General features: G+C 38.8%; 1 protein-coding gene across 1 annotated transcript; it reads left to right on the forward strand.

Annotated features, from left to right (window-relative positions):
• Positions 1-869: 869 nt before the first annotated feature.
• TULP4 (TUB like protein 4) lies at positions 870-93,593 on the forward strand. Its single transcript, XM_034428559.3, has 15 exons — positions 870-1,084; positions 34,986-37,244; positions 62,110-62,238; positions 63,580-63,741; positions 71,133-71,313; positions 77,167-77,301; positions 78,081-78,247; positions 78,673-78,897; positions 80,363-80,597; positions 81,157-81,301; positions 83,350-83,494; positions 84,357-84,450; positions 85,014-85,157; positions 87,631-90,257; positions 92,414-93,593. Exons 2-15 carry the CDS (start codon positions 36,993-36,995, stop codon positions 92,528-92,530), a joined length of 4,758 nt encoding a protein of 1,585 aa, XP_034284450.2. The 5' UTR covers positions 870-1,084; positions 34,986-36,992; the 3' UTR covers positions 92,531-93,593.
• The last annotated feature ends 9,660 nt before the right edge of the window (positions 93,594-103,253 follow it).

Consider the following 103,253-nt stretch of genomic DNA (forward strand, 5'->3'; position numbering starts at 1 on the left):
TTTGATTGGAGTGCGACTGATTGACTGACCAAAAGCAAGTAAGTCTGACTCAGTATAAGGCAGCCTCCCACACTGCCCTCATAATACATTGGGTCATTTTCCTGATAAATCATGAGAAACTCAAATATATGAAAAACATGTCCCAAAATATAGAGTTCACCTACAGAAAACCGGAGAGGAATGGAGTAGAAGAGTTGCATACACTACTACAGACCTACTGTACAATTCAGCTTTTGTTTCCCACCACCCATGATGAATTCTGGTGGACACGAATGGTTCGGGGGCTGTATTAAATTTACTTTTTGCGCTCCTGGGGAAAAAAAAAAAACTGCCACCAAAAACAGTAGCGCAGAACGCATTATCTGGGAGAACAGAATAAATAAGGCCGAATCGCATCGTTTAAAACTAAAGGGCTGCCCTTCAATACACCGATTCGTTTATAAAGCAACGAAACGGCGTCCTTCCCTCGTAAAACGAAATCGGGATTCGGAAATGGGATCTTTGTCGTGTCAGGCACAGGCCTGGGAGGCCGAACCCGATGAGCCGGGCATACGGCCGCTTTGTAGTCCGTCACCCCACCACCACCACCACTATCCCTCCTACTCCCGCAATAACCCCAGGAAGCGTTTCTTGGCGAGGGCCGAAGGAGGAAAACAGCAACTCTATACGGGCGTGCAGATCCACAGTCTGTGGATCGTGTTTCTGATCTGCGCCGCTGGCTGGCCCGGGAAGGGCCCCGGGCGTCCGGCTACGGCTTGGTAGCTCCTTTCTTCACCCGCTGCAGAAGAGACGGGGAGGGGACAGAGCCGGAGTTGTGGGAGGGGGAAAAAGGGAAATATATATATATATATATATATAAATAACATGTTGGGTCATGTGGTTGCATCACGTGAAAGGGGTGTCAGGCCCAGCAGCAGCAGCAACAGCGGCAGCGGCTGCACGACCTGAGACTGAGACACAGACAGACGCTGGACGCTGGGCTTGTCGGGAGGAGCGACAGGCACGCAGGGAGGGCGGAAGCCTCACCGGACGAGTTTCAGCAGCTACTAGCTGGCTCTGCCTGTCTGGTCTGCCGGAGAGAGGGGTAAGGCATTCATTTCCCCCACCCCCCCCTCCTCCCCAACCTTGATTGCAGCTGCCCACTCCTCTTCGGCGTTGCTGTGTAAGGAACTGGGTTCTGTCGCGCTCCTTCCTTTCTTCCCCTCTCCCTCTTTCCCCTCCCTCCTTCCCTCCTTCCATCCATCTCATCGTCCCTTTTCGGAAGATGCAGGATCCGCGCGTCTGGGCGGGAGGCTCTCGGGAGGGGAGCCGACGACTCCCGTCTCCTCCCCTTCCCCTCGCCTTTATGTCAGATGCTCCCGGCTGTTTGCGAAGGATGTAGCGGCTGGTGGGGTTTTTTTTGTTTTGTTTTTTTTTGGCTTTCTTGCTTTTTAGCGGGCTTTACCCCCACGGACCCTGGTGGTGGGTGCTGTGAGGATTAGGGAAGCGATGTGGGGCAAAAGAGTCGGGGTGGTGGTGGTGGTAGCGTGGAGTCCGCAAACGCAGGCTGGCCGGAGGAGTGGGTGGAAGTGCCTGAGGTCCGGGAGTGGGGGTGGCAGGAAGGATGGGCGGGAGGTGGGGGGGGGGAGCGCACAGGTGGCGCGCAGGGAGTGTGGTAGTTTAGGATTTGTGTTCTTTTATTCTGATGGGCTGCCTGGTCTCGTTCTCTTTTCTTCCCCTCCCCGCCCTGTGTGTGTGTGTGTGTATTGTGTATGTGTATATGTGTGTTGTCTACCCACCGCGGTCTATTCCGTCAGGAGGATATGTTGAAGAAAAAGCAGCATCTGGAGTGGAGCCTCCTCTTTTGAACGGGGAAGGGGAAAGGAAATGAAGGGTGGGTGGGTGGGTGGGAAGAACAGGTTTGCAGCAGAATCCTCTCTTCTTGAAACACCTTGTCTCCACCTCAGGAAGATTTGAGTCTTAAAACCTACTTTGGGATTTCAGCTTCAGTACTATGGACATTGCTAAATATTGCTAAGTGCTATCTGGCAGCTGCCGCTGAATGTATGGAAGTTAAGAGCTTTAGGTGATGTGGGGGGGAAGAAAGAAAATAAACACACCTTCATCTTTTGTATCTCCTGTATCAGATTTACCCCAAAGCAAGTCGTATTTAGATTTAGGTGTTTTGTTTATACAGGTGGTCCTCAACTAACGACCGCAATTGAGCCCCAATTTTATACTGCTAAGTGAAACATTTGTTAAGTGAGTTTTGCCCCCATTTTACAACTTTCCTTGCCACAGTTGCTAAGTGAATTCACTGCCGTTGTTAAGTTGGTAACCCAATGGTTAAATGAATCTGGCTTCCCCGTTGACTTTGCTTGTCAGAGGGTCACAAAAGTTGATCATATGACCCTGGTTTCATCACAAATATGAACCAGTTGCCAAACATCTGAACAGTGATCACATGATGCTGCAATGGTTGTAAGTGTGAAAAGTGGTCATAAGTCACACACACACACACACACACACACACAGACAGATAGATAGATAGATAGATTTAGGCCCTTTTGTGTTGTCATTGCTTACAGAGCATACTAAACTTTTGTTTTCATACATGAGTTTGAAAGCTTGGACCCAGATATTCCAGAGAAGAGGAGGAAATAAATGCCCAAGAAGAAGCTTTCCTCAGAGGCCACAAAAATGTAGCCCTCAGTTTGTGGCTCTAACCTTTCATTTCAAATGGGAAGAAGATGTGATCTTGTGCAGGCTATTTCCTCTCCCTTCTCTCTGACTTTTGTTGCCTGGTGTATTTGCATTGGGTCTGTTTTGCAGCCAATAGGAAAGAAAAGGTCACTCAGGGAGAATAGTTGTACTTTTTAGAGGAAAGCCACTGTATTAAGTACACTGTATCAGAAACACGATTCAAGCCATGAGTTTATGGGGTGAAAAATCTAGATCAAAGTTTGATATTATCTCTTTAGCACCAATCTCAATATCACAAGAGATGGGCAACTTTCAAGTTCTATGGAATTTAAGCAGTATGATTTTGTTGGGTTAGGAAACTTATTTTATCATACTGAATCTTATTTGTTCCAGAAATATCCTTTCTTGACCCGTATAAGTTTTCTTAAGTGCTTGTATAATTCAGATTCAATGCTGGCCAGATCCATTAGGATACCCTTTCAAAGACTGACTCATTAAGGTTTTAGATTACAAGAGCTTTATATATTCTTACCCCCATCACATTTAAATGTACATAAATGTCTGTCCCATTGTAGAATAATGTAAAATAAATAAAATACTTGCAACACTGAAGAAGATTACAGCATTTTTCTTTTATTTGTGAAAAACTTTGCTTTCCATCTCGGATTAATTTGAATAAAAAGCTCCTTCGCTGAGGACTTGAATGCTAGTCCAGAAGCTTAATTGGTGATCTATGGTTTCTTGGCATTCTGGTATCTTGATGTTGAATTTTTAAAGAAGTCCATATGGTTAAAATATTGTTAGCGTGGCTGTTGTGAAAACTAACTTTTGATGATAGTGGTTTATCTGACTTTCTATATACCTGATCTTCCTTAAAAATATATGTTCTTAGTCATTTTTTTTAAAAAAGTGACCTTATTTCTTTGATACAGGACTGAAAGCAGAAATGGCTCTAATGATGATGTAATCTTTCCAAATGCTAAGCCATATTTAGTCAAGGTGAACTTTCTTGAAATTTAATGCATTTTTTTCATGATTAGAGGGCAATGTTTCTTTTAATGATCTGGGTGATCTGAAGAACAAGGCCACATGCTGGGAAGCTAAGAAAAAGGCAATACGTTTGTGAGATAAATTCTTAATCCCAAACATTACAATTGAAATTTGGCCAAGAGCACCTTTTTATTTTTAATAGTTCTTAAATCTGCCTCATGTTCAGGTATGGCCAGTCAGCATTTTTTTTCTCATGATGCCCATAAGTAGGAGAAGATACATTAGTCTCTTCAGCCTCTGGTTCTCTGAAGCTTCCCTCAACTGGGAGGTAACATGAATCTCAAAATTTTTAGATCTTGTTAGACCTGTCCTTCATGAATCTAGATATTCCCTTCTTAAATGCAGGCGAGTTAATGGCCATCGCCATATCTTATAGTAATGAATTCCTAAGGTAAATTATAGTCTGTGATGTATATACTTTCCTTATATTAATGGTGTTTTATATTTTAACCCTTTCTTAAATATTTTAACACTTTCCCTTTTCCACAATGTGAAATGTACTTAGTCAACATCTCCATCGTGCTACCCACTGTGATCCAAAAATCTTTCTCCAATTAGTTATAAGCTGCTCAGAACCCATCACTGTATATGTAAATTTAGAGGGCTAAGGGATAAGGTTCAGAAGCACTATTAGATCAAAAGGCATCTCTATAATTTGTACAATTATTAGATGCCTCATTTTTTTTAGATTTATAAGCCATTTCATAATTATGATGCATAATTACTCAATGCAATAAATTGGCATGTACAAAAGTGCATATTTGTCCTGTGAGCATGACATTACTATCTCAATAGTGTCCCTGCGATTTTTCTTAGCATTTTCTATCTAGCATTTTCTAATATTTTAATCAAAAAAAAAAAAAAAGATGAATAGTTTGGTTTAACCCTAAGATGAGAGATGATAACAGCATAATGACTGAGAACGAGCCGAGGATGAGGTCACGCTCAGTTAATATCTCACTTCAACCGTGGAGTCACTCAGTAGCTTTAAATAAGTCACTTTTTCACACTCTGAAGACAATTAGTATTGGGATCTAATATAGAATAATTGTTAGGATTTCTGAGTTATATTGGAGATTCAAGCACATAAAGAATATGTCGTATAAATATGTTGTGTAAAGATTATCATACTGGTAGTAATATACTGTAACATGGAATCCAAAGAAAGACAATGGAAAAATTATTTCTTACACCTGCTTTTTCCACCTACCACCTTAATTCTTCTGAGATCTCTGTCCCATGGACTGGGAGGTTCAATCCTATGAGGTTCTTCTCACAGTGGGAAGGTGAAACTGTAGGAAGCCCTTATTTATCTGAAGCTAACTTTGTGGCATGATGATGATGAAGATGATGATGATGATCACTTTTTGTTATTGGTGTAGGTTAGGTTTTTTTCCCTCAATCTGCATTCTTCAGATATGTTGGACTACAGCTCCCATAATCTCTAGCTGAAATAAAACATTGAACTTACTGGATAGTTACAGTGGAATTTTGATCCAAACCATTTGGTAGATACAGTACTAGATTAGGGAAAGTTGATGTTAATATTGAACTGTCCTATTTGCATTTTCCCATACTGTCAAGATGTATATTTGTTTGTTACTTGTTCAATTGAAGTTTTAATGCCCTACCATTTCCATAAAAATGAATTGCTCAGGAGAGAGAATAGGATTGAAAACTGTACCAGAAATGCAGGAATAAAAATAAAAAAGTTAAGACGGTAGTAGTGGATTTTAGATAGAAGATAGATAGACAGACAGACAGATGTAGATAGATGTATAGGTAAAGATATGTATAATCAATTCCATTCATTAATTTTCTAGGTTCTCTTCCATTAATTGTAATGCATGAATAAAGTTGCTGAATTAATTTGAGCTTGATCAATATTGTTTTCATAATCATGATTAAATAAACAGGTTTGAGATTAATGCCATTTAAAAAGTAGACTCATACATTATGGTCAGCTTTAGTTTATTCAGCCGTGGTTTATTGAATCAACCACAGTTGGCTAAGTTTTGCATAGTATGCTAATCCACACACTTTAATTTACAAGTTTCATTTCATGTAATACACAAAAGAAAAGCGTAACAAATCTTATAGGGATATCCTGTTTAAGATTCAAAGATGGGACTTCTCCCAGGGATGGGTATTCCCCAGAGGATCACGAAGAAGGCAAATGCTAAAACACAAACTCTTCCCTTTATATTCAGCTTTGTATGCAAATATGAAAGAGCCAATCTTATGTTGCTAATCACTACATACTTTCACCATTAAGTATCTTCTGGGCTAGTTATGGACACGTGACCTTTCCTGAGGTTTCTTTCTTGTAAAAGGAAATCCAAGGTGACATTTTCATTTTTTTAAATCTAAAAAAGTTCAAATGCTTGATTCTACGTCAAGTTCCCGGGACAAGTAGCACTTTTTTCTCAGGCTCCCCCTGATGGTCCTCACACAGGGAAGTCAGGAAAGGCTGCTGATGAAGACAGATGCACTTCTCTTATTTTCATCCCTGGCTTTGGCTCTTGAGTGCTTTTGCTCCTAGCATGTTAGCTGTCAAGTGGGTGTAAGGCAGGATGCAGCTAGAAGGACTTTTTTCAGCAGCCGGGTTCCTGCAATTTATTCCACCAATTGTGTTCTGCGCCGATAGCTGTGTTTGTTTTATTTATTTATTTATTCACCAGCATTTGAACTTCCCACAGAGGTGCAAAAAGCAATGTTATACAGAATCCACATTAAATTACCTCTGAGGCAGCACTTTCATCTGTGAAGCCATAGGCACTTTGCGTAGATAATCCATCTTGAATTAGTGGATTTTCTCCAACCTCCCTCTCCCAAATCTTTGCATTACCCATTGGTGCTGAATATGCTGCTTCCATATAATGCAATATAAAAGCCAATTAAAGTGATTTTTATGCGGGTAGGCTCATAATCTGTTGGTAAAGCTGCCTAACTGGGCAGGTCGCCAACCATTTGGGAAAAAAATAAAATCTTATTTCTGATTTGTTTTGTAAATATTTGGGATGAGATTTGAAAGCTCACTTTTATTGATGATGTCAATATAACTTATTGTGTCCTTGACTTACCATCATTGTTAAACGAATATTCGAAGCCAATGGGGAACTGAAATTTGCTTAAAAACTCTGTAATTTGCTTAAAAACTATAGTGATTCACCACGACAAAAAAAAATAAAATAAAATGAGGTGTGATTGTACTTAATGACTGCATTGCATAGCAACAGAAGTTCTAGTCGCAATTGTCATAAGTTGGGGACTACCTCTAATAATGGGTATTTTTCATTTCATATGGAACAATTTTGAATTGAACAATTGAGAAAACAATTGGCATTACAGCCCAATTTAACTTCATAAAGTTAAAGACATGAAGAATAAATAATGATAACTGATAATGTCCTTACACTAGTTTTGTATGTTGGTTAATTTTTAAAACTAAAATATAGAATACGTAGAAGTGAGACTGGAAAAATTTCAGTAGTTTAGGGCCTTTCACCATGTCAAGGATTACATTTTTATCAGGAATCAGCGTTGGAGACAGGGCACACTTATTGCTTTAATTTATTTAGTTTTCTATTAAGGTAGATTATACTGATTCTGGTTACTGGTCTCTGCAACCTAGAACTGAGTGACTCTAAAACATGTTTGGTTTTCTTTGAAAGCAACATTCAATTTCGGAAAACATGAATGGTGAAATTCTAAAAAAATGTTGGGACCCCAAAATTATGTGGGGTAAAGTGAATAATGCATCCCTAATATAATGTTAATCTATATTTTTACATGTAGTTCACATCAACCAATCATTAATAAATGCAATCATTTATAATTCCATTATAACTTAAATGCATTGGATGTAGTAATAGTTTTCAATTAATTACACACTTAAAAGTATAATAAATATATGTGCAATTAATCCACATCTTACAATTTTCTCTTCTGATTTCACCCACAGGTTATTAATGTATTGAAAGAGGCAAACACCACCATCACTGTTTTTCTTAAAATTCTTAAGAAATTAACTTGCTTTCTATTTTTATATTTGGCTTTGCCGCAAACTTGCAAACATTGTATATTAGCTTACCATTGGAGAATGCAAGATAGTTGTCTCAGGTAGCAGATATTAAGAGACAATAGAAGAATAAAAATTATAAGATATGCAGATTTCGTTGTGTCTTCTCCAAGCTACCATGCTGTTTTCAAGTGAGGCTTTCGAAACATGCCTGCCTGCATCTATCTGTCTGTCTGTCTGTCTGTCTGTCTGTCTGTCTGTCTGTCTGTCTGTCTGTCTGTCTATCTATCTATCTATCTATCTATCTATCTATCTATCTATCTATCATCATCTATCTATCATCTATCTATCATCTATCATATATATAGCAATTTTATTGCTCTTGCTTTATTGTTGTATTTTTATTGTTATAGCAGTATAAAAACATAGAGTGTCCCTATAAGTCAATTTTGACTCTGGTAGCTGCCAAGACAACTCCTTGCAACACTTTTGGAAAGGGCTTGCCATTACATAAAGCTCTCTCTATAAATCTCTCTCTGATGCAGAGATGTTTCTAGTTCTATTCTGTTGATTAGCAGAATGTGCAGAGGATTTCAAACGAGAAAAGGATCTGGCCTGTAACCTTCCTTGTTATTTTTCCCTGTTCATCTGACCTCTGTATTCCCAGCTGAGAGCACAAAGTTTTGACTTGAATGTGAATAGACTCCCTACTCATTTTGGATCTGAATATAACACTTTTAGTAGCCACATTAGAGTGTATTTCTGTAACAAAAGCAACCTAGTGTCTTGTGGCATTTAGAAGATGAAGCAAGTTTATTGTATAATAATTAAATATCCCTTGTCAAATCTGTGGTAGAACAGTTTTTCAAGTGGATTGCTCTCCTGTAAGTATGGATAATAAAGATTCTCCTCTTTTCCTGGTCAGAAAATAGCTAATGATTTGAAAATCAGATCAGAATTGGTATAGCCTACTTTTTATACAGCAATTTCCTTCCTCCAATTGGAATGGTATTTGAACACATTAAATTATCTTTTCAGTTGTATTTTTAACATGTTTGCACAATCCTTTTCTCGTTTGAAATCCTCTGCAATAGCTTCCAAAGTCCCAACAAAGTGATTGCCAGCCTGAAATGCAACAATCTGTGGTCTGATGTCAGCTCAAGAAGTTCCAAAACATAGTTTTGATTGGTTTCAAAACACTGCTGTTCCAATGATATATGTAGCCTAGAATGGAATAAAAACAGTGTAAAGAAATTTATGCTTTCATTTTAATTGGCTGTTTACATATCTCTTCTTCTTGGAAGAAAATAGCCTGTGATAAAAAGAGTACAAATATATTGAAGTATAATTTAAATATTAAATCCTTTGTAAACAGCAGTAACTGCAGCAATGTGCATTGGGTGTGTGCGTTGTGTTATATAAAAGATAAAGCTGAAGATAAAATTAAAGCTTTAATGATCATACATGAAAACTTGCTTCATAGAACACACCAAAATCAAATGAGCCACATTGTAGCATGAAGTAGAAAGCATTTATTTATGAAAAACAGAATTTCTATGGCTGCCTATCTCTCAGAATGATCTTAGGTAACGCATAGCAACCAGTAAAAACAACAGCAGAAAATGCAACGTACCCTCTCCACCAAGGCACCATAACAACTCACACGACTGACCCTTGGGGGAATCATCAGTTCAAGTTCAGCATAGTGTTGTAGAAGACAACAGTATCTTGAGGACGACATACAATTAGTTGACTGTTTCAAATTCTCAAGGGTTAATATCGCCGTAGGCAGTACAGTAATGGGAAATTGGAATCTTTAGACCGACTGTAGTAAGCATGGTTTTCTCCACTGAGTCTTATCTTGTAGTCCTGGCAACACTTAGTTTGAGATAATACACCTGCTTAGCTAACTTGTTTCTCCCTTGGCTTGCATTGTATGCAATTAAGAGTGTGTCTCTATGCTCTCTTGAACCCCTGTTGCTTGATGTAGAATTTGTGTGAGGTAGAATTTCCCTGGAGTCTGTCATGTTGCACTTGGAAAACTAGCAGATATGTTATAAGCCATGCAATCATAAAAGCCAAAAGTGTCAGCCAAATGACCGGCAATTACGAATCTCATCTTTTAACCTATTTATTTTATCTAACAGGATAAATACTACAATGATCCTCATAAAAGAATAAATGAATGTAAATTCATACTTTTTTAAAAGTTAGCACTCAGAAAAGAGAGGGTGGGAAAACAGGTCTGATTGGTCACTTTTCTCTGTGCCTCTCTTATTCTCTGTGCCTTAAGATAATTTTCAAAGTCACCTTTCCAATAGGTTTACTCCAGAGCTTATGAACACTTCTCAGAGAAATTGATCTGGCAATAACATTGCCTACTTGTTTGTTCTCCATGCTTTTAAACTCTTTAAATTTTTATTAAACTCTTTTAATCTTATTATCTTGATCCATGATATTAATAGTATTAAATTCTTAATATATGTTAGAAACTTGGTATTTTATTAGGCTGCTTGGTGATTATATTAGGCTTGTTTTTCACTTCTATATTTTTAATGCGTTGGTTTTATATTTGACATTTATACCATTTTACCTCTCTCTATACGATGCTTAGAAAATTTGATTTTATAAGTATCTCACTGCTATAAAATATAGATGTTTGGACTTTTTGTAACAGAGCTGAAATCTAGTCAACATGAAGGACAACAGCTTTTAAAAAAATCCCCACTGCCAAAAATGTAGGAATAAGAAATGACTACTATTTTGTTTACTATTACAAATAATAGCCTCTTCCTTTGCATTATATACTTTTTTCACCTTGCACTGCTTATTCATTGCCAGTCATCCTGTAACTCAGAGGTGTCAAACTCAGGTCGTCATGGCATCATCACATGATGTATCGCAACTTTTTTCCCCTTTGCTAAACTGGGTGTGGGTGTGGTCAGCACGTGATGCATCTGATCCACGGGCCGCAAATTTGACAGCCCTGCTGTAACTGATTTCAGTTTCTCTTAAAAAACTTCCAAGAGCTTGCCACTTACATATTTGAAGAACTTTGCATGTCCTATCTCCCACAGAACTTCTCTACACAAGGAGAAATTAACTCATATTCTCTCTCATCTGTAGGGACACTGTATCCATGTAAATTTACATGTTCATTGAATATACCACTGACATAGGTCCATTGTATGAGTTGGTAATGATGACACATGGAAGGCAGACATGATTTACTATATATTTGTGACTACGTTTAGACTTTTGATCTGGTGTTGTTTGATGCTGTGCTCTACCACATAGTGTTGCAAAACTTATCTCGGTGTTTCAGCTTCACAGTAACTTTTTCCCCATTTATTACTTCTGTCTGTATTCCTTCATCAATATTTTCCTGCAAACACCTTAAAGTGGATTTGATCCTAATATGTGGTTGGTTTGACAGAGAGTGAACTCAAGCTTACGTGTACCTATAACTTATACTATTACATTGGACCTCGAAATTGTATCAATAATGGTACTTGTGAATATATCTATTAAAATCAGCCAACCATAGAAAACTGTTTACAGTTCCATTAAATAAGACTCTGACGTTAAGAGCTTATACCATCAGAATGGTACTCATTTTTATAGGGCCTCAAAACTGTTTTGCTACATCATATTAACCGAGTGACCTCCTCAGGTCATGGCATAATACTTGCCCTGCAGTTTTGTTCTTGCCCAGTTGGTACCCTCTGGATTCCTTTAATTAAACAGTGCCATCTACTGTACCCATAGAAGTGCATCTTGTCTATGGCAGTGCCTGTCCTCTGGAATGAGATCCCCCACCTCCAATTTGAATTGCCCACCCCCTAAGTGTTTGGAAGGAAAAGAAGGAAGAAAATCTAGGTCTTCGCCCAAGCATTAGTGAATGTGATTGAAGCCCCCTTTTCTTCTTTTTATTTGTTCCCATCTGGATTTGTTATTTCTGCCATCTTTGTTCCTTTTTGTTTTGTTTTCTTGTTTTTACATGTTTTTAACAATTTGCAAACCACCTAAAATCATTGCGAGTTGGGCAGCATATACATTGTATTATTATGGTTTATTACACAGTCAGCCAGAGAATTAGACTGGGCTTGGCATTTTTACCCTCCTATCGAGTCGTCCTCAAAGATTTGGGATAGGGAGATTTTGTTTGATGACATTAAAGATATTGTTGCAGGATGTAAGCTATTCCAGGTAAAGCTGCCTTTTGCAACTGACTGATGTTGATTTTGTCAATACTGATGGTATTCAGGTGATGCTCCAGATGTTTTGGGATTATTATTAAGTCCAGACGATCCCTTAAAGATAGTTTCTACAAGAATAGGGAGACAAATTGTAACTTCATTTTTAAAAGCTGTGCATAATGTTTATAAATTAAAAGGATTTGGGAAAAACTTTTTTCATATATTACAGTAGCACACCAGAACCAAAACAACTTCTCACTTTACACTCAACTCTAGCAATATATATGTCATACTTATATTAGTTAGCTTGAGAGTAAATTTTGTTTTTCTGCATTATAGGCTGATCAGTTAGCACAGCAAAATGCAGCAGTTTGTTGCCAAAGCAACAACGAGTTACCACAACATGCAACCAATTAACCTAGGATGCAATTAGGAATGTTAGAAGAATTTACCATTGGAGGCATTTTTTTTATTCTGTTGCCATTACTTCTGCTTCTCCGTGATTATGGCATAGTCCTACTTATGTTTAATAGATTCATGGTTTTCTGAATTAATTCAATTTCTTAGGTTTGCATCACACATTGAGCTATACGGGAGTCACATTAGCTGGATTTATATAACACAACATACCTTAATGTAGTTGTCCACTTCGTGATTCAGTATATCAAAACGTTGAAAAGGGAAGATACAGGGTAATATAGGGTTGGTCAACCTTGTTGAGAATTCTGGGAGTTGTGGATTAATACCTCTGAAGGATGCTCGCTTAGGAAACGCTGAGTCCACAGTCATAAGAAATCCTTTGTATATTTTATGTAGTTGAGGCAAGAAACAGAAGTTAGGCTGAGGTTAATGATCAGGCGGTCTAGGAGTTTTTGGTCCACCTGGGCCCTCATGGTTACACACTTGTCTTGCAAACTTGGAAATAATGACAATTATTCAAGAGTTAGCAATCTAGCCTGGAGAAGTTAATAATAGGTAACTTCTTTGGATAATGTGTTGTGTGGGGAGATGGGCTAACGGTTTCTAAGGGTCATAAGTAAATTTAGGGGTCTTTGATAAAATTGAAGCACCTTTCATTAAGGTCCCATCTTTTCTGAAAAATTACCCATTCAGCACCAGTTTATCACTACATTTTTAGCTAAACTCATTCTCTTTTAAACTGCCAGTGAGTGTCTCATTGTGAGACTTCTCATTGCCAAAGATTCTTAGCAAGTTGCAAGTATCTGTATATGTGATTTTAGATAATTATACCTTTCCTCTTGCAGAGGGGAGAGGGGGAGAAAGAAAAAGATGACATGTTTTGATGTTTGCTTTGTCTTTTCTGGATTGTGCAACTGCCTGACCTGATCCTTCTTCCTGCAGGGAGAATGTTTGTGGATTACTAAAGAATATAGCTCTGATTCAAAGTGAGTTTCTACTAGTAATGGAGCCTAAGAAAAGAAGGGGTATCTATCTCTACCTCTCAGGTTTTCAGAAGCAAAAGATCAAATGGCAAAGAAGGGGAAATCTGTATTCTGAGTAGTGTGTGTGTGTGTGTGTGTGTGTGTGTGTGTGTGTGTACATGGGCACATGAGCAGCAAGAAAGCAAATAGAAATGAAACTATACCTTGTATTCTTTTTTCTTATTTCAAAAATTCTGTTTCTGTGGGAAGTAGATCACTGTATCCATTCTAACATGCCCTAGAAGTACTTTTTTTATCAGATTATGAAGTAGTTTAGTTTAAAACCAAATATAGATGGAACTTGTGAATTTGATTGAAACTTGTTCCAAACATATAATGCAGATCAGGATTTTGGATGCCGGTTATCTTTTAAAGTTCTCCCTTTGTTTTTCAGGTATTTTTTATTAACATTGTAACATATAGATAAATTGGTTCTTACAAAATCTTGTATGATTTGTTACAGTATCACTTACGATTCTAAAGTAATAGATTCTTTAAATTGGTAAAGGTATACAACATTTTAGCTGTGAGATGAGATACGAATAACATTATTAATATTGTTGTTTTCTTTGTGGGCTATATTTGTTATTTTGTTTGTAGTATGGACTTTTAATCGATAAAACTGCCTTCCTCAACTGGTGTCCTTCAGATATTTTGGAATTCAATTACCAGCATCATTGATTGTACAAAGCTTCTTTAGTGTCTGAATTACTTCTTTTTTGATGGAAAACAATGAAATACTGTTTCAATTTCCGCTGCATATCAAGGTCATCAACAGATTGAACTTTTCCATGTCACAGTTAGAATAATAGCTTGCAAAGGGGGTTGTGCATTTTGCATAAAAAGTAGAAACTTATATAACTATAAGAGAGCCAGTTTGATCTAGTGGTTGAGGCACCTGGCTAGAAAGTGGGCAACTGTGATTCCTAGTCTGGCCTTAGCCATGAGAGTCAACTGAGTGATCTTGGGTCAGTCGCTTTCTCTCAGCCCAACTTACTTCACAGGGTTGTTGTTGTTGTTGTGGAGAAAATAGGAGGAGGAAGGCATGTTGGATAAGTTAACCACCTTGAGTTATTTGTAAAAATAATAAAGGTGGGATATAAACAAACAAGGAGGAACATACGTCTCTCCTTGCAGGTGTCAGGCCTGGAAGCCATCTTTTTCATTGGATCTTCAGGCCTACTTCATTTACTACTGTGGGAAACTGGGAGGGGGGATTGTATGGAGCCACGGTGATATATAGTAATAATAACATTCCTTTCTCAGAAAGTCAAGGACATCTTGCCCTGCACCTGGACGGTTGGAACTGGGAGGCCTCCCCAGTTGGGACGGTTCTTCGATTGAACCATGTGATGGACATGTGGGTGTTGGGCAGGGACTTGGACTTTCCTTTGGGTGGGAAAAACCTGGAAGCTGTCAGATTCGGATTTTCCCAGATGTGCCAATATGACATCTCTAATAAAATGGAACTTTGAGGACACTCAAGCCTCAGAGTTTTCTTTCATTGGGGGTGTTACTTGGAACCCTGACAGCAAGTGCTTGAACATCTATGTGTTCTGCCCCAGCTACGGACCCCAAAGAACACAGCACACACAAAGTCTGTATGAAACTTAAATTTACTAAAATAAGTCAGTCTTTTCCAAACAAAGGCTTAATAAACTTTCTAATAAACTAATAAACTTTCTTAACATCCTACAAGAAACCAAAGATAAAGTAATCACAATCTTACTAAGGTTGGCAGAAAGCCCAGAAGCAATTTGCAGAGAATCCAGACGCGAAGGAGAATGAACTTGTTCCCTACAAATTGCTTCAGTCGGCGTTCCTCCTTAAATAGGCTAAGGGAGTGGCCAATTAGCCCCAAGCCTTACTCTCGAGGAGATCTCCTCCTGGGGAGCCACTCCTGCCTTTTGGCAGCTCTGCGCACCCATGCATCGAGAAGAGGCTCCTCCTCTTTGTCCTCTTCACTTAAAGGAGCTTCTGGAGGTTCTGAAAGCCTTGGCTGAATCCCTGCCTCTGGCACCACATCTTCTCCAGCCTCCTCATTGTCTGACTCAAGTGCCAGCTGCACATGCTGCTGGCGCAGCACCAAACCAGGCTCCTCGCTGTCAGAATCAGCTACAATCCGCACAGGCCGCTGACGGGCCACAACACTATATGAGATTGAAAGCCATTTCTTAAGAAAGGCCCTGACTGGCAGACAGTTTTTCTTCTTCCATGAGTTGCATGTGCTTGTAGTACATTTTGTATTAATTTATCCAAAAGAATTATTATTGGTAGATCTGTACTCATAACGGTTTGATTGAAGTTTTCTCACTCTTCTTAGCAGATAAAAATAAACAATTTATAATATACACACAAAAAAGTTCCAGAAATGGTTAAGAGTAGTAGCTTATAATTGAACAAAGAGCATCTGAACGTACTAGAGGAAGATGGATTTAATCTACATTAAAATTTCAGGATTTTTTTTTTGGTTAGAGCATTTAAAGCTTAAAAGGGAAGGATCCCCAACCTAATGTCAGAGTAGAAAAAGGTTGCTGCTGGCTAATACAGATTAATACTTTAGCTTGACAGTAACTGTAAACAGTGTTCACTGAAATATTGTATTCAACGTTTAAAAAGTTCTGATAATAGCTTTTGTAGTAAAACACGAGATATAAAATGCAAAAGCTGTATTAATTCCTATTAACTATTAGCAAAAAATTGTTGGAAAGCTGCCTTTCTTGGCAAGTTTTCAATTATACCGAAGTTGGCAATATGTTTATTTACCTGTGTTTATTTACCTACACCTATTACAGATTTGGGTTTAGAACAAAGCTCTGTTTTAAAATAAACAAATATATTACATATTTAAAAATACCTATTGGTGATAAGATAGTATATTATTACAGTTCAGATATCTAATTTAGGCTAATTGCTAAAGCATAATGTGATTTATTTGATTTTAGTTTAACACAGCCTTTATGAAATATAAACTCTGGGTTTTAGTTTAGCATGTTAATCATAACCTAGCATGAAGTGCGAATTAAGTTTATATTTCAGCATCACAGGAGATGAACAGTTGATGAACCAAGTCCTTAGACAGTAAGAATATTCCTCTCTACCTTGGACATAAAAAATGTCCAAGATAGAGAAGCCTAGAAAAAGAAAAGCTTAAGGCAGATAATTTTAAAGATTAGACTAGGTGATATTTAGGGCAGAGGATGGACAAGAAAGAACAGCAGCGGAATTGTACGATCAGAAAACCATGTCATTAAACATACTGTGTTTAATTCAGACTTCCTGATATAATATCTTTTAATTATTTGTTTAATTTATAGACTGCCTGTCTCTCATACAGCTATGGGCAGCTAGCTACTAAGACCCAAAGTATATGTAAAGGCATATAAAAAAATACAGGCCAGAAGAGCAAAGTAATAAAAACAAGATCAAATTAGGACAACAAAAGAACAAAAAGAGACCTCCATAAGCATCTTGTCCCAAAGGCCTGGGAAAACAATCTAAGTCACTAGATTCATTGATACCATAAGGGTGGAGTGAGGTTGGATTTCAGATTCAGATAACGTTGCCCCTGGCTATGATAAACAGAGATTACAGAAACAGATCTAACATCTGGAGGCATCAGGATTAGAAAGGTTGCTTTATAGAACGTCCCTTGGTGCAGAGCATGGGTGAAATGCTCCCGGTTCGGACCGGATCGCCTCATCCAGTAGCGATGGCAGCAGGTGATTCAGAGAACCAGTAGCAAAAATCCCTGCACCCCCCCCCATGCCCAACTGAGCCGTGCGATCATCAGAGGCTGTTTTTTTACTTTTAAAAGCATTTTTTCTACAACCTCTTCGGCTGAGTTGCCTGATCATCAGAAGCTTCTAAAAGCATTTTTTTCTGCAACATCTTCGGCCGAAGAGGTTGTAGAGAAAAAAAATGCCTTTAAAAGCCTCTGGTGATCCCATCTGAGTTGCCTGATCATCAGAGGCTTCTAAAAGCATTTTTTTTTTGCAACCTCTTAAGGTTGTAGAAAAAATGCTTTTAAAAGTAAAAAAAAAAAAAAAAAAAGTTGGCCATGCCCACCCAGTCACATTACCCCCACCACCAAGCCACGCCCACAGAACCAGTAGTAACAAATTTTAGATTTCACCCCTGGTGCAGAGACTTTAAATTTAAACAGTTTTCATATGGATTGATGTATGGTTCTTTTAGGTATCCTCCTTTGAATTGGTGCAGATTCTCAATTTGTCTCTTGTTCAGATGCACTTTCCAATCTGAAAAGCACCAGAAGCACATAGCTTGGCTTGGTAAACTAGGGCTGCCTATGGTTGCCTCAAGCAGTGAATAGTCCAAAATTGGTATTAGTGTTCCATTTTTAATAGGATAGATTAGAAAGTGAAAAATAGATACAGGTGATCCTTGATTAACAATGGTAATAGGGACTGGGAACTCCATCACTAAGTGACATGGTTATAAAGTGCAACATTATATGACTATACCAACTTAGGATGGCAGTGCTTGTTGCAGTTATTAAATGTGCAGCCGTTAGCACAACGTCATTTGATCACCAGTTGTGACCTCCTGCCAGCTTCCCATCAACTTTGCTTGTGGGAAGTCAGCAGGGAAGGTCACAAATGATAATCACATGACTGCAGGATGCTGTAAGTGTGACCATTGTAATCATGAACCAGTTACCAAGTGCCCAAATAGTGATTATGTGAACATGGGGATACTAAGATGGCCACAGCTTCAAGGACTGAGAATAGATCTTCTCATTGGGCACTTTTGTAATTAAAAGATCACGGAATGAATGGTTATTAACCATGGGCTACATACATATATGAATAATAATATTAAATGTAATAATAATAATATTGTGAGCCACCCAGAGTCATGTATTGTAGTGACACCTATATAAATTTGCTTAATAAATAACAAGTAATAAAATAAACCTAATCTAGCCCTTTGGGCCTGCAGATGGGCTCTGCCTTTATGTTTAGAGGTTGGTCTCAGCATACCATCCAAGTATTTATTTATTTATTTATTTATTTGTCGCATTTTTATGCCGCCCAACTCCCGAGGGACTCTGGGCGGCTAACAACAGAGAATAAAACAATGCGAACAATATCCCATACAAAAGTTTAAAAGAAAACATTAAAACCCATACACTCCAATTCGTGGCCGGGTCTCGCAAGATCACCATAGCGAGATCAACGGCCCCAGGCCTGCCGGAAGAACCATTGTCCACTGCTCATGCACATAGCCACTTTTTCACCTTCCCATAACAAGGTGCTTTCTTGGGGGATGATACAGTCTCCTTAGAAAACCACAACTGATGTATATTATATCCTAGCAAAGTGTTTGATGAGCAGCAATAGTGCCAAGCGGAGTTGCTAGTTGGGTACTCTGAGCAAAAAAAGAAAAAGCTTCATAGAGAGTTAATGGGCTCTCCCCCAGAACCACCAACTCCTTTGTACTGCTCATGTTAATGAAACGTGTCCCAGAATGTGGTCTCTGGGAGTTTTGTGCCTTGTATAAAAATGAATAGGGGACTCTCCTGACTTCTTTTGACGTGCTGCTGAAGTGACTGTTATCATAGCGTTCATGTGAATCCTGGTTTTGAAAAAGTTTATCTGTTTCTAAGCAACTCTACGATTGTATCAAAAGTTTCTGAAGATCTAAGCAACCACCTGTCTTGATATCAACCTTGATGGGGACTGAGATCATCAGGAAAGCCCTTCTAAAGGTACCTGGATTTCAAAAATTAATCTATTAGTCATTCAAGAGAGGGTTTTTTTTGCCCATGCACTCCCTTCACAGTTGACATTAAAGGGCAAATTAAAATAATATCACTGTGAAGATATTCATTCTTTTTTTTTCGAGCAATGTGATTATGCTTTTCTCAAGATGGGTTTCCTTTTCCATGGAAATATTAATAAAGAGATATTTTAAAAAATTGCTCCAGAAACAATTATCAAAGAAGGTGGTAAACTTTTATTTATGAGTTGGCTGATCACTCGCTTCAAAAGACTATGAAGATTCTCAGTCATCCAGGTCATGGTTGTCCCAAAGGTGCTTAAGAAGCTTCTTGGATGAGAAGCGAAATGTCCAGCTGCCTCTTCAAAAAACACTTTTGGGACCACTTCAAAAGAGCTTTGGATTCCTGTAATGAGCAGGGGAATGGACAATGGTCTTACTAGCTCCTTTCCATTTGTATGAATGCTCATCAGCATTACAGAAGTTTAGACTGAAAAAGCTCATTGGCCAATATTAGAATTCCCTTCCTTTTTATGTGGTACTCAGGAATCATGGGAACATATACTGCTGTCCTTGCTTGCTGGTAGAAATGACAAAGAGCTTGTTATGTTAACAAACTCACATTGTCAGGAAGCATTCCTTTTCCTTATCTTTTTTGCTCATGCAAAGGGGCTCTGCTAGCTTGACATTTTGTTAGAGATGACTGCATGGCTTATCGCCCACATATTGTGTTCTTCAATCGCCGAACAACTTTCTTGTTTTCATATGCAACAGAAAAAGGAAAAGACTGTTTACCTTTTGTCTAGTGGCTAGTCAATCTAATATACATTTTACCACAATTTCTGAAGAGGATAAGATGGAAAAACAGCTAAGCCACTTTTCAGTAGCTAGAGAAGAGACCATAGCATTTCTATGATCATTGCAAACAATGGATCTTTATTTCAGAATTATCATGGAACTTTGCTCCTCCCCCCTCCCCCCCCCGAATATTATGACCATTTGCCTCCTGTGCTTTTGTAGTCTTCTATCAATGATTAATCTGAACTTGTAAAGCTACAATACTTAAAAGAGTTTCTCAAATTCATTTTGGCTGATATCTTTGTTTATGAGTTGGGATCTTTAATAACTCTTTGCTAATCTAACAGAATGACACTAAGGCCATTTTACTAAGATGTAGATTTGTGCTTATTTGAAAAACATTTAGGACTTTGGGTCGTCACCCCCCCCCCACTTAATAAAATGTTGAATTACTGGGAGACAAATACTTAGAATAGTTGCTATGATAATCGTAAATAATCTTAGATAGTTGCGTGTGGTACATGGTTGGCTGAACTCCTTTTAAAGTTCATGGTGCAAGGATGGGAAAAGTTCTGACATCATCTGGACCACAGTAATGCCTGAATGATTCCAATAGAAGGAGAAATCTTTTGAAGAACAGTTGAAAAGCTGTCAGTCTCTGCAGTTGAAGACACTATGTGGTCAAAGTTAAAAAGTGTGATTCATTTTGTTTCATTTCATTTTGACACAATGATATTATCCATTATCATGTCTAATTCATAATATTTTATACAGAAGAAAAACAATATTTGAATCCCACCTCAGTTTATGCAAGTTCCATCTGTTACTTTTGTGTTGCAGGAGGAATAGAATAAATAATATCAGTAACCTGGAACAAATGCACTGAGACAGAATAGCCCAAGAAAATAGGTCATGATGTTTAACAGGTATAGAATAGGGAGAATCCAGGGGTCTGAAGTGAGATGTCTGATGATCCATTGTGAGTGTACTACGGTGAAGTCTGCCTTTACTTATTTTCTCTTTGAACTGATTTTTAATTGAACAAAAAGCAATGTTTGGTCTTCATTCGAGTTGTCCAATTCATGAAATCAGTCTGCAGATGAATATCAAAGACAGGAGAATTAACAGACTGCAAATTATCATATAGCATCACATGTTAGCAAAATAATGTTTAGGATTATCCTATCAGAATCAGCTCTGTTTGTTTGTGTATGTGTGTGTGTGTGTGAGAGAGAGAGACAAAGCCCATTAAAAGACCAAATTATCTTGTATACCGTGTTTCCCCCAAAATAAGACCCTGTCTTATATTTCTTTGAACCCTGAAATAAGTGTGTGGCCTTATTGCCATACGCTCAAAAGCCCAATTGGACTTATTATCAGGGGATGTCTTATTTTGGGGGAAACAGGGTAGTAATATTTCTCCCATTGTAAACTTTTCTCATCTGCCATCTGAAAAATAACAGCACCAAATTTGCCATCTATGCAACATATTTCCATCAACTGACTACTGCACCTTATTATTAAGAAAATGTGGAATTGGATCTGGGGTAATCGTGGGCATCAACAGCAAATCAAGATTATATTAAAATGAGATTACATGCAGAATGATGCCATGAAACAAATCCCACTCATACATACTTGCAGTCTGATGGAGATACGTAAACTGCAGTATTTGTGTCGTGATGACATGATGCATGTTGTATCACTTGTCCCCTGTGATAGTAATTTATGAAACTAAGCTTGTCATTTAGAAAAAGTACCATATCTCAGCTGTTCTGATTTAATTCCTGATATACCGGTATTACTAGATAACCTTAACACACATATAAATAGTTTCTCTTATATTTTAAATATCTATTAGAGGTTTGCATCTCTTGCATATTCATAACTTGATCTAAGAAATTGTATTTATTCTGAACAAAAATGGGTTCTATATGTCTAAGCAGTATTGCGAAGGTGTTTTTCATATTTGTTTATTTCAGTGGGCAAATAAAATAAACCAAGCTGTAACATTTGTCACCACAAATTATTCACAATCACCTTTCTAAGCTTTTGGAGAGAGGCATTTATAAATCTTGTAAACATAGCAATTCAGAGTAGCTATTCATAAAAGCAATTCTTAGCCCTTCTGTTATACTTAAAATGTAAGAATTGGATTTGATGTATTTTAACTGCACTAGATCCAGTCAAAGCCAACCTCAGGAGCCCAGGGTCCCTAGGCTGATTCATCCAGAGTAAATGTTGACAGTTAACATGTTCTGGAAGATAGCATGCTAGTTATAGACTCCAGCTGTTTGGGGGCAGTGAAGATAATTATTTTTCTGAACATAGAGCCATAAAAGTTGCTTCCTTTGAAAAAAAGATTAATCAAAGGGAAAGTGCCTAAACATTCTCCCCTTTCTGGCTTATCCAATTCAAAAACATTAGCCAGAGGAATTTGGTGAAGGGAGGATTATATAAAGGTTCTTTTTCTTTTGGATTCATTCAAAAGTTCCATTGTGCCATTTCTGCTGCCACCCATTTTGCTTCTACGGTATATTTTTCTGAAAATTAGGTATAAGGGATCGGGTATCTTTTCTCTTTTTTTCCTTCCTTTTTTTTTAAAAAAGTTCTTGAAGTATTTTCAAAGTAAATAGGGTTTTCCTGCTGGGTTAGCTTGAAATGTCTTTGCTGGTCTTGAGTGATTCATTTAAGTTTTCTAAAATGCATAACAGAGAAACATGTTTCCCAGTAGATTCTGAATGGAATATTTCTCATACCCTTTTTGTGTTTAGAGTGTTCTATCAAAAACTCTGCTGCTGAGTGCTTCTTTTATGATTGGAAATAACTGCTTTTTTAGTACCCCCCAAAGTGGCATTAATTGTGTATCATGGGCAGATAAGGTCAAGTCTTTTAATCTTCTAAGTGTGAAGTACCTATTCAAAGAATCATTAAGAATCCTTCCATATAATCTATTTGTATATTAAGTACACAAGGCCTCCCTTTGTTGCCCCTACAGCTACTCCTCAACTTACTACCATAAGTGGGATGGGAAATTCAGTTCTAAGTCGCTATGGTCATAAGTCAAGCCACCTATGTGACCAGAAATAATTTATCATGGCAGTTATTAAGCAAATGCCATAGTCATTAAGAAAACCCATTCATTTGAAAAGGGGTTTGTTTTTGCCATCATAAATTCAAACAGTTGTAAAACAACCGGTTGTAAATCAAGGACTAACTGTAATAGGGACAGTGAGGTGTTTTTTTTTAAAAAAGAAAAATACCACTTTCATGATGGAAAGCTTGTCTTTTTTTGGACAAGCAGAATGCATTTTGTATCCACTGGGAACAATGGTTTCCAGAATTCTGAATTATTATATTTGCTGGATGGACCATAGTGTCATACTAGGTATTATTGATACAGATGGTTCCCTATTTTGTGAACATTTGGCTTAAACATAATAATAGGGTAAGAGATGTAGAATAGCAGTACAATTTTCTCTTTACAGTCAGATGATTTTCTTAATTCTTAAAGATTTAATGACAGGATATTGCCACAAAGCCTTATAGGACTAATTATATTAGAGGTACTATTCTCTGTATCACCAGGGCATCTTAGCTTAGTACAAGTTCTCAAGGCATTCTCAGTATTTGCATGGAGATGCTCTCATGGTGCAGGGATATTAATTAGAAAAAGAAACCACTACCTTTAATGATGACATACAGGCCAGAGGGATTGATTAGAAGATTAATCAACAGAAGGGATGTTTCCTTGTCATCAGGATTAGTACCTAAATAATGGTAGTTTATTACCTGTGCCATTATTTAAAATCTACAGTCTGCAACAGATACTTTTTTAAACTGCATTTTCAATCAATAGCGTAGTATTATTCATGGCTGAGAATATGCTGCATATAAATATGTCAGATTTCTGTCGTAGTCTATGTAATGTTGAAGGTTCACTCAGAACGTGGCAATAAATTTCCCTCTAGAAACTCAGCTCAGGAGCTAACATTGTAAGAGTCAAGGACAAGGCTTGGATAGATCTGTTGCTTTTATTGCAGGCACAAGAAGCCATAATAATGGGGAAGATAATGAAGATGATCTACCACTGTAGAATGAAACAGTCAGGGCTCTCTATTTATAATACCCCTAGGGTCTAAATCATATATCTTTTTCTCACTCGTGTGCTATAATGGACTTCTTGCCACTCAGTTTAGTCTGGGATGTGCAGTGCACTTTGTAGCATCCAGTAGTTCAAATAACATTTTCCCCAAACAGGCTGTCGGTTGAGAGATGAGATGATTGGGTAGGTTGGGATTCTGGAAACTTGGTGAATAATGGATGGGCTGCCTCAAGAGCACGGGGAAGGCCGCAACTGGGGATGAAATGAGACATTTAAGAAAAAGATGTACCATCACTAATATGGTACCCAGGGGCTTGACACATAATTACAGTAATAAAGCTCAAAGAAATCATGTCCCAAGATACTTGTGGGGAGGAAAGAAGATGTAGCAGCCTGACCAGTTTGCTGATTAGAGGTTTAGTGTAGTGATGCATGTGGCGGGGAGAAGCAAAGGCCTTGATGTCTGTTCTAATGGGAGGCCATTATAAGTTGCAACGCTGGAGGCAGGTTGGTTTAAGTACTCTGAAATGTCCCATTGCCAGCTCTTGTTCCAGAATTCCCTCAAGGGAAGAGGGATACAAAGCTGTTGTGTATTGTGATGCAATATTCACTCTTCCTAGACAAAATGGGAATAGTGCTTATAAGGGATTTCCTTGAAGATCATTTTGATCTGCAACAGAGGTGGGTTGCAGCAGGTTCTGACCAGTTCTGGAAAACCGGGAGCAGAAATTTTGAGTAGTTCAGAGAACTGGTAGTAAAAATTCTGACTGGCCCCGCCCCCATCTATTCTCTGCCTCCCAAGTCCCATCTGACCGGGAGGAAATGGAGATTTTGCAGTAACCTTCCCCTGGAGTGGGGTGGGAATGGAGATTTTACAGTATCCTTCCCCTGCCACGCCCACCAAGCCACGCCAAAAAACCATGCCACGCCCACAAAGCCACACCCACAGAACCGGTAGTAAAAAAATTTGAAACCCACCACTGATCTGAACCATGAGCTTTTGTTAAGTATGGATTTGATCAGTTAGGGTGGGGATGGGTGGGTCAGAATGAAGGGAATACTTTAGAAATACTATTTTGCCATCACAGGCTAGGGATAGGGTATTGGTTTTTAAAATTAAAACAAAAAACCTTTGTACTCTGTATCTGGATCTGTTCCAGTCCGGCTTCGGGCCTGGGTACAGCACGGAAATGGCATTAGTCGCATTGGTTGATGATCTCTGGAGGGCTCGGGACAGGGGATGTTCCTCTGTTCTGGTCCTATTAGATCTCTCAGCGGCTTTTGATACCATCGACCATGGTATCATGCTGTGCCGGCTGGAGGGGTTGGGAATGGGAGGCACCGTCTTACGGTGGTTCTCCTCCTATCTCTCCGACCGGTTGCAGTCCGTGTTGGCTGGGGAGCAGAGGTCGACCTCAAGGCACCTTGTTTGTGGGGTGCCGCAAGGGTCAGTCCTCTCGCCTCTCCTGTTCAACATTTATGTGAAGCCGCTGGGTGAGATCATCCGTGGATTTGGGGTGAAGTGCCATCTGTACCCTGATGACACTCAGCTGTATATCTCCACCCCAGACCGGTGATGTTCCGGTGCCTGGAGGCCGTGCGGGTCTAGATGGGGAGGAACAGGCTCCGACTCAACCCTTCCAAGACCGAGTGGCTGTGGCTGCCGGTGTCCCGATATAGCCAGCTGGTGCCATCGCTGGCTATTGGGGGCGAGTTATTGGCCCCCATGGAGAGGGCTCATAACTTGGGCGTCCTCCTGGATGCACGGCTGGCCAGGAGGGCTTTTTATCAGGTTCTCCTGATATGCCAGTTGTGTCCCTTTCTGGATCGGGACTCCTTATGCACGGTCACTCATGCCCTCATCACCTCTCGCCTGGACTACTGCAATGCTCTCTACATGGGGCTCCCCTTGAGGAGCACCGGGAAGCTCCAGCTGGTCCAGAATACAGCCGTGCAGGTAATTATGGGGGCAACATGGCGAGCTGCACTGGCTCCCAGTGGTCTTCCGGGTGCGCTTCAAGGTATTGGTTCTCATCTTTAAAGCACTCCATGTCTTAGGGCCCGGGTATTTACGAGACCACCTTCTGCCACCGATAACCTCCCACCGGCCAATCCGCTCCCACAGAGAGGGTCTCCTCAGGGTGCTGTCGGTCAAGCAATGTCGACTGATGACCCCCAGGGGGAGAGCCTTCTCTGTGGGGGCACCCGCCCTCTGGAATGAGCTACCCCCAGGAATACGACTGATCCTGGACCTCCGTACTTTCCGCCGAGCGTTGAAGACCTTCTTATTTCAGCAGGCCAGGCTGGCTTAAAATTTTAATGGGCTATTTTATGGGTAAAGGGTTTTAAAATTTGGGGAAGCCAAACTGATCTAATTCTGTTTTAATTTATTTTAATTTTTATACTGTATGTATTTTAATTTTGGCTGTTCACTGCCCTGAGTCCTTCGGGAGAAGGGCGGTATACAAATTTAATAAATCTAAACCTAAACCTAAACCTACTCATTTAGGTTGGCACTCTGTGAGTTTGTTAGTAGGTGACAAACTTACTCTTTCAGTCTCTTTGAAATGCATCTTCCATGGCTAAAAGTTCCTTTCTAAACACATCATTGTTCTGCTTGGCCAGCAGAAGATGGCCAAGCCATCTAGATAAATTACTATACACATCAGAGCATGCTGTCTCCAAATTCTGGCATGGATTGTAACAATACAGAAATCGGAAGTGTTAGTCTGAAGAACAAAGGGATGATGGGTTTAGAGAGGTAAAAGCTGTTTGAGTAGGATAAATGTTTGCTCAGTGTCAAAATTCCATCTAAAGAAGCCTGTTCTTGATAAGGTGACTGAGCAAGTAGAACAAAATTGGGGACAAAATTATTAAAATTAGCAAACCCTGGGATATGTTGCACGTCCTGAGGAAATGTAGTAAGCCCACTAGTTCAAGACAGACCACAGATTCATTTTTTCTAACTTAGCACTATATGGGCAAAGTTAAAGAATTGCCTAAACTGTTCACTATAGATAGCAGGATCCTCATACTACTGTAGATCAGCATTTTATGCCAAGATTTGATTAAAAACACATCAAATGGGCCATGAAAGATAGAAACCATCAATTTTAGGATTGAGATTCCAGACAAGATGAATAGCACGGTGTCACAGCCAAACTTCCCATACTGGATGTCAACTATTCCAGACCCTCTGTCACGTGAGCTTGATTTAAATTCCTCTGAAATCCAGATTGGTAAAAATGGGTGCTTTTTGTATCGATTTTGACAGTGCAGAAATGAGGGGAAGAGGTTAGTGATCCCTAAGAGTTAACAGAGTTCAGGAACTTATAACACTAGACCAGAGGTGGGTTCTGACCAGTTCTGGAGAACCGGTAGCGGAAATTTTGAGTAGTTTGGAGAATCGGTAGTATACATTCTGACTGGCCCCGCCCCCATCTATTCTCTGCCTCCCAAGTCCCAGCTGATCGGGAGGAAATGGGGATTTTGCAGTAACCTTCCCCTGGATTGGGGAGGAAATGGAGATTTTACAGTATCCTTCCCCTGCCACGCCCACCAAGCCACGCCCAGCAAGCCCTGGCATGCCCACTAAGCCACACCCACAGAACCGGTAGTAAAAAAATTTGAAACCCACCACTGCAATGGACCCTGTACCGGTTAAAGAAAGAATTATTATTATTATTATTATTATTATTATTATTATTATTATTATTATTATTAAATTTATTTGTCACCCATCTCGCAGTTCAAGGCAACTGAGCAGATAGCGGGGAACCAGACTTGTTAGCAAAAAAAAAGTCAGAGCACTGTTTGGGGACAAAGATGATTGAATGAAGCTCTCTGCAAGTTGTCATCGAGAATTTTTTTTAGGGTAACTAATTCTGTTTCTGACACAACATAGCAGCATTTTCCAGGAATCTTGTGTCCCAGGTTTATGATACAGTTGGAAGCAGAATCTCATCTCCCCTCCCCTCCCAAACAAATCAGCACAATCAGCATTAAGATGGGAAATTCCATGTATGCGGGAATGAGGAGGAAAATGGGACTCCCAGCTGCATAAATTCAGTGTTTGGAGCTTCTGCTCAACGGGCAGGAGGAAGAAGAAATTAATTATAATAGCGGCATTTCCTCTCTCGTATGTACTTTGCCGCAGTTCTTTGAGTCTTCCATTGATCCCCAAGCAGAATTGGATTAATGCAGACGAAATCTCTGAGGTCCTGTTTCATTTAATATTTCCTCTTTAAAGTAGTCAGTTAATCTTTTTTTTTTTTATAATTCCAGCCCACATCCCTAGCTAGCAACCGCAAGTCCAGAAAATATTCTCATGCAAAGCACTTACTAACCTATTGCAGGTGACACATTTTGCAGTTGTCTGTCCCCTGTTTGATGAGATCATCGAAATTAGCCCTCTAGGTTTGAGGGCTTTGTTGTCCAGGTTTGAGCTGTTCTGCAGCAGGAGAGGGATTGTCAGTTTTATCACTTCCTCTATCAAACAGCCAATTATAAATCCTGCATGACATGGGAATATCCTCAGGTCCTTGTGAGATGTTCACATGACATTGAGCAAAGAAGGTGGTAAACACATCATGTTTGTCAGGCAAGAAGTGTAACTGCTGCTGCCATTATGGCTGCTAGATCTGGAGCAGGAACACAGCATAAATTCCTTTGCTGAACTAGTTGTTTTAATATAAACACAAGAACCCACAATAAGAATGATAAGCTACTGAAAAATCTAGCAGGCAAGCCCTTTATTCAGTTTAAAGCTTATGTTTCTTTCTCCTACCCTTAATGAAATTCTTGCCACTTATTTTATAGCAAAGATATGAAAGGCATTTACATTCCCTGCTCCCCCCCCCCTTATTTTTTTACAACAATCTTGTCTGGTCTTAGATCATTGCTAGTTTCAACTCACACATGCGAATTCCTTGGAGACCCAAACAGGCAACCACCACTTACAAACAGGCCTTTGAAAATAATGAAAGGATAATGAAAGGCAGTTTGACATAGGACAGCATGGGATAACTTTGAAATTATTCAGACATGCTTATTTTTTTTAAAAAAATCTTTGATCTAATTTATGAAGAAATTTTGATGACTGATTATATGGTACAAAATTTCTTCAAAACTTACATCAAAACATTTTATAAATATGAACAGGTCTGAAGAATTTCAAAATTATCCCATCCTCTCCCCACTTTGAACTAACATAAATAGATGGGTACAGTGAAAGCTGAAGCTGCCATTACTAAAAATGAAGCAGGCACATAAGCAGGAGAAGACAAAAAGCCAGGAATCTTGCCTAAAAGGTTCCTTCAGGAGATAGATAAGAAGGAACCAAGTCTTTAAGGAAACAAAGGAAAATGTCACTTGAATCAGACAAAAGAAGTTGGGCCTAACATTTGGGAAACCCCTCCCCAAATCCCATCAACATCTACCAGACTTGAAAATCAACAAGGCAAAAGTAGCTGCTTATCTTGTAAATAATCAAAGCAAGGACTTTGGGGGAATAAAAGGGGCCCAGAAGCCTGCCCTTTCTTTGAGTATTTTTTGGATCCAGACTTGGAGGTTTCCATCCCTCTGGCTTGTGCCTGCCCTAGTTGAGAAGGTTGTAGGTAAGTGTGGATGAGTTTGTGTGTATGTATGTAAAAAATAGCAAATATATATTGCAGCCAGTAAATTTTTGCTATTAAAATTCACTGCAGCTCTGTGTACTCCAAAGAACTGGTTGTGCCTCAGTTTTGGTTGAAAGTGATTTAAGTGTGGCTGTTTTCCCGGGCTGTGAATGTTTGAGACAGTGACCATAAGCCAAACCTGGCACACCTGGAACCGTACCCACTGAAGCAGAAGGATTAGCTCTAGAACTGACATCAGTCAATAATGTAACTGTAACTGGACTACTGAGGTTTCTAAACATTTTCAAATGCTATACTGTACAGAGCAGGGGTGTCAAACTCACAGCCCACGGGCCGGATGTATCACGTGCTGGCCCCACCCCCTCCCGATTTAGCAAAGGGGAAAAGGTCCTGATACGTCACATGATGCTGCCGTGACAACACGAGTTTGACACCCTGGTATAGGGCATGTATGGCATACCAATGGAACATGTACCATTATAGATTGTTCTGAACCTCTAGGAATGAATGCAGTTGGTGTAATAAATTTTCCAGGCCACTGCTGCAACGCTGGCTTCCACACCAAGAGTGGAGTACTTAAGTGAAGTGTAGAAAAATTAAATCCTGATTTCTGGACCTGCTTTCTAACTGATTAGGAGAACCTACTGCTCATCATATGATATTAGTTCGGAACTAATCATTTTCCTTGGATTTAAATGCAAAGAGTGTGTGAAAGAACATGTATGTTGGATGTAATAAATATAATGATATCAGTAAACCAAAAAACTACAGATGATTCCTCACAGTGTTTTAATCACTCTGAACACTTATGGACTTTTTTATCTCTCTGTCTTTCTTTTCTCTGTCTGTCTATCGCTATCTCTTCATTGATTCAATTTGTACAGCTACCCATGTATATGATTCTGGGCAGTTCACAGAACAATAAAAATATAAATAAAACATACAATCAGACTACCATATTAAAACCAGCATTAAAACTCAAATTCAGATTTGTAATGTAATCCTGTCAGCTTTGAAAACCATATTAGCCCGGAAGCTTCCATGCTGCCACCTTCTCCTGTATGGGAAAGTAGGAGGGGGGATTTAGTAGTGGGGTTGTTGGTAGACATAATAGCATTCTTCCTGTCAGTCAAGGTCAGGGCGATCCGGCATCTGGAGAAGGAGTGGTCGGAGTGCTGAGTCGAGATGGGACGGACGTTGATTGGAGCATGTGATTGACTGAGGAGTGAGGGGATGGTTTGGGGGTTTTTAATTTACTGAGGGAAAATCTGGACCTTTCAGATTCAGGTTTTCCCAGATGTGCCAGTTTACCTACTGTAGTAAAGAGAACTTTGGAAAATGCTTGCTTCCGCGTCTTTACTCGGAGTGGGGGTGTTCTGGAATGCTGACATTAACCCGAATCTCCCTTAAAGCATAATGGCATCCCGAAGGGGGGCTGTTGGGGGTGCTGAGCCCCAGCATCTACCTAAACCTCGGGTGCTGAGAAGACTGAGTGAAGATGGAAGAGAAAGGAGAAATCGTAGCAAATCCATTATTTCCAAAATGGAAAAACACTGGATTTTTTATTCAGCTTCTTATGAGTCTGCCTTTGGCTGTTTTTCTTTTTCTTTTCTTAAATTCAATTGAGGATAAGCAGTAACCTCTTCTGCTACTTCTGTAATGTGGAAAATAGTCTCTTAAATTAAACCAGCATTTATTTTCTAGCGACATAATTTTATACATATCTATTCTGAGGTAAATCCCATAGAGTGGGAGGTAAATCCCATAGAATGTGTGGCTCTAGAATTGCAACTTAGAATGCTACTATATATTCATCCAATATTGTATACTGCTTAAGGGTAGTGGCATTTGTATTCTTGAACTTTAAGAATGCAAATTTATAATAACAATTTATTAAACTTGTTTGCGGCTCAGCTCTCAATAATTTCTGGGTGTTTTATTTATAACAAATTAACAAATGAGATCTCAAGTGCAAACACTCAATAATGTCTTGAATAAATGGCCAGATGTTCTTAAGAAAGAATTGCCATTTGAGAAATTAATAATAAGGCACCTGCATATTATTGTTGTGAACGTTTAACTCTAGTTTAACTCGAAGGTAATTTCTAGTTTGCATCTGTGTGTAACTGAACATGGAATAGGACACAATACATGAAAGTAGTTAACATTAACATCACATACATTTTCTCCTGGATATCACTGGAGCCTCACTATGTGGATTTTTTCCTTAGTTTTTGGGAAATACTAGTATAATTCAGCCAAGGGCCGCATGGCTAAAATTTAAGGGAGTTGCAGTACAAGTCACCTAGAAAGCCTTATACTGCAACTTCCTTAAGACTTTAAGAAGTCTTAAATCTTTGTAAACCCACTTAGAATGTCTGTATTTATAGTAGTTACATTACCATGTGCCATTTTATGTTATTAGCTGCCTTCAAAATTTTAGGTAACTTTACTGTTACTTTATGTACTAGAATAATTATTTTATGAATCTACAGCATATCATGCTTTACATTTATAATGCAATACCAAAAGAGGTATACTAAAATTCTTAGTAAGGAAGCGGGCATCCTTCCAAAAGCAGTACCAAGGCATACCTGATTATAGTGTTTCAAAAGTGCAACTCCAAGTAGCATTGTTATTTTAACAGAGTCAGACTTATTGATGTGCAAGCTTGGCAGCATATAAACTTGGCAATCCTGCAAACTGCCTGGGGAAATATAAAATATCAGTAAATAAGAATTTGGGAGCCGCTGTATAACAGCTGGTGACAGAAAGAGTTAAGGCAAATAAGAGTTGGCTGAACAATGAGATACACACTCCTATTTCAGATCTAAGGATAAACACTATATTTCTGGATCCAGCTAAAACTTATTAAGGAAGCAAAAGTGGGGGTACGACAAATGGAATTATTGTAGAAGGCAGGGCACATGAATTTCTTCTGAAACTTTTAGGATCTGCCTCTGTCTGGAAAATCCAATGATGAAGTGTTCTGGTCTCTATTTTCTGGGTTGGGAGTTGTCAGAAGTTATAATTTGTGTTGAATTACGAAGATCATAAGCCTTTCTGGACTTAAACCATACTTGTCAGGCAAAGAATGGAAGGGGTCAGAAAGTGGTGATTGAAGTTGCTTTTGCCAGCGCTGTTGTTACAATTCCAGATGAAATTGGTGTGACAGTCAGAGCTGGCTGTAACCCATCAGTGATCTAGGTGGTTCTCCACCTCGTTGATTGGTTCTGGTGCTGTGCCACTTGGTTTTGGTACAGGAGCAAGGAATTAGCAGCCAGCTCTTCGTGATGCTTCAAAAAACTAGGACTGGTTTGAATCTAGAAGTTTGAATTTTGTTCCTTCCCCATGAAAGTGTTATTGCTGTAAAATGAAAACCATATTTATAGTAGGTGCAAGGACCAACACTTTGGGCGGTGAGAGCACTGAACATATGTGATTGTTGCAGAGGATCAGTCTTACCTCAGGCTGTTTCTTTCTCACTTTATTGGAACTATCTCTCACAGTTTCTTGCACAGTTAACCTGCTAGGTATACATGAATGTGTTGGGATAAGGGACAGGGGTTTTCCAGACTTGTACACTGTTCTCTAAATTATAGTGATGTTTATTTGGTAGAGTACTTTTAGGTAAACAATTTGTGTTTATTTCTAATATATACAGTGGCCTTAGCTTAACGAACTATACAGACAATCTCTATATCAAGCTTTTTACAGTTTCTTAACTGTCTTGCTCTCCACTTTCCTGATTCACAGTAGTGTTCCTTATCACAACTTTGATACAGCTTCAGTACTTTTGTATTGTGGGCTTGCCTTTAGCATAGGGAGAAGAAAAGAAACAGGGAAAAACATGAATGCCACAGACTTCTTGTAATTGTAGCACTCTGTCAAGCTGTTCTGACTAACTCAGATTGTTGGAGGCAATATGCTGAGTCTGTAAACCGCTTAGAGAGGACTGTAGTGCACTGTGAAGCGGTATAGAAGTCTAAATGCTATTGCTAATACATCTGGTCTGCCTTTTCTGAATTGTGCTGTCTTTCCTATCTGTTCTGTGGACCTCTCTTTCAGATCCTGCTTGCTTCTGCAGGTCTTCATCTGCAGGATCCTCTTCCAGTTGTGCCTGGTTTCGCACAGCATATCCAGTTCACACATAGGACCCATATCATACCAGCGATGTCTGACAAAACCAACAGCCCATTGCCTAATATTTTTGCCCTTTTATATATCTGTGCTTGCTTTGAGGTGTCTTAATTAGGTAGGAAGCTTCTAAGCATCTAGATGAGAGTTTGCCCTCAAGTAGAAAAGAAATTCTTTAACTTCACCGTGCTATGTACACTGAGAGCATATGCACCAAGACAAATTCCTTGTGTGTCCAATCGCACTTGGCCAATAAAAAATTCTATTCTATTCTACAGTATAATTATTTGTACTGCATTTTGGGAAGAGTACGTAGTTTTGGAACAGCATAGAAGTTCTTGTTTCAAAGCAATCAAGGAAGATTTTATACCTTATGCAACAGTTGCTGCTAGAAAGTACAAATTCTCTATTTATAGAATTTTGGATTTACATGGAATATTCCAGAGGTTACTGGTGTGTGTGTGTGTGTGTATTTGCATTTTTTTGGATCAGCACAAAAATTGATAAAATGTTTTTTTTCACTTTTGAAAATAAACTCTTCCTTTCCTTTCTTCTTTCCCTATTTTCTTTCCCCATTCCATGTTTATTAACCAATCTTATTTTCTTTTGATGCATTTAGAATTAAATACAAAAGGATATTATTATCCTCTAATACCAAGCACATTTCAGCAAATGTATTTGTTGTAATAAAAACTGAATAGTGGAAAATACTAATATTGTATCTAAAGAATAGCTTACTCGATTTTCCAATATTTTGTTTAAATTCAAATAATATGGAAATGCTTTTAATATTTGGGGAGCTAACAATCAATTTTGTGTTAGCAATTCCTCAAAATGTATTTTGGAAGGGTTGGGAGAAAAGGCAAAAACATAGACTTTTGACCTTTCTCAAATGTTTTATGTCTTTTGCCTAAAAATTGTCTTAAAACTAGTTATATTTCACTCATACTCCATCTTTCCTTGTCAAAAAAACCAAATTTATGCTCTTTTTTTGTTGATGTGTTTGCCATTTTTTGAAATCAATATAAATCCAAATACTTTTATTTAGATTCACAAAAATCATAAATTTAGACCATACCTGTGAATATGACTAAACAAGGACTTACTAGATTGACATTCTCCCCTGATATTTTGACAGGCATGTAATTTTTATTTTATTTTTTTATTTTACAGAATTGGAAGCATCCAGAAAATCCTGACTGAGTGAGACATGACAACTACCATAGTTAAATGGTGAAACCAGATATAGTCCAATTGCCAAAACTAAAGGTGTGATTATAATAACATATGTGTCTGTGGGTCCTTATACACACCCACAAACATATTGCTGCAGCCATTCAAATCGATTGTTGCAAACTTCAATATTTTTGCAATTTATGAAAGTTATTGCAAGCACCAGCATAGCAATCTGACAGCTATGAGGACCAAAAATCCATGAAGTACCATCTGCTGCTAGTGCTCAGCCTCCCAAATGATCTGCAACGAGTGAAGAAAAAAAACTGCAAAAAGCAAACAGAGCTAAACAGTCTCTGAACAGAGTAAATGGCACCAGAACATGTAAGAAAGTGATAAAATTTGAGCAGGAAATAGAGTGATATTGTCATTATTCCCAAAGGAGGAATTATGTGAAATTATCACATCTTTTGCTGTATTAGAATTGGAGTCACTGTGACTTAATTGTTTGCCAATTAAGGAGTGACAAATAATTTTACAGTAATGATTAAAGAACAAGCTAAGGGGTAATGAGAACGCTCTCGAGGTTGACCTTCGGTGTTCACGCTTGTATTAAATTTGACAATGGAGCTTGCTATTTTTCCTTCTCTATTCCTTGTTAACATGGTACAAATACAAATAAATATTTGATCATCAATAGTACTCAAAGCTTTTGGAACACTTTAAAAATACACTCCACTGCCGCAAATGTATTGGTTAGAATTATGCATTTGAGCTCTAAAGAAGCCAGTAAGGAAGGAGTTGAAGAACCAAGGAAGCAAAGTGGGCAACAGCACAACAAAATAAAATTTGTTTTTTTAAAAAATTAGCCCGACACTTATTCCGAATCGGCCATTTTGCCTTTCTTTCTTTCTTTTTTTTTTTTTCAACACGCTTGTTCAGTAAATAAAATACTCAACCTGCTTTTAATTCTGATTCATCTTTTAGCATTGAGGATACAGATTTTCCAGCAAAAGGGGAAAGTCAACAGCCCGCTGTTTTAGAGAAGGCTTCATAAGTCACCCAGGCAAATGTTCTTGCTTTAAAACCTTTAGAAAGGTTTTAAAAAGTTTTAAAAGAAAACCACCTGCTAAATGAAAAGACACTTTTGCTTTTACGCCTGTGCGCGGCAACAATTTGTGGGGAAGCAGGCAAGGCAGCGTAATAAATTGGGTCATCTGTGGAATCGGCAAGAATGCCACCGGCTGCCGAAGAAATGGGACTTCCTTCGGATTGCAAATGGTCTGGGTGGAACAGTGAGCAGCTGAGTTTAGAAAGGGCTTTTTTTCCATCTGGCCTGGCACGTTGCTAACTGCACCGAATTCTGGCTTGTGGTCTTGCACAGTCTGTGTGCCTTTTTTCTCCCCTTTATGCAATCGTTCTCAGCTTTAGCAGCAGATATTTTGGTCTGGTGGGAATAACATGCCAGAGGGTGGATTTGGGGAAAGATAAATGAATACGCTCCGGGTTTACAAGTCCGACTGGAGGAAATCTTTTTAAAGCCTTAAGTTACTTGAAAACCTTCACTTCTGCAAACTTTTGTCTCTGGAATTGCGTAATGCTATACTGGAAATCTCAGGCCGCATGGTGGTTCTATCCAATTGAGCAAAAAGACGGCTCACCATTTCCCGGAGCGCCTCTTCTGCAGTAGCTGTTTCTCCAAAGGACAAGTGTACCCCTCACTCCACTGACTCCAAATCAACATGAATCTGACTGATTTTCATTTTTTTAAGTGTTACATTTTCTTAGCCAACCGTCATCATCTTTTATAAGGAAATTTTTCACTATGCATTTGGTGGATATTTATAAAAACTGATCTTCTCTTCTGCTTCAGCCCCCCTCGATTCTGATCTGTCTTAAAACTTTTGGTCCTATCGATAGAAACTACAACCGCAAAGAGATTTATTTATATTTGCTGCACTAGACATAGTACTTTTCTTATGTCAAAAGGGAAAAATACAACGAAGCATGTACGCAGCAGTGGAACATGGACCTGTTCTCTTCAGCGATTCCAACATCCTCTGCCTCTCATGGAAAGGCAGGGTTCCAAAAAGTGAAAAGGAGAAACCTGTATGCCGGAGGCGATATTACGAGGAAGGCTGGTTGGCCACAGGAAATGGCAGGGGAGTAGTGGGCGTTACCTTCACTTCCAGCCACTGTAGAAAGGACAGAAACACACCCCAGCGAATCAATTTCAATTTAAGAGGCCACAACAGTGAGGTGAGTAAACTCTCAATTGCTAATGTTCAATTTTTTTTTCTTTTTTTTAATTTGATTTATATGCCGCCCTTCTCCGGAGACTCAGGGCGGCTTACAATGCGTTAAGCAATAGCCTTCATACTTTTGTATATTTATACAAAGTCATCTTATTGCCCCCACAAACTGGGTCCTCATTTAACCTACCTTAGAAAGGATGGAAGGCTGAGTCAACCTTGAGCCTGGTAAGATTCGAACCTGCAGAAATTGTATATAGGAAATAGAAATATAGGAAATAGAACAGTATCATCAAAGCATACAGACAAAATAAGTGGATAAAAGATACTACTTGGAAGTCTGTTAAGATAGTTACATGGGTTGAAGATTTTCTTTGGCTGTGTTCATCCGTTAAGATTTATCAAGTACAATTAAATGGGTTGGGTGTGGCTGTGCTATTTCTACTCCTATATTTTTAGGCATTATAACTTTTGATTTTTTTTTTTCTTTGAAGACTGCTGGCTGAAAAGTTAAACTATGATTAACATTAGAGTAATTGTTATTATTTCAAAACCTATTTTCTGGAGTTGGCTTCTTTAAAATAACTATCATGAATGTTTGTAACACTTTTTTTTTTTATTGAAAAGTTTTATGAAAAGTACAAACATTTTCACCCCCCCTCAACCCCCCTCCCCTTCCCACCCTCCCTTCCCCTCCCTCCCCCCACCCCCCTCCCTAGACTTCCCAGAACGAGCACAGGGTATAGCATTCACAAACCAAGAACTAAAATGTGCTAACAAATTATTACATTTCATGTTCTCCCTAGGTCCTTAACTCCTTATAACTCAGAAAAAACAAACATAAACTACTTAATATTATTTCATTCATAAGCTATATGAATCTTCTTATTCGGATACTTCTTCTGTATATAATCAATCCATTTTGTCCATTCCGATATATATCTCTCATTTGTATGTTTGTAACACGTTGAACTACAGTTAACTAAAAGTGCAGAGGAAATGTCCACTGTAAATGTGATAAGAAGCTGTTGCTTGAACTACTAAAAGGTACGTTAAAAGTAAAGGCAACAATGAATGAAACCTGGTTGGTTTCCAAGGTATTTTGTACCTCTGAACTAGAAGTATGGTTGAAGGCAGTAAACCTTACAACAGCAAGAAAGTTTTTTGAAGGAAGGGTGCTTACCAGCAGATACAGCAGGCAAACCTAAGAACTATGCTAAAAGGTTCAGTTGCCTGTACACCAGTGGTTAGAGGATGGAGAACAAGCAGAGAGATTTTAAAGCCCTAGTACAAAAGCAACAAGCAAATATGGTACGGTTACTATTATTGAAACTTGATACGATAGAACTCAAGATTGTAATTTTAAGACACCAGTCAAGAAAATGGGAGACCATAAATTCTAGTCCTCCTTTAGGCATGAAAGCCAGCCAGGTGATCTTGGGCTAGTCACACTCTCTCAGCCCATCTCACAAGGTTGTTGCTGTGGGAATAATAGGAAGAGGAAGGTATGTTGGATATGTTTGCTTTTTGCATTAAATCAACCATTCCAGATATGTTCGACATTCAGATGTGTTCAGAGTGGAATTCCTAAGAATTCTGTGAGTTGATATCATAGCAAATCTCAAGGATAGCTAGATGGAAAACTGGTATTAATAAGAATTATTATTATATAAGTAGATGTGGTTTATACATATGGTTGACTTAGAGCAGTGATGGCTAACCTTTTTGCCGATGTGTGCGGGGAGAATGTGAGGGGATCGCACGCGCACGTGCCCACATCCATAATTCAATGCCCCCTGTGCCCCACCCCCACGCATGCGCTCGTGACCCCCTCCCCCCCTCGTTCCCTACGCTTTTGGCACGCAATGGCAGAAAGGTTACCGGTGGGCCTAGTAGTCCTGTTTTTCACCCTCCCCAGGCTCCAGAAGCTTTCTTGGAGCCTAGGGAGGGCAAAAACGGCCTCTCCTGCCTCCCCGGAAGCCCTCTGGAGGCTGGAAACGGCCCATTTCCCGACTTCCAGTGGAATCGGAAGGCCTGTTTTTCACTCTCCCCAGGCTCGAAAGGCTTTCTTGGAGCCTGGGGAGGGCAAAAACAGCCTTCCTGCCCCCGGAGACCCTCCGGAGGCCAGAAACAGCCCATTTCCTGACTTCTGGTGGGCCTGGAAGGACCAAAAGTCAGCTGGCCAGCGCGTGCATGTGTGCTGGAGCTGAGCTAGGGCAATGCTCACGTGCCCACAGATATGGCTCCAAGTGCCACCTGTGGCACGCGTGCCATAGGTTCGCCATCACGGACTTAGAGCTTTTAGTTTATATAGGGCTATAGACCTTGCCCAGACATAATGGGAAACATTGCTTTTCACTGTGTAAAAAAACCCAGGTATATGCTTACCTTCTCCTTTCCTCTCAGCCACACCAGACATTTTTGCCTGAGCAGAATTCTAGTTTGTTTAAAACTTGAGATGCAGAAGAGGGGAAGAAAATGTGAAGCTCATTGTTGTTTATTGACAAAACCGGCATGTAAAAAGTGATCACCTTTATTATATACATATAAGATGATGGTTGCTTTTGATGGAAGACTGTCCGTGACACAAACACATTTTATTAATACGAATGAATTGTAACTGTACAATATGACATTTGAGTATGTAGATTGCAGAAATGGCCAAAGGACAGCACGCCACCAGCAGGCAATTTTCAGATAATTTTGAGAAGCTTCCTTTTATATTTGTCAGATTTTAACTTGCTTCCTTCCATCTGGACCTTTGGGCTTACATCCCTGCTGCTGCTTCTGTTAAAAATTGCAGCTTGCTTCTGCTTCCCCCTTTTTCAGGCAAAAAAACCCAAAAAATAAAAAAACCCATGGCTGCTTGGAATCCTTAAAAAATTCTTGGGAAGAACCACATTTAGAAAGGAAGAGTGTCAAATGTAGATGAAGAAGGTTGAGTCATATAAACAGAAGGCAATCAAAATAAGTATGTCAAATTGTAGTTCAGTCACTTAATCCAGAACGATGAATAACACTGGTGAAGAGGTCTGTAAGGGGCATGCATAAGCGCACCAATGTGCCTACCGTCCCTGTCCTACTGTCCCCATTTATTCGTTTTCTTATCCTGTATTCATAATCATGTTTATACTTATATCTGTTATCTTATACGTGTTTGGCAAATAAATAAATTTTAAAAAATAGAATAATGCATAGTGTTTTCTTAGTAGGAAACAAAAGCCATGTAGGCAGTTATACGTAATTGATAATAACATCTACCCATTTCTTGTGGAGAAGCTGAGTGATCTGTTAAAGCACCTTTGAATTTTTAGACTTCTAGGAAAATGGCAAACTCTGATCTCTAGCTAGGATATTCTGCCATTATTATTAAAGAGCCTGGTCTGTGTCTATTGTTGTGAGAATCATGTCCTGCACTTGGAAAGATATGAGATGCATAACAGCATATAATAGTTGAGAACCTCAGTCTGAAATTTGACTAAATGGTAAGGGATATGAATTTAATTTATAGGGAGAATGTTATGACAAATTTGGTAAGGAAGGCTGAGAAGGAGGGTAAGTTAAAATGGTGGCTCGTTAGGACAGGGGTGAAATCCAGCAGGTTCTGGAGAACCGGTAGCGTAATTTTGAGTAGTTCAGAGAACTGGAAAATACCACCTATGGCTGGCCCCAGAGTGGAGTGGGAATGGAGATTTTGCAATATCCTTCCCTCAGGAGTGGGGAGGGAATGGGGATTTTTTTTAAAAAAAAATTGATTTATATGCCGCCCTTCTCCGGAGACTCAGGGCGACTTACAATGCGCTAAGCAATAGCCTTCATTCTTTTGTATATTTATACAAAGTCAGATTATTGCCCCCACAACTGGGTCCTCAATTTACCTACCTTAGAAAGGATGGAAGGCTGAGTCAACCTTGAGTCTTGGCGAGATTCGAACCTGCAGTAATTTCAGGAGCTGTTCTTAATAACAGGGTGCTTTAGACCACTGTACTACCAAGGCTCTTATTTTGCAGTATCCTTCCCTTGGGAATAGAGATTTTGCAGTATCCTTCCCCTGGCACCCCCACCAAGCAATGCCCACAGAATCCGTAGTAAAACAATTTGGATTTCACCACTGCATTAGGGGTACTTGCATGATAAATAAATAGATATTGTTTACATCTAGGGTTAGAAAGAAGTGCTGGGGACTAGGTCAAGAAGCAACATACTGAGGATTGCCTTGGGATGTCGAATTGCATTGAATATAGAGCCTGAACTGTTTGTGTTCCAATGTAATATTGATTTCATATTAATCATGGCCTGTAAGAAATATAATAAGCAAGTTTTATAGTTGCTAATCATAGCAAGACTGTGGCAATCTTTTTAGATTGGGGGGAGGGCAGGAATATGCATTTGTTTTTTAATATGCCAACTTAACCACAGTTTTTGTTGAGTTCTGTGTGCCTAGAAAATCAATCTGTCAGAGTAAAATGTAGTGTGAGGTTAGGCATATGTCTTCCCAGTGACTCCTGTCTAGATGCAGCATATTTTCTATTTTCAGGAATTAAACCAAAATTGTCAGTGTGCTGAGTAAAACAGAAGAACTAATTTGCTTTTAACTTCTGTTCATTTGCTGAAATTGATTTCTGCAGCCATGACTTGGCATTCATTTCTGCAGGAGACAATGAGATCCTGGAGAGAGCTAGTGAGGTCTAATTGGTTGGAAATCTGCGGTCTCTGTTATGTGTAACCTGTTTAGAAATACGTCCCTCGGTAAGTGACTAGGCTGAACTATATCTTGCCATTTAATGGAAGAATAAAGTTGACTAGAATGTCCCATAGGTGAAAATTTAGTATGAAAGCTGAATCTCTCATCTATGTTAAATGGAATAGATAATGCCTTAATTAAATTGACTTACATTATAATACATCACTTGAATAGTTAAGAGCCCAATGTTCACCTACCTTACTGTGGCAAGTGAGGACAATTAACTAATGGAACAACTTGCCTTCAGAAATTGTGGGGACTCCATCACTGGAGGTTTTTAAGAAGAGACTAGACAATCACTTATCTGAAATGGTATAGGTTCTCCTGCTTGAGCACGGAGCTGGACCAGAAGACCTCCAAGGTCCCTTCCAGCTCTATTCTATTCTAAAAGTTATATAATTTTCACATTTAAATATTTCTGCATTGTAGAAGCACAATTCTTTCACTACTAGGTATTCTATATTTGGAACTGAACTTAATTCTAACTGCTTTGGATATAATAGAGCAGAGCTATTATGTCCTAACATTTCTATGTATTCAACCTTGGATTGCCAGGTTCATATTTAACACTAAATTGGGATTCTTAAACAATACATTATTCAATTATAATGTCCTTTTGGCTGAATTAACACATAACAGTAAATCAGTGCATCCATTCTTCTAAATCTATGTATTTTCTTTAATATTAAAGTAGCAAGCTGACTCATGTTTATATGTCTCTATGCGTTTGTGTGCGGGTATTTTTCCATTTTAAAACATGAAATAGAATAAAAACTGCACTTTACAGATTTAAAATCTAGATTCACCCTTAGAAAGCAAATGGAATAAGGAATATGGACAATAGATTTGGCTTTGTTTATTAATGTTATTTTTAACTGATTTTTAATTGATTTTAACTGACATGTGTTTTAGTGTTTTTTGGACAAACACATTCCTAGTACATTCCTTTCAGATGTTTCTTTTTAATTTTAATCTTTGATTGTTCGGGCCTGAGATTTATAGAGTATAAATCAAAAACTCATGGGATAGAAGCTAGAGTAGAATAGTGGAAAAGTAAATTTAAATCTATGCAGTATCTATGTGATGCTACTTTGAAAACCTTTATTTAATACGAAATCCCTATTTACATATAGGCCTACTAGATTTTCTTCCATATAGGCCTACTAAATCTCCATAGTGAATGCTCCTCATATATAGTACTGTAAGTTTTTTCAAGTTATTTAATTTTTCAATCATAAAACTCAAACAGAATAATCAAACCTATACTTCATTCTCCATAAATCATAGTTATACTTCATCACAGGGGAAATGCATTAAAACAATGTATTACAAATCCTATTAAGATTTAATATATGAAAACTGTGTGGCATATTCAAAAACTTCCAAATTTAACAATCACTTTAAATAAAACAATGCCCCAATTTCAGTTGTAGAAGTGCATTCTTTGATTTATTGGATACAATCTAGAGGGGCAATTTTCTTATTTTGTTAAACTGCTTCAATAAGATGTTTAAAAATAGGATGTTAATGTTAATAACGTCACATACTTTCAAATTATCCTGGTTATTATTTTGTTTAACAGAGACAAAAACCAACATTAATTATTCACCTCCAAATGTTATCACCATAGCGAAACATGGAAGGATTCAGATAAGTTTATTCAGGAGAGAGATCATGAAAAGAGATGCAAAACCTGAAAAGCAGACTTGCCAGGGAGGCTTCAGGATAAATTACTCTCAGTAATCCATCCAACACAATCTGGTTGTATAAAAGAATATTAAGCATTGCATATTACTAATTAGATCTTTTGCAGCTGCCCCACTTCAAAAGACTCTGGGTGCCTTGCAAACATCCAAAATATGATTAAAAACAGAACAACAGAATGTAAGAAAAGGTAATAGCACTGGAGGAAAAAACAAACAAATCTGAGCAATCAAAATATGGTAAAGGTTCTTAAGTGCTTTCCAGGACCCTAAGAGAGTGGCCTGAATATTACTGCCTGCCCTTTCTTCTCCTGCCCCTAGTCTTCTTCTAAGCCAAACCCCCCATGCATTCACACTCATCTCCTAGTCTACCACCAACCCCTGAAAGGCCACTCCATTAACAACACTTACTCTTCAGAGTGAGCCTCAGCACTGTCCTCAACTGTTCCTTCCCCAAGTATTCAGGAGCCAGAAGAATGGTTCACCATATGCTACCCACGTCCCGATGCCCACTTTCCTTCCCAGATCCCAACAATTACAGCCCAAGTTCAAAGTAGTCCAAATTCCTTAGTCCTTCACCTCCTACTACATTCATATTTACATAGCTCCATGTTTAATTAAACATCTTTAAAATACAAATATTACAATGTATGTTGTGTTTGTGGGGGGGGGGGTGGAGAGAGGGAGGGAGGGAGAGAGAGAGAGAGAGATTTATTTACATTCTGGACCAAGAGACACTCAGCAAACAGTGCCAGCAGGAAATGGAATTCAGAAGAAAGGGGATCTCTTATCTACTGTCAAGCTGAAGATTGCCTACACACCCAGCAACCTACACCCAGATAAGCAGGGATTAACACCAGACAAACAATCAAGCAGAAAACAATACCTAAGAAACTACCAAGAAGAAAATCACATCCCCACCAACACTGGCAGGGCAAGCTACTATATATAAACAGGGAATAAACTCCATATTCTTTAGCACTGGTGATGATACAATGAAGTATATGCAAGCAAACAACCAGGCTTGGAGAGAATCAAGGCCTCTAGAGATTCTAATTTTCTTGGCATGTACAGCATTATCATCCCCAAGCATGGCTTGAAATTGCTGCTGGCTTTTTTGGCAGGTGTATACACATGGCACACTTGGTTTCATGGGCATTTTTTTGTAATAAATTTAACTGCTCACTTTGTTTTTTGTTTTTTTATTAATCCTAATTGAAGGAATATTGATGGATAGCTTTTGATTTACCTCCTGGATATCTCTTTAACTTGTTTCGCTGTCAGTTTTTCTTCCCTGGAGATTGAAGAGCTGGAATTATTGATTCTTTCTCATTCTTTTTTTCTTTAATTAAATGACAAAAATCTGCTCTGAAAACATGATTCCATTTTAAAAGGTTTTTTAAAAATGAGAGGAAACGAGTAACTTAGAGATCCTTCTTTGTTTCCTCAGCACGTGAGAAGGAAAGTAGATATTAAACAATTTATAAAGAGAGGGCATTCAACACTGAATCCACAGTTGGGGTCAATAGGAAGCAAGATTCAATCATCATAAAAAGAGACCTGGCCCTCATACAAGTGGAGCTTAGTAGAAGGATGGGAGTGAGAGTGAAAAAGTTGCTGGTTCTGTATCTTTATATTATCTTATTACCTCCTACCATGCATACAGTGGAATCATGGGCTCCACAGTTGGAGGCTAGTTGTATTTATAGGGATTTCTACACAATTCAGAATTATCTTTGTGCAGAGTTCTCAATTTAGGGGATCCTGCAACAACGCATCTTCTGCCAAAGTTCTGCAGTCAGGTAAGATTGGGATAGACAAGACAAAGCCAAATAGCATATTCCCCATTTCTCCTCATCCATTAATGTTTGTTTTACTGTTATTTGCTCTGGTTCAAATTTTGAGCAGTTTATAATTCAGATTTCTTAAAAATGGTAATCTTATGAAATTGACGTTTAATATTCTGTCAGGTTTGAAGCTTTAAGAGGGGCAAGGGTGAGGTTGGGTCATATTGGTTTATTTATCTTAAAACTGTATGTGCTGTCCTTCAAACTATATAATAATTTTATTATATACCAAAGTCATTTTCTATTTTCAAAATGTAACATGTATATAAAATTGTGCCAATATAATATATATTAAAAAGCAATTAAAATCCTAGGATTATAGGAACCTTTTGTCTGGTTTAAAGTATTATTTCTTTTTATGAAGTCTGGTTGTGTAATATTTTCTGATGAAGGCTAGAAAACTATTGTCAGTTAAAATAAAAATTATGGGGTAAAACAGCCATCTATTAGAGATGTTTATTCATAATTAAATTGTTTCTGCCTCAGTGCTGGAGGTTGAAATAGTAAACCAGTTAATCTTAAAAGATTATTTTTAAAAAGAGTCATTCTCTAACAGCATATTTGTAAATATCTAGCACTGGCCGGTTTTATGATATGTGACATAAAACTATATCTACATATTTGCAAATGTTTTGACAGTGTACTGAATGTACACTGACTAAATATACACATACGATTAATGTGGTTTTTGTTCTTAAAGTTTCATAGGCAGAGTTTTAACAGAATTTCTGTCCCTCAATGGTATGCTGACATCTGGGAGTCCTTAAGTTTTTAAGTCCTCTTCAAATCCAACTTGAATCTCCTGATCAAGGGATATGGTACTGATCAATTAAATTATAAGTTCTTATAAAACATCTTACATTTATTTTTTTCATTATTTTTTTAATTTGGGCAAGGCAGCTAACCTGAGTACTGAATACAACATTTATGAAGGTTATGGAGTGTCTTATTTTTGATGGTGGAATGGTCTTATATAAACTTAGTTGCTTGAGTGGGGCTGTGCTGATGTAATGGCATAGCAACTTGTTTTTTTTTTTTTTCAAAAATAAATTTGAAATAACGATTTTGCTGCAAAAATGGAAAACAATATGCATTGCAAAAACAGTTTTAAAATGCTAGCAGATTTTCTGCAATTCTACCGTCTGTTTTACAAAATAGCTTGTTGTAACAGAAACCAATAACAGCTGTTGTGTATGGTAACCAAGAGGAGTAGGGGTTGAATGCTAACAGGCAGTCAAAAAGAAAATGAGATCAGTATAGGTGCATACAAGGTAAATGAAATATTAGGTTTGCTTTGGTTAAATAGATGGATTGTTGCTCCAGGCCAGTCAGGATCAGCTCCGCAATTCAACAAATGGTAGCATTTAATTATCCATCCATGAGCCAAAGTTGCTCAGTCATGAGCCAATTTCTTTCCTGGTTAAAGATGTATTTGAGCTCTTTGAAGGAAAAAAAAAAAGATAAGGAAGATCTATCCTTTATGAAAAGCCAAAAACCTGGTCCAGATGATGCAGGTGAAAAGATCATCTTCTTGACATCACCATCAATGAATAAAGAAAAGAAATGCATAGAAAGGAATGAATGCTGCAAAACACGATGACAGATTCATTGTACAAAAAAAGATGATTGCAAAGGATTTAATCAAAGCAATCAAGGAATGGTTAAGCTTAAAAGAGGCAGAGAAAATGCAGAGCTGTGGCAGGGGGAACAGCAAATTGTTGGGGAAGAGTGTGAAGAGCAAGTAATGGAAGTAATAATAAAAGTGATGAAATGATTTGAAATGATTTGGAATAAAACCGAAGCGAGATAATGTAAAAAGAACTATTTTAGACATTTATATGGGAATAAGCAGTGATATGTTGAAAAGTGAAGATGGAACAAACTCAGTAATTTGTAGTATCAAATAAAAATGATGAAAAGGAAGTCATAAATGCTATGAGAATGTTAAAAATAGCGAGGGTGCAAGAATAGCTGGTGACAGAAATGTTAAAATATGGGTATGATTTCTTACGGAGTGATATGTGATTTCTTAACAAGCAGTTCCTGTTTCCTTTTACAAAGAGGAGGATAGCAATGAGGAATGCAAAAACGAAGGGGATAAGTGTGTAAAGTTTTCTAGAGAAATTGTTTGATATTGTGGACGTTCATCCCTTACTTACCGAATCATCATTCCATCTCCTATTAAAAATATCCTTTTACAGCTGTGTAGCACTTCAAACATACAGGTGATCCTTATCTTATGTCCATTTGCTCAGCAACCATTCAAAGGTATGGTGGTGCTGAAAAAAATGGACATTCGACCGATTTCTGAAGTTCCAGCCGTCCTTGCGGTCATGTGATCCAGTGGTGGGTTTCAAATTTTTTTACTACGGTTCTGTGAGTGTGGCTTGGTGGATATGGCATGGCTTGGTGGGCGTGGAGGGGAAGTATACTGTAAAATCTCCAATCCCACCCCACTCCAGGGGAAGGATACTGTAAAATCTCCATTCCTTCCCCAATCCAGGGGAAGGTTGTTGCAAAATCCCCATTTCCTCCCAATCAGCTGGGACTTGGGAGGCAGAGAATAGATGGTGGTAGGGCTAGTCAGAATTTTTACTACCGGTTCTCCGAACTACTCAAAATTTCTGCTACCGGTCTCCAGAACTGGTCATAATCTGCTGAAACCCACCTCTGATGTGATCACAATCTGGGTACTCAGGTGCCTCGCAGTTATATCACAGGGAGCTAAGATCACATGATCCACCATTTGTTACCTTCCCTGCTGGTTTCCTGCAAGTAAAGTCAGTGGAAAATGCATTACAGGCTGGGAGGTTTACAAGTCACTCCAGTAAGTTGCTCCCAGCTGCAGCACACCTCCTGCCCACATGCAGCCTTCTCTGGCTCTCCAAAGCTCTCCTTCAGCCTCTCTTGACTCACACACACCTCACTACGTCTCCAAAGTCCTCTCCAACCTCCCTTGACTCACATGCTGCAGGGCCTCTCAAGCCCTTCACTACCTGCCTGTAGCACCTCTTACCTTTGACTCTCACCACTTCTTGCTTAATGACCCACATATCTCTGGGTTATGGCAGCCATCGGGACTGTCAGAACTGCCATTGCGATGCAGGCATGTGATATCACGTTTTATAACCACGTCACTTAGCAACCACAACTCTGGTTGCCATTGCTGCCATAATCTGAGGACTACCCGTTATTCAAAATAATTTGCCTTGCCACATTTGAGAGCACAAACATAGCACTTGTATGTCTGCAAATCTTTAAAGCAGCTGCGTGGTTACTTTTTAGTGCCGCCACATATTCTTTGGAAAAGGTGTGAATTGGTGTTAAGAGTTGCGGAGAGGTATACTATGTTTATAGTCCCACATTGTCCAACCTTTTTTGGAATTGAATCCAATTGAGATGAAGCTGTCTAGGTAAAAATTATCTCCATTTTATTTCTTTGTTCAATTTATAGAGTCTCTGGGCTGCTTACAACTATTTAAAAAGACAATTAAACCATATTAAGAATATATAAAAATACAATTAAGTTAACAATATCCACAACTGAGGTCTAAAAGAAAAACTACACTCAGAAAAACCCCTTTACGGTTTTCATTACACTTCCATGGTGGCACAACCATGTTTTTTAAGACCTTGCAAAAGGCCAGTAGGATTGTGTCTAATTTGACATCCTGTGGAGGGGAAATGATTTGGGTTTGGCTAGTCTAGAGAAAAGAAAGACTAGAGGTGACATGATAGCAGTATTCCAGTATTTGAGAGGTAGATACAAAGAGGAGGGGGTCAACTTATTTTCCAAAGCACCAGAGGGCAGGACAAGAAAAAATGCATGGAAACTAATCAAGGAGAGAAGCAACCTGGACTTAAGTAGAAATTTCCTGACAGTGAGAACAATGGACCAGTGGAATGACTTGCCTTCAGAAGCTGTGGGTGCTTCATCGCTGGAGGTTTTTAAGAAGAGACTGGACAGTCACTTTTCTGAAATGGTACAGGGTCTCCTGCTTGAGCAAGGGTTGGACTAAAAGACCTCCAGGGTCTCTTCCAGCTCTATTCTGATTGATATTCCACAGGGTGGGTGTCATGACAGGAATTCTACAGATGACATTCTGTAGTGGTGAAGCATGCCTCTCCTCCTAGACATGGGGTGTCAAACTCAAGGCCCGGGGGCTGGATCCAGTCTGCGGGGTGCTTAGATCTGGCCCGCAAGGCTGCCTTGGAAACAGTGAAGGACCAGCCTGCGGTGCTTCTGCCCGCAAAAACGGAACACAGGAGGGCCGTGGGCAGCCCTCACAAGCTCCATTTTCGCTGGCAGAGGGTTGCAGGAGGCCATCTCAGCCAAAAACAGAGCTCGGGAGCCCGTTTTCGCTGGCAGAGCATTCAGGTCACCACAGGCACCCCCAACACGAGTGACATCAAGCTGGCCACACCCACTCTGGCTACACCCACCCCGGCCCCCTGAGGTCAAACACAACCCTGATGCGGCCCTCAATGAAATCGAGTTTGGCACCCCTGTCCTAGGCTAAATGCAGATTCTAATCCATCGCAAAGACAAGCATTAATTTTCTTCATTGGTTTTCTTATTTTCTGCATTTGCTCACAAGGCTAGAAAGCTAAGTGGTGTGATGAATAATTATACATTTCACATATAATTTTCAATATGAGAAATTGACAAATTACATCCATTCATGTCATCAAAAACTACAAATGAGATACGGTAGAGTGTGCAGTAAAAGAAAAATGTGTTGGCGGAAACAAAACTATTGCAGAACTTATTATGTTTTTTTTTTTTAATTTTTCTTTTCTCGTCAATTTAATGGTAACTCCAGAGGGTAAGTTGGCCTACCTTTGTTTCTCCTTTGATTTGCAAAAGAAACATTAAGGTTTTCATACTACGATGTGGCATCTAACTCACAGTGGGAAACTGTTATTTTCATTTGCTTGCTAAATTAGTTATTGGACAATGGATTTCAGTTTGTGACTATTTAGGAGCCTAATCACAGAAAGAAATGTGGGAAATTGATTAAAGTGGACAGAAAGCGTTATCCAAGAATCAAGTGGCTGGAAATTGTATTGTTTCCCCATGATATTTGTTGCTGTACAGTTGCTAAGTTAAGTCTGACTCTTCGTGACCTTGTGGACCATAGCACGCCAGCCCCTCCCGTCCTCCACTGTCTCTCGGAGTTTACCCAAATTCATGTCCTCTGCATCAGTGACACTGTCTAATCATCTCATCCTCTGCCATTCCCTTTTCGTTTTACCGTCAGTCTTTCCCAACATCAGGGACTTTTCCAATGACTCCTTTCCATTTCCATTTGGTGGCCAAAATATTTGAGCTTCAGCTTCGAAAGGACAGTCAGAGTTGATTTCATTTAGGTTCCCCATGATATAGCTTTCACCAATTAATCAAGGGTTGAATTCCACAGAACATTATATGGAAACTCTATGGTTAGATTTTTTTTTTTTTCTTAAAATAAACAAGGTCTCCCTGACTGAGGTTCCTACTAGCTGGGGATACAGGGAGATATTAAACAGGCATTTTACTCAGGGGTGGGTTCTACTTACCTTTACTACCAGTTCGCAGTGGGGCCACGCGCACGCACTCGCTTCACTCACGCTCGTGCACGCTCTTCTGCGCACGCGCAGAAGCGTTTTGATGATGGGGTCGGTGGGCAGAGCTTCCCGCTGGTTTTACTGCCAGTGCGAACTGGGGGCAACCCACCACTGATTTTACTCCTCACAGCTAATAACAGATAGATTGGAAAAACAGCACAGATATAGGAGTAGCTCCATTCCTTGGGTTCCCCTTCATATCTCTTTTTTAGATGTACAAAAACATCTAATCACATCTATTCTACCTGACCGCTGGTGTTATACTTTAAAAATTGATTACATATTGTTATTCCTACAGCAGTTGGCAGCACTTAGCCAATAGTGGCTGATTTTGAAAAACTAAATCGGGTCAGACTTGATTAGTATTTGGGTAAGAGACCAATAGAAAAAGTTCAGGACTGGGAAATTATTATTTAAAAAATTCTAGAAGAAGGAAATGGTATATAATTTCTTCATTGTTGTCAACCATATGGACCTGTCCATTTAATCATTAGGAGGCAAACTCAATTCAAGAGAAATTTGCCTTCATGATTACCTATGTACCATGTTTTCCCAAAAATAAGATCCTGTCTTGTATTTTTTTTTTTTGAATCTTGAAATAAGTGGTTGGCCTTATTGCCATGCACTCAAAAGCCCGCTTGGGCTTATTATCAGGGGATGTCTTATTTTGGGAGAAACAGGGTACTTGCCTGGATTCCAAGGATTTAATTAACTCATCTGGTTACTTGATAATGACATCAGGTTCTGGTAGAGGTTCTGATAATATAGCCTTGCCTTGTTTTTATTTTTTTCTGAAATTTTCAGGATGCTAAGAGTGATGGCAAGATGGCCATCTCTGATATGTCTGCTTCTGTGCTGGCCCAGATCCAGAGATGCTGTCAGATGTCACATCAAACTTCTTTAGGCCAATAATATTCCCTATTCTTCAAATGGATTATCAGATGTGCTGTAATCCTCTTGCTTCACACTTACTCTACGTGGCTATGGAGGATTTGGTTTAGAAAACACACATGTTTTTTTAAAAGTCCAGATGGATGATTACTGGAGTTGTTTGTTTATATTTTAGATCAAACGGTTAAAGAGCTGCCAGAATCTCAGTCAACATTTAAGGGGGGGAAATTATAGCTTAGCAAGCAGCCATATGGTAGTTACCTCATTTTAGAGATGAAGAATATGACTCTTGCGTCTAATACTAGATTTACAAAAACAGAAAGCAAAAAGAAAATCACCCAGAAGAGAGCCAGATCTTTTCAGCTGAAAAATTACATATTTGGAAGTTCATTTAGAATCAATTTAACTGCTTTGCCTATTTGTAGGGAGATGTCAAGAGAATACACATTCTATAACAATGGTTCTCAACCTTTAGACCCCCTTTAAATACCGTATTTTTCAGAGTATAAGACGCACCTTTTTCCGCCCTAAAAGGGGGTGAAAATTTAGGTGCATCTTATACACCGAATGTAGCCCCGCCCACCCACTGGCCCCCACCCTTTGGCCTCTGCCTCTCAGCAGTTTACTCCTTGCAAGCAAACAGCAAGAAAAAATAGCTCCTTTCAGCTTCAGCACAGGCTAATTGTACAAATTGATTGGATTGGCCTCCCGACTCTCAGCTGTTTTTGCGCAGGCTCTGCTGCTTGCTGCAAAGAGGTAAATTGCTGTAGCAGATTTTTTTTTCCTCTTGGGCTAATTAAGCTATGCTGAAAATGAAAATGAAAGTAAAGCAGGCTGTTTGCTGTTTGCTGCATCGAGGCAAAATTGCTCAGAGGCAGAGGGAGATTTCTTTTTCTTCTTTTCCTCACCAAAAAAGGTAGGTGCGTCTTATACTCTGAAAAATACAGTACCTTTGTGGGCATGGACCATAGCCACGGACCACCAAGACCTAATTCAAGATTTAAATCATAACATTACTTCAAGCCTTTCTGGGACACCTATGATGACATTACAGCCCCCCAGGAGTCCATGGACCACAGGTTGACAACCATTGTTCTATAGTGTTTGGGAAGCAACATGATAGTAATAAAAATTCATCTCCTATTCATTTACATCAGGTTGTTAGTTGGATTTTCCATCATTTAAAGTAGGGGTCTCCAGCCCATGGCCCTCTACAGAGCCTTGAGCCTTTCAGAACCAGGCTGTGCAAGTGGCAGCTGAGCACATGTGCGCTCATCTCCACTTGCATGAGCAATAGGCAAACATGTGTGCACACACTCCATTTGTTTGAGTGGTGGCCATATATGACTGCTGCTCGCGCAAATGGAGCTGTGTGCATCCTCTCTCTACTCCCACCCCACCCCGGGCAGTCCGCAAAGCTGGAAAGGTTGGGGAATTCTGATTTAAAAGAATCTTGATTAATTGAATTGGTTAGTTTTAGCATACTAATCAATTGATTGAATGTGCATGCATAAGAATTAATTTATTTATTTAGAAAGCAAAAGCATTATACTCGACTTTAAGACTTTAAGATGGAACTTCAGTGTTTCTTGCAGATCCTTTCTCCAAGAGTCATTCTTAGGGACATGTAAGAGAGAAGGGGAAATCTCTCTTTTAAAATGGTGTCTATCATGATTTGAATTTTAAATTTCTACATCTAATATTTCAGACAATTATTACTTTTCTCTGCAATCCCCATTTCTTCCCAATCAGCTAGGACTTGGGAGGCAGAGAATAGATGGGGGTGGGGCCAGTCAGAATTTTTACTACCGGTTCTCCGAACTACTCAAAATTTCCAGAATTTTGGTTTTCCAGAACTGGTCAGAACTTGCTGAAACTCACCTTTGCTGCAGGCTCTAGGAAAATCAAAATAGATTGTTCTATTTTTAAGGGTTGGTGCCGGAACAAAGAAGGGTTATAGTGAGGAATTGATTTACAGAGTGGAACTAAAAGCTATGAGTCAAGTAATTTTATCTGAGAAATACACTGTCATTCTTTCGCTTTGATTCTTCTAAGATCAACATGTCTCAGATAACACTACTTTGCAAAGCACTTCCGTATTACGCCAAGATGCTTATTTGGATATGTCTGTATATGTCATCAAGAGCTGAGCTTGACTTGAAGTTGATTTTATTTATCCATTAATGTGATTCTACTCCTTCAAAACAATAGGGTCTCCCAATTACTCTACTGGGGGACCATGCAGAAATCTTTCGTATGATTTCTGCCTGTAGCCTTAAGAGAACAACCTGTTTTTAATTTTTCATCAGATATGAGAGCTTTGTTACAGCAATGTGAAGCATATCTTCCATTTTTGGGAGGTGGAGAAGCTAGTGATATCTTTTGCAGACATTGCAGTGCACCATTGTTATTACTTCATTATGCTGTTGCTTGTAGTCAGTCTGTGCAATCTCCTTGCAGCAGCTAACTAGGTGGTCCACAGTTTTTTCAGCTTCTTTGTAGAGGCAGCGTTTTCTGTCTTTTGCTGCTTTCTCCGTTCTGGTTTAGTATGCATTTGTTCTTAAGGCACAATCTTATGTATCCAGAGTTAGCCCTCTCTGTCTCTCTTCCTCTCAGCCATTGCCAGATGTTGTTATTTGCTTTGCCTGCTAGTGTATTTATTTTTTAACGTACTGGCCATGTGAATGCTTTGCCTTGTCATGTCTCTTTTCCATTCTTCATTTGGTTTTTCTTGTAGACCAGTTTTGTTTCTTCGAGATTCAGTAAGCCATCGTGGTGTACTAGTGCCAGTAGATATTCTTCACTGTATCTTCATATATTCTTCCAATTAGTAGAAATGCTTCTGATTCGAATGAAATTCTGCCTATAATGTGGAATTCAAGCCTCGCATCTGCTGATTTTCTTGCCTATAGCTGTTATTAGCTGTTTTATTATTTCCATCACACACACACACACTCAAAGCATAAAGGGAATATTTATTGTTATGTAAACAGTGTTTCTCTCCCCCCCTCTTGTGGAAGTGGTTGACTTTTATAAAATAGCCTCATAATCTGAGTTTTTGCAGAGACTATCTTCAAAGCTACTACAAGGCATCAACACAACAAAAAGAAAGACAGATAAAGGCTTGGTAGGAAGCAGATGATCAGTTCACTGATCTGTATGCTAACACAAAAAGGTCTAAAAGGCTGTCTCCTTTTTCTGAAACAAGTCAGGCATATGTGGGAAAATCATTATGATGTAACCCTGCATGCCTATCCTCAAGATTTATCTCTAGGATCAGCTTTGTAAAGAATTTATCAGCCACTTACAAATATTAAAAGTATCCTTTCTCCTTTTCTTATGATGGAAAGTTGAGTATATTTTTACATTGGTCAGTAACAGTGTTGAAGAGAAAAACAGTTTGCCTTACGCAGAAATGCAGTTAAGGTATTGCTTTGATAATGACGACATGCATTTTGTATAATCAAAACTGTATTTGACTGTGCTGACATTTGAAAGAACAAATAAATTCATTAGGTTTTCTTCTCTCTGGAAGAACATTATTGTAGTAAAAAAAAAAATCTACTTAGCCTGGTTTGATCCCCCCCCCCTTTCAAACATCAATAATAAAGCTGTGACTTCCTGCAGATCATTTTATCTTAAGTATTTTCTACAGGTTAATGATTGGTGCTCTAGTAACAGCTTCTACTTCTGAGGACAATTATCTACTGCACTCCCTAGCTGATGGGTAACATATAAACTGACCATACTAATGATTCCAGGTTTCAATTCTGCCATCTCCAGTTAAGGCTGGGAAATACTGTTTTCTGTGATTCTTTTATATATAAAAAGAGGCATTCCTATTGGTGAAACAGACAGGATGGGGATGGATAGCTGTAGCAGGGATTAGATTGGCCTCATTGTTTAAAGATATATCATGCAATAAAACTGTTCTGAGAATTTATTTTTTTTAAGAAAGGAACAAGACATAATTTTGTCACGATTTATCTGTTGCTTTTTAAAAGTCTTTATGAAATACTTACTTACAGACAATGAAAGGCTTAGCAGAATGAAAGAATTTTGGTATAGGAAAGAGATTCGAGTTTTTGATGTAGCTTGAAATAGTATTCCAGACTGTCATAAATGAACCCAGGACATACTATATAAAATTATTATAGCTTGATTATTATTTTATTTAATATTTTATGCTTTTAGCCTTTCCTAGAAGAGGCTTGGGGTTACCTGCTTGGGATTCTCCCACGTTGCCTTAATAATAATCACAGATGGTAATTGCTTTTTCATTGATGACCTTTATAACTAAGGAGCAGTTTAAATGTTGGTTAACCTTTATTCATCTTTCTATCCATAATGCCACATTGGCAGCAAAACTGAACAGCTCCTGATTTATATTTAATAGATATAGAAATCTTTAGAGAGGGTTTTCATTGTTGTGATTCAATGATCGTTTTTATAGTTTTCACCTGCTCCTTCCACATCCTAGCAATCGAACGGAGAAAATCTTAAAACACATTTTAAAGCCCATGCAACTTTTATAAGGACAAAAAGAATATTTCTCAACAAATAATTAATTTAACATTTGACTGTAAAAACAAAATGTGCAAGAAGGATCGCATGCAATATTTCCATTATGGTCAACCATGCGTTATGATGTGCCATGAGTTATTTGTTAAGGAATATTTGACGGGTTAAGGTACAATTGCATAAGAGTGAGAATAATACATGTTTTTTTCCCCACTGTAATGACTAGAAGCAGTGAACTCTTTTGTTTTTGAACTCCTATAATACTGTATTATCTTTTATTTCTTAAGCTGAACTTGCTACTCTGTGTTAGAACACAATAGAATAGCCTATTCCACTGTTGGGGTTTCTAGGCTATATTTGGTTCTGTTTTAGCATTGATTTTTTTTTTCTCAGTCAAGGTAACCTTGAAACATTCCCGGGAGTTCACAAAAAGAGAATTAAAAACATGTGAACAGGTGAAGATGTACATGTGCTTCCCAAGATATTGCTAAGTAAGAGCAATTCAATTACTGACAAAAAGCAAGTGAGAAATAGAAATGCCAAGTCTCTACTCAAATCTATATGTCACAAGTGGGTTACAAGCCATGTTTAAAATTACAAGCCCTGACAGATGTACCTTTGTGGCCAATGTAATGTGTCTGTACTTAATATTTTGACTAGACCAGTCTTAGCCTTTCTTCCAAGTAGTAGACTTCTTTTTCTTTCATAACTACAATTGCCATCCCTTTGAATGATTAAGCCTGGAAATACAAATTCTTCTTTATCATTGTTTTAGATTTAATCTGTAAAACATGTGAGTCAACACTCATAGCAGGTAACTGCACCTTGCCTTGCCTTGAAAAAAACAAATAGGTTCATATATGATCTGCCTTTAGATTGGAGACTATCAAGAAATCCCAGGGATCTAGGGATCTAACTAGAAACTGAGAATCATCCTGGGAAAAAGCAGCAGCACTTCTGTATTGTTGAAAGAGGTACATATATGTCCAAGAAATCAAGGTGGATGTCTATATTCAGCTACAAGTGTTAAGCTCAACTCCAGGGAATTGTTTCCTTTAGAAACTGGGAATCTTTAGCAAGTTGCACTGGTTGAAACTGATCCGAAAGGCAACAGAAATTCTTGAAGAAAAGGAAAGTATTACTCAGCAGCATTGCTTAAAGTGACTTGGCCTGTGTTACTAAACACTGAGCAGGGCAATTGTCTGCTGGACCATAATGATGAATTTACCAAACCCTCTGCAGGGTAAAATGGTATACATTTGCTTGGGATTGAATGCCAGCTGGGCAAATCAAGTTGAGATGACAGAGCCTTCATCTTGAGGAATTATCTGAGATTGGTTTGAGCCTGTGGGTATTGAGGAAGTCAATAGGGATCTCAGTGCTGTTAGCTCTGCTACCTATAGATTATAATGCCCTACTGATTTGTGGCCAGAAAGCTGTCAGGAGTCTGGATGCAGGCAGAGATAAATGCATTTGTGAGTGAGAGTGATGCTGTCAAACCCAAGGATGGCAAACTCAAGGAACAACAATCACTTGGATTTCTGGAAAGAACTTTAATGCTAGTAGGGTCATGTAACAGAATTTTGAAAGCCTGTCAAAGCAGTTGTCCAGCTCCAATTATATCTGGGGCAACTAAGGCAGGATTGTTCTCTTTATCTGACACCCCCCCCTCCGAACTAGAATCTACTCTGTAAAGGATCCAAATCCCTCCAATATGGTAATATTTTGCCCTGCCCTGCATGTTTTTATTTATTTAAAATATTTATGTAGCCACCCATCTTTCAGACAACTCTGGGCAGTTCTCAATAAAATCAAATTATTCCCAAGGTATAGACATTATATCACATTATCTTTCCTCCAGCCTTGCTCCCCCCCCCACACCATTAAAAGCACAAACTGTGATGTCCCCTACTCCCCTAGCAAAGATGGGCCAGGTATCTCCACAAAGACAAGTTTGAAATGAAAGACACCATCAAAGTTGAAATGTGGCTGACACTCCCCAGGCTTATTTAAGCAGCAAGTTGTGAGGCAGGGGGGAGAAGGACCTTCTTCCTGTTGCTGAAAGTCTGGCGTGGCAGATGGCAGTTCAGGGGCACAAAGCTTCCACACAAATTTCAAATGCAACTGACAAACACTTTGGGTAGGTGTACATCTGCCACTGCTTTCCACAATCTCTGTCTAACCTCCTGCATCTAAAACCTAGGATATACTCCACTTTATATTGCTCTTCCCAATCCACCAGAACTGGGGGTAAGGTGGGAGTTGAGCAATGCAAGGGGCCTCCACCCATACATGGATAGAGTGATGTAACATCAGTTGTATTTTCATAGAAGCAAGCAATTGCGCATCGAAGGCCATCTGGATGGATGAAGGGAGAGTGAACGCTTCATGGAAAGCCATACCAAATTCCCCACAGGAATTCTAGTACCTTCTTGAGCATCAATTGCCCATTTATATACAACCTCGGCCAAACCCAGCAGCTCCCTTAACTGGAACTATGCTTCCTGTCTCTTTTGGAGAACATTGCGGCTTGAAACGAAATCTATGTTCATTTTATTCATTCTTAGATCATAAACTCTTCTTTCAAGATCCTTGTCAGTGATGAAATGGCAGTTCTTGGTTTTCAATTAGAAACATATTTTGGAACTGGCCCAGCACGAAAGCAAATCCTGACCCATGTACTGGGTTCTCCTCTTCCTACACAAGGTTTCTCATGATACTTTTGTAGACATCCTGGATATATGCTGTCAGATTTGATCAAGCGTTTGATCCAATGGACAGAGATTGAGTAACAGGGAAAAATTATGTAAAATAAAGCAATTCAGCACTTATTACATACAAGTAGAATGGTTTTGTTCAGTCTGCATTTGCAACCCACTTGCAGACCACTTCATAGCTATAAGGCGTTGCCATTGTTGGCTGGTTTTTCTTGAAAACGAGGACAGATATAAGTCTGCATAACTTTCAGTTCCTGACAAAATTGTGAAACCCAGCTAATGATGTAGCAGGAATGCCTTTATGAGCTTCCAGATACAATAAAATGGGGGGTGAGGTGGGGGGTGCTGAATATGTTGCTACGTTGAAGCATGCTGTCTAATGTTCTTCAGGTGAAGACTGTGAGACAAGAAAGTAGGTGAGGTGCTTGCCAGGTGACTTCTATTTAAATTAGTAACATTTCCAAAAACTGAAAGGAAACTTTCTTAGTAAGATGTTAGTACTTTGTTGTGAGGAACGCATGATTGTCAAAGGATGTACATTCTGCATTTCTGCACACACTTTCCCATCCACATACTCCAGATACCTGTTCATGGTTTTTCCCAGTTCTCTCATCTGGCCCAGTGATGTGTAATTGAATATCATCTGCATATTGAAGATAGCACTCCCTGAACCAGTGGATGACCAGGAAAGGACTGGTCATCTGTAATGAAGTGCCTGTGGGTATCATAACCACCATCTAGCAATAGCAATAGCACTTAGACTTACCATATATACCACTTCACAGGGTTTCACAGCCCTCTCTAAGCAATTTACAGATTCAGCATATTATCCCCAACAATCTGGGTTCTCATTTTACCAACCTCGGAAGGATGGAAGGCTGAGTCAACCTTGAGCTGGTGAGGATCAAACTGCTGACAGCCAGCAGGTCAACAGAATTAACCTGCAATACTGCATTCTAACCACTGTGCCACCACGGCTCTTAAATTAAGCTGTTACTCTAGACACACCTGTTCAAGTAGGAGCAATACCACTATTACACAGTTATCTCAGTCAGACTTGCAAGATTTGATTATTAAACCTAATCTCAATATAATAGTTTCAGCCCTCCTGTGGAGATGTTTTCTTGTTCTGGTTTATCCAGAGTACAGTAGATTCCTAAATGACTGCAACCAGAAGTGCTGGGATTGCTGTCATTGAGCAAAGAAGCTTAACTGACATTCCAGTTCCAATTATGGTAGTTAAGTGAGAAATATCTGTAAACAAATAAAAGGATCAGACAAACTTGGAGTAATTGTTAGCTGTCCCAGTTAGGCCAGATAGGAAACACAACTAGATGAACTAATTAGATGAACTAATTCTAATTATGGTAATGCTACATTAACAGAACCTTAAAAGTTGGAAAGTGCAAACTTTCTATTACCACTTCTTAAAGTTTTTGATCCATTAGGGCAGATTCTAAGTTTCCTTTTCTATCATTAAGCTGCTAGGGGATCTTGACTCTCTTGTCTGATTGTTTCATAGGCAACATCTCTTCCCTGCTTTTCCCAAAGTTGTCCACTCATTCCATTAAAAAGGTAAAGGTAAAGGTTCCCCTCACACATATGTGCTAGTTGTTCCCGACTCTAGGGGGCGGTGCTCATCTCCGTTTCAAAGCCGAAGAGCCAGCGCTATCTGAAGACATCTCCATGGTCATGTGGCCAGCATGACTAAATGCCAAAGGTGCATGGAACACTGTTACCTTCCCACCAAAGGTGGTCCCTATTTTTCTACTTGCATTTTTTACGTGCTTTAGAACTGTTAGGTTGGCAGAAGCTGGGACAAGTAACGGGAGCTGACCCCGTTACGCGGCACTAGGGATTCAAACTGCTGAACTGCCAACCTTTTGATCGACAAGCTCAGCGTCTTAGCTGCTGAGCCACCGCATCCCGGTAACTCATTCCATTACAAATGGACTATTTGGATTTTTGACATAAGATATTAGAAATAATTATATAAATAACATTTTCATGGGAACTCATTTGTGTAGTCTATCCCAAGTCCAAACAGAAATTTGAGATTTTATGATTTAAGAAATAGAACACTAGAGGGGACTAATGATTCCAGGATGAAAGGGAAAGGAGAAAAAAGTGAAAAAAAGCCTGACTCTTGCCTTTGGTCAGCCTTGGAACTTGAAAAATGACAGAAAACACTTTGACATTTAAAATACTTCAGGAAATGTTTGAAGAATGGGGACAAAAAATAGTAGCTTTAATCTTAGCAATAATGCATGCTTCTATGAATAGATTATGTCCCAAAGACGTTAAAGCAGAAATTAGTGATGTGAAAGAGAACATCATGAAGATTTACACGGTAAAGAGATAAAACAAATTTTGCCTGAATCAGAAATACCAGAACATAAAGAATTTGCAGAAGTACTGAAAAATGGACTCTGAAACAGAAAACAACTAAATTGGAAATATGAATGACAAGCCAAGAAATTGACTTGGATAAGGAGTTTTTATTGGACTTACAAAAGAAGTTGATTAAAGCTCTGAAGAAATAATTGAGATGAAAAAAAGATACATATTTTAAAAAGTTATTTAGTTTCCATTTTAAAGTGTTGGAGAGAGTTGAACTATATTACACTTGTGTTAATGAATATTCTTAGTTGCGTTTTCATAATATTCTTAGTTATGTTTTCAGAATGTTTATGGTGAACATTTATAATTTTTGAAATCCTAATTTAAAACCTATTATTTATTTATTTATTTATTCTATTCATAACAATTGAAGTTCTAATAAACTGTCTGTTGGCATCCAGAATAAAATTTGAGGGGGAAAATGTGTTTTCTGAAATATTAGGTGGTTCTCGTGCGATGGAACGAACCCTTCCAGAAGCTGGCAACTTGTGATGCTGATGGTGGAATATTTGTTTGGATTCAGTATGAAGGCAGATGGTCTGTGGAGCTTGTGAATGATCGTGGAGCACAGGTTAGTAAACACCACTTGGTTTGGTTTTGGGAATTGTCTTGACTTTGAAAAGAAAATAAAGAAGGGGAAAAACTGCCTGGGGAAAGTAGGAAAATGGAATTGTTATGAGAAATGTTTTAACTGAAAAGCCTGTAAAATTAGCATATTTTCTATAGCTTACCCTGAGGCAAGTAGCAAAAGGACAGTATGCTATTTCTGGAATACGATTTGAAACAAATGCTTATAGGTGAATTACCACAAGGACAAATGGAGCAAGAGGCTGAGTGTACTAGATATAGCTTTGGAATCTTAACGTTGTTTCCATTCTGTCTATATGGATCAGGGGTGGGTTCTACTTACCTTTACTACCGGTTCGCAACGGGGCCGTGCGCATGCTGATGACATCAGGGTGGGTGGGCGGAGCCTCCCTCCGGTTTTACTACCGGTTCTATAGAACCGGTCCGAACCGGGGGCAACCCACCACTGATATGGATCTACCTACAGGCCATTGATAAGTTTTCTCTAAACAATAATTGATCAATCATTAATACCAGTGGCTCTTTTGTTACTTGAGTTTTAAGTAATTACCATTCCAAGCAACAATAACATTACAGGCAGCTGTGATAGTAATCCTAGCATATGTTAGTGAACTCATACAGGGTGAGTTCATACCTTTTATTTCTCATTATGGTATTTAGGCTATAGATTCTGGCATAGTAGAATAACAACTAATTGCTAAACCAGGAGATCAATTATCAATATCAAAACTAATGTTTTTATTAAACTTATTTCTATGCTGCCACAATCAAGACTCTCAGTGGCTTACACAGAATATATAATACACCTTAACACATGCACGCTACAATCTTATAATCCAATACTTATATAAATAGTAACAATAAAGCAGAGCAACAAAACAACAATCATAATAATAGAAAATAAAAATAGATTCCTGCCTGAGCAGGGGGTTGGAGTAAAACAGGGATGTCAAACTCAAGGCCCGCGTGGTGCTTAAATCTGGCCCACAGGGCCGGGCTGGAAATAGATAAGGACTGGCTGGAGTGTCTCTGGCAGCCAAAACGCACCCCGTTTTCGGCCTGGACAGCCTCCTGCAGTACTCTGCCAGCCAAAACGGGCTTGAATTATAAAACGATACAATATGATGGCCTTGTCAAAATTATGGGCACTGAAGATGCTTACTTGTGGGCCTTTTTATGAGAAATTTGATGATCTTGTGAACTAGAGATCTCAGAAAATATGGATGCTTATTGATTGAATCTGTATTTATTTTTCTATGTTGTGTGCTTTTAAAAAAAAGGCTGGAATACATAGTCAAAATAACGCCTAACCTTATATGTTAAGGTGAGCGATTTTACATGGAGCCATGATGGAACACAAGCACTTATATCATACAGAGATGGATTTGTGCTGGTTGGATCAGTCAGTGGACAAAGACATTGGTCTTCAGAGATTAACCTGGAGAGTCAGATCACCTGTGGCATATGGACACCTGATGATCAACAGGTAATTCCGCCCCCAAAAGCAAGAATTGCAGTTTGTCTTTTGTTGTTAACTATTGGTTTTTACTATACATCAAACTGGAAGACATTAGATCTATTTGGGTTTCTCAGGTATATAATGCAATACAAAAGTATTTCATGATAATACCAACGGTGTGCTTATAAACCTTCCTGTATACATCAACGTGATCTGCATAGAATGTTTAAAGTTGCTCGAGAGTTGTGGACATATTTAGTCAAGCCATGGCAATATGTCTTCTTCAGTATGGCTAACTGTGTGCTTCGATCCCTTTGAGCTCAGCAGATTATGTCATAGTCGTAGGTGAACTGGCAAATATGTTGGTGGACTCAGGTGCTATTTTAAAAGCTTTGAAAATCGATCAATTCATATTATCTCAAGTGTACTATCCACAGCAAAATAATTTAAAGAAGTATAAATACAATACTAGCCATGGGAATCCGTAGGAACAAAGGCAGGAGTAACAAATATAAGGATGTAATGACATCATCATGCAAATGCTATGACCGACATACTTGCATCAGACATCACAACCCAACTATGTACAGGTAGTCCTCAATTTACAGCAGTTCATTTAGTGACAATGGCACTGAAAATAGTGAGTTTATGATTGGTTTTCACACTGGCATTTCACAATGCCACGGCCATTGTGGCATCTCCAAGGTCACGTAATCAAAATTCAAATGCTTGGCAACCGGTTCATATTCATGTGATCCCCTATTGTGACTTTCAGACCAGCAAAGCCAATGGAAAGCCAGATTAATTTAACAACCATATAACTCACTTAAGCACTGCAATGATTCACTTAACAATTGTGGCAAGAATGGTTGTAAGGTGGGGCAAAGCTCACTTGTTTCACTTATCAACAAAAAGTTTGGGCTCAATTGTAGTCATAAGTCGAGGACTACCTATAATGGCGACAGTAATGGCAACAATTTCATTATGACTGCGAATGCCATCAAATCTTTTATTTACATCACTCTTAACAGGTATCTTAGCTTTTCATTTTGATGCCGAGACAGAGAGAAAAAAAATGTTCCCATTGCTTTGGCTGAACCAGTTTGTATCTTGTTAGATACAAGATCAGAAAATTCTTGGTGACTTCAGAGTTCTGTCCGGCTACAATTCTATCTAGCTCTCAATGAATTGAGAATGTTAAGCTCAGAACACAAATTTGCTAGCTTGCTTTGGTATTAGTATCAGATTTAATCAGTGAAATACATCCTTACTTCTCTGGCCCCTGTTACATTAATACAATATAAGCTCTTAAAAATCCGCTGCAGCCTGTATAAATGTAGGAGAAAATTGCTATTGAAATATTGACACAAAACCAGATACTTTAGAATAGCCTCTGTGCAACAGATGTTTCAGCTCGATCGCAGATGAAGGTGCAGCTGAAGATAGAGAAAATATTATTTTGAGCACAACAGAATTTGGGAAGATTCAAAATGCAGGAGCAGAGTGTCGTGACTTTTCAGAGCTTTAATGAATGAGCTAACTGTGAAAGCTGGTTGTCTCAATTTCTTAAAATATGTGTTATTGAGATGCAAAATCTACTGCATCTAATTTATATATGTAAAATATATATACAAGTTTAAATCATTTAATTCTGTTGTTGTACAAAGGAATGGGAGGTTACTCTCTAATTTTCCTCATGTATCTTTACTATAAGCTTCTCCTTACCGGAACCTTTAAAATATCATGGCCAGCAACATCAGCTGGCTGTCCAGCTTGAGAGACCTTGGATCTTTTTTGTGGATCTTGTTACTAGTGATAGTAACAAGAAATGCTGGTTTTCTTCTTCCTATGTTCAAAGTGGGTTTATAAGCTGCATTTTCGAATATAGTATTTCTTCCAATATAAACTACAGTGTTTTAATTGCTATGACACAGAATAGAAAATAAACACAGAATAGCAAAAAAGAATTTGTGATTAATTACAGTATGTTTAATATGTGTAGAGTGGCAGCAAGAGTTAAATTGCTCTAGTTAAAGAGTAGCTCCATTATGACCAATAATGGAATTGTCTAGAAAGTTCAGGTTTAACAAAAAGACCTCTTGTTTGTGTAAATAAGAGATATCAAGTTACCAACATATAATGTTTTGAATTATTGTAGAAAGCGTTTGTTGTTATTTGTGTCATTTTTTTTGTTATTTCAATATAATGATTTCTGTTTGCTGATGCTTTTTTGTGCATGTATTATTTCAGTGTTTCACATTCTGCATTAGCTACAGTAAATGGTTTTCTTTCTATATTTAGAACGTTGAAACATTTTAATGCTGGCTTTTAAATCGTTATGAATTATAAAAACAGAGAACACTCATTCCTTCCATGCTTGATGTTTATGAGCTTGCACGATATGATTAATGAAATGAAAAAGAAATAAAGCTAGTCTCTGGATTCTTTTTCCTTCTTTTAACTGTTTATATTAAACTGCCATTTCTTCAGCCACAAATATAAGGATGTTATCACAATGTGAAAACCTCCCTACATTCCAACTTATTCCAACCTGGTGTCCTCCAGATGTATTGAACTACAATTTGGTATACTGTTCGAAGGGTGCTAGGTTGAGGAACATTTTTATATATTTAGTCCCAGTTTTTTTCAAGCAGGTCCCCTTCCTTCACCTAACTTTCAAAGATGAGTGGAATGGCACAAACGTACAGTGAATCATAGCTGTACACATTTACTCAGGAAGAATTTGCTTGGAGTAGGATTTCCACCTGAATAAATGTGCATAGCACTGGAGAGTGAATCCAGAAGAATTCTTCTTAAATAATAATAATAATAATAATAATAATAATAATAATAATAATAATAATAATAATAATTTTATTTCTATACCGCCCTTCTCCCGAAGGACTCAGGGCGGTGTACAGCCTATTAAAAGCACAAAGATAGACATCAATTTAAAAATAATTAAAATTATTAAATAATTTCGGCTCAGATTTAAAACCCCAAATTTAAAACACCCAATTTAAAATCATTACATTGATAGCCCGGCCTGGCGGAACAGCAGGGTCTTGAGGGCACAGCGAAATACCTGGAGGTCGGAGATCTTATGCATTTCCGGAGGCAGTTCATTCCACAGGGCAAGGGCTCCCCCAGAGAAGGCCCTCCCCCTGGGTGTCGCCAGCCGACATAACTTGGCCAATGGCACCCTGAGGATACCCTCTCTGTAGGAGCGAACTGGCCGGTGGGAGGCTATTGGTGGCAGAAGTCGGTCTCGAAGGTACCCAGGTCCTATGCCATGGAGCACTTTAAAGGTGGTAACCAGTATCTTGAATCGCACCCGGAAGACCACTGGGAGCCAGTGCAGCTCGCGCAGGAGGGGTATCACGTGGGCACAACGAGTTGTGCCAATAACCACCCGCGCGGCCGCATTCTGGACCAGTTGGAGCCTCCGAGTGCTCTTCAAGGGGAGCCCCATGTAGAGAGCATTACAGTAGTCCAGCCGGGAGGTGACAAGGGCGTGAGTGACCGTGCGCAAGGCGTCCCGGTCCAGAAAGGGCTGCAACTGGCAGATCAGGTGAACCTGATAAAAAGCCCCCCTGGCCACGGCCGTCATATGCTCTTCTAAAGACAGCCGTGCGTCCAGGAGGACACCCAGATTGCGAGCCCTCTCTGTGGGGGGTAGAGATTCACCCCCAATAGTCAGCGATGGCACCAGCTGACTATATCGGGACGCTGGAAGCCACAGCCACTCGGTCTTGGAAGGGTTGAGTCTGAGCCTATTTCTCCCCTCCAGACCCGCACGGCCTCCAGACAGCAAGACATCACATCAATGGCATCATTGGGGTGGTCTGGGGTGGAGATGTACAGCTGAGTGTCATCAGTGTACTGATGTACTCTCACCCCAAAACCACGGATGATCTCACCCAGCGGCTTCACATAAATGTTGAACAGAAGGGGTGAGAGGACCGACCCTTGCGGCACTCCCCATGCGAGGCGCCTCGAGGTCAACCTCTGCCCCCCTGCCAACACAAACTGCGAACGGTCGGAGAGGAAGGAGGAGAACCACCGCAGATGGGTGCCCCCTATTCCTAACCCCCTCAACCGCTGCAGCATGATACCATGGTCGATGGTATCAAAAGCCACTGAGAGATCTAATAGGACCAAGACAGAGGAGCAACCCCTGTCCCGAGCCCTCCAGAGATCATCCACCAACGCAACCAATGCTGTTTCTGTGCTGTACCCCTGCCTGAAGCCCGACTGGTACGGGTCCAAATAGATAGCTTCATCCAGGTGCCGGGGAAGCTGTCGTGCCACCACACTCTCAACAACCTTCACCACAAAACGAAGGTTGGAGACCGGACGGTAGTTAGCTAATTCAGCCGGGTCCAGGGAACGCTTCTTGAGGAGGGGCCTCACCACTGCCTTTTTCAAGGCGGCGGGAAAGGCGCCCTCACTCAAAGAAGCACTTATAATCCCCAGGTTATAATAGGCCTGATCATTGGCCATCAACATTTGCCTGGATCAATAGCCATCCATGTTTGTTTGAAATGGCTGCTCATATCAAGTGCAAAATGTGAAGAAAAGCCTCTTTTTCTCTTAAACTAAGAAGGTGGCCTTAAAAAGCCTTAGCCAAATCCAAGCAATGGATTTTGAGAGACTGGGATGGTAAATGGGATCTTGATGGATGCACTTGGATTGGAATCAGATAAAGTTTATAAATCCTTTTCTGATCACAGGAGGGGAACATTCTCTAGGCTGGGCAAGAATAGAGATTCTTCTTTAGTTTTTTGACCCTGTATCTGTAATCAAACAATAACACAAAAGAAAGCTTATTGTTTTTCACTGTTTTTCACGGAAAGTCACTTCCCAAGTAGAGTTCGATTATGAGCAAAAGCCTTTCTCCTAGTGGTCCTGAATGGGCTTCTCCCACCTCCCCTGTCAGCTGTACTGTACTTCCTATCTCACATTTGGAGAATTACTGATTTAGTACAGTACAGTTAAAAATAATGATTTTTAATGAGTCAATACCTCCTATTTAATGCAGAAGTCACTGAGAAAGTAGAAGTTTGAATACACCTCTACCTACCTATCAGGCTCAAAGAAAGGCAGTTACAATACCACAAGCATGCTAATTATACAGTACCCAGAGAAGCCAGAATAACATAGAATTGTCAGTGACCCTGTAGGGTTGAATGACTCAGAAGGGAGCATAGATGTAGATCTAAAATTATACCTCTCAGCATTGATTTAGGCTAATATCTTTATTTGTTTCTTCCTTTCCAAGGTTGGATAGCTACACAGTGAAACATTTTTTTTTTTTAATTTGATTTATATGCCGCCCTTCTCCAGAGACTCGGGGCGGCTTATAATGCGTTAAGCAATAGCCTTCATACTTTTGTATATTTATACAAAGTCAGCTTATTGCCCCCACAACCTGGGTCCTCATTTCACCTACCTTAGAAAGGATGGAAGGCTGAGTCAACCTTGAGCCTGGTGAGATTCGAACCTGCAGAAATTGCAGGCAGCTGTGTTAATAACAGGGTGCATTAAACCACTGTACTACCAAGGCTCCTGGCATGTTTTTGCATGTTTACCTAGAAGTAAACCCTATTATTATCACTCCCAGAGAATAATGCACAAGATTACATTATGTCATTAGGATCTCCCAAATATGAAATATACTGTTTGTTCAAAACATTGCAATAAAACAATCCATCAAAACAATAAGAGCACACGTCAAGCTAATAATAGCAACAGCAATTGATTTATAATTTTGTTGTTGTTGTTATGTGTTTGGGTCTAGACACTAGCAACTGCCTAGACTAGTGCAGCTTTCTTGGCAAGGTTTTTCAGAAGTGGTTTGCCATTGCCTCTTTCCTAGGGTTGAGAGAGAGAGAGTAACTAGCTGACTTCATGCCTTCATGACTTCAAGGTGGGACTAGAACTCATAGTGCCCTAGTTTCTAGCCTGACGCCTTAACCACTACATCAGGTTGCCTCTCTAATAATTCTTTGGTGCTGTTAATTGAGCATTGCTAATGACATTACTGATCTTTGAAGAATCCTTCAGCATTTTTAGCAATAAGTAATGAACGTTGCTTGTTCTATAAGACGAATTGGACAGTGTGTTATAGAAGTCAGAATCCTATCTCTTTAGTTTCCTTGAACAGCCCCTGGAATATATTTAGGTTTCAAAATTCAGTACAAATGAAGTCTATATTACAACCTGTGAAAACGCCTGTGAAAGTGGATGATGCTGTGATTTAAGTCAGCCTGTGTATTTTTTCACATGTGTTCTCTCTTGTGCAGTATGTTATATGTGCTCCAAAATCAAGGAAAATGTGCAAAGGATAGCTTTCACAACACATTGGAAAACAAAAGAAGCTTGATGGGGAGATATTGTTTGAGGCATGATGTATATTAATTGCTAAAAAAAAACAAAATAAAAGCTGTGCTTTATCCCTTTAGGAACTGACATTGTGGGTGGAAACGTTCCTTTATTTGTGATTGTTTAGCTTGTAGTTTTCCTATGCCATTCCAGTTTCACATGATTATTTCCCATAAACTTTCCTGCAGGGAGATGCACAATTGGTTGCTGATTGGTCAAGTTTCTATTGTGCTTAAAAACCATAATCTACTGTATTAATTGATGCTATATCAGACATCTTATGTCCAGTTAGTTAGTATTTTGTTATCAGGTTTCCATTTGCCTGAAGTGTTTTAACTATGTACAACATAAAGGGATGGACTAAATTTTCAGAAATACAGAAGCACCAGACAGTATGCCTTTATCTAACTGTGTTATTTTAGATTTCATGCAGGAAGGCTTTTCCAATTTCAAAAAGAAGCATGATGGGGGAAAGGTATAGGATGGCCAAATATTAAAAAATGAAAGAAAAACAGGATGCTAAACAATAGGAGAAAGAAACCTTCTGTAGGAAAGGAGAGAATTGTGGGGACCTTATACTAGCATTGATAATGTTGCCTAGTTTGGTAATGAAACATCTGCAAGAAAACAAACAAGCTCAGAGAACACACACAAGGACACACACACACACACACACCAGTTCAACCCTTATCTACAAATATTCTCTTCTAAAGGAGAGAATAAACAGCAAAGAGGAAAAAGAAACTTCAGAAGGGGAAATATTAAATGTTTGTGGAAGAAAAATTATCTCTTGGCAATGCAAGTTTGTTTATGATAGGATAGACTTTAATGGGAATATGCATTTTTCAAGTGCTGAGTTTATTTGAGGCCAATAGAGATGATTCTTGCAGCATTTAGCTTGTATCCATTATGAATGTGGACTATTCAGCATTTTATTATCTGAAGATTATTTGAGCTAGAAGATGGTCAAAAGTTATTCCTTTTAAATGTTGGTTCTTTTATAATTTTACTAATGATGGTATATTTTTTCCTAGGTCTTATTTGGTACTGCTGATGGTCAGGTTATTGTTATGGATTGCCATGGCCGAATGCTGGCACATGTTCTTCTTCATGAGTCCGATGGCATCCTTAGTATGTCTTGGAATTACCCAAGTTTCTTGGTGGAAGACAGTAGCGAGAGTGACACAGATTCAGATGATTATTCCCCACCACAAGGTCATTTTTTCTTTCAGTTCAGTGTTTGTATGTTTTTGTCCTGTTTCTCACTGTGATGGTAAAACAATGTATTGTGTGCTCCAACATTTATATATTTATTTTCACATCCTTGCTGGAGTGTTAATTAATTTGAAGGAATTTTGTACTGCAAGAATAGTTTAATTTTAAATTTGCCAGGGACGCTAAATTACCATTACATTCTGTATGACTCATTTACCTCCTAGTTCAGGGGTGAAATGCTCCCGGTTCGGACCGGATCGCCTGATCCAGTAGCGATGGCGGCGGGTGGTTCGGAGAACCAGTAGCAAAAATCCCTGCCCCCCCCATGCTCAGCTGAGCCGCGCGATCATCAGAGGCTTTTTTTTTTATTTTTAAAAGCATTTTTTCTTCAGCCGAAAAAATGCTTTTAAAAGTAAAAAAAAAAGCCTCTGATGATCGTGCGGCTCAGCTGGGATCGTCAGAGACTTTTAAAAGCGTTTTTTCTACAACCTCTTCGGCCGAAGAGGTTGTAAAAAAATGCTTTTAAAAGTTAAAAAAAAAAAAAGTTGGCCACGCCCACCCAATCACATTACACCCCACCACCAAGCCATGCCCACAGAACCGGTAGTAACAAATGTTACATTTCACCACTGTCCTACTTGTATATTGTAATGTATTTTTTGACTATATAATGATATGTTATAAATCAGTCTTCCCCACCTTAGTGCCCTCCAAATATCTTGGGACTACAGTATGCTGGAAATGCTGGAAATTGTGTTTCAAACCCACCAGGAAAGTCCCAGGTTCAGGAAGATTTATAAATTAATAGCATCTTCTCAGATTTTGCGTTATCTCTTTCCCCACCCATGCCTTCTGAACGTATACATACCTGTTCTGACCTGGCCTTCACAGAAGCAAGAAACAGATTCCCTGCAATGAAAAAACCCTCTTTATTTACACATTGGGAATTAACTGCATTCACCAACAGAAAGTCCAGGCAAGAGTCCTGCAAGACGTTAACTGAAACAATAGTCCTTATCAGCTTGTTATGATAAATGCAAGGTTGTGAGCTCCTAGCCGGGAGGCTGAAAATTAAGGCAGTTCAAACAGAGAAATAGACAAACCTCAGTTTTGGCAAGGCAGTCTTTGTCGCACGAAACACACAAGGAGCAAAATTTCCAGTAATGCGAATGGTTGTCTGTGACAACCAAACCACTCCCCTTTCCTCCTGTTTATTCCCCAGCCAGTTAGCATCCATGTTTGTTTTGTTTCCCGAACCGGCTCATTATCCTCCGTTGTTCACCTCTCCTATCTGCTCTGCACATACGTGCATCTGGAACAGGCCCCAGCTGTTCCTTCTCCTCCCTCATCTCTGAGTCCAAAGCAGCTGCCTCCCTGGCTGGGAAATGTTGGATGGCCTTGGCTCTATCTCTGTGTCCGAGCTGAGCATCCATCAGAGCCTTCCCCAGGCTCCAGAACTGGCCCAAGTTCTTACCCAACCTCCTCATCGTCCGAGTGGGCCACAACAATACCCATACTTTTTGGCACTATAGCTTCAGTTAGAATCCATAGTCATCTTCTAGTCAGAGATCAGCAAACTTGATTTAAAAAGTACTCTATAGACCTCTGATTTATTTTCAGGAGTCAACACATCTTCATAACAAGTGAAAAGATTTCCAAATTCTGTAGAGCTCTTTGAGTATATTATATGAATCAAAAATATTCGATGAAAAATGCATAGATAAACTGGAGTTTGCTGGACATTGCCACCAATTTATATGAGTTTAAAGATGAATTGTCAGTTTGGAAGCCATTTTTTTCTTTTAGCTTCCTGACCGCCACATATTTTAGCCTGGGAATTTGGGAGGGTTTTGTTTTTTTTTGTTGGCGTAGCCATAACAACATTCCTTGCTCTGGGAGTCAAGGACATTTGCCTGCACCTGGACGGGAGTGACGGGGGATTGTTTCCAGTTGAGCCTGAAGGGTGGATTGGACCATGTGATGAACTTGTGGGTGTGGAGCAGGGTTGTGAACTTTCAACTGGGTGGGGAAAACCTGGAAGCTTTCAGATTCTGGTTTTCCCAGATGTGCCAACATGACATCTCTAATAAAGTGGAACTTTGAGGAATCTATTACCTTGGAGTTTTATTTAATTGGGGGTGTTTTTTGAAACCCTGACATGAATACTACAAACTTGGGGAAAATCAGACTATCAAAAGTTTACTAGTTGGAATCATACTACTTTGATTCCCCTAAGATCAAAAGCAATATGCTGCTGGATATTGGTTATTGAGGAATAACACCTTGTGAATTATTCTTGTATTTGTATTTTTCTTTTGAAATTCTTTTAATTCTAGTTCATAAGGTATCTTCTTATATTTGGATATAGCAATATTTTGGCATCTGTCTCCTCTTCTAAATAATTCTAATGATGTTTTAAAAAACCTTATTTTTGCATTATTTTTTGAACAAGGCCTTTGAATGTTTAAGACATCTGCAAACAGAGTGGCATAATTTGTATATTAACTAGATTTTTACATTTCTTCCACATCATTGCTGAGGATTGAATTTGCACATTGTACATTGCGTGCATACTTTGCTTAATTAGACACATTTTCCAGTCAAAAGCACAAAACTAAGGAATTGTTTGTCTGAAGCCATTGAACAGCTACATTAACTCACATTATCAGTTCTTCCATGATTTGCTATTCTCAGAACCAAAACACAAGACAATAAGCACAGATTTCAAAAGGGCAAGTACTTTACTTATTTTAAAAACTAATCTGTAGCTTGACTGCTATTAATTACCAGATTTCCTTGTTTATCAAAAGGGAAGTAGAAAGAGATAATCTTTAGCTGCCAGCCTTCCTTAAGCTATTCCAACTTACTTTCAACCAGTGGAACAATTAAAGCAGGAGTATGTGCAACCCCCTAAAGCCATGGGTGTGGTCTCAGAGTTCTAGCAAAAAAAATAATAAATAACAAAATTTAGTCATTTTTTAATGTGGTGGTAAGATGATATTATTAGATAGATGGAAATAATTGTTAGATTCTGCCCTAGCTACTTGGTTGGTCTTAGCTGTGCTTACATCCTGACGTTCAATTCCAATGGTCCTTATCCTGAGAAAAATAGCATTTTCCTCAGTTAAAACAATTTCTTGCTCTTCCTGATACATTTATTTTAGAGGTGTCCCAAAGAGGATCTTCCATCATCTGTGGGATCTTTCTGAAATCAAAGTTTCTTAAGTGAATTATCTCAGATCCCCAGATTGCTTTATATTATGTCCCTTCAAGCTAAGAAGCTACAGTATGAGAGGTTATTTTAAGTAGTTGCCTTTCAGTACTCAGAATTTTGAAGGGTCTTATATTTTAGCCTGGATCCCTATCTCTCACCACTATAATAAACACAATTGCATCCTGAATTGAAAAAGGAGTTGATTGAAACCAAATTTAAAAGATGGCCCTTAGAATTATGCACATTTTAGAAGAGGTCTACTGAAGTGACTTGGCAAAATAGTGTCCCAGTTCTCTTGAGGGGAGGGGGAACAAATGCTTCACTTCTCTAAGTAACAGGGGCTTCCATTATGAGTTCAGAATTCTTGCTAGCAGGACGAAGTGGCCAATTAAAACAGAGCCACTCTACCTCCATGAAATAACAAAGTCAAGGTGCCTTATTCTGCCCATATCCTATCAAGTAAGAGAAAACAACTTCCTTCCCAAGGCCAAAGAGAAAAAGCAAAAGAGAAAACAAAACAAGGATTTGGTTTTCATTTTGAGCATGCAAACTCCACTATTTATGGCATCACCAGATGAATCTATGGAAACAGGCTGCTGCTCCCAACTTTGCTGTTTCCTTTCATTGGAAAACTTCTGGTTTATAATAAATTAGGACAGGAGGTTCATTCTGAGATTGCTTTACAGAGCCATGTACCTTGCTGTAGAAGAATAAAGCTGGCAGGTGTGTAAATCATGCTGAGTCAGTCAGCAGTGGGTGAACTTGGTTCAAGCCTACTTCTATTGATTATGCTAATATGACATATTCTTATGAAGCATTGTGTGTTCCATTGATCTGGTTTTGACTCACTAGAAGAGTAGGAGGGAGTTGCTTGAATTAGATCCATAAAACAATATCAGTTATATGATACTGGTGTTCAGTTCTCCACAACTTAGCAGAATGCATCTAGAGTGATGTTTGAAGAATACCTTTCTCATGCAGTGGCAGCCACTAATTATATAGTAAGTGTTGAAGATGGTGCTACAAATATACAATATATAGTGTGTGTTTTGTGTCTGTGTGTTGTATGTAAAATATATAAAGTACAAATGTGAACCCCAAAGAAATAGCCTTATAGAAATATGACATTGTTTTTTAGTAGTTTGGGTTCTCAAGATTCATCCTGTTCTGCCTGGTCATGGATGGTCAAGTTCTGTTTTAAAATAGGGGCTCCTTAAGTATGAAAGATGAATATTTCAATTTTAAGAGGTTTCGGATCTGCAGTACTTGAGAAATGAATTGTCCCCTCTCCTATTTTTTTTTCATTTCCCGAACGTTGATGAATTAGTATTGAAAGAAACTTTGACTAAAAGAATATGCTGCTTTCTCTCATAATTGAAATGCAACAGGATTTTTTTTTCATATGCTCATCAAAATATTATGAAACATGGGAGTCATAAATAGTGTTGCTTCAAGAGCCAGGTCTGGTCCACTAGCTTCTTGTTGGCAACCTTTGGATACTGGTGGGAACAGTTCAAATATTTCAGACTTTTTTTTTCCCTCTTAGCATAGTTGGCACTCCATACTATGCCTCTCTATTGGCCCAAGTCAGTTCCTTTTTTCTATGTGTCAGCCTGGTAGAGGCAAATACTTCATGGCACTTATTGGCTTGTTTCCAAGCTCTGTGAGCGAAATATTGTGTTTTGGAAAGTTTTCTGGTGTCAAAAGTTTACAAGCAGATTTATGCAGCTGCACCACATGGGTAGAAGTCTTCATAACTTCCTGGATCAATGTGATCCGTTTACAGAGTGTAGGGGACTCTGGTCATGCTGTGAAATATACTTTTAAGTGGAGACAGGACTTCCATCAAGTCATCAAACAAGCCAATAAATAAATAAGATAAATCTAGTTTTTACAAAATGTGGCAACTGTCTCAACTAGTAGTTAGACCAAAAGGCAAGAGTCCCTTTAGAGTGCTTGCAGCAAGGCCTCCAACTGAGGAGTGAGGCAGTCTTCTCCAACCTAGTGATAATGGCAATATCCTGATGCAGCATATGGGGTGAGGTTAATGGAGATTGTAGCCTCCCTTGTAGACGCAGTGGCTCAGTGGCTAAGATGCTGAGCTTGTCGATCGAAAGGTCGGCAGTTCAACGGTTCGAATCCCTAGCGCCACGTAATGGGGTGAGCTCCCATTACTTGTCCCAGCTTCTGCCAACCTAGCAGTTTGAAAGCATGTAAAAAATGCAAGTAGAAAAATAGGGACCATCTTTGGTGGGAAGGTAACAGCATTCCGTGCGCCTTTGGCGTTTAGTCATGCCGGCCACATGACCACAGTGATGTCTTTGGACAACGCTGGCTCTTTGGCTTTGAAACAGAAATAAGCACCGCCCTCTAGAGTGGGGAATGACTAGCACATATGTGCGAGGCAAACCTTTACCTTTACCTAGTCTAGTTTATCAGGAAGGCACTGGGTTAAGGAAGAGAAAACTTGGATTACAATGGGTCATTGAAGGATCAGTATTAAGACTGTGACATTAACATTACAGACCATCCTGGAAGGAGGATGGGCTTATTTCTGGGAAACTCTGCAGTTAAAGTCCTATCGGGACTTTCATGTGGACCTGGAAACATCTATTTTTCTTTCTAACTTTACCTTGCAGATGGCCCAGCGGTATATCCAGTCCTGGTTCAGAACACCAAACAGCTTCTCACTGTCAGCTTCACATCAGGAGATATTAGCTTAATGAACAACTACGATGATTTATCTCCTACCACCATCCGCTCAGGGTTAAAAGGTACAAAAGGGAAGTTACTTGTTTGCTTTAATTTTGATTGTTTTGACAGCATTTGTTTCCTGAAGCTCAGTAACTGTCTGCATATTTTCTCCTAGCTGTAGTGACACCTACCTGTCAAAAAGGAATAGTTAACCATAAAATGGTTGCTAGTTTTGTTGCTATTTGTAAGCACCCCCCACCCGCCACCCCAATCTGTTGGCTCAATATCCTGGACTCAGCTCAGTTATTCAGCCTCTCAAAATCTTTGACTCTTATTTCCCTCACACTACCTAAAGTTGTTAACAATGGTAATTTTAAGGTGATAGAAGGGGAAAATATGTGATTGGAGAATAGACAACATTAACAGTTTTAATTAACTGTCACTAAGATGAAGTCAAATTTATATCTTTTCCATGATCCTTTTTCTTCATGCAAACATAAGGACACAATGTGGGGGTGGCCTAGCCTGATTCATGAACCCAACTATTGTGGTTTAGCAATCATGGTTTATGAATCGAATGATGTCTAAATCCAGACTTTCTGTCAAGTGAAATGCTTCAAAAATTGTCCCATGGTGGTTGAAAGGCTTGCCTCAACATGTAGGATAAGACAGGAAGAATAATTTTGGCGAATGGACTGTTAACTGTTACTTTCATAATGTTCATTCATATGCTGTTTTGCTTATTTCTTGATTAGTGGCAGCCCTCTTAAACATTCCTGTGGGGAAGATGAGTCTAGGATAAATGTAGTCACTTATGAGAGGATCTATTTGCTAAGTTTCTGCTGTTTTGTGGTTTTAGATGTAGTGGCTCAGTGGTGCACGCAAGGAGACTTGCTGGCCGTAGCAGGCATGGAAAAACTTAGCCAACTGGCCGAACTTAACGCTGCTTCTTTTCTGAAAAGTGCACTCGTCAAGTTCTACAATATTCATGGAGAACACATCTACACGTTGGAGACCCCTGTACAGGTAAGAGTTATGCTGAAGAGCATGACCCGAGGAAGAAGGTTAAAAATAACCCCAACATATATTCTCAAATAGAAAAATTGCTAGCATTATAGTGCAGATACGAATCACCGTATTACGAATTACACAGAATCATTGTGACTTATTTAACTAGTGTTAATAACTATTGTTCACTATTGTTAATAAAATGGAGAAAAGATTGGAATGATAAGAAGGCTTCCATATCCTAATATCCTATCCTAGCAATTGAAGATAGTAATAGAGTCCTAGAATAATAGAGCCTTAGAAAGATATATACACTTGAACATACCTCTCAGGTGTGAATCATGTGGAAGGGCATGTGGACAATAAAATACATCCTACTAAAAAATCTTTAAAATATGATTCATTGATACAGAAAAGTCTAAAAAAATATTTTTTTCACACAGCGCCCCATAATCTCAATTTGCTGGGGTCATAGGGACTCACGTCTGCTCATGGCTTCTGGCCCTGCCCTGTATGTTGTCCGAGTAGAGCACCGAGTGTCCAGCTTACAGCTCCTGTGCCAACAAACAATAGCCAGCTCTTTGAGAGACGACAAAGATATCAGTAAATTAACCCTGCCTCCTCGGCTTTGTTCATACCTAACCACTGCCTTTACACCAACAATCAAGGTAAACAAATGGTGGGGTGATAAACCTGTCAAAATTAGTATGTGGGGTCCAAATAAGCTCTCTGACCTTATTTGTTTTCTTGCAGATGTTTCATTACCAATCTAGGTAACATCATCAGTGCTAGGGTGTATATAGTATAGTATGGCATGAAGTATAGTATAGTATAATATAGCATAGCATAGCATAGCATAGCATAGCATAGCATAGCATAGCATAGCATAGCATAGCATAGCATAGCATAGCATAGCATAGCATAGAATGGAAGATAGGTCTAGTTTAAACTATAGAAGGGACTGACATTAAAAAAATAAATTACAGAAATCACATTCTAGATTAAGGCAGCAATATTTGACAACAGTGGTGGGTGACTCACAGCCTGTATGTATTTCACAAGCACCCATATTTTGACCCTCAAAGCATTCCTGGGGTAAGGAGGAATCTAATTTTTTAAAACTTCAATTGCATGTTGGAGGAGATTTTAAAAATCAATAGCCTAGATCAGGCTTATTTTTTTCCTCTGCTATTCAAGTGGCAAAATGATTTTATGGCTTGAATGAAGACATCAGTTCTACCCCTTAAATCCCTTCCCCCCCCCACCCACCCAGTGGTGAAATGTAAAATTTGTTACTACCGGTTCTGTGGGCGTGGCTTGGTGGTGGGGTAATGTGACTGGGTAGGCGTGGCCAACTTTTTTTTTTTACTTTTAAAACCAGTTTTTTAAAAAAATGCTTTTAAAAGTGTCTGATGATCCCAGCTGATCATCAGAGGCTTTTTTTTTTTTTACTTTTAAAAGCATTTTTTTGGCCAAAGAGGTTGTAGAAAAAATGCTTTTAAAAATAATTTTAAAAAGCCTGTGATGATTGCACGGCTCAGCTGGGCATGGGGGGGGCAGGTATTTTTGCTATCGGTTCTCCAAACCATCCACCGCCATCCTACTGGATCAGACGATCCGGTCCAAACCGGGAGCATTTCACCCCTGCCCCCACCCCAAAACAGACCAGAAAGTTGGCCTCCCTGTTATGGAGATATTATAATATCACTGGCTAAGACCTCCTGTTAAATTGCCACTTCTCTTCCCTGCCTTTATTTGAGAGCAATTTCCACTTAATTCATTGGCCTAGATTCAAAGTCTCATAAGAAGAAATCAAAGCAATGCTTAGTTTAGTAACCTGCATAACCATTAATGTAGCTCATCTCCTAGCTGAATCATAAAACCTTTGTGTTTGGCTTTTACAGGAACTGCTTTAAAAAGCAGTTATCCACTTATCTAACACCACTGTTGGTTATTACAGTTTTGCATACAACAAAGCTTTCATTACAACTGAATAAGGTCAAAGGCTTAATCATATTAGTTTGAAGTATGTGCAAAATTCAGCAGTGACATTGAGCAGGTCTTCTTGAATGATAGAAAGGTGGTGAGAGAATGACTGGTATGACTTTTTTATTTATTCTACATTTAACCCAGCCTCCTATCCCAGACCCTAACAATATGCGAGATTTTGTTAGTTACCCAACATCTGGCAATGAAAGGCTTCACTGTACAATGAAGCGGACAGAAGATGACCCAGAAGTTGGAGGTCCTTGCTATACATTGTATTTAGAATATTTGGGTGGTCTGGTGCCTATCTTGAAAGGTCGTCGAATTAGTAAACTCAGGCCTGAGTTTGTCATCATGGATCCTAAGACAGATGGAAAAGCAGGTACAGAGTTTTGAGTTGGCGGTTCTTAGATTCCAGTTCTAGTTGTTGTGAGAGAGCCATGTTGTGCATGGATTTCTTATGCAAATATCATGTATTGTATTAGAAATAGCTCATTTTAAGATGCACAGAAATTCTACTGTCAATCTGCTGTTGTCTAGCATCAGCCTTAAACTTCATGGAAAAAAAATCATTAGAATGACATATAATTTTTTTCCTCTGCTAATCCACAAAACTAGTTCGCCTGCTTAAGAATAGTCATGCTATTTATTTCTCTTATCAGCTATTCAATTTCTCTTTTAAATTGTAGTCTCTTATAATATTATATGACTTGACAGGAGGGGCAAGGGGATATTTAAACTGTTCAGAGCATTTTTGTTTCAATTTTGTAGAAATGCTTGTCAATTCAGATAACTGAACACTATTTGTTTGAATTCAGAGTATTCCATATTGCAGTTATATAGCAGCTACTACTTATAGAATAAGCTAGAGATGACTGAGCTATAATTGGGATCTGATTTGTGAATGCTTCCATCTTCCTCTTTTTCCTTTTATATAATAGATGAAGTCTATGGAAACAGCTTGATTTCCACCATGATTGATAGCTGCAACTGCTCTGATTCCAGTGATATTGAACTGAGTGATGACTGGGCTGGGAAAAAATCTCCCAAAATCACTCGTGCTAGTAAATCACCCAAACTTCCCAGGTATTCTTTCTCCCATATGTATATGAATTTTATGTATATGTATATGAATGTATTATTCACATGCATACACATACATATCCATCTGTAAATGTATTAGCATGTGTATGCATAATCAAAGATGTTGTCCCATAAAATTCGAATAAAAAGTAATATTCCTGGGACAAAGGAAACTGGCCATTTAAGAAATGCTAGGGGTTTTTTTTTCCATATAAAGCTTGATAAGAACCTTAGAATTCTTTTCTGTGATTAAGTACCAGAGTAAAGTAGCCATGATTCTGAGGTTTGTTATCAAGCATTCGTCAAATCAGTGCCAAGCCTTGCATAAAGTGAATACCAAATATTTTTCTCTCTCTGATGTTAAACAATTTCAGAGGTTTGATGAAACATAAAATGTGACAAGGTACTTCCAAGTTTTTTATTATTTTCCAGACACATTTCTTTCTCTTTCTTTGCTCTTAATTTGGCAGATCGATTGCCCAGTTCATCAGTATTGCCAAGAGAGTTTCTATTCCACAGTTGAATAATTTTCTGCTGTGAGGAATTTTCTCCTTTCTGTTTACTGAACTTCATGGTTTTGTTGATGTGTATTGGGCTGAACTGAGTGGTTCTTTGACTGGTTCCAGATCGGTTATTTTGAAAAGGGCAAATTAGGGCATTATCCTTCTTGAAAATTCAGTATTTCAGCCATAAAGTTCCTGTTGCAGAACACTGCTCTAAACCTCTCCTAATCCCTGTTGACCTGAGAATAGTTTTCACAGAATATTAAACCTGATGCTCGTGTTTGATATGTAAGCATAAAACTGTCCTGGATTTGAACCTGAATGTTATCCCAGAAAGAAAGAAAAAATGCTGTTACACTATAACTACTTTTTTCGTATGAAAAACTCCTCCTAAAGTCAGTAGCATATAGTGCAGATTGGCTAATCCCTTAGGACAGGGGTCAGTAACCCGTGGCTCTGAAGCCACATGTGGCCCTTTCATCCCGCTGCTACGGCTCCCTGTCGCCAGTCGGCTTCCCAATTGATAGGGCTTTCGGTTAGGACAGGTAGAGGAAAAACGATGCCACACTAGGAAGAGATTCTATGGTGGGGGAACTGGACTTCCAGTCGGCTCCAGAATTGAATGGGGGGTTCCAGTTAGGACCTTTGTGGCTCTTTGAGTGTTTAAAGGTTGCCGACCCCTGCCTTAGGATGTCTATAAGTAACCTCCCTGCAATTCTTACTCTATCATGAACGCATCCATATGTGTACGGAAGCACATGCACAACTTTTCTTACCAGAAAAACAAAATAATTGCATTTTTGCTTCCTGCAGCACAAGGAATGGCCACTTTTTCAGTCTGAGAGGAACCAGGAAGTGTCGTCATTTTTCCCAATTTATCATTCACTAGGGTTTTTCTTCTGTTGAAAGCAGTGAAAATGCACTGATTTTCAATCTCTCATGCTGGTAGAAAATGTGAATCTATGCATGTATCCTTTTGCTGGGAGAAAGGAAAGGAAAAAAAGAGGCATTTTGCTCTTCCTTTGCTTCCAGAGACAACTGTTCCTTGTAGAGGTAGTCCTCAACTTACAACCACAATTGAGCCCAAAATATCTGTTGCTAAGTGAGAAATTTGTTAAGTGAGTTTTGCTCCATTTTACAACTTTTCTTGCCACATTTGTTAAGTGAATCACTGCAGTTGTTAAATTAGTAACACGGTTGTTAAGTGAATCTGGTTTCCCCATTGACTTTGCTTGTCAAAAGGTTGCAAAAGGGGATCACATGACCCTAGGACACTAGAACCGTCATAAATGTGAGTCACTTGTCAAGCATCCGAATGTAAATCGTGTGATCATGGAGATGCCACAATGGTCACAAGTGTGAAAAAGGGTCATAAGTCACATTTTTCAGTGCCGATGTAACTTTGAATGGTTACTAAGTGAACTGTTGTAAGTCCAGGACCACCTGAACCTTGCTGATCATATTAGCAGTCCATAGATCAGCAGACTATGTTGTAAAGAGACAGAGCGTATCTATTTGTGTATAAATAACTTGAAATTTTATTTGCAGAATTAATATAGAAGCTCGCAAATCTCCAAAGTTATCACGAGCTGCTCAGGAGATATCAAGATCTCCCAGATTGCCAATAAGGAAGCCCTCCATAGGATCACCTAGCCTAACTCGTAGAGAATTTCCTTTGGAAGACATCACTCAGGTACCTCACGTGGCCATCTACTGTGTTTCCCCGAAATAAGACCCTGTTTTATATTTTTTTGAACCCCAAAATAAGTGCTTGGCCTTATTTTCGGGGAGGTCTTATTATTTTGGGGTACATGGAGCAAGATGGGGCTCCTCTTGCTGTCTTACCTAATTTCCAGCTCTGTGTTTAAATATTTTGGGGAGGGCTTATTTTTTGGGGGAGGCTTATTTTAGCACATGCGCTCAAAAGCTCGATTGGGCTTATTATCAGGGGAAGTCTTATTTTCAGGGAAACAGGGTATCTATTTGCCTACTTACCAGCATTATATTAGCCCAGAGTCCACTGGAGTTGGGTGGCCGATAAATTAAAATGTTCTTCAAAAATGCTTAAGATTCTGGACTGAAGTTCTATCCTTTCTTAAACATGGATGCTAGTTGGATAACTTTGGGCCAATCACACTTTCTCTAGCCTAGACTTGGAAGTCAAAATTATATCTATCACTCAGCTCAGACTGGCCCAATATGATAAATTAGTCAATAATCTTCAATAAAGAACACTGCATCCCACAAAAATATTCCTTGTTTTGAACTAGGTCACAGCAGCTGAAACGTCCATTTAGATCAGTGTTTCTCAACCTTGGCACATTGAAGATGTGTGGACTTCAACTCCAAGAATTCCACAGCCAGCTTTGCTGTGCACACATTTTGGAGAGAGAGAGGTTCCCTGAAGATAGGCTCCAGTACAAGTCCAAAAGCTTGGAAGAATAAATTTCTGATTCCAGTGACTGACTCAGATTCGATCCTGATTAAAATAATGTTTATAAACGCTCTAAAATTATTTTTTATGAGCTTGTTTTTCTTATGTCTTTTCATTGCAGCACAATTATCTTGCTCAGGTCACATCAAATATCTGGGGAACCAAATTTAAAATAGTAGGCTTGGCTGCGTTCCTACCAACCAATCTCGGTGCAGGTAAAATTTAATTTTGAACTTTACTTTCATTTCAGTTTCTTCCTAACCAGATATGTATATACCAGTTCCTTTTTAGAAAAAACACACAAATTTTTTTTAGAAATGGTAAAAGTGTAACTAATGGAACAGACAACAAAAACATTTTAGAATAGAAGTGTCTGGTTGCATTAAAAATTGATAATGATGTTGTTCAGATTTACTCAGGGATTTGACATGTTCTGTCTTGTCTCTGGTTTGATGCCAATTGCTATATATCGGCAGGAAGGGATAATTCCCATAATCACACATTAGGTGATGAAGTTACTATGAACAGATTTTTACTGTAGTTATTTGGGGAGATGACTAGTCTTGTAAATGATCTGAAATGATTCTTCAAAATCTTAAGAGGCTTCTGGGTGACACTTTAGTTCCTGTTGAATTATTCACAGGACCTCATCCCCAAATCAGAAGTGTAGTGATTGTTAATTCAGTCATTCTCAGTATGGCCTGAAATTTCCAATTTTTGTTTACATCTTTGGATTTTTGGTTTTTATTTCCTCCCTCTTTTGTCATTCTTTCTGCAGTTATCTATAAAACCAGCTTGTTGCATCTTCAGCCAAGGCAAATGACCATTTATCTCCCAGAAGTGCGGAAGATTTCCACTGATTATATCAACCTACCTGTTTTCAATCCCAATGTTTTTAGTGAAGATGAAGATGATTTACCAGGTGAGATTTAACTTGAATATTTAGTTCCTTTAATGGAGTACACAAACTGTGGTTCTGCTGGAAATAAACAGCTCTGGATACACAATTCTATTAACCTGATTTAAAGCATATATAAGGACAATCATAAAGAGACACTGTGAGCATACTCCTTGCTTTGGAGTTTGTAACAAGGCCATGAACTCCAAAATTGATAATCTATTTTAGTGCTTCCATCAGGGACCTAACAGATCCTAAGAAGCCTTTACTGAATCCCCACCAGCGCAGATAATTCCTCCCTCTACCAACCTCCTGCTTTATATTGCTTATTGAGCTGAGAGATCTGATGAAGGCTGCGAGTTGGAAGAGCCTCAAGAGCTGGATGCCTTGTACAAGGCATCTATCAATTATGGAATTTGACAGAACTTGAATTCTTGGCAGTGTCCAAGACTTTGTCAATTCTTTCTAGTTTGTCTTGCCAAGATCCTACCGTGTTTTCCCAAAAATAAGACCCTGTTTTATATTTTTTTGAACCCTGAAATAAGCACTTGGCCTTATTGCCATGCGCTCAAAATCCTGATTGGGCTTATTATCAGGGGATGTCTTATTTTGGGGGAAACAGGGTATAAGGAATATAAAGCTGGAGATATGATAGATAAGTTGGGTCGAGCTTCTAGTTCTTACAATGTTCTGAATAACAACATTAAGAATTAACCCAAGAAGGTGAAGAAAGTTTGGCAGTCTACACATGTAAACAAGAAAGCATAAATAATAACTAATCTATGTATTATGTGGGTATGCTGTTGATTAATTGACAGTTATTATTTATGCATGAACTGGATTCCAGTGAGATCTAACCATTGCTAATTAGGACTTTTGGGAATTTAACAGCCATTTTTGGAACTGGGAATTTAATAATCACCATTAGGATTACATCATTTACGAATTTGCAAATTTTCTGAGGCTAGGTTTTAATATGATACAAAGATTTGCAATCACAATTACTCAGACCTGGAAAAGATAATAGCATTTCTTAATGATAAAATCAATATGCCTTGATTAAATACTATTCCTGCCAAATTATCCAGAGATTAAGCAACAACAATATTGCCAGGAACTTTTAGATATTTGTGTGCTCATCTTGTTTTTTCATGCCCAGGTTTTAGGAAGACAGATGAGATCTCACTTTTATAGAAAGAAATATTTACATGCTCTGTAAATTGGATACCCCATCATTTCAGGTTATTGAAGACCTTATCAACATGTAACTGAAACTAGGAAGAAAAAAATCAGAGTTTTTTCTTCAAATTATATTCAAGTGTCTTTAATAGTAGCATTTATTCATTTCTAGTACAACTCTATTCTTTAAAGATTGTTGAGATTAAAGTGGTGGATAGGTGCATTTAAAATCTTCAAGTTATATTATTACTGTGTTTTCATAATTGCTTGGCTCTAATAATATAAATTAAAATTTATTATATGACTACTTACTTTGTTAAATTTACATCAAAGAGCCTAATTTTACCTAAATAGATTGTCTGGTTTCATACCAGCCTGGTCTGTAAATCTTGGCTCTTTAGTCACGTAAGCATTTATTCAGGAGTTGGCTTATTTGGCAGATGGCTCACAAATATGATTTAGTTTCTTTATTAGACAAATGGAAGCCTTAAACACATAGATTACTCCACGGCAGCACATAGAAATCAAAGCCTTTATGGATGTCTGCAGTCCAAGGTTTGAATACTAGGAAGTTTGTTCCTATGTTTATGAGTTGTTAAATAGTTAGCCATTCTTTTGATAACTTTGGGGAGAAGGTATATTGTTTTATTGGCATAATGATTCATTGGAGCCTGGGAACTACTCATTTCTAGTCAAATTCTTCATCCTTTATTCACACTATAAAAGAACAGTAGGTGATCGTTAATAAGGATTTATTTATATTCAATTCTAACCTTCTCCTTGGGGCAAATTCCCATTATCTTTTTTAACCAGTTAGTTAGCACCAAGTTTAGCAGAATTTTAGCCAATCAAGATTCCCTTTAGACCAGGATATTTGTTGTAATTGGGAGTAAAAATGCTTTTCAGGAAGAATGCAAAGCATATTTGACAGTTATTTGATTTGCTGCTCGTGACGATGCCACAGAGATACAGTACATTCGTTTGAGTAACAATGCAAATTCAAAGGTGGAGTAAATCAAAGTATTTGCTAAGTGGGAGATTAACAAAATGAATTATAGAGATGACAAGGATAGGATATCCTGTAAACCAGGGGTGTCAAACTCGTGGCGTCACATTGTTGTCACATGATGTATCACAACTTTCCCCCTTTGCTAAACTGGGGTGGGCGTGGCCAGCACATGACGCATCTGGCCCATGGGCCACGAGGTTGACACCCCTGTTGTAAACTATACTTTAAATCTGACACTATTAATCTAATATATCTATTGAAAATAAACACTTCAATGCCATAATGTAATACTATGTGTTTATATGACAGTGACTGGAGCATCAGGAGTTCCTGAGAACAATCCACCTTGCACCGTAAACATCCCAATTGCTCCTATTCACAGTTCAGCACAAGCAATGTCACCAACTCAGAGCATAGGGTTGGTGCAGTCTTTGCTAGCTAATCAGAATGTGCAACTGGATGTCCTCGCAAATCAGACAACAGCTGTGGCAACAGCAGACCACGTGGCTGATAATGCAGTCCATTATCCAATCCCAAGCAGATACTCTAGCCCAGGCCAAGTGATCTTTGGAGGAGTAGAAATGGGACGTATCCTCCAGGTCCCTCCTCAGTTACCCTTGCCACCCCAGAATGCCATCCAGATGGCAATTGTGGACCACAGAGATGGGGACAGAGACCACGAACACCTCCAAAAAGCTAAGGCTCTGCGTCCCATCCCCCAGGTGGCTGAAGGAGACACAGCTGTCTTCAGCACTGCCCAAGAAATTCAATTGAACAAAATAAACCCTCCTCCTCCATACCCCGGAACCATACCTGCGGCTCCTACTACGGCTCCACCACCACCACCACCTCCTCCAGTACCTCCACAACCTCCAGTAGATCTCTGTTTGAAAAAAGGTGATTTCTCTCTATATTCAGCAGCCCATTACCAGACCCCTCTGGGCTATGAGAGAATCACCACCTTCGACAGCAGTGGGAATGTCGAGGAGGTGTGCCGCCCTCGAACCCGGATGGTGTGTGCCCAGAACACGTACACTCTGCCCGGGCCAGGCAGTTCTGCCACTTTACGGATTACTTCATCAGAGAAGAAGATTCAGCAGCCATGCACTAGTGCCACCTTGAACAGGCTCACAGTTCCGCGTTATTCCATTCCAACAGGGGATCCACCCCCTTATCCAGAGATTGCAGCTCAGCTAGCTCAAGGCCGGGGCATCACACAGAGGTTGGACAATAGCATCATCCATGCTACACTGCGGAGAAATAGTAGGGAGGCAGCCCTGAAAATGGCTCAGTTGGTGGACAGCCAGAGGGCCACTTTGCAGTTCCCACTGAAACTGAAGAGCAATGTTGTGGGAGCCCAGTACCAGCAGCGAGTGCCAACTGCCCTGTACACATGCAGCCAGTGCAGCAGCAACACGAACAATGGCATCAGCAACACGAACAATGGAAATGGGAACATCAATAATATCAACGCAAGCAGCGGCACATCAGGCCTCAGCACTATGAGGCCTGATATAACCACAGGAAGCAGCTCTCAGCACAATTCAGTCATTGCACACTCAGTCAGTACATCGCCTTTGGCCTCCCAATCCTCTTACAATTTACTGAACCCACTTGACAATTCTCGGGAGCGGACCGATTACGTAAACTCTGCCTTCATGGAGGATGAGGCTCTTTCTCAACACTGCCCTGTGGAGAAATCAGCACGCCACGTCCCTGTAGCCATGGCAGAACCTAACATTGCTGTAAAAAGACCACCTCCCTATCAGTGGGAACCTATGGTGAGCGAGGAGATATGGGTTCCTCAAGAAAGGACAGCTCATAGTACTTTGCCCAACCCTGGTAAATCCAACCCTCTAGTCATTGGCCAAGCTCAACATTTGGATATATCCCGAGCAACCTTTGTTTCCCCCAAATCTCCAACCAGTCCCACTGCCACTTTCCAGATGAGTTATGGTGTTGGAGCACCATATTTGGGAAATTATAGTATCCCTCCTCCTCCACTTCCTCCTCTTCAAGGAATGCAGGTCCCTTGTTCTCCCAAAGAAGCTCTGGCCCCATCCCAAATTGTACAACAGGAGCCATCTGTTGTTCTTCAGCCAGCCTATCCCTCAAACCTCTCCTACTGCCCTTTGCCTCCCATGTATCCTGGAAATAGTACTTGTTCAAGTTTACAGCTGCCACCAATGGCCTTGCATCCATGGAATTCCTATAGCACATGCCCACCTTCTGTCCAGAGTACCCAGAACATTCTGCCACCCAAGGCGCTTCTTGTGGTGGACAAATCCGTTATGTCTCCACCACCAGTAGAGCCTCCGGGTCATGTGGGCTCTGATGTGATGGCAGAGACAGCAGATAACTTCCAAGAAGTGCTCTCCTTGACTGAAAGTCCCATTTCTCAGAGGACAGACAAGTTTGGGAAGAAGAATCGCAAGCGCCTGGATAGCCGGGCGGATGAAGGAAATATGCAGGCTATCACAGAGGGAAAAGTCAAAAAGGAGGCCAGGACCACATTGACTGACTTCAATTCCCTAATAGCCAGCCCAAGACTGGGCAGGGAGAAGAAGAAACTCAAGAGTCAGAAAGATCAGCTGAAGTCAAAAAAACTGAACAAGATGAATGAATTTCAGGACAGCTCAGAAAGTGAGCCCGAATTGTTTATTAGCGGGGATGAACTGATGAATCAGAGCCAAGGGAGTAAAAAGGGGTGGAAAACGAAAAGGAACTTGAGGACAGCCAGCGAACTGGATGAATTTAAATGTCGGAAAGCAAACGAGAAGGAAGATGGGCGGCTGGGAAACCAGGGCTTTGTGTACGTGATGGCAAATAAACAGCCTTTGTGGAATGAGGCAACCCAGGTCTATCAGCTGGACTTTGGAGGGAGGGTGACTCAAGAATCTGCAAAGAATTTCCAGATTGAGCTGGAAGGAAGACAGGTAAGCTAACCAAGGGAAAATGGAAAACCCTTTTTTGTTTAACATGTATGTCAAGTGAAGCTTCATATGATTGCTCTTGAACAGTTCACCTATTTCCTTGCAAAGAATGATACACACGCACACACACAAAAACACACACACACACACATGGTAGATGTACTGCTGATACTAGAGTGAGATTTGTACCAGACGTGACTTTAAGTACTGATGGGAATAAAGTGTGGATCATGGCTAAGAAACCTCTAGCCCTTTAAGATGTAACTGTACTTCAACTTCTGATATTTCTGATTAGCCTTGCTAACTAGGGCTACTAAGAGTTATAGTTCAGCAATCATTGGAGACCACAAATTTCCCACTTTTACAGTTCTCTTTGAGATACCTGCAACTTTTGGGTATCCTGAAAGACTTGAAACTATGTAAAAATAAATCTGTTTTGTTCCAGGAAGAGAGTGGAAGGTAAGATAACTGCTTATTTTTTTCCTGGATATTTGCAATAATAAAAATTACCAAGCCAAATTACTAGAAACTCTTATGGTCTGTGAGTAATACCACACTGAAATGATAAGCATTGGGAGGAAATCTCTTGCGTCATGATATCATAAACACAAATGACATGAATCATGTAATTTGCTTCATTCACATCATATTTATTGATGATACTGAGACTTTATTGTTGCTCCCCTCCAAAGAACAACCTTTCCCCCCCAGTAAGTAGATTAAAATAACAAAACATCTTCACACACACAAACAGACTCTCATAGGAGCAAGTCAATTACAAAGGAAACTATGATTACTGAGCAATATCAAGCAACCAATCAAAACCCATAATGGTGACTCCCAATTTACACTTTATCTCCTTCCAGGAGTCTCTTTAAAAAGCCAATTGTTTACAGCTTTCCTATAAATCAACAGGAGACAAGATGTGACTGATGCAAATTGCATAATTTACATAATGAAGACTTGACACCAGTCTGGCATATAAACATTTCTGCTACAAAACAACAACAGTGTGAACAGAAGTGTTAAGAGGAAATATGAAATTCTGGCTGTTGTTTTCCTCACTTATAAGAGCTGCTGTATTACGTACTTTAGTAGTAGAATGTACCTAAACACAGACACAAAGTGGTTTTCAAAATTAAGCCAGTGCTTTGTTTTCTAAAAACAGAGAAATCATACTCTTTGGTTTTTAAAATGAGTTCCACACTCGACTGAAATAGAACCCTTGTAAATTGCTTCAAGATTTAAAATGAAAACAAATGAGTATAAATAAAATGACTAATATGGTTTGGTTGACTTTGGGCTAATGTGGCATGGGAATCCTGCCACTTCCAGATTTGTAGAATTCAACTCCCAGAATTCTCAGGAATTCTGGGAACTGAAATCCACAATCTGGAGATTGGTGAACACTGTTTTATGATTTAGCAGTGTGTGCAAGTTCAGTTTTGACATAATCAGTAAGCCATGGTTCAGTCCAGAATAGTTGTTTGAATCCATTGAAGAGCCTAGTGCTCAGTATGGCTGCCATTCTCTTTGAAAACCTTAGCAATGCTAGTAGAACTTCATTCCAAGCCAGCTGGATGATTTGAGCCAATCAATTTTTCTTAGCCCAATCCACCTCATAGGGTTGTTGTTGTTGTTGGGGGGAATAAGAGGAGAAGAAAGAAAAAAAGAGCCTGTAGTACAGTGGACTAAAGCACTGTTATTAACATCTGCTGCTTGCAATTACTGCAAGTTCAAATTTCACCAGGCTCAAGGTTGACTCAGCCTTCCATCCTTTCAAAGGTAGGTAAAATGAGGACCCAGATTGTGGGGGCAATAAGCTGACTTTGTATAAATATACAAAAGTATGAAGGTTATTGCTTAACACATTGTAAGCCGCCCTGAGTCTCCGGAGAAGGGCGGCATATAAATTAAAGCAAAAAAAAAAAAAGAAGCATTAGGTATGTTTGCTGCCTCAAGTTACTTATAAAGCAGGTAAGGCAGAACAACAATCTAATAAATAAAGATAAATATAATTCTTGGTAGAAGGCAAAAGATTGTGAGCTTCTCCTTCCTTTAATGGCCCACTTTCTATTAATCTGATTTATTATTTACTCTTTCTCTTCAGCCACTAATTTTATTCTTCTTCCCCTCCTCCCCTCCCCCCAATCCTTCAGGTCATGCAATTTGGACGGATTGATGGCAATGCCTATATCTTGGACTTTCAATATCCATTTTCAGCGGTGCAGGCCTTTGCAGTAGCTTTGGCTAATGTGACTCAACGTCTGAAATGAAAAGAGAAAAACAGTCTAGGGAGGATTACAAAAATAAAAAATAAAAAAATAAAAATCCACCCCACCCAATGGAGCTTTCTCGTAAGGGCCAGCCCAGGAAATGTCAGGGTGGAGGTCTAGTAGAGTTGCACAAAGGAATCGGAGAGGAAAGGTGGAAATGCAACTGGAAAAGTCTACAAGTGCCCAAAGGAGGGCATCAACTTTAAACACTTGGGGGAATGGGGTTGGGACCCTTTTGGTTTGGGGTTAAATTTATTTGAATCAATATTTTGCTGATTTTTCGGAGCAAAGGAAGGATGAGATCTATTCGGTATTATGCTGGGAAAATGTGGCTTTTGACTTGTGATGGTTCTTCTGTGTTTGCTGCAAAAAATAGCTAATGTAAGATGATAGAGGGATTTTAAAGATTGCCCTTCCTTCCTTCTTTCCTTCCTTCCTTCCTTCCTTCCTTCCTTCCTTCCTTCCTTCCTTCCTTCTTCCCTCCCTCCCTCCATCCCTCCCTCCCTTCTCTCTCTCTCTCTCTCTCTTTTTTCTTCACGCTGTTCTGTTCTTTCTAAACCGAGAAATCATGGCCCCTCACTTTGGACTTGTTGGTATTATTTACATCAATTCTAACAGCAAAAAAAGAACAAGAAGGCTATATTATACTTGAAGACATGTGTTTTTTCCCAGATAGCTGAGCTCTGTAGGCATGATAGAGATTTGTTGGAAATCCATATCTAATTTCTAAAATATTCTTCAAAAGAAAAGCTATTACTTTGGGGGTAGTTTGCAAAAGATGCTGTGTTGAAGAAGCTAGTGAGGTTTTTTTTCTCTTCCTTTTCATTGTGATCTGTGATCTGGATTATGAGTCTGTACCAGACAGTAAAAACTAGGGGGCGGGAGGGGGGAGGCCAGGGAATGAGGCATGCAGATACATGTTGTTTTGAAATATTTGTATTGATTTTTGTATGAATGTAGGATACATATGACTTGGTGTGGCATTTAAGTAAGAGCTACATCTTCTGGTCCTCACTTAACAATGTTTACAAATTAAATAAATAAAAATGTAACTTTTGAGCAATTGGAGTTCCACAACATTGTAGTACTAATCCAGAAGACTATTGGCAAAAACTGGAGCACTTTTTGTGAATTATAGGCAACAGGTCAGATTGGCAAACCAAAATCAGATCAGGATTCAGCATTTGAACTGGAGTTGGTACATTTAGCTAAGATTAGCTAAGGGTAGCTAGATATAGCTCTATTTGGCTAAGATTTAAAAATGGATGCACATAAGCAGATCGTAGAAAGGGATTGTCTTAAGGTTTCACTGGAGAAAATCAAGCTGAGATAGTTAACAGTCCAAACAATATTGTGATTACTCTTGAACTATTATGAGAAAAACTTGATATCTAACAGGATAAGAGAAAAGCTAGTGTATTACATTGGAGTACATTTCCTTTTCTTTTGCTATTCTTGCCGTATGAATTCCACTAAGGATGGATGCTAAATTGTAAATCAGAAGGTTCCTGGTTTATATCCAGCTGAATCTGTGCTGGTTGAAAAATAAAACCAGAGGTGGAGAAAACTTCCCTTTTCTCTATTTTTCAATTTGAATATGACCATTTGGCAATAAATTGGAGTGACAGTACCCCAATAAATTATTTGAAAGTCAAAGCAGAGGGAGAATGTAATAGTATTTTTATTTAACTTTGGATAGCGAGATATATTATTTCACCTTGATAAATTGTCTATAATGTGTCAAAACCTATGACAGATATTCCAAAAGAGATGGCTTTAAGAGTACGTGTGTCTGTTTTATGAACTTATTAGATTCCTATTTTCTTGGCTTTGAGTGTGCAAACCAAAACAGCTTCCATGAAATGTTGCAGATTTCAGGAAAACAACAACATTTTCCTTATGCAGAAGTTTTATCTAGAAGGAAAAGCATACAGAAATCAATTTGGTCATAAATAATCCAAATGTTATGTCCCATATTTCTCACAACTAGAAAATTTTTAAATTGCACACTTGTAGCATAAGTACATAAGTAGACTTCTTTGATTATTTTAGTAGAAACAAATTCTATTAACAAAGGAATAAGTAGGGAGTGGGAAATTTGGAGGAGCTGAAAATTGCCGTTCGCTTCTTGCATTATCCCTAGCTTTTGCAGCTTCATCCACTGTTATTTCCATTTTAGAATGAAAAGGCTTAAAGTTGCAAAAATAATAGTTCTATACTAAAGGGGCATTTCTCAGGATGTTGCATTGTCTATTTAATGCAACCACATGGGATGATCACAGAACACAAAAGTATAAATTGGTAGCTCCCCATGTTGTACTTTTCAGCCCTAGACAATCATAGTATTTGCAGCGTCCTTGAGGGAAAGGTATTGGGGGGGGGCGGAGGGGGAGAATAAGCATATTCCTTTATTGGAACCACTCATCAGACAAAGAAGCAGAACAAAAAAGTTACCTAGTCCCCATACAGTGGATTCAAAGCATCCCTAACCTTGTCTTTTCCTGCAGGATACAGGCTTTGCCCTCCACCCTTTCTTGTTTTGAATTTCCTGTCCAAAGTTAATTGGCTTTTTTGGCTTGGAACCAAAGGTATCTAGGCTCAGACTGTCCCTTCTTCTTGATCCAGGGGAACATTTGCCCATTTCCTCTTTCTGGTACAGGTCCCTGGTGAAAGGGAGTCTCTAATTCTGGGGAGCAGCTCTTCGGGACCCAAGAGTAGCTGCATTCTTTGAGCAAAACATCCAAAGAGATAACTTTATTGAAGAACAAAGGTTTCACCTGCTCAGTGTTATGTCTCAAGTTGTTCAAAGCTCAGAAGTAAGTCTGATAAAAGAAATAAATGAATGAAACAGCAACCTTGGTTCTGACCAATCAAGAGGGTTTATGTGTCTCTTCTAACAGCTACATTTTTGTTAGATGCCTGTATATCAGATGATGGTTGTCCTTGGACAAGAGAATTTTAATAAGGCTTCTGAGTCATGTAAAAAATATTTTAGAATGCAGTTCTTGCTATATCCACCAGACACCTTTTTATGATATCTAATGTAGAAAGTCCATCTTTCTAAATTCATAACTTTGAATAACCACCAATTGCAAAGCACACATTTTTATTAATAGGAATCCTGGCAACAAGTTTTGGTGCAAGAACAATTTTGTTTCCTGAACGCTGGATTTCCCCCCCTCCTATTTGAGGGGAGAATAAGTCAGTCCTCACAAACAGTATAGAGGTTAGACAGACTGTAAGTCAGAAACCTGTGGTGTGTCCAACACTTTTGGAATCCAAATCTTATCAATCAGGTAGCAGGACTAGCAGTTAAGAATAAAAGACAGGATACAATACGAGTTGGAAAGCTGCAGAATTCATCTTGCTGTCCTGCTCCACTCTCATTTGTTGGATCCTTACTCGATTCTAATTCCAGAGGAGAGATGGGTACCTTTTGATGATTTGAACAGATTAAAAATAAGCTAGAAAGAAGTTTTGACAGGGCAGAGATGCAGTGACATTGAAAGAGATTCCCAGAGATTTTTGATCCACATACATGTGATGTATTATGCCTAAATCAAGTGTTACATACTGTTTTGTTTTAATTGTCCTAAACAATCAGACTCCTCTTCTTTGGCTATTTGCACACTTTGAAAGTGCCACCCAAAAAATAAAAAAAATGTTTTCTTTTGCTCAACCATCTCTCCTTAGCAAACTGCTGCAATTTTCCATTCTCCAATAGCATAAATTGCTTTCCATGTCTAAATATTCTCAACCTAAGCAATTTTATGATATGTGGAATTCAAGAATCCTCCAATAAGCATGCTGGCTGGAGATTTCTGGGAATTGAAGTTCACACATCTTGAAGTTGCCAAGGTAGAGAAAGACTGATTTTGCCCTTGAAGAAATTGCTGAGAAAGATTTAACAACTGTCATTTGCAGTAAAGTCCGCCATTATATTCTGAGACTATTTTGAACACCCTGTTGTTTTAATTACTGGCCATTCCCCTCTAAGAAATCATCCTCAGCATTGATGCATTTGGATATTGCCTCCAGCACTCCTTGGTTGCTTAATAAACAAATATAATTATATTATATTTGGTTTACAGTGTGAAATTGAGGGTTATTTTTAGGCCTATAAGAAACCTTTAATTGGAAATGATTGTTTTTATTTATATAAAGCTTGATCATGTATATATTATTTTATATGCTGCTCCATTTCTGAAGGCTCTTGAGTATCTTGACTTGTGGTATTTGGTAGTATCATGTACTTTTCATCATGGAAACATATAGCTTCATACAAAATACAACAAATGCACTGCTCAGAGCCCTTCCCTGAGGGAGATGGATGGTTTAGAAATAAAATGGATGGGTGGATGGATGGATTGATAAGATAGATAGATAGACAGACAGAGAGAGATACAAAACCCAGAAACAAGAATTGGCATGTTCAGAACTTGTGCCAGCATTTGACGTTTTGAGTCATCATCATCATCATCATCATCATGTCCTGTGCAGAGCCCATTGGCCAGTAAATGATTTCCAGCAGTTTTGATTGTTTGCAACATCTTTAGTTACATCCCAATCTTAAAAACTTCCTTAAATGTTTGGCGCTAGGTTTTCCGAGGCTGGCTTCATTTCCTATTTCCTCTAGGAATGTGCAATTTTGGATGCCAGTCTTTAGACATGTCTAAGATATGACCAACAAATTGCATTTAACATTCATTCACAGTACCTGATAGGTGTTCTAAATCTGATCTTGGATACTACATAACTTAAAGTAGCCACCTGTTAATGTCCCACAGTAATTTTGAACTAGCTTTAGGGCTTGTAGGAAGGACCAAATCTAATTAGTCAGACTTACAGTGCTACTTGAAGTGATGCCATAGATAAATAAGACTATTAGGACTTAATGAATGAGAAAAGGGCTCACCAGACTACTTTGTTTTAACTGTTTGTTTAACTCATTTATTTTAAATGAGTTCTGAACATGTTAACTATGATCCAATGTAATTTCTGGAAACGCCCAACTCCCATCCCAAATGAATGAAGAAAAGCAAATGCAGGAATACTAAGTGTTCTATGAGTTGATGTTTAAGAAAGAAAACAACAACTGCAAAGTAAATTATTAACAGCAATGGTTTGATACTACATATAAAGTAGCTGAAAGGGAACACAGGTTTATACAAGGCATTCAATTATTTTTTTTGGACTGATACAAGCCTCATAATTTCTTTCTAACTCTACGTAACATTACAATAAAATCTGTGATCATTTCCTCCACTTTATTTTGTCTAATGGATAAGGCACCAGATTGGAAACCAGGAGAGTGTGAGTTCTAGTCTTATATTAGGCATGAAAGCCGGCTGGGTGACTTTGGGCCAGTCACACACACTCAGCCCAACTCTCCTCACAGAGTTGTTATGGGGAAAATAGAAGGAAGGAATATTAGGTAGGTTGCCATCTTGGGTTATTTATACAAATATTAAAGGCAGGGTTAAAAAACTGAAAAAATATCTTTTTCATATATTTTATATAGTATTTATACGTTTCAATGAGAATATAGAATCTTGAGTTTTACCACAAATATTTTATTGGAAGGGAAGTCTTTGAAAATATACAAAAATTAGAAATATTTTGGTGTAATTGTTTTTGTTGTGTTTGTGAAACTGGGAAAGACCAAATAACTTAAACTTAAAATGGAGTACTGGTAAGGAAATACTATAGTAGAGGAAATCCTTCAGCACTAAGCTTATCTCTTAGGTTTCTTTGAGCAACTTTGGTAGTTCTATGCATCACTGGATTCAAGACTTTACTCAAAATTTAGTGATTTTGAGTCATTTTGTTTACAGTAATGAGTTATGGTAGTGTTACAATGGAACCTCTCATCAGATTGACTAGCAATCTGGCTCAGTACATTTTGAAGGCACTTGACACAAACATTCATAAATCTAAGCATTGCTGAATTAAACCTTACCTAGATAACAATCCTATGGTGTACTATATGTGGATTTTGAATAAGAAAGGATGGATACACATAAATGAAGTATGAAATAAATAAATCCTGCCCCCTTCAGAGAAAATATTTGTAATATCCTGCACTGGTAAAATATACATTAAGACCTGTGTTGCCCTTGCTTGTTCCTTCTTTGATAAACAAGACCTGCATATACAAGATATTCTTTGGGAGTTTGAGGAAAATGCCTTTAAACTTGATTGAATCATTCCAGCAGTGAAATAATTATCAAGCATGCAATTAGTGGTCACCTTTGCCAATTACCTAGGGAGATTTAGATACAATGTAACATGCCTGCATGGTTGGCCATTGCTCATTTTCTCTATCAAGATTTTTTTCCACTATTTATGTAAATACAGACCTTTGTTGGCCAATAATTTTGTAATGGCATGGCAGGTAATCATAGACAAGTGAATCAGCAGAGTATTTTGTCTGTCCTGTTCACAGTGTTTGGTTACACACATAAAAAAAACCCTCCAGCTCTCATATGCATCTACAAATTTAAAGAAAGAAAAATAATATCAGAATCAGTTTTTGTATTTGTTGTTGTTAGATGCGAAGTCGTGTCCGATCCATTGCGGCCCCTTGAACAACTTTCCTCCAGGCCTTCCTGTCCTCTACCATCCCCCGTAGACCATTTAAGCTCACACTGCTTCAGTGACTCCATCCAGCCACCTCATTCTCTGCCGTCCCCTTCTTTTGCCCTCAATCATTCCCAGCATTAGGCTCTTCTCCAGTGAGTCCTTCCTTCTCATTAAGTGGCCAAAGTATTTCAGTTTCATCTTCAGGATCTGGTCTTTTAAAGAGCAGTCAGGGTTGATTTCCTCTAGGACTGACAGGGTTGATTGCCTTGCAGTCCAAGTGACTTTCAGGAGTCTTCTCCAGCACCATAGTTCAAAGGCCTCAATTCTTTGACGCTCAGCCTTCCTTATGGTTCAACTTTCACAACCATACATTGCAACTGGGAAAACCATAACCTTGAGTATACACACTTTTGTTGGCAGAGTGATGTCTCTGTTTTTTAGTATGCTGTTTAATTTTGCCATAGCTTTCGTCCCCAGGAGCAAGCGTCTTAATTTCTTGGCTGTAGTCCCCATGTGCAGTGATCTTGGAGCCCAGGAAAATAAAATCTGTCACTACCTCCATTTCTCCCCATCTATTTGCCAGGAATTGAGAGGGCCGGGAGCCATGATCTTAGTTTTCTTAATGTTGAGTTTCAAGACAACTTTTGCACTCCCCTCCTTCACCCGCATCAAGAGGCTCTTCTGTTCCTCTTCACTTTCTGCCATTAGAGTGGTATCATCTGCATATCTGAGGTTGTTGATATTTCTCCTGGCAATCTTAATTCCAACTTGTGATTAATCTAGCCCCGCCTTTCTCATGATGTGGTCTGCATACAAGTTAAATAGATAGGGCGACAGTATACAACCTTGCCGAACTCCTTTCTCAATTTTGAACCAATCAGTGGTTCCATGTCCAGTTCTCACTGTTGCTTCTTGACCCACATATAGGTTTCTCAAGAGACAAATAAAATGATCTGGAACTCCCATCTCTTGCCACAATTTATTGTGATCCACACAATCAAAGGCTTTAGCATAGTCAATGAAGCAGAAGTAGATGTTTTTCTGGAACTCCCTAGCTTTCTCCATGATCCATCACCATATATTGGCACCTAGATCTCTGTTTTTGTATTAGGTGACTCCTATGAGAGAAATGAATATGATAGACAAGAGAAATGGTTGTTACCTCTTCTGTTCCTTCTAGCTCTTTAGGACCAATATACTACTACAATTGTCTTTCCTGCTTGTAGCAAAACTTCTATCCAGCGGGCACTCAAACTAAGAAGCAGCCAGTGAAATCATTTAGCTGATGGTCCCTGCTTGTTATAGCAATAGAGCTAGTTAGAAATTCAACGGTATAACAAGAATTTTTCAAATCAAATGTTTCAAAATACAATTGGAAAAACTGAACCATTAAAATAGGTAATTTTAGTGACAGCTTTCCATGTTGCAATTGTGGGCCTTTATTGCATACTATTTCCAAATAATACAGGAGTACAGAGGGAATAGAATCTGATTCAGGTCTAAATACAGATACAGTCTGGGTTTTCTAAATGAATATATTATATGCAACTAACCCCTGACTGAAATATACTGAAGAGTTAGGAGGATCTTCAAATTATCCTCTCTCTCTTTCCACTTTGTGTCCACCCTCTCCCCAGATTTGTTCTTCCCCTCTTCTTTGTGGTGAAGAATTTTTAAAACTTGCTGTTCGCTGTAGATACAACTTTTGTATTACAGAATTGCATGGGGATATAGTTTGGTTGAGGCACTGTGGTCTTTATTGAAAAATGCATTTGTTAATAAAAATGCATAATTCGGGTCCTTTAATTTTGATAAATGTTTTTGAATTTATCTGCTTTATTTCTTTTTGTGTTGTTATTTGAGGAACGGGTTTTGTGGTTTTTTTTCTTTGTTTTGCTTCATCTTGGGGTTCAGTTTTCTCCATGTTTTTACAAAAGTATGTGCTTAGATAATGTAAGTTTCCTAAACATGCGTAACTTGCATGACACTCTCAGTTCTGTAGAGAAATCGATACATTTCTCTGATTGCTGCACCTATGATATTTTTAAATGGCCCTTTCAAATAATTGGTTCATTTTTTGAAAAATCTTCCATTCAGATCTGATTTTCATTGTAATTATGAACCGTGCCCTGAATTGCCTCTCCTGTTATGTGCTCTGTGTAATAGATTGTGGAGAAGATACCTAGAAAGCATTAAGTGGTTTCCCTTCAATAATGTGATTTGTTCCAACTTTTGACTGTCTACATGATTGAGATTGGGTTGGTGGCCCTAATATCCTTGATGATTTGAAACTGTAAGAATTGTCCAGGTGTTGCTTATTAAATTTTTTGCAAGCTAGAGAATCTCTGATGTGGTTTTGCCTCTTATTGAGCAACTTATCTTCATCTTCCAATGCTTTAAGTTGGACTGAAAAGTCTGAATATTTACACTAGCTAGTTACTCCTAATGACTTAATGGACTTCCATGGCCCATTCTAACCTCTCCATTGGTCAGACATGATGACACGCTTGCAAAATTTCAACCTAGAAATTTTATAATGATAATTTGTCATAATCTAATTTTGGATAACAGCCAGTTTCCTTCTCTTACAGAGGGTTGTAACCCTGCATTCTTAGCTCCTAAGCCAATATTAGCTCTAGATTCCTTCTTTTAAAATCAGGTTTAATGTCAAGGAAGTGAAACTTGACACCTACTCTTAAAAATTAATAGCAGTGAAAGATCACCTTGTTATATGTTGTTATTGTGATATAAAAAGCCTTAACATAAATGCAAACTTTATTTGATTTTCTCACCAAAAATAAGACACAGAAGAGAATCCAATCCTGAATTAAATCTATGAATATCGCAAAACCCAAATAATAAATATGAGAAGTGAAAGTGTTTGTGATGAAATTGGACAAAGAGATTCCTTGTTTCCAAATTTCAACATGTTCAAATAATATCGCAATTTCTTCAAAACATATATTTGTAATGGGCATTGTTCAAAAGAGGCAAACTATTGTATAATTCAAGCATTTTTAAGAATACTACAATTTCAAAGAACTTGGTAAGTAATAATAAACCCTTTCTTTCAGGACTTGTCAGAAGTAAAGCTTCTGGAAACCATTCCAAGGAAAAAAATAATTTTTATAGCAGATTTTCTTTCCAACTAAGTTTTGTTATAACTAAACTCCAACATTTCTGTGCCAATGCAATCAAACAAAGACTCTTGGCAGTTTGCTTTGAAAAGATGGCAGTTAAGAACATCTATGAAAAAACAACAACTAAAGCAATACAAAAATAAATACTATGCAATATTATAAAAAAGATAAAATAGATTACAGGTAATCCTTGATTTACAACAATTCATTTAGTAACCGAAGTTATAACAGCACTGAAAAAAGTGACTTATGACCATTTTCACACTTATGACTGTTGCAGCATCCCCATATTCATATGATTTAGATTCGGATGCAACTGACTCACATTTATGACAGTTGCAGTGTCCTGGGGTGATGTGATCACCACCTGCAACCTTTGACAAGCAAAATCAATGGGGAAATCAGATTCACTTAACAACCGTGTTACTAATTTACTAACTGCAGTGATTAACTTAACAAATGTGGTGAGAAAAGTCGTAAAATGGGACAAAGCTCACTTAACAAATTTCTCAGCAACATAAATTTCGGGCTCAATTGTGGTCGTAAGTTGAGAACGACTTGTAAAGTACCGATGGTAACTTCACCTTTAATTAATGTATGATCAAAAGATTTCTAAAACAAGCTACAGTGCAAAATTTAATAGGAATATAATCAATACAGTTAGGAACACATATAATAAAAATGATTGGACGTTTTGCATTAGAAATTAAGAGGCCTGGCAATATGCATGAAAATCTGTTATTTGCGCAGCATTCAATGACCTTAAAACAAGCGAGCTGTACTTCTGTACATCACCAGATTCACAACAGTGGGATAAAATCAACTGTGTACAGGTTCGACTTGGACAAACCATTCATTTAGTGACCATTTGAAATTACGACAACACAGAAAAAAAAAGACATGACCTTTTTTTCACACTTATGACTGTTGCAGCATCCCCATGGTCATGTGATCAAAATTTGGACACCTGGCAACTAGTGTTTATGATGGTTGCTGTGTTC

Source organism: Pantherophis guttatus, chromosome 1 (assembly GCF_059756535.1).
Source record: "Pantherophis guttatus breed Tessera chromosome 1, ASM5975653v1, whole genome shotgun sequence".
Taxonomy (NCBI): domain Eukaryota; kingdom Metazoa; phylum Chordata; class Lepidosauria; order Squamata; family Colubridae; genus Pantherophis; species Pantherophis guttatus.

Excerpts from the sequence above, each read along its gene's own strand:
- TULP4 (XM_034428559.3), top strand. The coding sequence starts at position 36,993 with ATGTACGCAGCAGTGGAACATGGACCTGTTCTCTTCAGCGATTCCAAC. Across the intron at positions 37,245-62,109 it reads TAAGAGGCCACAACAGTGAG|GTGGTTCTCGTGCGATGGAA; the intron begins GTGAGTAAACTC and ends CTGAAATATTAG. Across the intron at positions 85,158-87,630 it reads AGATGAAGATGATTTACCAG|TGACTGGAGCATCAGGAGTT; the intron begins GTGAGATTTAAC and ends TTTATATGACAG.